The following is a 144,179-nucleotide window of genomic DNA, read 5'->3' on the forward strand; positions in this document are numbered from 1 at the left end:
CATATGTAGGTGAAATATTAATATCTAAATCTACTGTTTGTGCCTCACCTATCTCCCATGCTCAATTGCTTTAAGTGATTGGGAATATTCAGGAAATAAATGTTTCCTTTGCAAACTTCACACAAACTTCTAATCTCTCTTTACTAAAGAACTTCTTCACTGCAGATATTTATTCTAGCCTTCTGGGAGTCTATGGGCTCGGATTTTGTTCCTAATGTATTCCTTTCCGCACTAGTCTTAGAATGCTAGAATGCCTCTATATTTTATTAAGAATGTGGTCAATTTGTGGTAAATGTCACTACATCAAAATAACACGTCTGACTCACGTAATTTATCGAAGAGAGAGGAACTTTCAGTATTTCTAAATGTGAATTAAAAATGCCATCTCCATTGGCAGCAGGCATATAATACTATGAATCAAATCACACATCTGGTAGATATATTTGGAGTTGTTTGAAATTGCCAAATGGTTTCGACCGCAGATGTAACAGCAGTCTCCTGTGACAAGACTTTAGACAATCTAAGCTTGTATGTCTTGGCATTATCTCTTAGTACCTAACTCTTGAATTTGAGAAATGAAATGAAGGAAATTCTTCTAATGCACATTTCTAATGTGATAAGATGTACATTCTCTGACATACTCATCTCTTTATCCAAGCAGATTTCTCAGAAACGGTGACTAGGTTTAATCCATTAAACTACTTTTTTAATTATTTGATGATTAAAAACAAGTTTCCAGTTTGTTCTTGTCCTTTTTAACTTAACAATAAAAGTAGCTTTTTGTTTGTTTTTTTAAACTGTATTACATATGATTTTCAGAAAACCTTGTAGGTTTTCCTGAGATTTTGTCAATAAAAAAATTAAAATATTATCTTCTTCCTTCAAAGATTAAGGATAATGTCAGTATCAACATAGAATTCTATGTTCTATCAACATAGAATTACTTTGTATCTTAGAGTATGAATAGAAAAATTACCCATGAGAGTTTTTTTTCTTTTTTTCTTTAAAAGAAAGGGGAAAAATTATAATCCACTAAACCAGCCTATAGTATATTGATTGCAGTCAAAACTACCCTCTATCTTTGATAAGTAAATGACTGAGAAAAGAGCTGAGCTCGAAGGTCATAGGTGATTCCCTCCTGAGGGGAACAGACGGCCCAATATGCCAACCAGACCCAACCCACAGGGAAGTCTGCTGCCTCCCTGGGGCCCGGGTTAGAGAGGTCACCAGGAAACTCCCTGATCTGGTACGGCCCACTGATTACTATCCGCTGTTGGTTTTGCAGGTTGGCAACGACGAGGTTGCGCAAAGAAGCCTAAAAGCGATCAAGAGAGACTTCAGAGCGCTGGGGAGACTGGTTGAGGGATCGGGAGCACAGGTGGTGTTTTCCTCAATCCCTTCAGTAGCGGGGAGGAACACTGAAAGAAACAGGACAGTGAAAAAGGTAAATACATGGCTCAGAGATTGGTGTCGTCAGAGGAATTTTGGTTTTTTTGACCATGTCGGTCAACATTGCACCGGGCCTGCTGGCAGCAGATGGAGTTCAGCTATCCTCAAGGGGGAAAAGGATTCTCTCTTATGAGTTGGCGAGTCTCTTCGAGAGCGCTTTAAACTACATTCAAAGGAGGAAGGAGATGAAACCAGGCCCCCTAGAGATGAGCCTAGGGGTGGCATGAAGATGTTGGGGGTGAAATCAATAGCCCAGCTCAAGTGCGTCTACTCCAATGCACACAGCATGGGCAGCAAACAGGAGGAGCTGGAAGCCGTTGTGCAGCAGGACAGCTATGACTTAGTCGCCATCACAGAAACATGGTGGGACAACTCACATGACTGGAGTGCTGCAATGGAGGGCTATAAGCTCTTCAGGAGGGATAGGCAAGAAAGGAGAGGCGTTGGGTTGGCTCTGTATGTTAGGGAGTGCTTTGATTGTACAGAGCTCAACGATTGTGATGATAAAGTTGAATGCTTATGGGTAAGGAAGAGGGGGAAGGCTAACAAGGTGGATATCCTGCTGGGGGTCTATTATAGACCACCCAACCAGGACAAAGAAGCAGACGAAGCGTTCTACAAGCGACTGGCAGAAGTGTCACAGTCGCAAGCCCTTGTTCTTGTGGGGGACTTCAACTTACCGGATGTCTGCTGGAAATATAACACAGCAGAGAGGAAACAGTCCCAGAGGTTCCTTGAGTTTGTGGAAGGTAACTTCCTGATGCAGCTGGTAAGGGAACCTACCAGGGGAGGTACCCTGCTTGACCTGCTGTTTACAAACAGAGAAGGACTGGTGGGAGAAGTGGTGGTCGGAGGCCTGAAAGGGCGTTGCAGAGAGGTGGGTGTTGGCCTCTTCTCCCAAGTGACGAGTGATAGAACGAGAGGAAGTGGCCTCAAGTTGCACCAGGGGAGGTTTAAACTGGATATTAGGAAAAATTTCTTTACTGAGAGAGTGAAGCATTGGAATAGGCTGCCCAGGGAGGTAGTGGAGTCGCCTCACTGGAGGTGTTCAAGGAATGTGTGTATGTGGCATTATGGGACATGGTTTAATGGGCATAGTGGTGCTTGTTGATGGTTGGACTTGATGATCTTACAGGTGTTTTCCAACCTTAGTGATTCTGTGATTCTGTGATTCTGTGATTCTGTATGCACAGAACTAGTAAAATCAATAGAGAAATTAATCTGCTTGTACGTTAGATGTTTAGAAAGTACTTACCTGTGTTGCACATAGAGTAGGTGACTAACACAGGTCTACTGGCTTATGCGGTCTAAGATTAGATAATGTTTAACTATCTGAAGTTATTTGATATGGTCTCGTCTTACAGGTTTAAATGTACAGACAGCTAACTGTAGTTTGCTCATGAATTTAGTTATGAGGGAGGAAACAGAATGTCTGATATAACTAATGCCCTGATCTGTACAACACACAATTTTAAATCAAAAGCAACAACCTGAACAGCACTGAGGTGCCACGACTAAAGAAAGGAGACATTAGAGACAAAGCAGACACAAACAAGAATACTGCTTATAGGCTGTGGCCAGTGACATATTCTGCATATAATAAATTGCCCCTTTCCAGTTTTATTATTTACAAACTTCAGGGAATAAACCAGACAAGACAGAATAAAACTTAAGAATCCAAAATGGTAAAATTGGCTGGAACTCCTCTTTGAAAGATACACTACTGCCACCCTCCATCACTGAAATATATTCCTGTTTCTTATTCACTTCTCATGCCCTGAACAGTAGTCAGTGAAACTAAGTTGAAAAATTAATGACACTACAGCCATAGCTGTAGCAGTATCTCTGAGTGCTTCCACTAGATTTTGAACTACTCTTTAGACATAGTTTGACTGCAGGACTGGAAGAGAATAGAGTTTTATAAACAAATTCCATTAGTACTGCCAAAATTGAGCAAGTAGTCTAGTGTGTGGATGAAGCGTTTGGTCAGTCACCAGTCTTTTGACTGCATGTCAGGAACGGTAGTGCTTAGAACTCCCACATCAGAAAACCAGCACATCAGTATTATCATAAAATTCCAGAATGTTTATCTAAGTAGAACAATTACAAAACACAATAGTCACAGGAATTAGTTAAAAAATAGAAATATAATTAAAGCATGAATATTTATAATATCTAAAATTTGGTTTTATAAGATCTAAAATTTGTTTTAGAAATATTTTCCTGTAGTCTAACTTAAGTAGCTCTAATCTATTCAATCTCTCAGTGATGATTTTTTATGTAAAAATAAATATTTCTAAACTCTTTTTTTTTCCTGAATCCGTGACAGAACTGAGTTGGGGAAAAAAAAAAAGGAAATGAAAACAATGAGTGAATGAAATGAGGGTTTAGTGCCTCAAGTTTATACAAACATAGAACAACAAAAATTACATTAGCGGGATCTATAATTTGCCTACAGAATGAATTCCATATAAGCTTTAAGGTACACTTTTGACAAATTTGCAAAATAAATTAATTTCCAAGAGTTTAAGTATGCCTGTTGAAAGTCATTCTACTTCAATCTCTGTTATCTTTTTCTTACTGGGGAATTTTGAAAGAGTGGCAGAAGCTAGACAAGTGAAAATGACAGGCATATAACGTGATTTAATATTTACTGGATGATGCTCCTGCATTTGGAAATCTGAAATGAGATTGCATTTGGTAAGGTTTGTGGATGCAAGACAAGGCTATTAAAACTTTTTTTTTTTCCTGAAATGTAATTTTCAGATTATATCTATTTTTTCATTTTTCAAAAAGACTCATTTTTGTGCTTATGGCATGCTAACCTAGAAGTGAATTTATGAAAAATGTAAACATTGCAAATTTGGCAAACAAAAAAAGGACTCATCCTGGAAGGCCTCATCTTTAAATGTTACAGCCCCCTTGCTAATATATTCATATTGCTTATGTTATGTAAAACCAAATAAAAGAGTTGTGACTCCACTAAGTATGGCCAAGGAGGCTACTAAAAGCCTTTACACAAAAGAGTGTGTTTCAGAAGTCTGTATGGATGGCGCAAGTGCTTCCTCCTTCAGTCCCCTACTTCCTCCACTGAAATGATCTTGCAGGGAGAGTGAGAGACTTTGAGGATATTGCTCCACAGCTGTTTTGACCATGCAAAGAAAAACTTCCAAGAGAGGACAGTTCAGCGATAGAATACCTCTGGTTAGACTCATTGTGTTTAGTTGTTCTTCATGGAAATTTTTTCCAAACATCTCCAGCAAAGTATGACCTCTAGCAAAACTGCTACCATGGACTTCCGAAGGGCAGACTTTGGCCTGTTCAGGACACTGGTTGAGAGGGTCCCTTGGGAGACGGTCCTGAAGGGCAAAGGGGCCCAGGAAGGCTGGACCTTCTTCAAGAAGGAAATCTTGAAGGCGCAGGAGCAGGCAGTGCCCATGTGCCGTAAGAAGAGCCAGCGGGGAAGACGACCAGCCTGGCTGAACAAGGAGCTTATGCTGAGGCTCAGGGAAAAAAAGAGAACTTACCACCTCTGGAAGAAGGGGCAGGAAAGTGAAGAAGAATACAAGGACCTTGTTAGGTCATGCAGAGAGGGAATTAGGAAGGCAAAAGCCCAGCTAGAGCTCAATCTGGCCACGGTCATGAGGGACAACAAAAAAAGCTTCTGTAAATACATTAACAACAAAAAGAGAGCCAAGGAGGATCTCCATCCTCTACTAGATGCGGCGGGGAACATTGTCACGAAGGATAAGGAAAAGGCTGAGGTACTTAACGCCTTCTTTGCCTCAGTCTTTAACAGCCACACCAGGTATCCTCAGGGTATCCATCTCCCTGAGCTGGATGACAGGGATGGAGAGCAAAATAGGCTCCCCATGATCCAGGAGGAAGCAGTTAACAACCTGCTATGCCACCTGGACACTCATAAGTCTATGGGGCCTGATGGCATCCACCCAAGGGTGCTGAGGGAGCTCGCGGAGGAGCTTGCCAAGCCGCTCTCCATCATTTATCAACAGTCCTGGTCAACGGGGGAGGTCCAGGACGACTGGAGTCTTGCCAACGTGACACCCATCTACAAGAAGGGTCGTAAGGAGGATCCGGGGAACTACAGGACTGTCAGCCTGACCTCAGTGCTGGGGAAGGTTATGGAGAGGCTCATCTTGAGGGTGCTCACGGGACACGTGCAGGATACTCAAGGGATCAGGCCAAGCCAGCACGGGTTCATGAAAGGCAGGTCCTGCTTGACCAACCTGATCTCCTTCTATGACCAGGTGACCCGCCTAGTGGATGAGGGGAAGGCTGTTGATGTTGTCTACCTGGAATTCAGCAAAGCCTTTGACACTGTTCCCCACAGTATTCTCCTGGAGAAGCTGGCGGCCCGTGGTTTAGACAAGTACACTCTTCGCTGGGTAAAAAACTGGCTGGATGGCCGAGCCCAGAGAGTTGTGGTGAATGGGGTGAAATCCAGTTGGCGGCCGGTCACAAGCAGAGTCCCCCAGGGCTCAGTTTTGGGACCAGTCTTGTTTAATGTCTTGTTTAATGTTTAATGTATTGATGATCTGGATGAGGGGATAGAGTGCACCCTCAGCAAGTTTGCAGACGACACCAAGTTGGGAGGGAGTATTGATCTGCTCGAGGGTCAGAAGGCTCTGCAGAGGGATCTGGACAGGCTGGATCGATGGGCTGAGACCAACCAGATGAAGTTCAATAAGGCCAAGTGCCGGGTTCTACACTTTGGCCACAACAACCCCAGGCAACGCTACAGGCTTGGGGACGAGTGGCTGGAAAGCTCCCCTGCAGAAAAGGACCTGGGGCTGTTGATTGACAGCCAGCTGAATATGAGCCAGCAGTGTGCCCAGGTGGCCAAGAAGGCCAATGGCATCCTGGCTTGTATCAGAAATGGTGTGGCCAGAAGGAGTAGGGAGGTGATCATGCCCCTGTACTCGGCTCTGGTGAGGCCGCACCTCGAATACTGTGTTCAGTTTTGGGCCCCTCACTACAAGAAAGACATTGAGGTGCTGGAGCGTGTCCAGAGAAGGGCGACGAAGCTGGTGAGGGGTCTGGAACACAAGTCTTATGAGGAGCGGCTGAGGGAGCTGGGGTTGTTCAGCCTGGAGAAGAGGAGGCTGAGGGGAGACCTTATCGCGCTCTACAACTACCTGAAAGGAGGTTGCAGAGAGGTGGGTGTTGGTCTCTTCTCCCAAGTGACTAGTGACAGGACTAGAGGAAATGGCCTCAAGTTGCGCCAGGGGAGGTTCAGGCTAGATATTAGGAAAAAGTTCCTTATTGAGAGAGTAGTGAAACATTGCAATAGGCTGCCCAGGGAGGTGGTAGAGTCACCCTCCCTGGAGGTATTCAAGGAGCGTGTGGATGTGCCATTGTGGGATGTGCCTTGATGGGCATGGTGCCGTGTGGTGTTGGGTGGGTTGGTTTTTGGTGTGTTGTGGTTTGTTGGGTTTTTTTGGTTTTGGTTGTTTGTTTTTTTTTTTTTTTGTAATGGTTGGACTTGATGATCTTACAGGTCTTTTCCAACCTTAGTGATTCTGTGATTCTGTGATTCTGTGATTTCAGCAGGACTTCATTTCAGGAATGAAAAAATATGCTACAGGACTTTTTTTACACCACTCAGATATTTCTTAAAGTAATAGAGTGAGCTGCTGGATAAAAAAATGTGCACAATGAGGAGGATGTATTCCCTTCAGTTTATTTTACTATTCTGCTGATGTGCCCTTCAGCACAGATACTGGTTTCATAATTCATCTTTCACATCTGTTTCACGTACTTTTCACCTCAGCTTGGAGGATTTTCATTCAGGTGTTGACCTGACCTGACCCTTTTGAACTTGTATGATCTGACTATCACAATATACAACAAAACAGTTTTTGAAACTGTAATAAAGAATTCAGTTTCATTTATGCACTATAGATTTTTGTTCAGCTTCTGTTTCCTTTTCTCTTGCTTGTCTGAATGCCACATAATGATAAAAATGCAGTCATAAATCAAAAACAGACCATAAACTCCGAGAACATTAGAAGATTATGTATTATGAAAACTTTATGTTGTTTATTTCAGTAGAGAAAGACTAAAGGAAGCAGAACTGTAAAATAATTCATAAATATTGTATGTTCCATCTGTTAGTTATTTGGTATTGTTTAATTGATGAGTCTAAGGGGTTAACTCAAGCAGAAGCTGAATGCACATACAGAAGAAGGGAGACAATGAGTTGGTGGCAGCTGTTCCAGCAAATACCTGAGACAATGTAGAAAATTAAATGCTTTGAAGTCTATCCCTCCCCTCCTGCTGAGCTGTCGAAGTGGTTAGATCAAGCTCCAGTCACAGGTGCAAACAGAAAGATTTTCGTTAACTTATAAAGGGACACACTTCCTAAAGCTGGACTCAAAGCTTAGCTGAAATCAAACTTCCACACCTGAGATCTTCAGATAAGTTTTGTCCTGTGTAAGTGTTCAGGCAAGACAGATATCAAAGAAATCTTTTCTTGTAGTGGAACTTCTTTTTTAGTTGTTGTTCCCATTTTAAATTTAAACAATATTATATTTGGCAAAGGCTGTTTCAGATCACTGTATTAATCAATTCATTACAGCTCTGAGAAAGCTTGCAGGCCTTAAATCTATTTAGACCTATTCATTAATCACATAAAGTTTAATAAAAGGATTAAGTCAAAGTAATATGCAGTTCCTCTGCCCTGCAGGTCTTGACTCAGGTGGAAGTCAACTGTACAACTAGATCTGATATCATGACAAGGATGACCTACATGTGAATACATAATGAGACAGGGAATTAGGTCAGTAAATAGAAGAATATTGTTCTAGCTAGTGTGTAAAGTGAGAATAGACATACCTGCATATCAATTAGAGATTCAATGTAAGAAAATTTCAAGGACCAAGAGAGCCTTATTATTAAAACTTTACACCACATAAAAACATGGTTAGTATGTGATATGCAGCTTTATTCTATAAAACCGCATCCCATTTTTATTTATTTTAAAAATCTCTACTACTTAAGAGTTCTTAAAATATACATGTAGTTCTCAGATGGTTGCTTGCTTAGCAGTTTTTACTGTTTAGTAATGTAATATTGAGCTTGCAAACACATCATTTGATATGTTTTTCTTCCCTCATTCAGCTTTGAAAGAGCTACAAGGGCTGAATTTATTTGGTGACAGTGGGATTCATCTAATCAAAACCAGACATCTAAAGTAGAAATGTTTATGTCTGAAATAATCATTCCAGAATCGCTTCATAGGTAATAGAGGAAAAAAGCACTTGTAGGGTATGATTTATTTTATTCTAACGTAGTCATATAAAGTAGGACAGAACAATTGCACATTATTGCCCGAGATAGCTTCCAGTTACTGTGGAATTTAATGATGCTTAGAGAAATCAACATGTTGAAGTCAGGAAGGCTGCAGGGTGCTAAAACCTGTGTAAAAGCCTTTAAAAGTAGCTTAAGGTCCTGAGAGGCTCTGCCTGTGAAGGGAAGTTATAAAGCCACCACATATTAGCCTCGTGCACCCTGAGACCTAGGGTTTCTGTCCCAGGTCAATGGACATGGCTGCTGTTTTCCCATTTGAAGGTTTGCCCTTTAGGGAGGCTGAGAGCATATTGCAGAGACACACACACCACACACACACACAGAGCTGGCCACATCTAGTGCCACAGAGTGCTGCCTTTAACAACACCCACACAAACACTACAGAGACTCATTTAAAACTTAAGTATGGATGGCAAAGTCCTGATCCTCCTCTCTACCTGATCAGGATTGAGGTTTGCTAGGGAGAGCACACACCTGCACCATCTAGATTCACAAGCACACCCATGTTTGTGGATCCCTCAAATATCAGCACGAGCTTGCAGCCTGTCTGATAGCACTGCACAGATTCTGAGCCTTCATACCCAGTACACAGGTGTCCTCACTGGCTAGTCCAGCATGATGTTCACTGGTAAACACACTGTCACACTTGAGTCACAAACACCTGAATACTGCAGATCTCTCAAATTGAATACAGACGAAGCATTCTACAAGCGACTGGCAGAAGTCTCACAGTCACAAGCCCTTGTTCTTGCGGGGGACTTCAACTTAACCGACATCTGCTGGAAGTATAACACAGCTGAAGAGGAAATGGCCTCGGAGGTTCCTGGAGTGTGTGGAAGATAACTTTCGGACACAGCTGGGAAGTGAGCCTACTGAGGGGGTGCTCTACTGTTTACAAACAGAGAAGGACCGGTGGGAGAAGTGAAGGTCAGAGGCCGTCTTGGGCTTAGCAACCATGAAATGATAAAATTCTCAATTCTTGGCCAAGTAAGGAGGGGGGTCAGCAATAACGCTACGATGGACTTCTGGAGGGCAGACTTCAGCCTGTTCAGGACACTGGTTGAGAGGGTCCCTTGGGAGAACGTCCTGAAGGGCAAAGGGGCCCAGGAAGGCTGGGCCTTCTTCAAAAAGGAAATCTTAAAGGCACAGGAGCAGGCAGTCCCCATATGCAATAAGAAGAGCCGGTGGGGAAGACGACCATCCTGGCTGAAGGGGAAGCTTTTGCTGAGACTTAGGAAAAAAAGGAGAGTTTATCACCTTTGGAAGAAGGGGCAGGCAACTGAAGAAGAGTACAAGGATTTCATCAGGTCATTCGAAAGGCAAAAGCCCAGCTAGGGCTCAATCTGGCCATGGTCATAAGGGATAACAAAAAATGTTTTTACAAATACATTAACAACAAAAAGGGAGCCAAGGAGAATCTCCATCCTTTAGTGGATGCGGGGGGGGGAACATTGTCACAAAGGATGAGGAAAAGGCTGAGGTACTTAATGCTGCCTTTGCCTCAGTCTTTCACAGCCAAAACAGGTATCCTCAGAGTATTCAGCTCCCTGAACTGGAAGACAAGGATGGAGAGCAAAATAAACTCCCCATGATGCAGGAGGAAGCAGTTAATGATGTGCTATGCCACCTGGACACTCCCAAGTCTATGGGGCCTGATGGCATCCACCCAAGGGTGCTGAGGGAGCTGGCGGAGGAGCTTGCCAAGACGCTCTCCATCATTTATCAACAGTCCTGGTTAACAGGGGAGGTCCCAGATGACCGGAGTCTTGCCAATGAGATGCCCATCCACAAGAAGGGCCAGAAGAAGGATCAGGGAACTACAGGTCTGTCAGCCTGACCTCGGTACTGGGGAAGATTATGGAGAGGTTCATCTTGAGGGTGCTCACAGGGCACATGCAGGATAACCAAGGGATCAGGCCCAGCCAGCACGGGTTCATGAAAGGCAGGTCCTGCTTGACCAACCTGATCTCCTTCTATGACCAGGTGACCTGCCTACTGGATGAGGGAAAGGCTGTCGATGTTGTCTACCTGGACTTTAGTAAACCCTTTGGCACTGTCTCCCATAGTATTTTCTTGGAGAAGCTGGCAAATCATGGCTTAGACAGGTGCACTCCTCGCTCGGTAAAAAACTGGCTGGACGGCCGAGCCCAGAGAGTCGTGGTGAATGGAGCAAAATACAGTTGGCGACCGGTCACAAGCAGAGTCCCCCAGGGCTCAGTTTTGGGACCGGTCTTGTTTAATATCTTTATTGATGATCTGGATGAGGGGATTGAGTGGTCCCTCAGAAAGTTTGCAGATGATACCAAGTTGGGCGGGAGTGTTGATCTGCTCGAGGGTCAGACGGCTCTGCAGAGGGATCTGGACAGGCTGGATCGATGGGCCCAGGCCAATTGGATGAAGTTTAACAAGGCCAAGTGCCGGGTCCTGCACTTTGGCCACAACAACCCCATGCAATGCTACAGGATTGGGGACTAGTGGCTGGAAAGCTGACCTGTGGAAAAGGACCTGGGAGTACTGGTTGACAGCCGGCTGAAGATGAGCCAGCAGTGTGCCCAGGTGGCCAAGAAGGCCAACGGCATCCTGGCCTGTATCAGAAATAGTGTGGCCAGCAGGAGCAGGGGGGTGATCGTGCTCCTGTACTCGGCGCTGGTGAGGCCGCACCTTGAATCCTGTGTTCAGTTTTGGGCCCCTCACTACAAGAAGCACATTGAGGTGCTGGAGCGTGTCCAGAGAAGGGCGACGAAGCTGGTGAGGGGTCTGGAGCACAAGTCTTATGAGGAGCGGCTGAGGGAACTGGGGTTGTTCATTCTGGAGAAGAGGAGGCTGAGGGGAGACCTCATCGCTCTCTACAATTACCTGAAAGGGGGTTGCAGAGAGGAGGATGTTCATCTCTTCTCCAAGTGACTAGTGAGATGACTAGAGGAAATGGCCTCAAGTTGCGCCAGGGGAGAGTGAGACTGGTTATTAGGAAAAAATTATTTACAAACAGAGTGGTGAGACACTGGAATAAGCTGCCCAGGGAGGTAGTGGAGTGACCCTCACTGGAGGTGTTCAAGGAACATGTAGACATGGCACTTTGGGACATGATTTAGTGGGCATGGAGGTGTTGGGTTAATGGTTGGACTTGACGATCTTACAGGTCTTTTCCAACCTTAATGATTCTGTGGTTCTGTAATGAGGATTAAGTAACATACAAGGAGATTGGCATGCAAACAGATAAACTGAGATTGCTATATTAGCAGGATCATACTCTATATATTCATGAGACATTCCTTCATTATCCTTTTGTAAATCTAGGCAGAAGGTAGTCAGCCAAGAAAAGGTCTGAATTATAAAGGATGTTCGCTAATATTCAGAGTATTTTCTAATAAGCAAGAATAGCACCACTTAGCAAACCAGAAAGTTTTTTACTTTTGTTTCAAAAAGTTATATACTTAACACTAACAGTAAGAGTAAGACTTAGCACGCAATACCTAAGCTTTAAAACTACACTATATTAATGAAAATCTTAACAGCTAAATCTAAATGTACTCATTTTTACAGAAACAGCGTCTTTTAGTTTAGTCTCATTCACTCTAAAGTTTAAAATAAGTATTCAGAAAAATCTTCATTCTTCATATTTAAAAGGAATTGAATAAACAGTAATTTGGAAATAGACAAATTGTCCTGTACTGAACAAATATAGAAAGAAATTAAAGGAAGTGCTTGTTGGTGGGAGTCCTATAGATGTTAATTTGAATAAAGGTTCAATGATGTCTGTTAAAGCAGTTCCAACATGATTTCCATGGTTATGGAAATCTTTTCTAATGACAACATATTTTTTCTGGAGAATTTTCACTACAAAATCAAATATAATTCATAACATTTATAGTTCACATAATAAAATACAGTAAGTAACTCATTATGTAAGTAGAAATGTCTAATATATGGTCAGAAACTAATTAGGAATACAGTATTTCTTACAGTAGAAGCTCTCTTTTGTAGTGCTTCAGCTTCCTTTTTAATCAGTGTGCTAAATTAAGAAGCCTTTAAAATATTTCATACTGAGGTGCCACTCCATAGTTTATGTTAATGTAAAAATGAAAAATTATTTGCAAAGGAAAGGGTTTAAAAAGTTTAATAAACTATATTTAAAAGGATAGCCATTTTTATTACTTACATCAATTTCAGAGTTAAGGCACCTACTGCAAATATTTCTATGATGCATATCAGTGATACTTCAAATACTGCAATGCAGGTTTCTAAAATGTTAAAAGTACTTTTTAGTATATTTTAGTACTTGTCAGGAGTTTTATAATCTTAGTACTCTAAGCTAAAAGGACAAAAAAAATCTCCTGCTGATATTTCCTACAAATAGGAAATGACCATGTGGTGAATCATTTCCTTAGGAAGCTGTGCTGACCCAAAAAAAGCCTTAAGTGTTAAACTTTTTAACTGTTTTGATGCAAACGCTAACAATGTCTTAGCTATCTTTGAAAACTTTGAAAAAAGCTTAGGTAAAGATCCTTCTTCATATTATTTACATTAATGCATTGGTCCCTTTTTATTACCGAAATGACATTAAAAGCAAAGTGCTTCTTTTGCATTTTACCTTTGCTAAGTCCTCTAGGTCCAAAGTAAAAAAAAATAAAAATGATTGTCTATCATTATAACAAAACTTAATAAAGTCACAAAGAGGAAGATGGCCATTGTGGTTTGTAGTAATTGTCTAGGCTCTGAGGGCACCAACAGCCCTGCCCATCCCTGCCTAGCCTCCGTGGGGTTCCCCCTACCCTGCCCATGGCCCATGACCTCATTTCAGCTCCTTGAGGCCATCAGCCCCTGCCCCAGCAAAATGGCAGCATGGCTGGTCTCCAGCTCCCCACAGCTCTGCCCTACCAGGCCATGGGCCCCACCGCACTGGACCCACCCATGGGACCACATCCCAGCCCAGCCTCTGCCTGTCCCCATCCCCATGGACTTGCCCAATGCCTGAGGCTGGGGCTGCCCCTGGTGCCCTCCGGCTGCCCTACTCCTGTCTGGGGTGGTGGGATGGGCCCGGGCCACCAAGTCCTGCATTGACAGACCCCATGGGATTCCCTCTTGGGTCCCTGGCCCTCACTGTGCCCTTAGATAAATACAAGCCTTAGTATATTCAATAACACAAACACTAAGTCTAGGATTATGTCAAGGTAGCAGAAATAACCAGTCTATCATATGCTTATTTACATCTGTACATCTGTATTTTAGAAGTTCCTTCTGGAAGGACAGTTTTGAACTGTTCATGTTCTTTTTGACATCTAAGGATAGAGTAGGCATTTGGGTTAGGAAGTAGAACTGTACCTAGAACCCTTTTGGCACATCATATATGTTGTGAAAAATTGTCACAGAATTTTCAATCCAGTTATCAATCACGAAAGTACCTGCACGATTGCAGATCTATGTATATACTATATTCTTATGACTTCATGGAACTGCTCATGTTTACCTTGAAAGCTGTGAAGGTGCCTCCTCAGTTTACACTGAAGGTTTCTTCAGTGAACTGGCTGACTAGTTAAAATATTGCAGAAAAGCACTAAATGCTGATTTTGTTGTCTTCATCTCATATAGACTGCCTATGCTTCATTTTCTGACAATGTCTGCATCCATGTCCTTAAAACATTTTAGAAACGGAATGAATCATGCTTTTCCCTCTACCAAAAGGCATGCTGCGTTGCATAGTTACCTCATATGAGAAAATTTTCTAGACTTATAACTCCTGATTCGTGGTGAATGGAGCGAAATCCAGTGGGCAGCCAGTCACAGGCAGAGTCCCCCAGGGCTCAGTTTTGGGGCCGGTCTTGTTTAATACCTTTATTGATGATCTGGATGAGGGGATAGAGTGCTCCCTCAGCAAGTTTGCAGATGACACGAAGTTGGGTGGGAGTGTTGATCTGCTTGAGGATCGGAAGGCTCTGCAGAGGGATCTGGACAGGCTGGATCGATGGGCCCAGGCCAATTGAATGAGGTTTAACAAGGCCAAGTGCCGGGTCCTGTACTTTGGCCACAACAACCCCATGCAATGCTACAGGCTTGGGGACGAGCCGCTGGAAAGCTCCCCCGCAGAAAAGGACCTGGGGGTGTTGATTGACAGCCAGCCGAGTATGAGCCAGCAGTGTGCCCAGGTGGCCAAGAAGGCCAACGGCATCCTGGCCTGTATCAGAAATGGTGTGGCCAGCAGGAGCAGGGAGGTGATTGTGCCCCTGTACTCGGCTCTGGTGAGGCCGCACCTCAAATCCTGTGTTCAGTTTTGGGCCCCTCACTACAAGAGGGACATTGAGGTGCTGGAGCGTGTCCAGAGAAGGGCAGAGAAGTTGGTGAGGGGTCTGGAGCACAAGTCTTATGAGGAGCGGCTGAGGGAACTGGGGTTGTTCATTCTGGAGAAGAGGAGGCTGAGGGGAGACCTCATCGCTCTCTACAATTACCTGAAAGGAGGTTGCAGAGAGGTGGGTGTTGGCCTCTTCTCCCAAGAGACTAGCAACAGGACAAGAGGAAATGGCCTCAAGTTGCACCAGGGGATATTCAGGCTGGATATTAGGAAAAATTTCTTTACTGAGAGAGTGGTGAGGCACTGGAACAAGCTACCCAGGGAAGTGGTAGAGTCACCCTCACTGGAGGTGTTCAAGGAACATGTGGACGAGGCATTGTGGGACATGGTTTAGTGGGCATGGTGGTGTTAGCTGATGGTTGGACTTGACGACCTTACAGGTCTTTTCCAACTTTAATGATTCTGTGATTCTGCTATTGTGTGATTCTGTGATCAATCTTAGCATGCTGCCAAGTAAGTATTCAGTCATCATGCGTTAATTTCATCATAATCCCCAACTAAGCATCTGTAGTTCTTCAGTGTCTCTATTTAAATTTAACAACAGAAAGTAGGTACTAAGTTAAAGTGTATACAAAGGCCTCTGGCTCACTGTTTCTACCTTGTGGAATGGCTGTTTCTTGACTAATGGTATTCAGTATGATTTGAAAATCAAGTCTTCCCTTAGAAATATGCAAATTAATTTCTTCCCTAGCTCCCAGAAGTTTTCAAATGAAGTCCTTGCTTTCTGGTTAGAATTCTCACCAAAAAAATCCCAAAAAACCCAGCCACAAACAAAATGAAGGGAAACTGCAAAATATCTAGCCATTTGGGCCTTAGAGTACCTTTTTGGAAAGCAGAATAAGAGTTCAAAACCTCCTAAGAACAAGTTTGAATGTAGAGGCATACAATAGGCTATAATATTTTTAAAGTGTACGTGTTTCTTTTTGTAAATAAAAAAGGTGATTTCTTTGAATTTACTGGAAATAATAAAAATCGTATTCCTTGTGTCTTCTAGTTGTCTTGTCTTGGCATGTTCTTCTCTTAAAGGGTTTATAACTTTCAGAATGGCTTTCAAAGTAAATATATGATAGATATCTTTGTCAAAAAGCCGCTTGATTCCATGTTCCAGTTACTATAGGTCAGCATCTATGGTCCCTGGATGCCTGGGACCATAAGGGCTCTCTCAGCAGTCCCAGGGAACAGATTGGTTATATAAACAGCACCAAACCAGCACACGCAGAAAAAGAGAAACCCTGCTGCTTCATTATTTTTCCTGCAGCTGTATGGGCTGTCTCATGCCTCGCTTATAGTTTTACAGGGAGTAATCATATTGAGAACACCTGGGGTGACATGTAATTACAGCATGATTGTATGGAAAAATGTGGGTCTATTCAAATTTCTCAGGGGCTATAGACAGCTGGTTCCTTTTAATTCTTACAACAGCATGTGTTCTGTAACAGCTGGAGATGCGTTTTTCTATTCAGCCTCATTTGATGGATTGATCATGAGGCAGGTGATCAGCATTTTCTAAACTGTAATCCAAACTCTGCCACTAACTTGCTGTTTTGCTGTTAGCCTTGGGCAAACCACTTAGGGTCAGATCCAACTGAAGTATTTAAACACCTCAAGAATGACCTAGGTAGAATACAGATATTTGTGTCCAGAACTGCAGTTTTGGAATCTAGCTTAATACTGTCTAGCTTCAGAAACATCCCCATACAGAAACTATAGGGGATTGCTATTTTATTATAATTCTGTCTTAAAGTTCTAGAGATAATCATTCATAGTTTATCTGCAATCTTTGATTCTTTCCTCATATTTAAGGATGATCAACAGACAATAAAATTGCTGGACATGCTGAGATATCAATCCCATTGAACTCTTGAATTCTAACACTCCAGCAGGAAAAAAAAATTGCTTGAACAACGCAGTGATACTACTGGTTTCTTTTGAAATATGACTACAAAAGAAACCTATTTTAAACCATTTTTATCCATAATTGGTTGTCTTTTCTGCCTGGAGGAATGGAGTTGCATATTTTCCTTTCCTTTCACTTTCCTCCCTGCTCTGAAAAAGCAAAGGCATGACCTATCCATCAGATTATAGGCTTACTGAAAACTATTCAAGATTTTCCAATCCACGGAGCAATAAAAATTGAATATGAATAGAACCCAATAGTTTTTCTTTTTAATGAGAACCCCAGACTCTCTTCTTTGACACCAAAAATTGCATATTTATCTTATTCAATGACTACTTAATATCAAAAGCCTGAATATAGTCATCAAAACCTAATAACTCTTCTACCTGGTGCATGCTTGAATCATTTTAGCTACTAAATCACATTGTCTCAGGTCTGCTAAGTTTGATTTTTTTCTAATTTTTATACTGTAAACAGATTTTACAGAAAGGTAAAATATTGTCTTCCCGTTCTTCCTCCATCATGGGAAATGAGAGCTTGAACCTACATTGGATAGACAAGACAATGAACTGGATGTTTTTCACCACATAATGTAAAGGAAGTCTTGGAGCTGAGCAACACAGCATGTAGCTGCAGGTTTATAAGCCTAGCAGTACAATCCAGAGACTTGTTTCACAGGAATTAAGTTGTATGTTGCATTGTTTATCTTTTAGAAAGCAAAGTCATTTAGGGAGAGGTCCAAAAATCCCCCATAAGCATGCAAAGTGCCATTTAGTTTACATTTATGTTCACAGAGCAAACAAAATAGTTCACAAAACAGTTCACAAAACAAGGAAAAAATGGACAAAAGAAAACAATAAAACACCAAATAGCACCTGCCCCCAAAGGCCTAAATTCTTCGGGGTATGGAGTTGCTGTAACTTTTTTAAAATGCTATCCTAGAGATGTTGCCATTTCAGCAGGGCTGAACATGTTGATGCCTATTTCATCATTAAGTGGGTTCAGATTTAAAAAAATAGGTATCAGTATGTTCATATGTCATTGAGACCATAATCCAGTATATGTGTTCCCCCACAGAAACACATCAATTGTAAGGCATAGCAGCCAAAGATATTTTCTGCGTAAAATTCAGCGCAGAGGAGCAGGTGATACTGCTCACTAAAATGTACTATTTGCTTCAACAACTGTCCAGGAGACAGAGGACTTGGATTGAATATTTATTTCAATGGAAAGGATTTCAAACATAGCTGAGGGAAGTGGAGGTGGGAGTGAGAGCTGACTACTCCTTCTGTTGAAGCAGTTCAAGACCTCAAAAGCTTAAAGGCAGATGAATCTTCTGTAAAGACCAGGGAGACAAGTACTTGCTGTGGAAAAGGGAGGATTTTGTCCTTGCTTCTGCTCTGCCATTTTACATTCCAAGGGGACTTTCTATAACTGCTGAGTGGTATTTGCCACATTACCAACTTTATCTAGTTTTTATCCAGGCCTTTTTTTATCCGCCCCCCCCCAAAAAAAAAAAAAAAAAAAACATTTAAACATCTGGGCTAAACATGGTGAAGTCACAAGTAAATATTTTACCTTTTAGCCTGATAGTATCACTTTATTCCCAAAAGTATTCAGATTGTTCTCTTTCACCTAAGACAATGCTTGGTGCTGAACAAAATTTGTGGGGGTTTGTCTGTTGTTTGCTTTCTTGCACTTCCAGAAGGCAACATCCTTGCTAAGAATTTAAGTCTGTGTTAGAAACTAAGAATGGACACCTTTACCCACAAAGTCTGCATGCGAAAAGTTTTGAGACGTTCAACTCTAGATGTCTAATGTTACTCTAGTGTTGTGTTTTGTTGTTACCCTAAGCTAATCAGTGTATAAATCTAGGATTTTTGGTAAAATTATGTTGGCAATGATAGTTACTAGAGTAATATAATTAAAGTAAATATCTTCTTTGTTATTTTGCAATGCTACACAGTTTCTTTACATTAGTTTTTGGAGGGGTTTTTCTTTTTTGGTTTTCACAATCAATAAAAATGATACTTTTCATTTTAATGAGTGTCTTTTCAGGTCACCACAGAAATCATCAGTTATACCAGTATCGTTTGCTGCTGAAGTAGGGCAAACCTTTATGATTAACACATCAACTATCTTTGTTTGAAGGTGAATTGTAATGATCATGTTGCTTATGAAGTTGCATACAAACACACATGTCCTTGGATGTGATAAACATAGTTGCATTCTGGAAAGCAAACTAACTACTATCATCACACCATGGCCTCAGGTTGTTCCACAGAGTTGGCTTTTTGGTCTTTACACCTTTCATGTTCTTTGATGACTACAGAAAGTTCCTCTTCATACACATTCTTGAGCATCTAGGTTGATATGATTATGTGTGAACAGATAGTTCATGTTGATGAAAGCTCAGTAACAACTGTGATATTTTCTTAAAATGGTCCTCTAAAGGAAATGGTTTTGAAATGGTGCTCTAAAAGAAAAAAAAATAGAATGCAAAGAAACCCCACTATCACTTCTTCAAATGAAGTTATGCTTTGATTCAGCTTTGTGTTTCTAGTTAAAGTATACGTGCCTTCCAAATAACTTAGAGAAAATTATTCTTCCCTTAGATGTCCAGAATTCGTCCCCACACTATTTTCTGTTGGACATTTGAATGGCTAGCCAAAGTTCAGTCAATAGGATATTCCTTATCACCTTATCCATTTATCGCTTTAAATTGAAAATAAAGAAATCCAAAGCATCTTGTAGCATTAAACATGTGTATTAAGGTATTGTATTTAAATTAATATTAAAACAAAACTGAATATCTTAACAGAATTTGTTGGCCAAGTTTCAGAACGAAAAGACTTTTCTGATTAGGATGGTTCTATAATATTTAGCAAAATTAATGGTAACATTCACACAAACAGAAGAATTGTATTTTATTAGCAGTCTAATACCACCATTTGGAACATGGAATTAATTTTGCAAACACTTCTGCCAGTTACATCTTCAGTCCCTGTGAAACTTTTAAAATATTGTTTGTTAAGGAGAAATAAAAAAAAAAAACCTGTAAAAATTGTTTAAATATCATTTAACAAGAACAGTGTCCTTCAATTAGGAGTTAGGTGTAGACATGAAGAAGTTCACGTTAGTCGTCTCTTCAGAGAAAGTAATGATTCTTTCTAATATGGTATAAATGCTATTTCGAAGTTAAATGAAGTATTTCTTGTATTACCACTGTCCCAAAATCTTCCTGTAGATCACATTTTTTCTGCTTTTCAGATAGATAGATAGATATTGCTATTTTACTATATAAAAATCTACAGAAACATTTGGCAAAACTGACAGGTTGACTAAGCAGATTCAACAGTGAAACTTTCTACATAGAAAAAGCTATTGAATTTACAGAGCAAACTAAGTTAAAAAGTGGAGAGCAATTTTTTCCCCTGAATTTCTGAAGTGCTAGTAATTCTACCTTTTCTAGTTAACAACAAAATAGAAGTAGAAATAAAAACTCTTGATTTTTAAACTATTATATTTTAAAGTAGTGCATTCATACACTTTATAGCTTTCACTCAAAATCTGCTTGAACAATATTTCCATAATTTTGCTTTGATAGGTATTTATCCCATAGTTACTTCCAAATTGAAAAAACGTGATGTGGGTGTCACAGGCAAGACAGAGTAGTTGACCATCCATAGTAGATTTTGATAAAAGGGTGTATTTAAGAACCCCCATAGTAGATTTAGACAATAGGGTGTATTTAAGAACCAACAAGATTAGAGTTTTGACCCTCCTTATTTGCCTTGAACACTCACTTACTATTCCACAGCATTGTGTTTGCTAGGTCTCAGCTTCCCTTCCCTGCAGGAAGGTTACTGTTGTATAGGTATGTGCAGTGCTACCAGTCACACTGGCCAAGGTCCCTGAGTATCCCCTGGCTTTCATCTCCATGCAGCTCTGATTTCTGGGATATTTTCTCTGAGACTACTTCTTGGTTCTGGGAATTCTTCTTTTTTGTCCCAAACCCCAGGTTTTTCTAGTCTAAATAGTTAATGTACAGAAGCATAATGTATTGTCACCTTCCTAATTGGTGGTTCAGGACATACATTATTGTTTAATCCAAGTGGTATCAACATTTCAGCCAGCCTGTACCCATTTCAGCCAGCAAGTACGAGGTTTCTGCTTGAGATTTCATAAGTTCAATTTTGGACATTCACTTGCCCGCACATATACATAATTAACTGCCATCTGATAGCATTCACAATTTAAGATATTTCTTTGTCTACAGCAGAGGAGAAGGAGAACTTCTGTCATATTCTTTCAATATTGAATCAGAGCACTGAATGGAACACTCCTGAACCAAAGTTTTGGATCTTGTTCTTATATGACGTTTGAATTTTACTCTTATTAGTATTCCTTATAATACATACTGTTCATTTTTTGAGATAACTATACCAGTTAAAAACTTTTCATAATGAAGACCTCCATGCCACTTCTGAATGCAGAAACTGGGCCTCTGTACTTTTGTTTTGATCAAATTTAGTGGTTTGGGTTTTTTGTTTGTTTGGATTTTTTTCTTTTTACATTAAACAGAATATCTAATTCACACCCAACTCTACTGTCAAGTGTTGCCAAAGAAACAGTGGGGAGCCCTCTTACTGCCAAGGGAAAAAAGGGAAGATATTCAAAATTCTTAATAAATGTCTGATTTTTCAATGTTTATTCAAAGTAAATGGATTCACTGAACCTCTTCAGATTGCACATAGCTATAATTTTTTTTTTTGTGCGTGAATAACTCTGATACATTTCTTTAGTTACTGAAGAACAAATTACGTGGATTATTAGTTTACCTTATATACTATCATTTTGTAGTCCTGGACATAAATTAGGTCAGTTCTGTGGCTTGAAATCTTGTAATAGTATAATTTAAGTTTGGGAAGGATCTCAGGAGGTCTTTAGTGCAACCTTCTACTCAAAACAGGGTCAGTTATGAGATCATTGGGTTCATGAAAGGCAGGTCCTGCTTGACCAACCTGATCTCCTTCTATGACCAGGTGACCCGCCTAGTGGATGAGGGGAAGGCTGTTGATGTTGTCTACCTGGACTTCAGCAAAGCCTTTGACACTGTTCCCCACAGTATTCTCCTGGAGAAGCTGGCGACTTGTGGCTTAGACAGGTACACTCTTCGCTGGGTAAAAAACTGGCTGGATGGCCGAGCCCAGAGAGTTGTGGTGAATGGGGTGAAATCCAGCTGGCGGCCGGTCACAAGCGGCGTCCCCCAGGGCTCAGTTTTGGGACCGGTCTTGTTTAATGTCTTCATTGATGATCTGGATGAGGGGATAGAGTGCTCCCTCAGCAAGTTTGCAGACGACACCAAGTTGGGAGGGAGTGTTGATCTGCTTGAGGGTAGGAAGGCTCTGCAGAGGGATCTGGACAGGCTGGATCGATGGGCTGAGGCCAACCGGATGAAGTTCAATAAGGCCAAGTGCCGGGTTCTACACTTCGGCCACAACAACCCCAGGCAACGCTACAGGCTTGGGGACGAGTGGCTGGAAAGTTCCCCTGCAGAAAAGGACCTGGGGGTGTTGATCGACAGCCGGCTGAATATGAGCCAGCAGTGTGCCCAGGTGGCCAAGAAGGCCAACGGCATCCTGGCTTGTATCAGAAATGGTGTGGCCAGCAGGAGCAGGGAGGTGATCATGCCTCTGTACTTGGCTCTGGTGAGGCCGCACCTCGAATACTGTGTTCAGTTTTGGGCCCCTCACTACAAGAAGGACATTGAGGTGCTGGAGAGTGTCCAGAGAAGGGCGACGAAGCTGGTGAGGGGTCTGGAACACAAGTCTTATGAGGAGCGGCTGAGGGAGCTGGGGTTGTTTAGCCTGGAGAAGAGGAGGCTGAGGGGAGACCTTATCACTCTCTACAACTACCTGAAAGGGGGTTGCAGAGAGGTGGGTGTTGGTCTCTTCTCCCAAGTGACTAGTGACAGGACTAGAGGAAATGGCCTCAAGTTGCGACAGGGGAGGTTCAGGCTAGACATTAGGAAAAAGTTCTTCACTGAGAGAGTGGTGAAACACTGGAATAGGCTGCCCAGGGAGGTGGTAGAGTCACCCTCCCTGGAGGTATTCAAGGAGCGTGTGGATGTGGCATTGTGGGATGTAGCTTGATGGACATGGTGCTGTGTGGTGTTGGGTGGGTTGTGGCTTGTTATTGTTGTTGTGTGGCGTGGGTTTTGTGGGTTTTTTTTTTTTTTTTGGTGGGTTTTTTGGTGTGGTTTTTTTTTTTTGTTTTTTGTTTTTTTTCTTCAGGTTGGACTCGATGATCTTACAGGTCTTTTCCAACCGTACTGATTCTGTGATTCTGTGATTCTGTGATTCTGATTCTGTGATCAGACCAGGTTGCTCAGAGCTGTTGCCAGTCAGGTCTTGAAAACTTCCAAGAATGGATACTGCAGAATTTCTCTGGGCAACCTGTTTCACTGTTTCACTGTCCTCATAGATAAAAGTTTCATTTTATATTTAGCTCTCTTGTTTCAATTTATGTCTGTCATCAGTCATCCTCTTGCCAAGCACTGCTGTGAAGAACCTGATTCTTGTCTTCTTGAGAACATCCCTGTGAACAGTGGAGGCTGTTGAGAGGTCCCCTACAGGCATCTCTTCTGCAGGCTGGACCTGCCCCATACCCTCTGCCTTTCCTCACAGGGCAAGTGCTCCAGCTCTGACCATATTGGTGTCCTCTGCTGAACTCACTCCAGTTTCTAGATGTCCATCTTATACTGGGCAGCCCAAAACAGGATACAGCATCTAGAAGGGATCTGACGAGTGCTGAATAGAAAGGTGGATGATCATTTCCCTTGATCTACTGACCATGTTTCTGTTCATACAGCCTGGGAGGCTGTTGACCTTTCCTGCTGCCTGGGCGCACTGCTGGCTCACATTCAGCCACTGTCCCACAGGGCCTTTTCCACAGCGCTGCTCCCTAGCCAGGCAATCCCCTCCCTGCTTTGCTCCAAGGAGGTCTTCTTCCCTGGGGCAGGACTTCTCATTTGTCCCTATTGAAGTTTAAAAGGTTCCTGCCAGTCCAAATGAGATCTGATTTAAGGGTATCAGTGTCTAATTTTCCTTAAATCCACATATACATAGAGCTTCTTTCTTTTATCTATCTTGGATTAAGGAGTATGGAAATAATATGCTAAAACCTTTCTTACTCAGTAAATGATCTGACTGAATAAATGTGGACTACCTTGTAGTATAATCCCTCTTAATGTTTATGTAATTTCATTCAATGAATTTAAAGCTTTTGGAAATATCTGTATAATCTACTGATATATCATTTGTAACATTAGAAAGGCAAAAAGGTGTATTTCCTATCAGATATTATTTTTATGATCAAAGTTTCTGCCTTGGGCAGTATCATAATGTTTTCTCTTTCTGGAGGTGTTTGCTCATGTTTGGATATAGTCTAACATCCAATGAGCTACTTATTGGTTTTCATTATTTCCATAGAAAAGATGCTAAATTCATCAACAGGACAGAAGTAATTTTCATGGCCCTGAAGCTTTATATATAGTCACAAGAGCACACCCAGGTGATTTTGTGCTTCAAATTCACTGCAGGTTGTATTGCTATTATCTGCTATGTGATCTGAATTCAGTTTCAGATGTTCACAAAAGTTCAAGAAAATCTTTAAACAGTGTTCTTGAAAACATGCAAATGGAACATAATGTAACCATGCTTAAACTTAAATATGTACTTAAGTGAAATTTGAAGTAAAGGTAATTTTTGCGACCACCACTAATAATATCTATATTAGCATACAAATAGATTTACTTACTTTTATGAAATATGTCCTTTTGGGAACAATGAATTAAAATCGCTCTAAAAATAGGAAACTCCAACAAACTGATTAAAAGTATGTTGGTTAAAATCTTATAATTATAGATTTTTTAAAAAAATAGAACTTTTATCTTACCATAGTTTATATTAGAATATTCATATTAAAGTGATTTGTGGAAATATACTGATATCTAGCTCACTCCTTGCATTTCTTATTAGTGGTGGTATGCTTACCACTGAATCTGAAAAAAAAAGACTATTTAAACACATCTTTAGAATTTTCAACTTCTTCTGAATGCTTCAATGATTAAATTTTTAAAAAAATTAAAATATGTGAAAGATTTTCATAGTTTTGTACATGCTTATGATTTTAGCTTTTCTTATTAAAAGCACTTTTTTGTAATTTAAAATGCTGCAATTGAAGATCTCTGTATGAATTTTTTGGTGTTTTATAGATACTCATGTTTCAGTGTTCATGAATAAAAGGCCATAAAACAGAAACTGGAATGTTGAAGAATTGAAATTCAATTATAATATATTCAGATGAAAATGTTTATGAAGGTAAAACTGTAGAAGCATATTCTTTAAAAGGAAATTAAATAATAATACTGCTCTAGTATTGGATTGTTTATCAAATTATCAATTGTGTTGCAGCAACAGTTTAATTGCAGGTAAGATTGAGATGGATTTCTAGATTAAGATAAGAGTTAACATTTATTTTGGAACAAAAAAACATTTATATGGGGGTTTGTTTGTTTGTTTGTTTGTTTGTTTTTATTGTAGCAGAAAAATTTGAGGCTAAAAGTTGGTCTGGTTTAGTCTCTGTCCCATAAACTCCTAATCATGCATTTTTTTTAAATACCTTATGAGAAATATTGTTGATAGCTGATAGGGAAATTTGTGAACCTTCTGAAGGTGCATTTCTTTATTGAAAATGTTAATTCTACTGAGATAATTATTTCTCGGTTGCTTTGGGTCTTTAGTTTGAAACCAGAAAATCTGAGACTAGGTAACTGAGGATTCTCAGAAATAAACAGTACAAACCAATGAACATCACCTTTTCTCTTGCATCTATTAATGAAACTCTCACATTTTTTATTATCATAAGGCCAAAAGAAACCAAATGGTTACTGCCTTCAGACTGGATTGTTGTCAATCACTATTCATACATGTACTAAATGACTTTGTTTTGTACAGCAGTTATATTCCTACACAAGTTTTTGTTTTGTTGTTATTTCTGATCATTGACTTTGAATTTTAAAGTTAGCATTGGAACAGATTCATGGTCAAACAATATCAGTGACTGCATGATTAGAACATTTTCTTTCATCGATTTATCCAAGGGACATTAAAACAAATGCAGATGAAACCTAGTAAACTGTGGCTCAATTTTCCAGAGAAACACAAAGTAACAAATTAACATATAATTTTCAAGCACTCATTGAGACGACCCCAAATTTAGAAATCCTAAATGTAAAAGTACAAATATGAAACCTATTTCCTATCTGGCCCATTTGGTTTACATACAAAATGGGTATTTACTAATGTGGTTTAAGTGATATATACAAAAAATAAATCTATTTCAAAGATCAGTATTGTCACCAGTAGCCCCCTGCATATCCAACATATATCCACATAATGATATAATAATCATTAAGAAAATAATAGAAAAAAATTAACTAGAGTATAATCATTACTGGCTTGAAAGCTCCCCCGCAGAAAAGGACCCTGGGGTGTTGATTGACAGCCGGCTGAAGATGAGCCAGCAGTGTGCCCAGGTGGCCAAGAAGGCCAACGGCATCCTGGCCTGGATCAGAAATGGTGTGGCCAGCAGGAGTAGGCAGGTGATTGTGCCCCTGTACTCGGTGCTGGTAAGGCCGCACCTCAAATCCTGTGTTCAGTTTTGGGCCCCTCACTACAAGAAGGACATGGAGGTGCTGGAGCGTGTCCAGAGAAGGGCGACGAAGCTGGTGAGGGGTCTGGAGCACAAGTCTTATGAGGGGCGGCTGAGGGAGCTGGGGTTGTTCAGCCTGGAGAAGAGGAGGCTGAGGGGAGACCTCATCGCTCTCTACAACTACCTGAAAGGAGGTTGCAGAGAGGTGGGTGTTGGCCTCTTCTCCCAAGTGACTAGCAACAGGACAAAAGGAAATGGCCTCAAGTTGCACCAGGGGAGATTCAGACTGGATATTATGAAAAATTTCTTTACTGAGAGAGTGGTAACACAATGGAATAGACTGCCCAGAGAGGTGGTGGAGTCACCCTCCCTGGAGGTATTCAAGGAGCGTGTGGACGTGGCATTGTGGGATGTGGCTTGATGGCATGGTGTTGTGTGGTGTGGGTCGTTTTTTGTGTGGTGGGGTTTTTTGGGGTTTTTGTGTTTGGTTTTTTTTTTTTATAATGGTTGGACTTGATGATCTTACAGGTCTTTTCCAACCTTAGTGATTCTGTGATTCTGTGATCATCCTTAATATCTGACAGAAGACTATAAAAGCTAAAGCTGAATAAAGAATCTTAACATATCAGTTAAAATTGCCTGAGAAGTGGTTAGATAACTCAGGATTTATTTAGTAATTCAGTAATTTATGAAATTGGAGGTGTGGTAGGATTACATTAAAAATTGATTGAGTCAGTAACTCTGTCATCACGGAGATAAAAAGTTAAAGTGCATGGGTTACTCTTGCTTAGTAGGTAATTTAAACCTTTAAACCTTAAAAGGTACTGCTGTTTTCTTCAGAGAGAAAATTAATCACAGAAGTGCTTTGTTCAAAGTTGTAGAGGAATTTGACATGGTTTCACATCAAGGCAAAAGTCAAGCTGGAATGAAGAACAAATCTCATACAATATGAAATATTTACAGCCTCAGAGATCATTATTCTGATTTTAACCTCATTTTATCAGTAATGTTCTTCTAATCAGAAACAGGCACACATTTGTCACAGCGAGACTCATAATTATATCAGTTTGAAAGGTAGAAACCAAAATGAGAGAAGACAGAAAAGAAGTAGTGCCTGTACAAAGTGTTGGTAGGAATCTAACTTGGCAGTGTAACCTAGAATGGCCAGTATACTTCAGACTAATGTCCAGATGAACTTCATTCATCTTTGGAAAGCAGAGCATCACAAAAATACGATCTTCTGAACAGTAGTTTCAGTTAAACTAACAGTTTTTTAATTATTGTTTTGAAAAGTAAAGAAGCATCTCAATTTTCACTGATATTTAGCTTTGTAGCTTTCTATGCTATGAATGCACTTCTGATATTGAGGGATTTTTCACGTGTACTTATTTTTAGAGGAATGTTTCTACTGCTAAAGTGTGACTGGCAAAATTATTTCTTACTTTGCATAAAATGGGAGGTCAACAAGTAAAAAAAAAATCTGTCTTTTGTTTCATTGTAAGAAACAATACATTTATTCTGGAAATTTTACATGCAATCCCACTGTTTGTGATCGGAAGACAGGAAGACCATTGAGGAGTCAGTGGTTCACATAACAGTTGACCTGAGCAGGGCCAATTCTGTGCTGTGCCGGGCTACACATACGGCCTGGCCTTTGGGCCTGAGTTGTGTTGCAAAAATCCTTTGGCTACAGGATAAATTTAGCCAGTTGATAGTAAAAGAGGTACCTGCAGGCAGCTCCCACTTGGTAGCTGCCAGCTACTGACAATTACAGCATCTGCATGTTCTTGCCTTTATCTAAAAGATGTTCACATATGAACATCCTTTTTGTTTGACAGAAAAAATAATGAATAGAGCTGTTTTCTTTTAAGAAAATTTTATAATGACTCAAATGACCAAAATGGGCAAGCACTGCCATTGTCAGGATCTGCATGGCGTGCTGTGCCCTGATCGGAAGGCCATTTGATGCTGCACAGCTCAGGATTCCTAACATCTTAAGGGTTGTAAGATTATCTGTGCTATCTTCTCTTTCTTTATAGAGTGAGCTCTAATATATCGCATTTTAAATGGTACTTTACAGAGTTTGAGTGCTTTTCTTACTGGAATTATTGCAAACCAGCACCTCCTGGTACAGAATAGCAATACAGATCAATTCTTAATAAATCCTCATCAAAGCTAATGGACTGCCAATGGTTTCAGAGTGAGGCAGTTCATAGCTTAGGTAACCATCTATATTTCTATACCTACCACAAACAGATGCTTTGATCTTGATTTATATACCATAGTAAATATAACATAATGGAATTTCTTTATTTATTTCTGTTGTTGCCAAGTACCATTTTCTAGGTTTGCAATTATACATATAACTTTTAAATTATTATGAACTCAAACTTGAAGCTGTAAACTTTATAAACTTGCAAATGAAGCTCGTGGAAATAACATTTACACCTTCTTAATAATGTTGTAGATGTAGAAATTAGTAAACCAATGATCTCCAAAGTGGAACAATGAAAACATTCACTGAAAATGTCAAAGTTTACCTAACAATTATTTTAAACACTTTCCCAGTAACATTCAGAACAACTGCATTGTAGGACAGTCTCACTGTTAGGTCTCTGAGGCTGGTTAGCCAATGTCAGTTACACATGTACATGATATCCTCAGAGGATCTCTTTGAAAATTAGAGTTTTCTCCAGCTGAAACTCTTACTGTGAAACTGGATGGCAAGTACACATGGCTGGTTTCCAACGTCTTCATGCCTAGTGTCTCCCATTTGCAGCTATGACGTAGTCGCCATCACAGAAACATGGTGGGACAACTCGCATGATTGGAGTGCTGCAATAGAGGGCTATAAGCCCTTCAGGAGGGATAGGCAAGGAAGGAGAGGCGGTGGAGTGGCTCTGTACGTCAAGGAGTGCTTTGATTGTATAGAGCTCGATGATTGTGATGACAGGGTTGAATGCTTATGGGTAAGGATGAGGGGGAAGGCCAACAAGGCGGATATCCTGCTGGGGGTCTGTTATAGACCACTCAACCAGGGCGTAGAGGCCGATGAAGTGTTCTACAAGCGACTGGCAGAAGTCTCACAGTCGCAAGCCCTTGTTCTTGTGGGGGACTTCAATTTACCAGATGTCTGCTGGAAGTATAACACAGCCAAGAGGAAACAGTCCCGGAGGTTCCTTGAGTGTGTGGAAGATAACTTCCTGATGCAGCTGGTAAGGGAGCCTACCAGGGGAGGTGCCCTGCTTGACCTACTGTTGACGAACAGAGAGGGTCTGCTGGGAGAAGTGAAGGTCGGAGGCCGTCTTGGGCTTAGCGACCATGAAATGATAGAATTCTCAATTTTTAACCAAGTAAGGAGGGGGGTCAGCAAAACTGGTACCATGGACTTCCGGAGGGCAGACTTCAGCCTGTTCAGGACGCTGTTTGAGAGGGTCCCTTGGGAGATAGTCCTGAAGGGCAAAGTGGCCCAGGAAGGCTGGACCTTCTTCAAGAAGGAAATCTTGAGGGCGCAGGAGCAGGCAGTGCCCATATGCAATAAGAAGAGCTGGCGGGGAAGACGACTGGCCTGGCTGAACAAGGAGCTTTTGCTGAGACTCGGGGAAAAGAAGAGAATTTATCACCTTTGGAAGAAGGGGCAGGCAAGTGAAGAAGAATACAAGGACCTTGTTAGGTCATGCAGAGAAGGAATTAGAAAGGCAAAAGCCCAGCTAGAGCTCAACCTGGCCACAGTCGTGAGGGACAAAAAAAATGCTTCTATAAATATATTAACAACAAAAAGAGAGCCAAGGAGAATCTCCATCCTTTACTGGATACAGCGGGGAACATTGTCATGAAGGATGAGGAAAAGGCTGAGGTACTTAATGCCTTCTTTGCCTCAGACTTTAATAGCCAGACCAGGTATCCTCAGGGTATCCATCTCCCTGAGCTGGAAGACAGGGATGGAGAGCAAAATAGACTCCCCATGATCCAGGAGGAAGCAGTTAACGACCTGCTATGCCACCTGGACACTCACAAGTCTATGGGGCCTGATGGCATCCACCCAAGAATGCTGAGGGAGCTGGCGGAGGAGCTTGCCAAGCTACTCTCCATCATTTATCAACAGTCCTGGATAACGGGGGAGGTCCCAGACGACTGGAGGACGCCCATCTACAAGAAGGGCCGGAAGGAGGATCCGGGGAACTACAGGCCTGTCATCTTGACCTCTGTGCCCGGGAAGATCATGGAGAGGTTCATCTTGAGGGCACTCACGGGACACATGCAGGACAACCAAGGGATCAGGCCCAGCCAGCACGGGTTCATGAAAGGCAGGTCCTGCTTGACCAACCTGATCTCCTTCTATGACCAGGTGACACACCTGGCGGATGAGGGGAAGGCTGTTGGTTTTGTCTACCTGGACTTCAGCAAAGCCTTTGACACTGTTCCCCACAGTATTCTCCTGGAGAAGCTGGCGACTTGTGGCTTAGACAGGTACACTCTTCGCTGGGTAAAAAACTGGCTGGATGGCCGAGCCCAGAGAGTTGTGGTGAATGGAGCGAAATCCAGTTGGTGGCCGGTCACAAGCAGAGTCCCCCAGGGCTCAGTTTTGGGACCAGTCTTGTTTAATATCTTTATTGATGATCTGGGTGAGGGGATAGAGTGCACCCTCAGCAAGTTTGCAGACGACACCAACTTGGGTGGGTGTGTTGATCTGCTTGAGGTTAGGAAGGCTCTGCAGAGGGATCTGGACAGGCTGGATCGATGGGCTGAGGCCAACCGGATGAAGTTCAATAAGGCCAAGTGCCGGGTTCTACACTTTGGCCACAACAACCCCAGGCAACGCTACAGGCTTGGGGACGAGTGACTGGAAAGCTCCCCCACAGAAAAGGACCTGGGGCTGTTGATTGACAGCCGGCTGAATATGAGCCAGCAGTGTGCCCAGGTGGCCAAGAAGGCCAACGGCATCCTGGCCTGTATCAGAAATAGTGTGGCCAGCAGGAGCAAGGAGGTGATCGTGCCTCTGTACTCGGCTCTGGTGTGGCCGCACCTCAAATCCTGTGTTCAGTTTTGGGCCCCTCACTACAAGAGGGACATTGAGGTGCTGGAGTGCGTCAAGAGAAGGGCGACAAAGCTGGTGAGGCATCGGGAGGACAAGTCTTATGAGGAGCGGCTGAGGGAACTGGGGTTGTTCAGCCTGGAGAAGAGGAGGCTGAGGGGAGACTTCATCGCTCTCTACAGTTACCTGAAAGGAGGTTGCAGAGAGGTGGGTGTTGGTCTCTTCTCCCAAGTGACTAGTAACAGGACTAGAGGAAATGGCCTCAAGTTGTGCCAGGGGAGATTCAGACTGGATATTAGGAAAAATTTCTTTACTGAGAGAGTGGTAACACAGTGGAATAGACTGCCCAGAGAGGTGGTGGAGTCACCCTCCCTGGAGGTATTCAAGGAGCGTGTGGATGTGGCATTGTGGGACGTGGCTTAATGGGCATGGTGCTGTGTGGTGTGGGTGGGTTATGTGGTGTGTTGTGGTGTTTTGTTGGGTTGTTGTTGTTTTTTTTTTTTTTGTAATGGTTGGACTTGATGATCTTACAGGTCTTTTCCAACCTTAGTGATTCTGTGATTCTGTGATTCTGAGGCTACAAACCCACCTAATCTATGGGAATCTCTACCTAGGAGACCCTGCATGTAACATAACCTTTTTCCACTATGGGACAATGTGTCATGGATCAGATACAAGCGGTTTTTTGATGGTCAACATAATCTACACAGGAAGCAGATCATGAGTGGTTAAGAAACTCTTTTAATGTCTTAATGAATATCACAACAAGCCCTAGTAATGTAATTAAATGCATCTACAAAATTGAATGCAGACCTGAAATTAGACCTTCCAACACTAATGCTATTTTCAAATGATGTCAGCATTCTATGACAGGATACTTTCTTAGACTCAAAATCAGGGTATCCACATGCAAACAGCTTATTAACGCTGGTCCCTGGATGTAGCAAACTGTCAAGCCCTTCGTTCTGATCGTTTGAGACAACATTGATTAGCACAGATGAAATAGTTGAACAGCACAGAGGATCATGTTCCACTGCCCAGAAACTTTCTGTTTCTTGTTTTTTTCTTCCCAGCATAATTTTGATTATTTATTTATTGCATAAACATGACCTTATAGAGGCCTTCCTTCCCTTAATGTATTCCTGCAATATGTAAAAGATCTCTGGGATCTAGCTTTTATATCAATGACTTTCTGCTGCAAAAAGGTTAGACTTGTTTGCATTTCTTGCCACTGACGCATGACTTCTAGCATACTTTTCTCTGCATCACTGATTTTAAACTCAGCTTTCTTAACATGCTCTTACATTTTACCTAGTTTAGAATTAATTACTTTTTTTTTTTAGTTTACATCTTTAATATGTACTATTAATGAGTATTCTGACACTTTAATTTGTTTTGGTATATCCTGTATGCTTGAATCCATACCCATAACTTTACCCCTAGGAAGCTGGGAGCTAAGAGTGACATAGAGGAGCACATTCATTTATTCATGAACAATATTTCCTTCTCATTCTTCTCTTGAATGATTAAGTAAATATTCTTCTATCTTTTGCAGCGAAATTTACTAACGTGTTGTGCTCCAGCAGAGACAACAGGGAGAAGAAAAGCCACATATCACTGGGATATTAGTTATTATTTTTAACGGTATTGTTAATCAACATTTTTTTCTATTAACTTATGTACAAAAGCATTTTATTCTCTTAACAGTTTGAAAAAACAAGAGCAAAGCACACTACAAATGCAGACATCTGCTCCAATAGAATGAAACCAAGCTGTGGTTTCCAAATTATTTAGACATTCAGAGGATTCAGTCCCTTTGTAAAACACTTTCAAATCTGTATGTTTGATATTGCTGTAATTCTGTTCCTGTTGCTACCACTACTTCTGCATTGAATAGGGAAAGCTTTTATATCTTTTCTGATCTGTCTATACAACAGGGTATAAATGCAATAGACAAGATGCCTTGGTAATCAAAATTAACAGGAAAAACAACAAGCTGATTTTTTAAAATGTTGAGCAACTTCATAGCTTTTACTAACCTTAGTGGGAGCTGAACTTTTTGGAAACCAGAGCACATATTTAGGCACTTTATATTTAGGCCTTTCTTTTCTAACCCCTCAGGATAGTCTGTCTTTGCACTTGTATCTATAGTACTTACTCTTTTGCAATTCCCATCACTGTGACTTAGAGAAATGAAGCTGCCTTTTTTTTCCTTTCTTTTATTTTTTTTCTCACTTTCCCCCCTGCTTGTGATGTGTCTGATTGCATTGTAGGAGGTTTGGCTGCCTAAACTTATTTTTACCCTACAGGTGACCTTCTACAAGTATTTCAGCCACAACACAATTATTTCTTTTCAAATCTGTATTGCACTGACAGAAATGGAAATGTTTTCAACTCAATTCTGCTGTAGAATAAGAAGCCAAGATAGAAGAACTGTATTACTCAGCAAATCTCAGTTCCATGAAAAGGCTTATTGAACAGCTAGTGAAGCAAAGACTAGGTTGAATAACTCACTGTCAGGTACCAGCTGTCATAAAAGATTAGAGACAGTCATTGAGCACATAGAACTGTTAATTTGATTCAGTATTTGTATTCCTTTCTGGTATAAGATTCAAATATTTCCACTTCAGCTGGCACTGAACGGTCAGATTTCTCTTTATGGACTACTCTATAATCATTAGAAGGAACAGGGTAATATAGACTATTACCTTATACCATAGGAAAAAAAACAAAGCTCCAAACGGCTTCTTGCTGATTGAAGATATTAGTTATTTTGTTTGTTACGATAATATTTGCTACATTATTGTACAAAAGCCAGTTTCACATACAGGTAAGAATATGCCATAAACCTTCTATTACAAAGTCTCAGACTACACACAGAAAGAATTTTAGAGTAGGTGTTAATCGACCATAAGTCATAAGGTGATAACAAACTCATAAATCCTAAAATCAAACAGCTTTTATGCTAAGGAAATATTTTTGTTTGCATTTAAGCTTTCTTTTAAAATACGTATGTTAATAGTTGAAAGCACCTATTAAAATCAAATGAAAGAATGGGTCAAAATACTTTCTTGTGCATACTGTTATTTCAGACATTAGTGGGAATTCCTTGTCCTACATTCAGTGGAATTGCTTGATACGTTCAGTTATTTAACGACCATTGATTCACCAAGTCATAGATCCTATATGACAGCAGTAAATTTCAGGTATTTTCCACTCTGTGGGGTTATACTTATGAAAATGTAAGCAAGGTGTGTCTTTGGATCTTTCCTGTGCAATAAAGCATCTAACAGGGGATAGATGACATCCAGCATCTCTAGTCATGGTTGTATATATGGAATTTTTTGTTTATTTATTTATGTATTAGAAATAAGTATTAAAATAAATATTGATTTATTGCTTGTGAATTATTTCTCAAAAAGAGAACCAGTGAAACACCTTTGACCTGGTCCTTGTTATCTGACTAGGTGTCTAAACAGTAGTAAAGCTCCTAGTTCTCAGAACTTGTCAAACTTAGAAGCTTTACTACAGTTCTTAGAGAAGTTGAGAACTAAAAGTGCACTATTACTCCTTTACATTTGCAAGGTGAAAAACATTTTATTTTGCATAACTTGTCTGTCAGACTATTCCTTTCATAGGGTAATCATATTTCCTTCATGAAAACAAGGGAAGAGAAGTCAAGGCAAGAAAATTCCTATTTCAGCTTTAAAATGCTGTCAGTAAACTGTTTAGCAGAATTACAAGGACTTTGTCTAGTGCAGAAAACTTAAAGTACAATTAAAAATTGTATCAACCTGAGGAATTGAGATATAGTTTATTTGTCCAGTGAACAGGTATGTGATAAGTTTACTGACCTTTTCCTTAATTAGGCAAATTGATATGCTAATAAAAGATATCTCAGGCAAATGAAATGAGCATCAACATGTTTTTCTTCAACATGTTAGTTCAGTAATCCTATAACCTCAGTTGGAATTGACGCTGCTGCGTCAGAATGGGAATGAAAACATGAATAACCCTGCATGAACCTATCAGCCTAGCAAATGGAAGGCAGTAAAAGAAATACAAAGGAGGAAATAAAATTCAGTCAATGATACCCTAGAGGCATCAGTGAGTCACAATGTTGTCATATCAATAGGCATTCTTCAGTAATAGAGTTTCTATAGAGATTGTCAAAAAGATCATAGCTGATTACAAGCACTGCAGTATGAGTTGGAGCTTGTTTTCCTGTAGAGAGATCGGCTCAAAGTACTGAATATTTCACTGTTCAACAATTCTAAAAGTGTCAGTTTACATGCTTTCTCCAGTTCTTCTTTTGATTCGTCTCACCAGAAAACCAAATATTTTATCCATTAGTATGAGATGTTAAATAAAAATTATTTTCACATCCTTGCCAGATTAAAGAAAGGATATCTCCTCCATTCTTTGAAATTTAAAGCAATGAAATTAACAAAAATAATTCTTCATATTTAGTGTAACTGAAATCTACCTAAAGACTTCTGTTACTGCACAGGATAACTCAGGTACTGGCTACTCAAATGCCATCATGTGAGTATCTTGAAGCTATCTTATCTTTTTCCTACCAAAACTTCATAAACTTTTAGTTAGCTTTATGTAATTTAGTTCATTATTCATCTACATCTGACTCTCTTGACAACTCTTCTATTTCTTTCCCTTACATAATAAATAATGACATGAAGCTAATTTTGCTCGTGTATAAGGTGTGTTTATAGAATGTTTATTTTCTTTTACTTTTCCCAAGTCCATATTCTTTCAATAAACACTGGAAAAAGTCCTTTTCACAAATAGTTCTTGCTATTTTTTTCTCCTCTGTTTATTGTTTAAAGTGATGGACTGAGGAGGGGTAAATGTTAGATTAGTAACATCCCCTAACTATAACATAGTTCAAACATATCCCTTCCTAATTAAGCTAAATGGCTCAGAATTGAGGCAATGTTACATTCTTGAAGTATAAAAATTACAGTAGAAAAGGTTAGTGTATAAAAACAAAGCAAAACCTTTTACTGCTTTGAAATTGGAAGTTATATTTTTCTTTCAGAAGTGCCCCATATGGCTGAAATTGGAATCACCACTAAGGATTTAGTCATGTTATACAATTTTCACTGTCTGTTCTGACAAAAACGTTTCTTGATTGTTTTTGATAAAACAAACGAATGTATTGTCCTGGATTACATATGTAATATGACCTTTTTGAAGATTTGCAACTGAAACAAACAATTGTCAACAGTAATCTCCTTTTGTATTAATGTTCTTTCCTCCTCTGTGAAATAGAAGGTGAAATTTCTCTCCCTTATTTTTCGTTATATACATATAGAAACTTAACTTCTTTAGAGTCTTCAGTGAAGGAACGTTACATATCCTGTCATTGTCCTAGGTTTAACTTTTGATTTATTATCATGTTTATCTTTCCAGAAACCGTTTTCTGTGGGCATACAGAAAAATCCTTTTTAAAGTTCTACCACAGTAGTTTATTCCATCTGCAGAAACAGCAGAATAACTTGGTTTGTGAAAACCTTGATATTTGAAAATAAGTGATCAAATGGAGATTTTTTTTACTGCTACCAATACAATAACCTGCAAACATGTTAAAAATAAAATTCTAGAATTAATTTTGTATTTAACAATTACCTAACATAATGAAAAAATAAAATCTCCAAGTCACAAGAAGAGGATGAGTAAGTCAAACTACCTCTGAATAATTCTGCTAGGAAGAGTGTCCTTTACTTTATATTGTCTTTTATCTGAGTAATGTACCAGCCTTTCTAATTGTTATTGACAACCATGGATCAAATGTGACCATTACATTTCTAAGAAGATTAGGCACATTAGAAATATCACCAAATTCAGTAAGACAGTCAGTAAAACGCTCTTTATCAGGAATAAAGGGGCCAAAAAACCTTATTTTGGAGTATTCCTTTAGAAGAATTGGTGGCTGATACAGAAAGAAAGAGAGATACTAATTCAGAAAAAATAGTCCTGTATTCTTCAAGCTTTCAAACAATCTCAGACTGTGATTCCAGAATATTCTGTATTTATTTATACAGTCTAGAAATTCATAACATTAACTTTCCTAGCTCACAAGGAGGGTAAGAATAAAAGGACATACCAGGTGGCAGAACTGACCATTATATTAATCCATTCTCATGTTTCTCTTACAGATAATTTTTTTCATGAAGAATTCAGATTTCAGATATATGTAGCAATTACCAGTCTGACCCAGTAGACATTGAACTGAATGATAATCATTTAACTGACCTCACTGGATCCTGATTCAGGAATTTAAACTATTTTGGCTGTTTCTAATGGTATAATGGATGTTTCATCTGGGTAATATATCCAGAAATTACTTTTTTAGACCTTAGTTTCAATGTAACCTCAGCACAAGGTAACATCAGGTTCGACAGAACCTGAATCACCCAGAATGTACCAACTGAATGTCCAACCACTTCAGCCCATTTTATTACTTTAATTGTTATTTTAACCACCTAGCAATGGTTTCATGGATCAAGTCAGGAGCTCCAAAGTGAGGGTTGTCTCTGTCTCTCATCTCTGATTTCTCAGAACTGATTTCTCAGTTCTTCCTTCAAACAGAAAAACTAATAGAATTAGTAAGTGGAATATAGATGATTACATACTCCAATATGCATAAATTATACTTTTAATATGAGCACAGCATACACAACATCTGCTTATTAAATTATCCAAGCATATTACTGCAGTGTGAGGAAGGATTGCTTCATCATTTTTCATTACTCTGTTGCCTTAGAACTTGCTTTATTAGCTTAATTATGAAACACCTGTTAATAATACTTATGTAACTGGGAAAAAAAAAATGATATAGGAGTTATATTGTGCTGGAAAGCATGTGACAAATAAGCAAGTAATTCTTTTCAGAAACACATTTGGTGAACTGCTTTGGTGAATTAAGTGCTGTATTTTCCTTTGAGACTACATCTGATAATTGGTTATCTCTGTTTACTCTTTATAGTATTGTTTTAATTTATGGCAATCTCAATTAAATGACCCAAGATAAGATAAATGTTGGATTCCAAATGAATTTAGCCTATGCAAATCCCATTTGCAACATTTTAACTGAATTTCAGATGAATTGTTTTCATTCAAATATAATTACCGCCTTGCAGTATATTATTTCAGCCAGCACCACAATTTGGAAACTTTGCTTAAAACAATGTTTGAACAATGTCATTAATGGAGCAAAGTCAGGATTTGAGACAAAGATTTTCAGTGTTTATCTGTTAAATCTACAAGGGAGAATAATTAAAAGGAACAAATTCTCAAATGGGTCTATCTCATTCATTCAATGTAAAATTTACTATTAGTTACTTTGAAAAGAAAGAGTAAGAGCAATTGGACCTTCTTGTAACAGGAGAGATTATACATCTTGACATATATTTGTCATGCTAAACTCGTAGATGGGCAAGTAGGAGCAGTAAAAATAAAAGGAATACAAACCTTTATTGAATATCTGCACTAAACCAAAACATAACGAGCATTCTGTTTTAAAGAAGAACAAAAAGAAAAAAAAGAAAAAAAAGGTTGCATTTAATTCATAAAAGCCAAATTGTCTGGAAACACTAGATATATCATTAAGGCAATGTTGCCCTAAGTATAGAGCCAGTCTAATCTTTACAGATTGAAATTATCAATAGAATCAAGAAATCACCAAATATCACCAGAGTGTTTCTCCTTTCGCCTGACTTCTTCAGTTGTTGTTCTTTGTCTGTCCTTCCTTGACATTTTAAATTACCTTTATCTGTATATACAATAGTCACTATTTTTAAATGATGGAATTCACATGCTATATAAAAATACAGTTTGTTACCCTTCAATTTTCTTTTTCATAAGAAATAATTGCATATCCAATAACGTTTCTACAAAATTGTCTCGCCCTTTCACTTTCTTACTCACTTACTCACTTACATCTTACAACATAATGTTGGTACTCCCCTGACATGGGGTTAATGCATTAGCATTTTCACTTGATTTCATCAGGTACATTGCTACTTTAGAAAGTGTCTCTGTGAAAGGAAGAAAAGGGAAGAAATTCACTGGGAATACGTGTTTATTTTCTATTAAGGATTTTTATCCCATATTCTCCCATTTAAGTAATTTGGATATTCTTCTCAGCCCTACATACTCAGCCTGTGATTTGAGAATCAAGTTGGCTCCTTTCCATCTCATCTATTATCACCAATAATACAGGTTTTGCAGGCCAAATTAGTCCCTTGTTTGCACCTGTGCCCCCTAATGCCGTCACTGGGTTTGCACAGCTGTAATTACCTCGAATATAGTAAACAGCTCAGATGATGCACAAAGTGGCATTGGATCCACATGTGAATCTCTTTTAGCCGTGTTGACTATAAGGTCAACCAGAATAAAAAGCAGCAAAACTTACCCTTATGACTGGAGTTGGTAGATGTAATTTTTTCATGAACAGCTCTGTAGTCTGATTGCTTGGAGCAGAAATGCATTTTATTACACTGTTGGGATGGATAGAAAACAAAAGCAATATGATTTAGACTTTCTGCAGAAAACAGATTTTGAATTTATTATCTGAGTAGTGCTCTGTAGTTCAAATATAAAATCAGATACATATTCAGTTTCTACAGATGTGGGGAGTTCAGACATGTATTAAAGAGGTAGCTTTCTCTGACATACAGCAAGGAAGTTCCTAACTTAAATGGTTATAGAAAGGAATAAAGTTTTACTCTTTAATCAATGGGATTAAAAATAGTTTTAAACTCTTTAATCCACCAGATTTAACCTCTGTTATCCATAACTTACTTTTTCTTTTTATTAACCCAAGCAACAATCTTCGCACTAAATCTAGCAATAGAAGGCCTGGGTGAAATATTTTAAAATTTCTGACTGTTTATTAAGTGTAATCATGTCCGTGTATTCTCTGCAGCGATGATGGACACAGCATGCAGTACATAATATTCTTCCTTGCTGTATGTCAGAGAGTATAAACACAGAAGGCCAAAAGTCCTTAATCTCTCAGGCAAACCTGTCCGGGTTGCAGATAAGGGCTTCTCAAATAGTTCTGTGGTCCCAAAACACAATTCTTTCCAATCCAGCAAACTAATATCTAAATTGGGTTTTATAATTGCATCACCTGCTGCAACGGGAAAAGTAGAGCCTGATCCCAGCCTTCTATGTCAAATAGAAACGTTCTCATTCATTTTAGCAGAAATAGGTTCAGAAGCTTAGAGAACTGATGATATTTGAACACGAGCTACATAAAACTGTATTTGAATTGTCTAATGTTTCCATTCTCTCTGTGCATAAAGATTAAACTTTTTGTAACAGATTTTTATTCCTTTGAACATGTTTTCCCTTGATATCAGGTTGCAAAGTGCTATCCACCAAGGCATCTCTCAAATCGTTAAAGAGAGACCTTTTGTGATATTTTTAATTAGTTTTAACCTTCTTCACATCTTCAGGCATGGTTATGGACACTCATTGATTTTAATTACCATACTGATAGCCTACTGCTTTGCACTCCTTATTAAAATGACCCTCTAGCATTTCTTTTGAGAGACTCCTCCACATACGAGTTTTTACTTTTCAAACTTTGGTTTGAATTGGTTTAGATTTTCTGTGTTAAGAAGTTGAGCATTGTAAGAAAACTTTACATGTTTATCAATTTGCATAAACATGTGTTTTGAAGACAGACAAGAACTTTAAAAAATGTTTTATCCTGAGTACTTGAGTTTCTTTGGGAGGAGGAAAGTGTTTGCATGTTTGTCACATAAATGTGATGCTTGTGAATTCATTACATCCCTGAAAAGAAGCAGAAATCTGTTACCAACAGCAGTGTCCAATATTAATTCTCATTTGCTCAGGTTCTATCTAATCTCACTAGGATGTTTATCACCTAGAAACCAAATTTATATACAGTTACACCCCTTATAAAGCACTTCTCATTAAAGCTCTATGCACCTTCTGTTCTAAAGAGAAGGAATTTTCCAGTTGACTGCCAGAACTAAACCATATATTTTCCCAGTTTTTCAAAAACTCACATTTCAGTTCCGTAAACCCTAGGTCTCTGCTGTTAGTTTTCTACATAAAGATGTGCAGTACTTAGGCAGCATAACACATTTTAATACCAGTGTAGTATTCTTGCTTCTTCTCTTTCTCTCTTTATTGTCTATGTCATACAAACTCTGTAAATTCCCTACTTTATTATTGATAAAACATCTTGAAGCAAGGTCTTGCCCTGTCCTGCATGAGAGAAAAATTTGGAGACACACCATAGAAATATTTCCCTATTTGGGAATCAGATGCATCAAAATCTTTGCACTCCCCCAAGATTATTAAACAGTAGCAAAGTTAGAGGTGAAAGTCTTTCCAAAGGGAACAGAAACATTATAAGGTTTTAGTCCTGCTTTTTTGTTCATCAGTCAACAATTCTGAATCAGACATAGAGGAAATTTGACACTGTCTCTTTTCCTTCCCCTCTTCCCCCAAAGTAGCATCACATTGGTTCTCCCATCTGAAGTGTGCTCTGTATTTGTTAAGACACAATGCCTTCCTACTAAGATATCATTCTTTGTGTCCTCATAGTTCAAATACTGCTGTAGATTGGGGAGTACCTGGCTTCCAATTCAAAACCATGGGATATTTACATAATCTAACAAGCTTTGGTTGCTCTCTAGCTAATAAGTTACAGACATGCCTCTTTTACTTTACCTTTGAATTAGTGATTATTTAATTTATTTGGGAACCCTTTGGATTTTAGACCTAGGTCCCATTTTAGGGACCTATATTCTTATTTGGTTTTGATCTTTCTTCTTCACTGGTAAACAGCTACTTAACTTTTATTGCTGGTTTTATTTTTTCATTGATCCTTGTCTCATATCCCATTCAGAGGAATTTATTAAAGAACAAATACAAAATAAATACAGGTAGGTATTTGCAAAGCTGAAGCAAATCTGTCTAGAAACTAAAATTAAAGAGGGAATAACAGTTTCTAAGGAAAATAACTAATGAGGTAATAAACACAGTGGTATCCTCAAGTGTCAGAATGTGATAACTGTCTTTACTAAAACTATCTAGAGCTTCCGAGTTCTAGTGAAGAAAAGATTCTTGCCTTTTTACTTTCCATTAATAGGAGTAAATATTTTGGGGTTTGTTTTGAGGGTTTTTTTAGAACTACTGTTGGTAGTTGGTGTCATTGTGCACTGTAAAGAACACTCTTATTTCTGGCTTTGGTTAGTTTGCATAGAATCATTGCTGCAAGGTGGCTGTGAAGTAACTCTTAAGCCAGATTACCCTGACATACACTTTCCCTTGTTCAGTAAAAACTTTTCATAGGAATAATTTTGAAGACTTGGTAATGATAGAGGCATACTGGACTGTCAAACTGGTTCAATTTCCATAATCCCAGGTAAAGCAAGTTTTGGCCCTAGCTCAGGCCTGACTTGGGGTAGTATCAAGACAGATAAGAATTACCTGGGTTTCAATCTTTTTTCATTGTACCACATTTTCATCACCTAATACCACAGGTTTTGTTAATCTCCTATAAAAATATGACACACATACACAGACAAAATTTCCTCCTCTTGCAGCTTTTTATTTCCATGATCAGTTTATAATACAATATTCACCACTACCATTTGCTGTGACTCAGAATGATGAACTAAGGAAGATTGCATGATATTTGTGCCAAGTGAAAAAGTGGTTGCTAGAATGTCCTTAATTGCAATAAAATAAACAAAGCTCTTTGGAGTTTATACCAGAATTTGAACTAACATATAGAAGCAAATCTCTTTTATGCAAACACAACCTTCATTAAAAGACAAATCTCTGCATAAAGCGGAACTGCTGACGCTGCACTATTGGGCATTAAAAGAAAAAAAAAATAAAAAGGAAAAAAAGAAAAATAGAAAAAAGAAAAAAGGACAGGAATAATTGAACCCAGAGGTTATTATTATTGTAGAATGAAGCATATATGGTATGTATTCTAAACTACAGTGATGCAGATCATTCAACAGATGTCTGGACCTCAATCCACTAGGCATTTGAGCTACTTTTCTAAGCCATATCCCTTAGAGAAAAGTAGATTAAAGATTCTAAGTCCTCTCACAATGCCTCTACGCAGTGAAGTGATGACATCAAATATTTTTGTAGAGCTAATTTTCTAAGTGTTTATTTTCATTGTATCTGTATCTGTATCATGTGCTAATCTGTTTTTTTTTTTTTTTGTAAAATGTAAATGGGAATCCAAAGATTCAACATTTGGTAAAACCACAATGTTTTATGCTTTCTGATCTCCCCAGCTGATTCTGGAATTACCCATTCTTATGTGTGAATATGTCCAGATATATGCCAACTGCACCAGGCATAAATGAAGTGCAAATCATGTGCATATTAGATTAAAAGAACTCATAAATAAATCATCTGCACACTACGGTATCTCTGCACTTCCCTAGTAGAAGAACTCCAGGACACAGATATAACTGTTCATAGCCTTGTTTGATAACTTTCTAGCTTATTCTATTTGTCAGATTGTCCGATATTAGAGGATTCAAGGAGTTCAAGCCCAGAACAGACAAAAAAAGTGTTCAATTTTAGTTCATGTATATCTTGGTCAATTAGGTTTCATAAAAGAGACTTTTAGCTGGTCTAAAACATTTTGATAGCCAAGAGACTGTTCTCTGTGCCTCAGGTGAGAAGAGACCAGTATATCATGATGCCCAACAGTCCTGCAGTGGCAGAGAACTGATTAGGTGTGGTACACCAAAATGGTTGTAGGCAGCAAATGGCATCCCATGTAACAAAAAAACAGTATTTCTGCAGTCCCAGAACAGTCTCTCAGGGGAATTCCCTCCAGTGTAAACTTCAGTGGACACACAAAGCCTCAGTAAAGGATTACACTAATCCCATCTTCTCTAATTTAGAATCATCATGAAATACTTCTGCTTATAAATCAAACAGGTGAACAGACTGTTTAATGAGTAGGTTATGAACACCCTCTTAAGTGAACACAAATTAGAATTAACCCAACAATGGTAAGACCCAGTAAAAGGTTATTCAAGTGTCAAAAACTTGATGCAGACTAGGGGTGTTTGAAGCCTACAAAGGTTCAATGTAGATGTGCAAATAATACCAAGACTAGACCATTGCCATTTACTGCTCTATTTGCCTTCACCAATATTTCATTTTATTTCTGTGCCTGGGCTGTGGTAAACAGGTTCAGGAACATTTAAATTATCACAGAATCACAGAATCACTAAGGTTGGAAAAGACCAGTAAGATCATCAAGTCCAACCATCAACCCAACACCTTCATACCCACTAAACCGTGTCCCACAATGCCTCGTCCACACGTTCCTTGAACACCTCCAGTGAGGGTGACTCCACCACCTCCTACTGTCTACTAAAAGCTGTTCACCAAGGCCCAATTTTTATGAGTGTCTAATGTGATGTCAAGAATTTAGAAGTGGATGCAATAATATAGTTATTGTAAGTATATATTTGTATGTTATGTTACGATTTTATGAGTTGAAAATATACATTATTGATTTTTAACAGTTAAACAGAAAAATCCCAGACTAACTTCAGAATTTACTATAATAGTTCCTCTAGAGGTCATTCTGTATATTTTCTGTGGAACTCTCACACTTTCCTGAAGTGTAACATCATTCAGAACTGCATTGCTAACATTAAGTCATCTATGAATATTGATTTTTTGTACCCTGTATAATATAATAATGTAATAAAGACTATTTCTGAAATTCATCATGGAAAAAAATGTTACACAAAAGTTCATCTAATCAACTTAAAAAATCAAGATATGATAAAAAGTGGATGAATGACAGATAGGCATTCTGACAGACACACAGGTGTTACAGAATGACAGGTTTTACACAGTCAGTGTCTGAATTTGTATGAGAGAAGAAACTTGGCTGAGTTGTGACAAAAATAGTGAAATAGTGCTTAAAATATAAAAGGAATTAAAATTATGAAGGTTTTGGGGTTTTTTTCTTCCCACCCCAACACCTCAATTTAATTTAGAAGTTTCCTGGAGAATAGAAGATGTGAAAGCACTAAGATATTTGTGTCTTTAGTATAAACCGTTATCGTATCTTAAAAAATTGAATGCTAAATACAAAGTAGTAGTTGCATGGGTATTGACAGAACCCATGTTTCAAAGCTTTATTTTATTTCTAGTATGCATTTTAGTAACATTAAGTCCTTTTTTAAACGTATTTTCATCAAACTTACTCTCGGTATAAGACACTGTCAACTAGTGAGGGCTTGCATGTGTTACATTAAGACTAAAAATTGAAAAGCTGTTATTAAGGTGTCAAATTTAATTAATTTTGACTCATGGGTTGGAATTTTTATGTCCAGAAGAATTTGATAAAATGTATTTTGTATACTAGTGAAAACTCATTTAAGATGATAGAACTGTTTTAACTGGTATGATATGCTACATTGTACTAAGTACCAGTCTCTCAGACAAAGCATTTCAAACTGTTGAAATGAACAAAATTTCTTCATTTGCTTTAACGAATATTAAGAAAAGCAAAAGCAACTTACTGAAATACTCTGATATTTAATTTGTTTATGTTTGATTATTTAAGAAGTTGTTTGATCAATGCCCATATACAAAGACTCAGCTTTCTACCGAATGACATGATTATAGAATCACAGAATCATTTAGGTGGCCAAAGACCCTTAAGACTATTGAGTCCAACTGTAAACCTAACACTACCAAGTCCACCACTAAACCATGTCCCTAAGCATCACATCTACATGTCTTTTAAATACCTCCAAGGATGGTGACTCAACCACTTCTCTGGGCAGCCTCTTCCAATGCTTGACAACCCTTTTGGTGAAGAAATTTTTCCTAATATCCAATCTAAATCTCCCCTGGTGCAACTTGAAGCTGTTTCCTCTGGTCCTATCACTTCTTATTTGGGAAAAGAGATCAACATTCACCTCGCTACAACCTCCTTTCAGGTAGTTGTAGAGAGCGATAAGGTCTCTCCTCAGCCTCCTTTTCTCCAGACTAAACAACCCCAGTTCCCTAAGCCACTTCTCATAGGACTTGTTCTCTAGACCCTTCACCAGCTTTGTTGTTTGTCTTTGGATGCACTCCAGCACATATTTTAAAACAGTACTTAAAATGGAAAATGGATTTTTGATGACACAACCAATTGGTTTTAGACTTCTTGGCATTTCATGGCTACATCCACAGAAGTGTTGATACAGAGCACTGACTATGGCATTGGCACCTTTTCCCCATGGATCAAGTCCTAATTTGAAAAATCATTATTTCAAATTAAAAGTGATTGATAAGTTGTGAAGAACCCCCAAAAAAAAGGAAAAGAAAGAAGTAACAGAAGTGATTAGATACAGCTTTTTTCTTAGTCTTACATGTAGGGTTGTTCAGTCTGGAGAAGAGGAGGCTGAGGGGAGGCCTCATTGCTCTCTACAACTAACTGAAAGGAGGTTGCAGAGAGGTGTTGGCCTCTTCTTCCAAGTGATGAGTGACAGGACAAGAGGAAATGGCCTCAAGTTGCACCAGGGGAGGTTTAGACTGGATATTAGGAAAAATTTCTTTACGGAGAGAGTGGTGAGACACTGGAGTAAACTGCCCAAGGAAGTGGTGGAGTCACCATCCCTGGATGTGTTCAAGGAACGTGTGGACATGGCATTGTGGGACATGGTTTAATGGGCCTGGTGATGTTAGTTGATGGTTGGACTTGATGATCTTACAGGTCTTTTCCAACCTTAATGATTCTGTGATTCTGTGATAATAAGTGCCCTTGCAAACATTTGGAAATATTCTCTTTAAATGTCTGACCCCAGGGTACTGACAAGCGTGCTATTTGTCTTCAGAGGCTACTTATATAAAATTTACTCCCTATTGATTGGAATTTTATCATTATAATTAAGACGGAGAATACTTTTTTGTAGTACAATTTAGTTATGAATGAACAGCCTAGTTTACATCAAAATGTCCATTACAATCCCATTTTCACTCAGCTGTGCTTCCTTATCTCCTTATGCTGGAAAGAAAATAATCTGTTAGTCAAATGTGATTGCTTCCTTTTCCTTTATCCAGATAGTTGCTCAGATTTCTTTTTTAAAGAACATCTCTACCCTGTAGTAGTACGGAGAAATAGAGCTGTGCAGCAGAATACAGGGAAACCAATACAAGATTTTAAGAAGTTGGATTAGTTAATGGATATAGTCCAGCTAAGTGGCCTGGAGCTCTGGCTAGGGTAATTTATTTTATCAGGTATTTATCTTATTAAGAGCCACATGTGGGCTAATTTACCTTATGTGAAGCTCTGTGCTGCAGTAGACATAGTGATCTGGGTACCTAACACAGCCTGGACTACTTTATTCTGTTCTGCAGTGTGTGGTGCTGAAGAGACTGTATTAGTTCTTGGTAGAATGGAGCAAAGAGGGCAAGGGTGCAGATTAATGGGAATGTCTGGCAGGTCAAGAACTCCCCAAATTATTTTAGCTGTCAGTAAGAAGCGTGGGATTCAGAAGTGGGGAAAAGAGATAAGACCAAGTGCTAGATTTGCAGACATCTTTAAGCAACATTGTCATACCTTATTTTTCAGTACTTATCTGAATTCTCAGTATTAAATGGGGAAAATAACTTCTTCTTTTTCCCTCCACAAAAATCTTAGCCTTTTTGTGAATAAGAATGGCTACAGAAAGATGACTCAGACAAATGGGGGACTAAGAAACCTGAGTTTCTGTTGAGAATCTCTATTGATATTCTCTTCTAGTTTACCCTCTGATTCCAGTGCTTCAAATCTCACAGAATCACAGAATGATAGGGGTTGGAAGGGACCTCTGGAGATCATCTAGTCCAAACCCCCTGCCAGAGCAGGTTCACCTGGAGCAGATTGCACAGGAATGCATCCAGGTGAGTTTTGAATATCTCCAGAGAAGGAGACTCCACAGCCTCTCTGGGCAGCTTGTTCCAGTGCTCTGCCACCCTCAAAGTAAAGAAGTTCCTCCTCATGTTTAGATGGAACTTCCTATGATCATGTTTGTGCCTGTTACCTCTTGTCCTGTCACTGGGCTCCTTGAGTATCAGGATATTATTTATACTGTCTTTAGTTGTCTTCTTGTTTGTTTGTGGTGGGTTGACCTTGGACTGCAGCCAGAGGCCCACCCAGCCCCTCTCAATAGGATGCAAGAGAAAATAGGATAGGAAAGCTTGTGGGTCAAGATAAAGACTGTGAGATCATTTATCAATTACTGTCATGGACAAAACAGACTTGACTTGGGGAAATTAATTTAATTTATTGCCAATTAAGATTTATTTGGGTAGTGAGAAACAAAGAAAAAATCTAAAACACCTTCTCCCCCCACACACACACCTCTTCCCAGGTTTGACTTCACTCCTCTGTTCCCAGCTCCTCTACCTCCTTCCCCTTGCCCAGAATGGCAGAGGCGAAATAGGGGCAGAGCTCAGTCCATAACAGCTCCTCTCTGCTGCTCCTCCTCACATTTTTCCCCTGCTCCAGCATGGGTCCTTCCCACGGGCTGCAGTCCTTTAGGAATTGCTCCAGCATGGGTCCTCTCCAAAGGGCAACAGTTCCTGTCAGGGTAAGACTGCTCTGGGGTGGGGTCTCCACTGTCTGCAGTTTCCTCAGGGCATATTTATCTGCTCCAGCATGGGGTCCTCCATAGGCTGCTGTGTGGGTATCTGCTCCGCTGTGGTATACTTAGGAAGAAATTCAGTTATCTGAACACAGGTATCTAATGCCATTTTAGATGCTGTCGGCATACAGCTGCCAGCTGAGAAGGTGCAAATCTCTCATAGTTCTTGTGTTATGTCTGGCAACGTTATGGAGACAACTAAAAGGGCATTAAACCCCTGTGTTTAAGAAACTGAGTCACTTCTTTACTATTCTTTTAATAGACAACAACTCTTTTTCAGAGAAGATTGTGGTTTAAATGTATGTGTATAATTTTTTTCAAGTGTCTGACATAACTATTGTATCAATTTCATCAGTGTACTTGAAATGACTGAACTGGATTTGTTCTCCCATTCATTTTGATCACTGCCTGCTTGAACACAGAGACAGGTAGATTCAAACAGAATTAGGCTTCTGAAATCAAATGCTAAATCACAAATCTGTGGAGGGAGTGGACATTTAGGGTTAGCATTTGGTTGTTGGGTTTTGGTTGGTATTTTTAATTTTTAATTCTGTGAACAATGCTAGATGTACTTTAAAATATTGGGTGAAAAATATCTGTCAGGGTGTAAGGTTCTCCAGGAGCTTCTGATAGCTACACATAGACCTTTTTAAAAATAAATTTATTTCCTGCTAAAATTACAGAGGCAGTTGGATGAAGACAAAGATGGTTCTGAAAGACGATGCATGAGGCACTAGGCTGGTCTTGCCTGTGTGAGTTAGCTGTGTTAGAATGCATGAGGCACAAAGTCAGAAAGTTATCAAAGAAGGTCTTGCAGGACTCTGGAAGAAATCTAATTTCTTTGACAGAAAATTCCTGGCTCTAATCCCAAGCACTTAAATGCAGAAAGTAAGCTAGAATGGGATACATATACGACCCTAGATCAAAAAATCAAAGTATAAAGGTGTTTATTTTTATACATTCACTTTCCTTTCCTCAGTAGAAAATACACCTGAAAGGCAGCAACAAAGAAAACAAAGCAGTACAATTTAAATGCACATATTTTACCCTTCCTACTGGGACACAGGATCCACTACACAGAGCTTGTCTCTTGTGCAGCATGGTCTCAAGAACTTAAAGAACTCTTCTGTGTATCGTCCCTTCACATTACCTTCAACCATGATAGAGGTGTTCATGCAGGAGAAACAGCCTGCGATGACTCTCTCCACAACAGTGCCAGTACCCCTTTCTTTGCTTCTGCCCAGCAAAACCAGTCCTGCTCCCCAGATGTCCCCAGGCTCCTCAGACAACCAGTCCTCCAGTAGCCAGCCAGTGCAGTAGAAACTGAAGCAGCAAAAGCAAAAAGTATCATTAACATGAAAGATTCCTGCACTTGTAGTAGAATTGCTTGGCTCAGCAGATAACTCAGGCCTAAACCCACAATTTGGGGCATACAGGTTCAGAGCCTGTTCTTGTGGAGTGTGAATGAACTCCCACAATAAGCCGATCTCAAAGCAGTCTGTACACCAACATTGCTAGTGAATGTTCACCTCCAATTTTGACTGATCAAAACCAGGACTCTGGTTACAAGAGCAGCACGATACAGACAGCAACATTTACCTTCTAGAACAGCAGTCAGGGACCACTGTATGGAGACACACCTAGATGAGGCAATATCTGAATTAATCTTCTCTTCACTCTGGAAAGATCTGACACAGGCCAAAAATGGTTTCAGTTCTGTATAAGCCATGCCAACCCAATCCACACAGGTAGTTTAAGGTGCAAGAGGCCCTGCAGTGAAATCTTATTTCTCCTCTGCTCCCAGTATCACACCTCTCAGCGATGGAGTATCTGTATCAACCCTGTTAGCAACTCTGAGCAGACTGAGTCACTGTGAGGAACTCTCCAGTAGGACCACCATTCAGATCAGCAGTGCATTACCCACCCAGCAGAACAGCCTGTTCATCCTCTGGGCAAATGTCAACTTCAACTCTTCTGCACACAAGCGTGGAGAGTGAAGCAAACCTCTGTGATACCCATGAAAGTATTCTAATGTAATAACAAAATTAATTTTACGAATATTTTTGTAGTGTTCCCTTTGAATTTTAGCTGCCGTTACAGTTATGAAAATATGAAAATTATGAGTAAGCCTGAGTGATGTCATGCCCATTACAGATTACAGTACTACTTTGAACATTATTTCCAGACAAGATCCAAAAATACGTCTGTGTCATAGTCGTTTAAAAGGTATAAAGGCACTCGATGTCAGCTGCTTAGCAAATATCAGAAGAATATGAAGAAAATTCCATGCTTATAGAAGTTAGGAATAGTATTAATTTTAATTACTATTTTTAATATTTTAAATTATGTTACTTTGGTAGCCACAGCATTATGCAAGGCAGATGAGTCCGCTACAATATCTGCTATCAAAAATACATAAGTGTCAAAAATTATCAAAAACTTATAAAAAATAGACGAGTTCAGTTATTTGGGTAAATGTACCCTGCAGCTCAAGTATATATTGATGTCCCACAGAAAACATTGCCTGCACAGGAGTCTTTTCTCCTGTAGCTGCATTGTGTAGCAATTGGTTTTCCTCTTTCTGATTAATTTTGAAGCTGAGAAGAGTAAAAGCAGTTGTAAAAGGAGTCTTACACAAGCAAAATTTAGAATCACTCCCAAAGATGTCTATGTTATTTGGGGCTGGCTGCTCAAGTTCAAGTCAGGTAATCTCCCTTCCTGTGTTTTGGCATGACTCTGACATGATGTTTAGAATCCAAATAAGGATTTCTATGGATGATATTAAACAATGATTATTTAAACAATAACTTGTTATAGTAACAATTATTTTCTACTAAAGTTAGAGATTCCAGCTGGCACCTGAACTGCAACTGCACAAGAAATATCTGTAAATACAAGTATTTAATGGCAGTCATTGCTCTCTAAAAAACATTTTCAATTGCTACCATGCATTGTAGTACTGTTTCATGTGCATATATAGATACAGATAGGAAATCAGTGAGAGAAAATCAGGTATGTTTAAAATTAAAATAAATTAACATCTAAATACACAAGGTATTCCTGATTTCATGCTGGGGAGCTGAACAAGCAAGAAGTATTTTTCATAGAAAATATCATTCACACCTGGTAAATACAATCAGATCCCTAAAAAGGATTTCTTTGTAGCGAACTCTAAACACAGCAAAGAAATAACCACACCAAATAGATCTAATGCTGTTAAAATTCACAGCAGTATACTTACATATAACTCATCATAAAAGCAGTAACCTTGAAAGCTAGTTAAACATAGCAGACTTCACAAATCCAGAAAAACATATAAAGAACCATGCCTCTATTTATTTTCCTCACGCTTCCAGCATTCATTTTGGCTGGGCACACAGAGAGCACAAGACTACTGTTGATGTGATTTGATTGCTACCATGTATAACTAACGTGGCTAGATGTCATCTATTATTAAACAAGAACCCAGAAATGGTTTTGTTCAAGGGTTGTTGTTTGTTTTGAAGACATTTCCTTTTTGGGTTCTTCTTCTTGCTTTACTACACATGGAATTTTCTAAAATGTGTATACTTTGTATGGAATTAGACATTGCTTAATGTATAGATTTATGTTTATTTCTTCAAAAGCTATGGTTAGGAAAAATGCATGAAGAGTTATGAAATTTGGTATGAAAATATTTAACATAGATCATGTAAATAAGAGCTGGATTATTTCATCCATTTCCATACATGAAAACTAGTTATAATATCATGAACTGGAATATTTTAAGTAACGAGGAATGAAAAAGTTAATGTTTACTATCATCTTCACCCCCTTTTTCATTAATTTCAAATTATGCCTTTAAGTTGAAGAAAATGTAGGTACCCAGATCTGCAAAGGAAGGCAGCAACCAAATGCCAATGTTAAGGTCTTCTCATGATAGCTTTCCTCATATTGTACTCAAATGTGAAGCTGCATGAAGTTCTTTACAGCAGGCTCTAAATGTTTGCAGTTTAGGAGATATAGAACAGCCTACATTCTGATAATGCCATGAGCTAAGTTGATTAATTCAGAGTTAAATCCTAGCAGGATTTACCATCTGAGCATTTCTAGTCCCAGCTGCCAAGAGAAAGCACCAAATACCCGCAAACATATTCTGAGATAATGATAATGCTTCCGTCAAGCTCTTTTTTCATTACCTTCCCCTACATTTATCCAACAAACTAATATTTGGAGAACTTGCCTTGGGTAAAGATTTTTTTTTTTGTAGAAATTCTCTATCTGTCTTTCTTCTAAGCTGTTTGTCTTTTCATACAATATTTATTAAGCCAGAGAGACAGAAGGTGAAAACGATTCCTCAAGTTAGTGATCAGGGCATTTATTAGAACGAATGTACATAATGATTCACATTCCTATCCCAATGAATGTATGTTGAAACCCTACAGATCCTGCACATCTATCTGCATGGCCAAAATGTGACTTTAACTTCCTTTCTGTGGTATGCAGGGATGTACTCCAGTCTTAATTGCAATAAACCATTGGAAGTATTCAGAACCACACACTACTGAAGTAGTTTAGCTTGTACCTTCCCCGTGCAAGAACACGTAAACAGCATGTCATACCATATTACCTCATGGTGGTCTCCTTTTACCCCAAACAGAGTGATATCACTATATAATGCAAATTTATTGAAGTGTTTTGCAGAGACCACACTTTGAGAAACTTTGATTAGAAGTTCAACCCAACTTTGTATACAGCAAATAGTAAATGGCAACTAGGTGTTCATTTGGCTCCTAGATCTTACCCTGAAGAAGGCAACAGATATTTTCCATTTGCCCCGTAATACGGCATTACCTCTTTAATGAGCTGATGAGATTACTGAAATACCAGGATTCATTCTGTATGGAAACCCAGAAAACTATAGATATAACTGGGACTGGGTTGAAAATTAAGAACTGGGATGGGAAAAAAGTGAAATAATGAACAACGTTTTGTTACAAATCCTTTTAAGAACATCCCTTTCTTTTCTCAAATTGTCCTGATCATAAATGTCTTAACAGTCAATGGAGCCAAAATGGACATCAGACAGGTTAAGAAAAAACACTTTAGTAACAAGTTATCCCTGAAGCCTTATTTGGTCTTCCAGTATTTTCCTTTCTTGCTGCTTTCGTATCTAAACTAGGCAAACACTGTTCTCCCACAAACCCAATGAAAGTTCATTTTCCTACTTTTCATTTAAAGAAAAAATTATTTTTTTATTAAAAAAAAAAGGTAAAAAAAGAAAGGTATCCTAATTCATCTTTTCTTTAAATACTTCAGGATAACTTCTGTTTTTTAAGTGGTTTTATCAAGCATGTATTTTGACTTACTTCATAAGAGTTTCTGTCAAGTGATAAAAGTTTAAAGTTAATATGTCAGTAAAATATAGAATTAGTTTCCAAATGTGTAATTTGAATTTTAAATTCTTTGAAACAGTTCCTCACTTGAAGTAAATCAGCATAGTTCCTTGTATGAGTTCTTTGCAAATCAGCCTTCTCAAAAAAACCCCAAACTAAAACCCCTTTGATAGTCATAGAAAAAGCAGTACGTAAAAACTTAAGAAGATTGGTTTCTTTTTGGGATGGCTGAATGTTTCTGTATCAATGTGAATATCAAGCTTATAGGCATTAAGTGACATGTTTATAGACATGAAAAAGGTTACTCAATAATGTTTTTTACTAAGCTGACAGATTTTAACACTTAAATTACTTTCAGCCAGAGACGCAAATTATCAGCATTTGATAATATTTGTCAAATTACATCTTTAATTAATGACTGAAATTAGAAGGATTGGCAGATATTTGCCTTAATATTCAGCAAAGTAGTATTAATGGTATTTACTATGGACTTTTTCAGTCTTTTACATTTATCTTTAGGGAAAAACAATGAGGCATCTAAGTACTGTTAATTTAATCCATGTACGAACATCATATTTATTATGAATCCTATGTCTACCCAAGTTACCAGACAATAATAAAGATAAATAAACATCTGACAGAGCTCTGCAGATATTATTCTAAATGACTGAGCCGTACTGAAACTTGTCATATTGTCTAATGTTTAACAATGAAAGTAATTCAAGGACAGTTAAATTCTGCACAGGTTCTTCATCATTTCCATAGCTTAAAGCAACAAGGATAGTTTTTAATTGTTTATGTGATATATCATTTAATTGTCTCCTTCACTCTGTATCAAAAAAGAACACAGTAAATTAATAATAAGCTCAGGCACAGCTGCAAAGTAACTGCTACAGGATAAGATTGATTTATATCTAAGGTGATGACGCCTAGACTCCAGATAACTAAACAGGGAATATAAATTGCCTGCAATATCTCAGATCACGATCACAAGTTTGGTATTCCAAATTTCTGTTGATACAACAGACTTTGATATATGGCCCTATGGTATACACTTGTGTGAATTAACTTTGAAAATATGAGAGTAGATAGGAGTTGAATGACTTTCCAGGGTATATTCTTTAGCTCTGTCACACATTTATATGGAGCAGCAGGTACTGAGTTTCTACACGAAAGTAATAATGAGAAGTAATGCAGACAGAAATAGCTTGCCTCTAGCAAGACTAATGGCAAGGTCAGATTGCATCAATTAAATAAGAAAGTCTCCAAGATAAAGTTCATTCCACACATTATGAGCTTTCCCTCCTTCCAAACAAGTGCCTTGTTTTACAAATATAAAGGTGCTTAACTGTAAATTCATAGATTTACAACAAGAAGCGACTGTGAAAAAACGCTCCTAAAATAGTAATCAAGAATATTAGACAATGTAAATTTAAAAAAAAAAATCCTGCAACTGATAAAATACAGAAAGTATCTTCTTTTAAATATTCAGAAATACAGCACAACTGCTGTCAATATGCTCTTAATTGCTAAACACTTTCAAAATTTCAGCATTATCGTTCCTTTTACATTTTGTTAAAGATTCTGTATAATGTTTAGAAACAATGTTTAATAACTAAAAATACATAAAACCAGCAAGCAGATTGGCATTTTCTCTTTTGAAGTGTGATTACTTTGCAGTCGCCTGTGAGAAAACTCTCTTGCTAAATTTTGGTCCTCAAAGTTGATTATAGATATCTTAACATTACACATCTCTCCCAGGCAAGAACCTTGCATTTGAAGTCTCTGCTTGTTCAATTTATGTTCTATTCTTAGTTTCAGCCCTTCTTAGGTCTAAAATTAGAGGTAAATGAACTGCTGTCTCACTAAACTCTAATATGCAATTTGAACAAAAGCCAGTTTCAACTGATCATGCAAGCAGCGTCCTAAGAAGTGTGGTGCAAGGTAAACTTTCACCATTAGTTTTTCTCCCTTTAAGCCACTGCTTTATGGCTGATGTTTGACTATGCGTGAAAACGCAGGAAGGCAGCAGAGCCCTCAAAATTTTGCAGAGCTAGATAAGACCACAATCACAGAAATTGCAATTTGCAGAGACCTCTGTGTGATACCATGGCCCATCACTTGGAATAAATGCTGTTTTGTGGTACTCTTAGGAGAGTTAACAATGCACATGGATGAAAATATAAGGCAGTTTGAGGTTAGTCAAAACAGAAAAAGAAAAACCTAAAATCATTAAAATTTCTTTTATTCAAAATGTCTTGGTTAAATGTTTACTTCATGGGTTTTTTTATTTATGATCTCAAAATGGAAATAAGAAATAATTTAATAAATGAAATAATAATAATTAAAGAAATGGGGTGAAGAGTGCCAACACTCTTCCAGAATAGTGGATCTTAAGAAAATATTGACACTATTTTGAGATGGAATTTCAAAGTCTCAGAAGGAATAAGAGAATTTATATTGAAGCTTAATGATAACCACGACATTAGATGCCAGCCAAAATATAAAATCTTCACAAAAAAGTGCCCACAACCGTCCAAAAGAATAAAAATTCTCACCCAACTTTTTTCCCTGTGAAAAGAGTAGAATGCAATGGTGAAAAACACAGAGAGAATTTAAATATATCAAAAGTTGATCAATAGTTACACAGAAAATAAAATGTAGATGAAACAATTTATTCTGACATGATGAAAGGGAGGGTTGGTGCAGAACTACACATGAGATTTATTTATAGTATTAATGGAAAGAAAAATACAAAGAAAATGCTGGATAGGTTTCTCTCCAGATACCTTGTCTCCAATGATGCATTTATGTATTAAACAACACAATGTGTACAGAAGTTAAGATGTTCTTATTCTACTGCATTTGATAAGACACAAACAATTCATGAAGTTCAGTTTTATTTTTTTACTTACTTCAATTGGGACAAAATTTCCACCAAAGTATCTTGAATAAATCTCTGTTCTAATTAGATGACTCTCAGCATAAGAGAAGTCTGATTTTCAAAATTGTTAAGAAACAGAAGTTTTAAATTTAGATGATTAAATGGTATCACCTCATTACAGAGAAACAAATTCAGATTCATTACAAAAATCAAATTCATCATTTATATGCTATGTCTAAATGGGGAACTTCAGAAAGTGTATTCCCTTCCTCGTAATATGGTTCATGAGAATGGTGGTGAGACTCAGTTCAGCTTACTTAATGCGTGACAAATTCTGTGCAGACAAATGGTAACTCTCAGATCTGGATTAGAAAAGTCACTGTACAAAAATAATTTTGGTTGGTTTTATGATTTGTATTTTTTCACTTCACAGTTTAATCATTTTGTTTGTTGATTAGTTTGTTGCCTACGGACATAACAATGTGTATCAGAAATGAGGTATATGTATTTGCAGCCTGAATGAGGATAAATACACACACATACACAGGTACCAGTAATATAAGACAGAAGATATCCTTATTTTTGCCTAAGAATCCATACAAGTTACGTATCATTTTTAACATCAAATAATACCATAAACTGGTAAAGTACTAAATTGTATGTGGGCCTGGTTAGGGATTTCTGGCAACTTCTCATTGGAAAAAGCCTGAGCTGTAAACCTAGACAGAAGCGTAGACAGAACCTAGAGAAGCCTGATCCCCTTATGTGCATGCCGTGTTGTTAGACTCCTACTTTTCATTGTATTTCTTCTAATTTTACTTTTTCAGCAACAAAATTGTATGTAAATTATGTGATAGCATAGTTGAGCAGTAAAGAGGAAGACACAAATTTAGCTCCCCTTTCTGCAAGGTTTGGAGTAAGGAATTGAATGCAGGTTTTCTGGTGCTGAGGAAGAATATATACATATATATATCTCTTACATGTATACATATGTGTGTGTGTAGTATAGATATGTACGCAATCCTGGTAAGTGGATTGTGGAGCCAGTATGTCTTGAACCCATGAACGCCCATTATAGTTTGAAGAGGAGAAGCTGAATGAAAACTGTGAAAACAGGTAATAAGTAGTCATATTTATTAGCTGTGATCAGATTCAAATCAATTAGGTCAAAACTGATTTGAATTTAGACTTTTCACCTTCCTTGAGAATAGGAAATAGGTTATTTCAAGAATCGCCCTCTCTCCCTCCTCTCACACTTTTTTTTTTTTCCTTTGTTTAAAGCCTTGAATGAAGAAATAATTGAATAATTGACCTGCATAATTAAAATCTCAAAAAGGTTTGTGGGACAGTAAAATAATGTCCCGTGCAGTTCTACTTTTTCCCTGTGATAAAAATAAGTGGAACTGAATGACTTGTCTGCTTTTCAAAATAGAATGTAAATGATATTAATACCTTTTCATCCAAACAGCTAAGCTTTTCAAACACAATGGGAATTCTGTCTGTGTAAAAAAAGCCATCATTATTCCACCACTTAATCATAAATATTTAATTCTTTGTTTTATCTAAAGAAGGTTTAGAGAGAAAAAAGAATTCCCTCATGTATGCAATATGATTAGACTCCAAGTCAAATTATAAAAGAAAATAAAAATCTTTGTACTAGTCAATTTAAATGTTGTTTTGTCACATAATTGTGAAGATACGTTTATAATTAAAAAAAAAAAAAACAACCTAGAAGTCTGACAGGCAAAAGGATATTTAGGGTACCTTGAATGTTCAGAACAGAAGAGATAAGAGTGATGAATTACCTGTGATAACAAGTAAAGACTATCAAGGTACAATTTTCTTCAAACTCTCATTATTTTTATTGTATACATTGTACTATTGAGTCTTCTGTAACATGTTGACTATATTCATTCTCTTTAGGAAATATTCAATGAATTCAGAACAGAATAAATTCTAGGCCTTCAATCAATTTCTTTATTGTCCTTGATGCACAGCAGTCAGGCATTAATTCCATAATAGCCAGTGCATAACTCAGAAAGGAATCTGAACTGGAGTATCTAGTTTAAACAGAAATTAGAGTTCTTTTAAAGGGAGTCAGAAAACACAGAATTCATTGGAAAAAAAACAAAACAAAACAAAACAAAACACCATAAAGCAAAATCCTCAGAAGTGCTTTTGAATTACTGATCAAGTTGCTGCAGAATCATTCTTAAAACTAAGTGAAATTATAGATGCCTATTTGTATTGCTGGGATGAAGTGTTCAGTTTCTTCTTATTTTCTTAAGTCATACTTTCTAGGGAGGATATTTTGATGTGAATGCGTATAATATTTGTAGATGTATTTGTTAGGATCCATTACATATAAGAATTAAATGTAAGGTTCCAAAGTATTTGTAAGGATTTTTCTTCATCATCTCTCATTGGGGAAATTCAGAATGAATATGTATCTCTTGTCTTAAACATAGACAAACTTATCTTTTTGGATAAATCTTCACTCTGTGAATTACTCCACTGAAATACTGGGACAATCAATGGAATAAGAGACACATACATTTGAATTATAGAGATAAAAACTGGCCCGTGGTACATGAGAAAAGGGTATATGTGTGTGTATATATATATATGCTTAATTTTTAATAACCTTCTCAAGAACAAATGGTAAACCCCTTTCTTTAAAATACATTGCCATCTTTGACATCTCTGAAATGTTTATTGCTTTTGCCAAGTCATATGAGTGTAATAGGGATCAGAACTGAAAAGACCATCTTGCATGGCCTGTAATGACCAGCTTAGGACTGGAATGGACCACCTTGTATTTTACTCCAGGTTCTTTCTGTTTGTATGTGGTTTGCATGGCAAGGTTTTGGTAGCAGGAAGGATGCAGGTGCGGCTTCTGTGAGAAGACACAAGAAGGTACCCCCATGTTGGACAGAGACAATTCCAGCTGGCTCTACGATGGACCTGGTACTGGCCAAGGCTGAGCCAATCAGCCATGCTGGGGGCGCCTCTGTGATAACATAGGAAAGAAAGGGTAAAAAACAATGTGCAACAGCAGCTGGGAGAGAGGAGTGAGAATATGTGAGAAAAACTATGGTCAGTGAAGAAGGAGAGGAAGGAGGTGCTCCAGGCACTGGAGCAGAGACTCCCCTGCAGCCATTGGAGAAGACTGTGCTGGAGCTGGTTGTCCCCCCTGCATCCCATGGAGGTCCATGGTGGAGAAGATATCTACCCTGCAGCCCATGGAGGACCCCACACTGGAACAGATGGATGTGTCCTGAAGGAAGCTGCAGCCCATGGAGAGCCCATGCTGGAGGAGGCTCCTGGCAGGAGCTGTGGCCTATGGAAAGAGAAGCCCACCCTGTAGCATGTTTTCTGGCAGAACCTGTGACTCCATGGGGGACACACGCTGGAGAAGTCCGTTTCTGAAGGGCTGCGCCCTGTGGAAAGGACCTGTGCTGGAGCCATTCTTGAAGAACTGCAGTCCATGGGAAGGACCCGCGTTGAAGAAGTTCATGAAGGACTGTGTCCCATGGGAGGGACTCCATGCTGGAGCAGGAGTAGAGCATGATCAAGAAGAAGCAGCAGTCACAAAGCATTATGAACTGACCACAGTCCCCATTCCCCCTCCTCCTGCAGGGTGGAGGAGGTAGAAGAGTCGGGCGTGAAGTTGAGCCTAGGAAGAAGGCAGGGATTGGGGAGTTGGTTTTGTTTCTCACTACCTTGCTCTATTTTTAATTCACAGTAAATTAAATTAATCTTTCCCACGTCGAGTCTGTTTTGCCTCTGGCAGTAGCTGGTAAAGAGATCTCCCTGTCTTTATCTCAATGCAAGAGCTTCTTCATTGTATTTTCTCCCCCTGGCTTGCTGAGGAGGGAGAGTGAGAGAGCGACTTGGTGGGCACCTGGCAGCCAGCCAAGGTTAACCCACCACACCATGTTACAGTGGAAAGCAGAAAATACTAATAGTTCTCTCTAGCCTTCTACAAAAGTCCTCCCAGATCTCATATCTAGAAGTTTACTAATATTCTGAAGAATGAACACTGAAAACTTTGTATCTGTGTACAGTTTCTATTATTCTCACTTGATTCCGAAATAGTTTTAATTGTTTACAAAAACATATGACTTTTAATTCAAACATCTCTCTATTACACATTCAACACCAGCCTTATCTCACTCAAGTGTTTGGGATTTAAGTCACAACTTAATGACTTTTCCAAGAATATTGTTTTCCATTCTGAAGTTTTTCCTCAGACTTATTTTGCACTGTTGAATACATCCTACCTAGCCTCAGTGATTTATTGGCTTTGAATTGCCCCAGCAAACTTATCACTTGTGCCTTGCTGACCCTGAAGTAATCCAAGATAGCTAGTACATGGCCAATAATAGATGCCATTGTTTAATGTCTTTTGTGTTGTGCACTAAGCATTCTCCTTATACTTCAGTCTTTTGAATGGATCCCTCAACATTTTAATTAAGCTTAAAATTTTCTCTTATTGGTCTCCAAACTTCTGTGTTTCATTTATTAAATTCCACATGTATTTAATATATTGTTTGCTATTGCCTCTGTTCATCTACTGACAATATATAGAATGTTTTAACACGGTATGAAGATTTTATTGACATGTGATTACAGCTACAATACTGACAAGTGGTGAAACTATAATTGAATTTTCTAATGTTAGCAAAAAAGTTGTCAAAAAAACTTGTATCAATTCTTGATATTATTTTCTCTTACTTACTACATAACTTATAAGGGGACAACAGCAACACCCTCTTTAAAAAATCACCAACCTAAAAGCCAAATTCAATGTTTTAGAGAACTTTGTAAAAAAATATTACATTTTTATGCATCTTTATAACACCTTAATGCATGACTATTATAGTCTTAATGTGACCTGAAATAGGTTTTCCATACTAAAAATATCATAATTGTAAACTGCTCTCTGACGTTACTGGGACCTCGACAGGCTGGAGAAATGGGCTGACAGGAACCTCATGTAGTTCAGTAAAAGGAAATGCAAAGTACTGCCTCCCACATATGAGCTGGGACTGTTTAGCCTGGAGAAGAGAAGGCTCAGGGGGATCTCATCAATACCTGAAAGGAGAGTGTAAAGAAGATGGAGCCAGACTCTTTTCAGTGGTGCCCAGTGACAGGAGCTGGGAGGAAGGAGTGGCAGAGATGAACTGACCACAACCCACATTCCCTGTCCCCATTGTGCTGCTCAAGGGGAGGAGGTAGAGAAAATCATGAGTGAAGTTGAGCCTGGGAAGAAGGAAGGGGTGGGGGGAAGGTGTTATAAGATTTGGTTTTATTTCTCATTATCCCACTCTGATTTTGATTGGTAATAAACTAATTTCCCAAGGTTGAGTCTGTTTTGCCTGTGATGGTAATTGGTGAGTGATCTCTCCCTGTCCTTTTCTCGACCCATGAGCCTTTCGTCATATTTTCTCTCCCCTGTCCAGCTGAGGAGGGGGACTGATATAGCAGCTTTGGTGGGCACCTGACATCCAGCCAGGGTCAACCCACTTGCACTACAGCCATTTCAAGTTGCAGAAGTTCCCACCTGGGCTTCAGTTCCCACCACAAAAAAAGTGGTTCTCTAATAGATTCAGTGTCACATCTGAACCTCTGATGTGTCAGATGATATTATGCAGCCGTGTAGAGAGATTTGCATGCTATCCCAGATAAATTTCTGTTGGTTTGGTCAGTATTACTTCTACTTATTGAACATATGTCTAAACAGTGCATATACCTATGTATAAGGTATTGTGATTTTGTAGTTTATGAAGTATTACATTTGTCCCGTTGCCAATTTCATAGGACAAAATGAACTCTGCAACGTATGTTTGAAAACCTTACTGCATTACCGTAATAAAAGATAGCTGGATGGACTTTTTTGCTTGTGGGAACTCTAATTAAAATGAATGAAAGCAGACATTTGCAATTACCATTGCAGAATAAGGGGATCAGTTTCAGATCTAACAACTTGGTGCTTACTTTTCCCCAGCTGAGTCTTCCTATTGATAATAATTGGATGCTGGTTCCTTGAAGAGCAAAGGTATAAATTACCAAATGTGTTGCTAGCTGACAGAACAGAAGGCATCATTTTAATGTGAATGGAAACTAAGAGATTCTCTTCATATAACCTGAAAAAAAAAAGGACCACAAGGAAAGTCTGAACTTGTTAATATCCAGAAAAAATACGTACATGAAATACAATAATTCTATTTATAAAGTTAATTTATTCAATGCATAAATTAGTGATTTTCCTCCCAAGAAATTTCAAAACTACTATTTTAAATAAACTGAGATTCCTAGAATTCTCAACAGTTATCACGTAGATTGTTCTTATAACAACTCTCAAGAACTATTCCCTCTCAGCTGAGATTTTGCTCTTTTGAACTGACCAGATGTCATTCATCAAGAAAAATATTCTCTCAGAGGCACAACAGTGCCTGAGACTGCCAACATAAATTGAATGAGAAGGCTGAAATTCAAAGAAGGGGTCTTATGTGTTAAAAAATTATGGAAAATCTTTACCAGCTGTCATAGACGGATCCCTTTTTCTTTCAAGGCTCTCATTGACAGAAAAGGAGTGTGTAGATAAACACAAGAGTATTCTTCAAGCATCATTTAGTTGGCAGTTCATTTTCCCCACATTCTATAATATAAAAAAACTCCATATTGATTTAAGCTCCACTGCTTCAATTGCTGAGAACAGTTAGATTCAAAGATGCATCAGACTTGAAGATAGAAAGCCTTTATCTTACAATCAGAGGAGCCCTTCCTACACCAGTTTGAGACACAAAGTATCTACAATAGTTCCAGTGATAAAATTGGTTGATCTATTGGATTGACAAGAAACTTTTTCTTCATTAAGTTTGCTCCATTTTTCTGAACACTTCCGCAAACTTATCTGTTAGTTAAAATTATTCGGTGATCTTTTAATTTATTTTTCTTTCATAAACATACTGGACTCCCTGTGTTTAAATGCCTTTGAGACCTGTTCGGTGTATTTACAAAATTGGTCTGGAAAAATGCATGACATAATTTCTGTTAGATGTTATGAAACCTAAACAATAAATCTCTAGGCAATAGAAAAGACTTAAGACAGTGAGAAGTACTTATGAGAAGACTTAATAGGAGAGAAGCATTCCTAAAAATTTTATGCATTCATCTAGATATTTTTATTTTCCATTTCATCATACTACCTAAACAACTTTTCAGACATCAGTATGATTCATTTTTCTTCATGATATTTTAAGAAAATAAGGGAATGCTGTTTTCTGCATTTTGCAAATAGAGAATTCATGTACAAAGTCAGCAAATCTTAGCGCCAAGAAGAGGCTTGGACACTAAACTAGGTATTGAGTGTGTAAATTTTACCTAGACCACAATTACAAACCTGAAATCAAATGCTTAGTTGTTACTGAATCTTGGAAACATGAAAAATATGTAGGTTAGAATAGAATAGAATAGAATAGAATAGAATAGAATAGAATACAATACAATACAATACAATACAATACAATACAATAGTATATAATATTTCAGTTGGAATGGGCCTACAACAATCATCTAGTCCAACTGCCTGACCAATTCAGGGCTGACCAAAAGTCAAAGCATGTTGTTAAGGGCATTGTCCAAATGCCTCTTAAACACTGACAGGCTTGGGGCATCGACCACCTCTCTAGGAAGCTTGTTCCAGTGTTTGACCACCCTCTCAGTAAAGAAATGCTTCCTAATGTCCAGTGTAAACCTCCCCTCATGCAGCTTTGAATCATTCCCATGCATCCTATCACTGGATACCAAGGGGAAGAGATCAGCATGTCCCTCTACACTTCCTCTCCTCAGGAAGCTGTAGAGTGCAATAAGGTTGTGCCTCAGCCTCCTTTTCTCCAAACTAGACAAACCCAAAGTCCTTAGCCGCTCCTCATAGGACACGCCTTCCAGAAGGTGGATCACCTTTATGAAATAAAGTTTTATAATCTTTTATTTTGTGCAGCTACACCATGTCTAAAGCTGCTAAGCTGCTGGGTGTCAAACTCAAGTAGACTTGTAAGAGTTCACAAGATATGCTTTCCTTTAGTTGTCTTAGATAAGAGGACTGATTTTTTTTACATATTTCTGGCCATGTTGCCATGTTGCCCTGTAATACAGTATTGACATTGCTAGTAGCAGGCCATGGGTTTTGTACTGTGTTTGCAAGTCATGAGGACTAGGGCTTGTCAGGCCTGCTCTGTTTGAGCGGTGTTCCATCCCTCTGATCATTTTTGTGACCCTGTGGACCTGCTCTAAGAGGTCTATATCTTTCTCATACTAGAGACCCCAGAGCTGAACGCAGTACTCCAGATGGGGTCTCATGAGAGCGGAGTAGAGAGGGAGAATCACCTCCCTCGACCTGCTGGCCATGCTTTTTTTTATGCAGCCCAGGCTATGATGGGCTTTCTGGGCTGCAAGGGCACATTGCTGAATTGTAACCAATTTTTCATCCACTGGTATTCCCAAGTCCTTCGCTGCAGGACTACTCTCTATCCATTCATCCCCCAGTCATGGAATCACAGAATCATTAAGGTTGGAAAAGACCTGTAAGATCATCAAGTCCAACCATCAACCCAGCACCACCACGCCCACTAAACCATGTCCCACAATGCCACGTCCACATGTTCTTTGAACACCTCCAGTGAGGGTGACTCCACCACCTCCCTGGGCAGCCTGTTTCACCACTCTCTCCATAAAAAAATTTTTCCTAATATCCAGTCTAAACCTCCCCTGGTGCAACTTGAGGCCATTTCCTCTTGTCCTGTCACTCTTCATTTGGGAGAAGAGGCCAACATCCCCCTCTCTGCAACCTCCTTTCAGGTAATTGTAGAGAGTGATAAGGTCTCCCCTCAGCCTCCTCTTCTCCAGACTGAACAAGTCTGACTTTCCCAGACTGTACTGATACTGGGAATTGCCCCAACCCAGGTGTAGGACCTTGCACTTGGCCTTGTTGAACTTCATGAGGTTCAATTGAGCCCACTCCTGAAGCCTGTGAAGGTCCCTCTGGATGGCATCCCTTCCCTGTAGTCTATCAACTGCACCACTCAGCTTGGTCTCATCCCCAAAATTACTGAAAGTGCACTCAATCCCACCTTCTATATCATTAATTAAGATATTAAACAGTATTGGTCCCTGCACGGACCCTTGAAGGACACCACTCGTTTCCACTTGGACATTGAGCCATTGACTGCAACTCTTTGGACATGATCATCCAGCCAGTTCCTTAACCATCTAACAGTTCATTTATCAAACTCAAATATCTCTAATTTAGTGACAAGAATGTTGTGTGGGACCATGTCAAAGGCCTTATAGAATTCCAGCTAGATGACATCTGTAGCTCTTCCCTTGCCCACTGATGCAGTCACTCCATCATAGAAGGTCACAAGATTCCTCAAGCACAATTTGCCCTTGGTGAAGCCAGCTGCTATGGTTCCAAATATTGTAACATTATATTCTTAGCTTTATATATAAGGTGTGTTTTCCCTCTGTCCACAAACAAGATTTTGAGTGAAACAAACGTGAAGGACATACTAAGGCTGCTGCCTTAATTTGGTGACATATTATAAATGAAGTTGTGTAAACATAAGATCAAATGAATGTGTTAAAGCAAGATATGGGAATATAATTTTTCATAAAGAGACCAGTCAGAGGGGCTACTGATTGATAGTAATGCTAGAGAAGAATCTCTTAGTATAGGACATTGTCAGTGGGACATCAGTGCAGTGCAAACATAATGTCTAGGCACAGCAGGAATAATCTGTACAGGAAAGAGCAGAGCTAAGTAGTACAGGGAGTCAGAATAGTAACTTAAGAAGAAAAGCAAGTAGTATGAGGTTGGAAGATAGAAATCTACCTCTTGGTAAGGGAGAGAAAGAGAGAAGCTGAAGAAGAAGACACTCACTGTGTATGTGTTCAGTAATGGCATTTTCATGCAGCTGTACTCTCAGCAATGGATGAATTAGACTACAGAAAAACAATATCCATTTGTCCTCAGCAGTTATGTGTCTTTCACCTGCTGAATTTAAGATGAATCTCTGCTAATTCTGACTTTAGATAAAAAAAAACTTTTTGGTGTAACTTAGAAACTACTTATTTTTTCTGTGCTGACCAGTGTCGATGTGGCCCTATACAAATTCTTTCAAAGATCCATAAGGCAATGACAGCCTGCAGAAACTACACATAAGGTCACCTGACTGGACGATGCAAAGAAGAAACACATGGGTTTATTTCATAAGTACCAAATGTCCGAATCAATGTCTGACATGTGTAATGATCAGAAAGCCAAAGCATAAGACACAGTGGATTGGAAGCATGTGCTTCTGCCAAGTAAAAGGTGACTTTTTTTTCTTTTTTAAAATGGAAGGATATAAAGAAAAATGAAAGAAAACAGGTGAAATAACAGAAAACGTGCTTCATCTAAAAGGCAGTATAACAGGAAAGCAAACTTCTATTTTGAATAAAATGAATGCCATTTTCTGCTGCATTTTTATCATGGTCCCAACCTGTGACCAACCATTAATAAAATTACACAGGTGAAGGCATGCATTTTTCTGCATTCCCAAATACATACACATGTGGTAGCCGTATGTAGAGGGATGAAACCAAACCAAAACAAACCCCCCCCCAAAACCTACCACCTTTTTCTGGAGGCAAAATTGTTGCATGAATTTCCATGGTAAAATGAGGGAAACTATATGTTAATGATTGATTTGAAGTATGAATGAACTATCAAAAATATTTGCAAATATGTTTTCCTTTTTTTAGCTATGCTATTGTATTTCTCTCTTTTCAAGAGGTCAGATGCTTCAGGAGTACCTATCTTCATAAGGATACAGACTATGACTACATTCATAAAATAAGTTTATTTTTTAAATTATTCTCATTTTAAAGGTACTTAACTTTTCTGTAGTCAAGGAAAAAGAAAGCTCAACAAATATATCTCTAAGGAAATTGCAAAAGTTTATGAGAAAATTAATTTCTTAGAACTTAATCCAGTTATTCAAAATGTCACTGTGTCAATCCAGTAATAACTAAATGTGAATTAATTGATTTTAAATAAGTTTATTACATATTATTAGATTTTATCATAATTAAATAACATTTTTTAGATTCTTGTCAACTTAGCACTGTGTTTATTATAAATACACTGAACTAATTTCCTGACCCACATGAAGTTGTTTGGCAACCTTAAAAATGCTCACAAAGGTCTTCACATGTAAATGTTTACTATACAAACTGGTTAACAAAAGTGAGATGAATTTTACTTTAAACACAGCAGTGATTAATTAATTTTGATGTTTATAATTTTTGTGCTTGTTTCTTAACTGTGCTTCAGTAGAACAATGCAAAGCTATCGGCATTAAAAGACTGAATAGTGAAAACTCCCCATCTATTTTGTCTTAATTTGACTATTTTGTCCTTTTTTGTTTAAAGGCAAGGTAAATATACAAATTTTGGATGTTAGACCTTTAAAACCTCTTTTTTATAAACTCCTGTTTCCCATAAGCTATTGCTATATGCTGTATACTGCTATCCACTCTTGCATATTCATGAAGCCAATCAAAATTCTGGAATTGCAACTATACATTTGAGTTAAATATTTACAGTTCACATTTAAGGCTTTGTCAATTAAATCATGCAGGCAACCAACTAAATAGAAAGGTTAAATTATGCAAAATGTGTATTTGCTATTTACTATACTATAATTGTCATGAAGTACAGTCTCAAGTACAAAACCATTGACTGACTTGGGTGTCAGGTAAGCATAATTAGAGAGAAGAGTTACTTAACAGCCAAGAACCTAGCTAGATTGACAGGATAACTCCATAAAGACCTTCTGAAACATGTTTATTTTCCTTGCTTATATAGAGAATCATAGAATCATAGAATCATTTAGGTTGGAAAAGACCTTTAAGATCATCACATCCAACCAGTGCCTCACCAGTGTAGATGCACTTTAGTTGGGCTATTGATCCCACCACCTTTTTTGGAGGAGAAGCCCTAAGTCTAATGTGGCTGATCTCAGGTGCTTCCCTGGTTTCTAGCACATCAACAACCCCTACGTCTTTGCTGCCGTGTGGGGCTCCATCCCCTACCTCCGCTGAGACGGCAGTCCAAAGATCCTTTCCGGCACACCTCCCCTTAAACACTGGCGTGCCACCCCCAGGCTTATCATCAGCAAGCCTGATTTTATCCCTTTCCCCCTTCAGATCTAGTTTAAAGCTTTTTCAATGAGCCCTTGAACTTGAAGTGCTTATTAGTCCCATGTGGTTGTCCTCACTGCCATACACAAAGTCTCTGATTTGCACCCTTTAGTATGGTACAGCCAACTCCATGAAATGCTGTAGCCCATGTTAGAAACGCTGTAACATCCATGGGTCAGAGAAGCTGTACTGCATGTTTTACAACTTGGGATCTGCTTCAGAGTAGTCTTTGCTCACACTCTTTCTTAGCTATAATTAATGACTACAGACTACAGATGTTTATCTTAATGCCTAGATGATTCAGATTTGTGTCTGGTTTAGACATCTTATATAGTCACACTGAGCAAAGGTGTCATATAAGTCATGAGTTAAACCAGGTCATCCAAGAGTTTCCACCTAGTTCTAGCAATTAATAGTCATCCACCTTTGCAGTGTAGGAACTGATAAATATAGCATGAGTCTATACTAGTATTTTGGTTTGGCTCAGGACTGCACTTCTGAGGCAAACCTTGCAGTCATTCCCATGAACCATGCTTTTGTACATCTTGTGGGCTAGCCTTCAGCATTTCAACTAGATTTCTTCCTAAAGTAAAAAGTAGTGCTAGGTACTGATGAGTGCTCAGCTCAGGAAACCATTCTGGAGCCAGTTAGAATTAACTCCCTTGAAATACATACACTGTGCATGTCAGGTCCTCAGCACTAGCTGTTTCACCTTAACAATCTTAATTTGGCTGAATTATTTGCTGATATAAACATAACCACACTAGTGCAGTTTGTAATTGTTCCAAGGTTAGATAAATTATGCCTATGTAAGTTACTATGTTTCTGATACTAATGTAGTTGCTTAAAAATTTAAAGACAAATGAAATTTCCATTCTCTGTGATTCGCATTATGGCTCTCCAGATAATGGGTTTAAGCAATGTGTGAGTACAGAATGACAGTGTCGGAGTTTGTGCCATTGTAAATTTTCATGACTACCTCACACAAGTTGAAGGGGATATAGAGGATACTTTTAATTGTGCTAGAGAAAGGAGCTGAGGCTTAGTGGTGTGGAGATGGAAATACTCCAGGCAAGCAAAGGCCTGAAATAACAGGAAATAAGGGATTAAACTCTGACTGACGCAGTCCATCTACAGTTGGAATCATATCTGGATGTCAGACAATCTCTCCATCTTTCCTAAATTAGGTCTGGCAATAGGGTATTTTCCACCAACTGTTGCAACCACTTTACAGAAAAAAATTAAGTAAATTGAGTACAAAACAAAACAAATGCATGCCTAAAATAGGATTACATGCTGGTAGTCCCACTCCTTAGCTGTCTTATCTAACTCCTGGAAAAGAGTTCTTCCCCAGTTTTCATACAATTTAATGGAACTGTATGGATCCAAGTTTCTTCCATATTGATTGACCTGGCAGTAATGCATGAATTGTGTTTTCATGTACTTTCAGCTTTGTTTCAACTAAACTTTTTTTCCTCTTCCTCAACTATTCTTCTCAGTAGGAATTTTGTACATAATGTGCTAGTACTAAGCAAAGCATCATAATAGGCTAATAACATTATTAAACTTGAAGCCAATTAAAATATTTAAAATGTTATTATTGGACCACCTAACTGGAACTTGAGAATAGACAAATTAAGATCTGAAAAAGGAACTGAACTTTTTACACAGCAGCCATCTAGTCAGTACCAGCTGTGTGGCTGCACGTCTGAGGTAGCTTGTATGCAACGTCAATAAAATCTCAAAATCCTTTCTGTGTTTATCCTATCACAAGGTGAATGTGAAAACTGTTGTGCTTAATTCTTGCTGACAAATACTTTCACATGTATTGGCAAACAGTCAGCTACAGTTGAATAGAACAAAGCAGCTGCTTGCAAAGCTCAGCCAAGAGCCAATAACTGTTAGTATTCTTTCTCCTCTGCAGCTCACTAAGGGATTGTGTCAAAAAGTCAGACACGTATTTCGGATGCCCAAAAGAGACATTCTTGCATTACCATTCTTTTGTCTGTACATGCTCATGGAAGAACATCAGTTATTCCCCAGGCACAGACTGATTACGTGATCCGTTCACTGAACAGTCTGGGAAGTCCTGGTGGGATCCTGCTCTGAAACTGTTATACTCTGCATGATGATAATAAACTTGTCTTGGGGCCATTGACTTTGTTCCTGCCAGTCAAAGATTGTCCTTCCTTCACCCTGAATGTCTTTCATGCCAAAAAAACTCCCAGCAGAGCTGTAATACACCAAATACAATAAAAATACATCCCTTGCATAGGCTTCCTATCACTTCTCTGATCAAAATCCAACCACAGGTACTCTTCTTAAGAACAAATTTTATAATTGGCCCTTAATGATTTTATGAAAGATGGCGAGATAGCAGAGACCATGCTTGAACCTTCACAAAACTATGAGAAACAAAGTCTTCCTGAAATCGTAGGTCAAGTACGATGCACTGCTTAAGCTGTGAGCCTACATATGGTATGTTTATTGCTTTCTAGACACAGAACTCTAGGAGAATTCTCTGCTGTAAGGAATTAAAAATAAATCATAGAAAACGTAGCTTAATGTTTGAAAATTACACTGATTAATAAGGATTCTCTAAAGAGACTAGGAATTGACTTTGTATTCTTTCTTCAAAAGGAAAAGGAAACTATTCAATGGCTTAGATCCTTGACTATTAAAGAAATAGGATTGATTTTTTGAAAAGTATCATGAAACTGCTTGTGGTATAAGCCCTGTCTCATTAACTAATGGCTCTTGATTATATTATTTAGGATGTATCTTCTTGTAACTTTGGTGGAAAGCATAGCTAGTGGATTATAACCAAGAAATCCTAGTTAGGTTTTTCATCCAGGAAATGTTAGCTATTCAGGTGGCAGTCAGATTGGGACTGAAGCTGCCTCATCTGTACATCTGGGCTTACTGCCTTCATAGAAATCCTTAAAGGACACAATTTATAATTGCTACATGAAAACACAGGGCCTGAATCTCAAACATGAACCATGCAAGTGCTACTAAACCTCTTTTTCATGTAGAGAAGTAAAGAGATCAAATTCTGTAAGACTATTTTTGGCTTGTTTTCTGCTGTTAAGAAGTAAAATAAAAGAAATAATTAAAATACCTGGAGGTTCTAGTAACAGGTCAACAAAATCATGACCTCAAACTACATAACTCAGAAGAGGTCTTTCCAAATGTTCTTAGTTTTGAAATTATTGTCATTTGTATTAAAACAAATAAAACATTTGATAATTAACCTCAATGTTTTTTGAAAAGCAAGTATCAAAAGGAAGGACCAAAATCTTGAGTCTCAGCTTTCTTGCAAACTACTCATCAACCTTTTCCTGCTTTCAGAAATTCATCCTGACATATTGTTCCCTATCTGTTTTCAAAAGGCTTCAAGTTGCATTTAGTTGATATTTCTGAATTACAGTAATGTATCTTCATTCAGGTGCTATCTTATCTCTCCATAGTCAGCTGTGTTCTGTTTACCAAGTGATAACCATTGTACTGGCAAATAAGTTCAAGCTATTCTGTAGATATAAGGGCAATAGCAAGCTATTCATGCAGGACTTGATTTCACTTAAACACAAATACACACAGAGTTTATTTCATGACTTGAACTAGAGGAAAAGTGAATCAATATGCACTTCCATTTGGCCTTCTTTTTTAAGTTTGATGGTTAATAGCTTTAGATTTCAGCACTTTAAAAAGTCCATGAAGATTAAAAAATGAAGGGGAGGGGAGGGGAGGGGAGGGGAGGGGAGGGGAAAGACAAGTGATGCAAATGAAAACAATTGCTCACCACCCTCCGACCAATACCTAGCCTGTCCCCAAGCAGCGGTCTTTCGGCCAGCTTTCCCCCTAGTTTATATACTGAGCATGACATCATATGGTATGGGATATCCCTTTGGTCAGCTGGGGTCAGCTGTCCCGGCTGTGTCCCCTCCCAACTTCTTGTGCACCCCCAGCCTACTCACTGGTGGGGTGGTGTGAGAAGCAGAAAAGGCCTTGCCTCTGTGTAAGCACCACTTAGCAATAATGAAAACATCCCTGTATTATCAAAACTGTTTCCAGCACAAATCCGAAACATAGACCCATACTAGCTACTATGAAGAAAATTAACTCTACCCCAGTCAAAACCAGCACAGATCCAGTGATCCATTTCAACCTTTTGTCTTCCATAGAGCATCTATTCATGAAAGGTATGTAACCCTTCAAATGGGGTGTATTTTTAAATTTTCTGGAAAGTTAGCAAAAGCTAGTGGGGTGCCATTTTCTCCTTCATTTCTTTTTTCAGGGTCAGTAGTGGGCTTTGCTCAGATTTTCCTCTAACTGAAGAAAGTGACTTGAGATTCCTCATAGCCTTAAATGAGGTCTGCAGGATCAGTTAACTAACACCCCCCCATCTCCTTCTGTAGTTTCGCTGAGCATTAAAGATAGAGTAGGAGGCAGAAACATATTCAGGGCAATGTTCACAGCTTTTGATGAATAAGGAAAAGATTGTAATTTTTTGAGTTATAGTATTTGTGTTAGAATTGAAGTAATAAGTGTTGTTAACAGATTTGATGGGCTGGAAAGCAGGAATAAGGGGGATGGCGTAAGAAGAATACAATTTCTCTGCTTCTGTATTTAGGTGGTGGGTATAATTATATATAATCATGCACCACTCAGTTTAGAACATTGTAAATTGCTGTCCCAAAGCATTTTGGATAGTCATTGTCCAAAGTCATAGACTATTTTATAAGTTTTGTTGAAGGGAGTCTCATGTTTTGCCTTTGTGATCAACCCACTTTGTCACATTGGTTTATTTCACCTATTTGTTACCAAATACAACAATATGGGATCTAATATCTATCCTTTCTTTCTATTTAAAGTCAAAAAACAAATACCGAACATTGCCCAAATTCTGTGTCATTCAGATGTATGTATGCATTGCACGAAGGGTGCAAAGAGTTCGCAGCGCTGGAGCGTGTGTTTGCCGGCCACTTGTGGAGGGAGCACCGGTGCAGCCGGCAGGGGTCATTGTGAGACCGCGCTGGCTGATCAGGCGTCCCGGTGAAACGTGCCTCGATTTCAAACGGCCTTGTTCTCCTGCACAAAACGCACAGAACTCACCCTGTTGTAAAGCCCTGGAAGCGACTTTCCATTTCTGTCCAGCTTTTTTGTTTTGTTTTTGTTTCTATACTAAAGCACAAAAATGCATCGCCTAAAATGAATAATAAAATTTCACTCAAAAAAACCCCCTGCAGTGAAGTCTTCCTAATTCAGAACAGTAAGTCCATCAAAGTTGCTAAGCTTATTTCCAGTTGCCAAGTAAGTTTACCTTTCTTCACAAGCCTTAAAGGAACTCATGAATCATAGCAGTAGCCTAAAACACTTTATATAAACTCTCACAACTAAGCCAGTGGATTATTAAAACACAATAAGCAATGGAATCAGCAAATAAATCAAACACTCAAGTTAGAGAGAAAAGAAAACTATTAGCCCAAACTCCTTTTCATTATATTAAAAACAAAGGAAAAAAAAGGGCTTTTTACTACATTTTACAAAGTAGTTCTAAAAAGAACACTGTAAAGTGCCTAATCAAGACAAGGCTGTAATCAGACTAGTAACTTCTTCAAAGAGACGCTGAGGTAGGAAATGTAATGATAAAGTCCAAATCGAATGCTTCAAAGGTACTTGCTCTCTCCTCACACATACATAGAAAGGTCAAGTGTAACTGGACTCTCAGAGGAGATTTGATTTCATATATCCTATATTATCTAAATAAGCAGGTCTGACGATGACACTAAGGAAAGGGCTCTGAATCTCAGTACTAAGACCTACCAGGCAGATTTGAAAGCCGAATGCTTTTCTCTGGAAGAAATGAATCAAAGACAGAATTAAGTTCACCCCCCATTTGAAATGTGCTGCTGTGTTTCTCCTCTGTTCTGAAACTTACTTGAAGAAAAAAGGCAAATCACCTTTAAAAAGGAAAGCAAATGAACATTCTTTTCTTTGCAAACAACATAAACAAAACCAAAGCTTACCTATGAGCAGAAAAAAAAGAGGAAAAAGGAAGATCAGTTTGATCAAAAGACTATCACTGATGACAAAACCAAATATTTAATATTGGTGATCTGATTCATTAAGCTTTCTGAGCCTTGTAACTTGTATGCATTCCTGGACTTAAATCCTGGAGGTACAGAATGACATCCTTGAAGCACCTACTAACCCACAACTTTTTTGTATATCAAGTCTTATGATTCACTGATTACTTTTCCATGGATTTTTCTAAACAAATCTCCATGCCCTGTTCTTTAAAATTATTCAGTGATTTTTCTTTGTTTAGACCTTTCAGGATTTATTTAGATTCTTGAAAGAAGAGGAGCGAATAGGAGGGAGTAAGAGGAGAAGGTAAACATTTTTTTAAAGTAATATTTTATTCAAGAAATTTATACAGCCTAAGACCATAAAGGAATACTTTTTAATTAAAAGAACCATCTTTCCCCTTTGAAATGCTACAGATTTATGGGATCACAATCTCTGAAGTGTTTTTTTGAGAGTTTTCTGCTTCTGTTTGTGTTTTCAACACTATAAAATGTAATAAATAATTCCACCTACATTCTATGACTGCATAGCGTAAGAAAATGAACTGTAGAAAAACTATTCTCCTTCTATTACTGAGTATAATTTAATTGAAGTTGTTACAGAAAATTATTTAATTTCCAGGAGGTTGTAACTGTTTCAGGATCACTTATTGGGTATAAATAAATAAATAAATAAATAAATGTAAAAGTCTTTTGAAGTCTTTCAGTAAAAGGCAATTACAGCTAAAGTTTACCAGCTTCCTTTTGATAGAATCCCTAAAGAAGCTTATAAAGTTTGTGTGCATGGCAACATTATTTTTTTCGTAGTGATGATAAAGAATGACAGAAGTACTTTATAACAGACCAAAGTGTGTTAATACGTATGAATATATACATATATCTCAAGAGAGATATATTTATAATGCTACTTAATTATTTTAATTTCGACAGAGTTTCAAAATACTGCCAGACCAGATGTGAGAGGGAATTTAGATGGTTGCAGGTTGCTTCTGTTGTTGTTTCTATTTCTCCTTCTTATGGGCTGATGCCAACATGGAAGCTCTAAATTAGGAAGCTGTAATAGGAATGTATATGACACTACTTTGGTTAGCCAATCATACCAGGAAGTATGATAAGTAGGAGAGAGTAGGATTTTGTCACAGCTGGAGATATAATTACTGTATAAATTAGTCTTTAATAGCATCTGTGCTATGTATTATGGAATGTGTCTTTCAGTTTTACCAATTAACCTACTGAAAAACCCTCCTAGTAAATTCAGCTATGTAACTGAAGAGACAAAGTATTGCTCCTGTTATTTTTACATTGTTGCACCTGAACACATATTTTTAATTAATTAAGTTTTATACATTTCCATTGGAATAAAAAAAAGTAATTTCTCATTACTTCAAAATTTTCTGACACAAAAAATGAGAACATATTGCATTCCCTTGACCTTCTACCTTTCAAAAATTCTCAGCATGAAAAGAAACGTGTTTCTACCCTAAAATGACATTCTTCTGGCTAACAACTGTAAAGTCACCTTACTCAATGTTTAGATCAGATTCTGTAATCATTTGTATCTCAAAAGGGTTGGCCTGAATTTCAAGTCAGATGAAACCAAACGTCAATGCTAGCAAAGCAATAAATGGATCACTTCTTTTTTTGGATTTGACAAAGAAACTAAACACTGCTCTTTTGTCCTTTCCTGTTGTGTTTTTTTTTTTTCCCCTGTCTTTGGTGAAATCCTGGTTTTAGTTTCTGTTGAAGGCTTAATCCTGTAAGCCATTCAGTCTATTCATGATCCAGTAAATGTCCTCAAGCAATTGTTTAACTTAATTTAAATCATTACGAACTTAAAAACTAAATACTTGTCTACGTGTTTTCCTGGTTTAATGCTTAGCATTTCAGAGTATCAACAAGATTTTGATGCCACTAAGCAGCTCTTAGTCAGGGGAGGGACTTATCTTACTTTAAAGAAGACATCTAAAACAGATCATGTGAATTTTGCTGAGAAGCTGGGTATTTCCTGCACTGACTATAAAGCTGGCCTGAGGTGACTAGCTTGCACAATTCAAGCTTCAGTTCAGATGCACACATACAGAAGTCTAATGCAATTTGGGATGCCGTAAGGTGCTCTAGCTGGCCTCCAACTGCTACTCCAGAACCACACGGATCTTCCATAGATCCTCAGTTATATATGTCACCTCTGAGGTATTCTTGGTCTTTTCTAAAGACCTGTTTGTGGACAGCTGAACTGGGCTCCAGCTTCTTGTACAATGAAAGTTGTCTCCCTGTGTTGCACAGAAGACTTTTAGGTTAAGGAGGAAGCCAACTAGCAAGATGCCTTAAAAAATGAGCAACCCTTGACTACAGCTTTTTGGATTACATTTTGAATTAGGTTTAGATATCTGAGGTGGGAACATCCTGATGTAAAAGTACCATTTTTCCCCATTGTTTGCAAAAGAAGAATGAATGGCTTCTGATGTAAACAACTACGTTGTAGGCATCTATTTTGGTATTCAGATGCTTACACATGGATATCTAGTGTTATCTCAGATGGTCTAGAGTAGTCCAGCTGGCCTCTACCTGCCTCTCCAGAGACATAGGTCATACATGCTAGTCCCTCACAGACATCTCAGATTCCGCCCCCCCAGGGAATCTCAAATGACAATGAGCACCTGTATTTCAGTAACTGCATCCCACTCCAAAAGCTAGGTGAGCAGGAGCCTACCACAGTGCCAAAAATAAAGAATGACAGCAGTCATGTTTTTTTTTAATGTGTTTTGTTTGTTTTTTTGTTTGTTTGTTTTTCCCCCCAGAGTAATTTGGAGTAAATTCTGGTATATGTGGAATCAAAAGTATACAGGAAATATAAATATGTATTTCACTTAAAAACAAAAATAATAAAGAAACAAAAATGCCAAAGCATTACAGAACATCACAGATCACTACAAGAAAATCTCTGCAGTAAAGTGGGAAAAACGAAAGAGCATCAACCTACCAATTTGTCTCACTTTCTGTACACATGATGGTTTCTTGAATCAGTATCAGATTAGATTCTCAGAAAAGGTATGTTGGGGTTTTTAAAAATATAATTATGGAAGCAAATAGATCTTGTTATTTCCAGGAACCAATGGGTGGATGGCTTCTCTGAAGTAGAAGGAATTGCAAGCTAGGAGCCAGATCACTGAAGAAATAACTATGGAAAAACACCAAAGGCTGAGGAGAAAGCTCAAGTTTAAGTTATGCTTTATTGCTGTTGTTAGAGAACATATTGAAGTCCCAGGGAGGGTAAGTTTTAAGAATCGTGTGCAGATTCGAATCAGACTGTATAAAATTTTCAGCTAGTTACTGTCTACTAGAATAAGAATAATGAAAAGAAACCATTAGGAGTTTAACATTTGCAGCCTTCAACTGAAGTTTATCCAGCTCTCACCTGTAATGTCAATAATCCTGGTTAATGACCATAGTGCATGAATCGTTAAAATCCTTGTCTTTGCCAATAAAAAGTTGTTCAAAGAGTTCTAGAATTGGTTTTAGATTTCCACAGCTTTCTTGAAATAGGTAGAATTTGAATAAACATAATCCAGTTTGTTAAATCATGTAACAAGTATCAAAATTAAATTGTCAGCATATCCACCTCTGCATCAACTCAAAATCAATGAACTGAAACAAATCAAATATTAAATACCTTTATTTTTATTGGGAAAATGAACAAACCTTTTTCTCTTCTTCTAAACCCAGTGTTTTGTTTAGAGAGTGGATGTATGGAATAGTAATTATCACTATTGTTATTCATAGGTTTTTTAGGAAACACAGATCGCATTTAAAGCATACCTGGGATGGATGGTATGCTGTAACTTTTTTATCACATATTTGAAGCTGTTGTCTGAAATGATAAAATCCAGTCATAGACTGACACCAAAAGTAGACTGTAACTTTAGTAGTCAATGATAAAATCTGATCGTTGTAATATAGAGTTCTACTCATACATACAGGTAAGGGTGTTATGCTTTCTTCTTTCCTTTCCATTTTTTCAGTAGCATATTGAATGTCCTGTCAAAAAAGACATGTCTTTACTGATAAAATGTCAAGATTTCTATATTTTTTCTGAAAACATTAGATTCATTACAGGGATGTGCAGTGCTATATCAGACCAAGTAATGCTTTCTAAACTCTGTTAATACTTTTTTATATCTTGAATTTGTCCAGGAAGCAGTATCTTGAAGAGCTGAAAGACTCATGAGATTAGATACAATTATAATATTGTCACTGCTATTAGTATTGGTCTTATGCTTTAAGACTTCTACTTAGAAATACTTAATACTTTCAAAACCATAGTGTCTTATTTCCAAATCTGGGTGTGAGGTTGTTTTGTTTTTGTTTTTGTTTTTACTTTTGTTGTTTTCCCAATGCTTGAAATTGAAGGGAGAAAAATTGCTGATTTGTGGGGAAAAATCAACCGACCTGGCTTTGGGAAAGGTCATTTACAACACAGTTTCAAATTTTCTGAAAGGTTTTATTTATTCCTTGAAGAAATTATCCCTTTGTTAAAGGTTTACATTACAGAAGGAAATTCATTGGTGTAATTACTGTGCAATAATTCCACAATAGATAGATAGATAGATGGATAAAAAGGCAGATATAGGTAAAATATGTAGATATATATTCACAGACACATGTATGCATAATACATTTATATGTTTATCTATTCAGATAGATGATGTCCACATATAACGATATTTATACAAAAACACACAACATCTGTTATGCTAGTTAATGTCATTTGTGGACTTCAAAGATGTAAACAAGACAACAAAAAAACTTTTAGTGTAATTAACGAGATTAGTGAAATGAACTTTATTACTTAAGAAATGTCACGAAGAATCAGACTTTAAATAAAATAGCTCCACTGTTTATGTAGGACCTGTGAAGATCAGTTTGGCTCAAAACCAGGCCATCTTATTTCTATACACTGATCCGGGTCTTTTCTGCTCTCAGAGAATTCTTTCTTACAGAACAGATTAACATTTTCTTTATGATCAGCTTAGGTTTGTAGGATGATCTTTCTCCCTCCATCCCCTTGTACTAATTCAACATCAAGCATCAAGCAGAAGCAACAAAGTCAGTTTGATGAACTGTTAAAATATTTTGTGGCTACGTCTTTTGCCGTCATTCTTTCTCATTATGAATATTTTTACTCACAATCACAGTTAACACAAGTGTATTGTATAGTCACTTGATTCTTGCCTGTGACGAGAGTAGAAGTGTGAGAAAGAATTACAAATGTTCCTGAAACAGCTACTTGTTATTAATGTAACAGTTTAAGCCTAAAGAATTGACAAAACTGTCATTTATAACTACATTTGAACACTGTGAATATGTGTGAGGACTCAAATGCCACTGAAACAAGACAAATACTGATTCTATTGATTAAGTCAAAGTAATGGACAAGATTATACTAGCATATTTTAATCTGCATCCATTTGCTCTCCAAAATAAACATAAAATACTATATAATAACAACTTTTTTCTTATAAAAGAAAACTTTTCAACTACAATTACATTTTTCAACCTTTTTCATCCTTTCATGATGGTTATCATATGTTTATAAGGGTATTTCATTCTTTGCATGAAAAGCAGTAATATGGTAATGTACTTGTCCTTGCTTAGAAAAAATATGGGGTTTTTTATATAATAATTAGATTTCACATAATTGGAAATGGAACAGTACAAGAGTCAGCAAATTTTGGCCTAGCTTTCTGCATGTCTAACTTCTTTATATTGACTTGAGCAAGCTTTGAGTCAGTGTCCTGAAACTTTATTACAGGATTTTGCTTTATTCAGTAACTCATGTATTCAGTTTTTTTAAATCAGCATTTCTTAGCTCCTTGGCATATTCATGCTATTTCCTAGGTGACTAGGAGGTTCTCATAACTTTAAAAGGTTTTCAGAAATGTTCAGAATCTTACGTTTAGATCACGGAAATAGGCAAGTTAAAAACAAGTGGGTGACTAAGGTAGAGGGAAGATTTCATTACAAACCTTTTAGAATATTTTCAATTGCTGTTTTTTGTTCTTTTTTCTCATAGAAAAGTGGTCAAAATGTTGATCTTTTGGTTCAAATGTAACCAATCATAGACATAGGTCACTTTATAGTAGAGTGGGCAAACTTTAATAATCATAAATCAACTTCAGAAGATAACTATATGCCGTTTCCTTCCAAATAACACAGGCAGAATTTGTCCAGTTCACAAAAGGGAAGGTCAGATCAGAAGTTTTCAGTCTTGTCTATGCAGAAGCTTAAATCACTTGGCTTGCTTTTGTCTTATAGGAAGGACAGAAAAATACAATAATATTTCCAGAATCACATAAATTTTTTTAATTACTAAATTCCTACATCATATAGGTGATTTTGAGTTGTTTTTCCTTGAAGTGACTGTTACCAGCTTCAGAGTCATTTATATCTATTTGAATGTCATTAATGTTTATAGAGCTTTTACTGTTCACTACCAGCCAGGAAACGTGAGGTCTAGAATTTCAGTACACTGAGATAATTGTATCCCATTCTTGCCCAGCCTGGCAGTAAAAATGGCTTTAGGTAGTAAATTATGTATTTGTATTTTGTAAGATAACAGGTGGTCCTAATGTGAATGAGAAACAGGATCTTGGTTACTTTGTTTTTTGTTACATTGCAGAACACTTAAATGATTACATCAGATTTGTTGTTTTTGTTTTCCCCAAAGGGTTTCCTGAGACACAACTGTAACTTTGTCCTTGCCAAGAAAAGTCACATGGCATATTAAAAAGGTAGCAGAGCATATACCTGAACAACTGCAAAAAAGAGAGACAAAATGAAAGCTCACCTTGCAAGTGATAAAGATTTAACAGCCTTCCCAGGGTTAAAGAAGGCTATGAGGTAAGTAAAAGTCAACACATAGTCCCCCTTCCCGCCTCCCAAAGGAAAGAAATCAGCCCCAACAACCCAGCATGTTTAGTGCACTTGGAGATAAGTAACTATTGGAAAGTTAATAATCTTTTTCAACATTCATCTGCAAAGTCTTTTGAAGTAAAGATATTTTTCAGGTCTTTATGTATCCCTCTGCTAAAGCTTACAGAGGATGAGTTCCGTTCCAGCATAAAAGGTATTTCCATACATAGATAAACAGAGATATAATTAAAGAAATTCAACATGTTTAATTTTTTGCCTAAAGTAGATTTCCAAAACTAATCCATGTTTCTACCACTTTCTTCTGAAAGTATGGAAGGGTTTGAGGACAATAGTGAGATCAGTTTGAACTGTGCTCCTGCATACTTTAAATCCTGGTCCCACATGCAATAATTAGACAGCTTGCAAATAACTTTCCATTGGTATGTGAAACGAGATGTTGTTGAAGTCAGATAATTTTCTTTAACTTTCTGCAAATTGATTGTATGCAACATTTTCCTGAGATTTTCTCTTTCCAGACTGTTGTGCTGTAATCCAAAAAAGGTTTTTCTTCCCAAAAGATATAACTATCACCTTCCACATGCTTGATCCAGCACTAACCCTGTTCATTCATCTGCTTTGTTCACTTGCTGTTAATCTCTGATTTTTTTTATTTCCAAGGATAATAAACATGAGTAGAAACAGAAGTCTAGATCTACAAAATTATTTGAGTACTTAGTGGAAGCTAACTGCCAAAACAGAAGCTAGTGTCAGTGCTGCAAGCATAATATTTTAAGGATATCAGTGACAACTTTACAGATATGTAATTAGTTTCATAAAATCTTGGGCACACAGTTTGTAGGAAGTCTTTGCATTTGAATACATTTCTCCAGGAGTTAAAAATTATACACACAATTATAAAATCCACTCAGGACAGGAAAAAATACTGGATTTTATGTTAGACTGAAGTATTTCAAACACATTCAATTGTCTCAGGAGAGCTCAGCTGTTGTAAAGATCGAAAAGGTAATGGAGTTAGTTCCAGCTGTTAGTGGCATGTGGGTTGCAAACATGGTATCTATAGTGATACACCACCTACAGTCTAAGGTATATCAATAGAAAAATAAGGCTGTGAGATGGGCAAAGATAATACCACTTCCAAACACAACAGCTTTGCCCAAAGTCACTTCATATTTTATAAATTGTGTTATAAACTCAAGAATGCTCCATTCCACCAATGCACAATTCAATAACAGCTTGGAATTGGAAACTGGAAATTACAACTGGCACAGAAGCCAAGCATCATTCCATCACGTATTTAAAATAAATGTGTATTATATTGCATATAAATGCAAAGGTGAATGTGATTAAATACGTAGACTATGTACATCATTCAAATATACACAATAAATTTAATTTATGCATATATATAGAAGAGTTCATCTATCATCAATATATATGCAGATTTAAAAAGTGACAAATAATTTTGAACTCACTACAATTTTCTGTTCAAGTGAGTGCATGCAAACACAGTTTCATAATTAATTTTTCTCCTTGGGAATTTTATAAATGCCTTTAAAAACTCTTTAAAAACAATATATTACCCTTGGGAAATGTTTAAGGCGTAATAACACAGTATTCAACAAAATGAATGTTGTTATTTTAGGTCTCCTAATCCCCAACTTGTTGTTATAGTCTCACATTTCTTTGCATAGCATGTGTGCTTTAGCCATTAAAACAGATGAATATTGAAAAGATCAGTTTAGCCTAGCACATTATTGACTTTACTCTTGTAAATTGAACATGATATTGTTCTGTAAGAGTAGAAATTTTGTCCAGTAATAGAAACAGAAAATACCAGAACACAGGATTAATTTTTAAATCCGAGGAGAATTCTGACTGAGTTGCTCAGATTCCACTTGTGTAAACAGATACAGTCCCACTCATTGATAGTAATGATAATATATGAATGTGATACTGAACAGATCTTAACCTTGAAAGAATCTCCTTCTTGGACACAATCAGAAGAAATCAATTCGATCATCTTAGTCTGAGTCTTACTCCATCTAATAATAATTTCTATTCAAACTGTTGTTCTGATTTAAATTATTTGGTTTTAACTTTCAAATAACAGGCTGATCTTGAACCTTCAGAGACCTTCTGTGGGCAGTTGTCTTGAGCTGAAAAGCCACACACATTTTAACAGAAACTATGCAGTTTTCAGTGCATGATTAGGCTTTTAAATCCCAATGTAATTCTGGCAATGAGCCCTTCTTGGAACAGACTCCCCTGTTATACAAATATTATTTAACTTTGTGGAAGTGTAAAACTAATTTATACAATTATTATGGTAATTTATTAATATAACCATCATGTGACATATGGCAGAATGTTAGAATATTGGGTGATTACGGACATAATGTTTTCCACAGAAAATTAAATCTGATTAACTGCACCATCTAACAGTAAAAACAAAAAGCAAACAAACAAACCCTCTTACCTAATTTCATTGTTATTTTCAAATCCAGTCTTGCAACACTGTACATGGTAATACTTGCACTCATGTTATTCACGCTGGCAGACAAAGACTGTGAATAAGAGCATTAAAACCACAAATAAGTCTGAAAAACTTACGGTGTGTATATCATATATCCACTGGCCAAATAAATATATGCATTGTTTCAGTAACAATGATGTGAGCTTGTCTGTTTAGTATAATAAAATTAAAAAGACTCAATCCTATTGAAATAATATGGCATTTCTGTGACATTCAAATGCAGCAAATTCATAAATGCAAGATGTGTGGTGGACCAGTCTGCCTTGTGGAAAGGTCAGCCTAATACAAAAAAAGAACAAAGCAAAATCTGCAAGCTATGAACCAGGAAGCTGCTGAACTCATAGGCAGTATCTGACAAAATCTACCAAGTTATTTAAGGCTAGGAATAACTGTCCACTGAAGTGATGTTAACTTAAGCTGAACATTTATTAAACAATATAGAAACATGTATATTTTATATACAGCAATATCTTCATTTAGACTTGCTCTTTTGCATAAATACCCTGGAATGTATTCACTCAGTCTGGAAAATTTACCAAACCACAACTGACAATAATGTTTAACAATAGAGAGAAAAGCATTATTATCTTTGGATGAGCTATTGGTGAAGATCTGAACAATATCCTACACCTTTCTATGTTTAGGCTTGGCTGCTTTTGCTATGTGAGCATATCTTAGCAACTGTTTATACTCAGCAGAATTTATAATTACTAAAAACTGAGGAAGGCAATGAAGCATGCATTTTAATTGTGGAGAAATGTAACCCTTGAGGAAAATCATACATGAGAAAACGTAAGACTAATAGATTCATTTTAAAATGTGTATTTGCATGTTTTGGTCACACCCAGGAGACACTGAACTTGCAAAACAGAGAAATGAACAAGGGCAAATGCAAGATGATTGGAGAATAGTAATTATCAGTAAATATGTCTGAAAATACAGGATAAGGAAGTTTGAAAGTGAAATACACCTTATATAAATTACAGACTGTGAAGGAGGCAGGCTACAGAAATTAGTTCTAATTCTGCGTGTCTGACATTAATTTTTTTCTTAATTAACACATTCATTCATTCATCTGCCTTTCATCTAATTTTCAATATTTAAAAGTGAAGTCTAATAGTTTATTTCTTTATTTCACAGAGTGCTGAGATGATGAATAAGTTATCACCTTTAGAGCTCTATGGCATTTACAGCTTAGAAATATTGCGCATTATGCTGACTGCTGGTTGTGGCATTTACAGAGATATCATAAGAGATTTTTGGAACTTCTGCTTAATATTTATATTGTGCATATACTTAGAACAGAAATAAGCTGTGCAAGAAACCTAACCATAATGACTGCTTAGCTTTGCAGATCAAAGACAAGAAGTAGACTAGAGTGAAAAAGTAAACAACTAATCTAATCCACGTCTTTCTGCAATGGGAAATTCAAGTAAAATTTGGATTCTTGGGTTCATGTAGAGAAGATCATGGACGTAATGTTGCTCACAACGCATAGCTGCCTCTGAGAAGAGGGCATCTGCTTTAAGGATATCTGCTTTTAATGTAGAGTGCAGAATTTGATTTACAGGGGACTTAATTTGAGCAAACGCCCATCCAGATGAACACACCATCCAATCTAATTTTGAAAATTGAAATCATTGCATGTTTACTCAGCCTGTTAGGCATGATAATGTGACTTAAATATTGAAGAAAATTAAAAGTTCAGTTGCAGACAGCAGGAGAAATAGAAACCCTGATGATGGTGACTAGTCAGAGGGAAACACTACTTTTACTTTTCCCACTGTACTATATCTAAAAAAAATTAGGAAAAAAATTATAAGACAATTCTAAAGATAGAAGTAGACTCCTTCCACTGAAATCAAGCAGTTAAGGTAAAAAAACCACATAACATACAATACTTTATTTCTGAAGAATAACTATAAATATTCAGTGTCCTCTCCTTTGCTAATGTAATTACCAGGTCAGCAGATTGTTTTCCTCCTCATACCGTAGCATCTAGCTGATAGTCTAGGAATATCAAACCTTTCTGGGTAACCAGGCCTAACTCGGAATACAGCTAATCTTGTGGCATGTGACCCAGGTAGCCACTGCTCTCCTTCATCCCGCAATCCATGCTTCATACTGCTCAGTGAGCCTGCTTGCTGTGCCCGCAGACCATTCCTCATTTTGCTAGCTACTCTTACCAAAACACTGCTGCTTAGCTGAAAGTTTCTACTGACCTAGGTCTTCACCAATGTGTTAGCACCAGCACACATCCAGTACAGAGGAGACCTGGAGCAGTCTCTCAGCTCAAATCAAACTTCCAAACGTGTTCTTTCATCTCACAGCTTATGAGCAACACAGTCTTTGTCTTCCTCCTCATCCTTCCTCTTTCTGTTAAATAGTAACTTTTGCCTTGTCTAGGACTGGAACCTGCTACCTTAAATAAGGTTAATCGCACACTCATGTTTAGGTACTGTTTATTAGTTCAGAGTTTTATACTTCATCGCAGATAGGACTTTTTTTTCCATTTCACATTTGGCACCTTTTTCAAACACACAAAACAAAAACACATAAAATAAATGTGCTTACTGGTCCATTTAATGCAACTACCCTCTCTCCACCAGATGCTTGCAGAAGGCTCCTTCTCTGAGTTCCTCTGGAATCGTCTCTGCATTTTTGTAGTGCAAGAGAATGGGTAGAGTTGTAAAGAGGTGCTGATTTTTCTTAATGCAAATCTCACAACAGAAAGAAAATAGCAATAGATATGGGCCTAATCCAGCCACTTTCATGAAAAACTTGAGAGGAAGAATATAGTTGTACTTTTGCCTTATGACAGGAGCTTTCATTGTCTCTAGAACAGCTAAGAGGAGGTTAAGCTATAGTGTGTTCTATCTGCATTACGTTAACCTCTCTGTTGTAAAAGCAGAGCTTTGAAAGGCTGTTCTGATCCCTCTGCCAAAAAAATCTGTAAAATTGGTAAGTAAGGTTACAACCAGAGCTATGTTATTGGCATAATTTTGTTATTATAAAAATCTAGAATAAAACAATCTAAGAAAAAAGAAATAATGATGTCCATTCCTTCAGTATCATAATTCAGTCAGAGAAGGAACAGAAAGGTTGGTAGATTCTAACCTCTGACTCTTCCAGTCAAAAAAAGGAATATTCTGAGCAGGTTAATAAGCAGCCTTTTTGGTGCTCTTTGCAGCTAAATGTAGATTTATCTCCTAGTTTGCTGAATGCAATGTAACAGTGTTCTATTTGCACTTCAGGAGTAACGCCAGAAGCCCCAGAGGAAAAAGACAAAGTTTTCTAGCAGTTTTCAAAAGCAACAGCAAGAATTGAGCTATATGTGAGGCTTGGGATATTGTTAAAAGGGGTGAAAAGGGAAAATGGGTAAGAGGTCAGTAATTGGAGAGCAGAAGGTTAGAGGCTGCCTGCTCATTTGGGGGATTTGTACTGAGAAAGAGACCAGGCTTGTTTAGCTGGTTGACTGATTTCATCTGGGAGATGTGATTTTCTGCGTGTACTGGGTAGAAGGAAAGGGAAAATCAGAAATAATTATTTTTGGCAGAGTTAGGTAATTCCCAGTCCCAGCCATCTTCATTTGGTCACCAGCTGTTACTGCTGAAAAGTATTTTGTGTTACACAGTATTAATTCTCCATTTGTGTTCCTCTTACTGATTACTATTGCTTTCTCTGTTGCTTTTATGCTAAATTTCCTGTCTTTTTGCAAACTACTGCTGCAGTTCTAGAATATTTACAACCCTTAATTCATTGATATTTTTACTCACAGCTATAACTCCTTCTGAATGTATTTTTGGTCTGTAAATGCATTGGTCTTTTTCAGTTCATATAATTAATGTGCTGCATGCTGCATATTGGGCGTATTGCCTGAAGTTCACCCTGCTGCTGAAAGCTAGTCTAAGAGACCTATATAGGGAAAATCAGCAATGAACATAGGCTGAAAAGTTTATGGTGTCCTTAATAATGTGGTCACACATTATCTAGAATACTTGCAAGCAAACAGAACCATAAAATATTCCAAATCTCCATCAAAACAGATTCACACCCTACAAACCTTTTATGTCCCAACAGATCTGATAGCTTAAGCACATATTCAAGTTTGGCCCTCAGTTATCTATATTGCCCATGTATTTGTTTGCTCTCTGACTGATCTTGGCACACATGGACTGTTTCTCCAGCTGGGAAAATTGGTTTGGAGGTGAGCAGTACAGAGCAACTGAGTCAGGCTTGGCAAAAGTTCGCTCAGCTATGTTTCTCCAAGGATTTCTCAGTGAAAGTCTCCCCATGTACTCAAATTCAGTATTCTAGCAAGTTTATTAATGGAAGGATGCTTTGCATCTCTGTATCACAATGCCTGACACCAGACTGATACCTAATAGCCAGAAGGGGACTCCGGTGTCAGAAAAGCACATAGCTTAGTCCTGAGGAGGAAAAAAACAAACACACAGCAATGCAGAGCATCTTCTGGAACACCTTTCAGACTATTACAGAACAGTTAACTGACTCAAGTTTAAAATAAAGGTATAGCCAAGTGTATCTGATTTTTGACATTGCTATTAAACGATTCCAGTCTTGACCTGTTAGGGCAGAGTCTCTGGCACTTGTCTGTTCTTGCTTTGGCCTGAACTGCTTTCAGCTTGTAACAGTCCCCTAGAGATCAAGTGGCTAATGCCAATCTGTTGTAGCTGAAGCCCTGAGAATATCATACAGAGTAAAGGTTTGACACACTTTGGCTGCCCTCAAACAATGCCCTTAGCAAGCAATAGCCCTTTTTTTCAAACCGGCTGGCAAATTGTGCAATTTTCAAACTTTAACTGGGAGCCAACAAGAAGGAAACAGTCTGACATAAAACATACCAAAAGACCCTAGGTGGATTTAAGACTGAGGACGAAAAAATCCTACCATGAAAATTGTATCAGTCAGTGAGGACCTTGGGATATAGCCAGTTCATCATAATCCTTCATTCCCTCCCCTGGTTCTTCCTGAGAAAACTCTCAACTCCAAGGCAAAGCAAGGCAAGGAAAGGATTATTTTCCAAAAGATGGTCAGTAATATACTTTTGCAGCTGTTGGTGTTTAAAGTGAGTGAGTGAATTATCAGGTACTGCTTCTTTAATTCTAGCTTTTTATTGTTCCTTAGCTCTGAACTGGCAGAGCACATCAGAGATCTACTTTCCATTTTTTGTGAAGGATGCCTAAGGCAGATCTTCCTGTTATCCAAGAATGTAAGCTACAGAAGAATCCAACAGCGGTACACCATCTTCATTCAGTTCCGCCTTAAGGAGGAGGTGTAATATTCTCCACTAATATTGCCTCCTGTTCCATTAATTCCTTCATGAGGAAAATGGAAGAACATAAGGAATCAGAGAGAAAGGTTTGGCTATGAGCATCTGAGGGAGAAGAGTCCTTGGAAAATAGACTGTTTCACAATGGGATGGGCAAGTAAGACTTAGCCACTCTAAAACATTATTCTATGGATGGAGTGAAACAAAAAGATCCCTGTGTAGGGTTTCATGTAAATACCTTTAGTTGTGGGTTTCATGTTAATACCTTTAGTAGGTGGGATCTGCCTCCCTCCACCCCTTTTCAAAAACACACTTAGCTATTTCTGTTGTCCACACAGAGTATTCTGTCACTTGTGTTGGGAGGCCTGTCTCTCTCTATATCTGCTATTTAGTGCATGCTAGGTCCTTATGATGTCATTCTAAATTACCTCTTTGTGTTCCTCCAGATCCTGGACAAATTATCTGACCTTTATACTTTAAATACTGCATAGTAAAAGACATACCCTAAAATTTAAAAGGCAGTTAATTACAACATACTTGGGGATCTCTGAGATATAAATATAGGTAGAAATTTTAAAAAAATTGTATACTAGTGATTTTTTGAAACATAGTGCCTTATAAACCAAAGCCAACAGGAATAGTCAGTCAAATTACATATTGCTAACAGGTGTCTGACATCTAGCTTTCTGGTTATTCACAAGATGTTTATAAAAGAACTTGTATTCCACATACCCTTTTATTATGTTAACTTTACACTCAGTTTGGGTGAGCAGCTTTTGTTGCAAATAAATATGTTAGGTTATGTGATGAAAGCTTGTCTGCACAACCACAAAGGAGTACAGAGAAGCAACAGCAGGAGGCGGAGGCCAAATAATACTCTGTTGGGCTACTTCCAGTCCCATCAAAGGCACCATCAGCCTATCAAAGGCCCATCTACACAAGCCCAGAGAAGCACAGGGGCACAAAGGCAGGTGAGAACAAAAATTAAGGACTCAGAGGAAGGGACGCCCAGTCCAGGCCCCTCTCAGGGCTGTCCCCGGAGATCCTCAGATACATCATGGTCTAGGCGTGACCCCCATTAAAATAAGTAAACACTAGAGCACCTTTTGGGCTGCGGGGGCGTTGCTACCTGGGGGTATGGGACACATTGTGGGATTGCACAAGGCTTATTTTGGGATGTGTAGGGGAGGAATCAAAGGAAGGGAAGGGGACATATCTATATGATTTGGGGAGGAACAAGCATGGGGAAATGGAGGGATAGGGTATAAAAAGGGCCAGTTGCCTATAAACAGTTGGTTGGTGGGTACACTTGTCTGGATATGCCCTGCACCTGATCAGTACAGGCCATCCTATCTTCATATTAAACTCCATTCTTAATTATTTTCCTGCGTGAGGGACTCTCTGTTTGGTGTGCATGTGTGTGTATGGGGGTTTAAACGCCAGCAACTGGAGTCAGACCAGAGGTTGGAGCCGTGTGTCAGTGGTATCAGCAACTGGAGCAAGAGCTCCAGTCTGGTGCAAGTGAGGGTGTAAGTGCTAGTGAAGGGCAAGCCAGACTAGCCGGCAAGTAGGTAAAGTGACCTGGTAGCTGGGGTGGGGGGGTGGGGGGGGTGGGTCTCTGAGGGTGAGGACGTGGGAGGACCTGGTTATCAGGGGGACCAGGGAGTCCTGGCCGGCTGCTGGAGAGATTATGGGGTCTGGGAGTCTCAAGGGACAAGACCTGCTGCTGTGTGCATGTGACTCAAAGCAACCAGCCGGTGTGATGTGAACAACAAGGCCATTGCTGGCTTAGGGAAACACCTAAATTAAAAAACAATAAATAGTGAAAACAGCAACCCCTTTGAGAAGAATAGCTGTACACAGAGGCCTGACACTGTGGAGAAGTCAAGCCTGCAGTGGAACCATTTCCTGTGGGTCCAGGGCGTCAGTCAGGACCCAAGCACACCGGAGGTCAGAAGTGGTATCCTGTCTGTGGTTGGGGAACCAGCCAGACAGGACCTTAGCAGAGACCTCCATTGGTGTGAGAGTATCGTGTACAGAACATGCAAGTATGCCCTAAAATAGAAGCTTAAGAATAGAAATTGCTTACCCCTTCTTACACCCATCATGATTGAGAGATACATTTTAAATGTTATGTCATGGGTTCTGTCCTTGTGGCTACCTCACCCTAAATTCCTCTGTGACACAGAGGAAACTAGATCAGCATATGAACAAAGGTTGTTAGTAAGGCTGGCTATGCTGCTAAAAAATATTTTTAAGTAACTTCTGTCAACAAATTCCCAACCTCTGGATGTGTTGTACAAATCAATTCCTAATGTACAATGTACAGCCGTAGCTTTGAATATGACACCAGGAAAAAAAAATAAAAAAGAAAAAAAAGTTTAAGTTACAGCTTCATTGCAGTAGTAAAGTGAAACCACATTATAAACTTTTCAAGAGTGATACGAAAAACAGGTTATGATTTTGAAACCTGTCCCTGTCCCACATGGTTGGCAGACAAGCAAAAATGTTCCTCTGTGTGGAACATCTGTGACTGGCCTTCTATTTGCTTTGATTTTTTAAGAGCATTACAAAGCCTATTAGCATTTGTTTATATGTTTTATATCAAAAAAGGACAGATCCTTTGATATTCCCTTTCAAACACTGTATTATCAGTAAGCTCTTACCATAAATTTGTCACCCAAATGCTTTCAAGAAACAGTGAGTGGGGACAGACCTGAGACAAGTTGTATTTATCAGCTGAGACAAATAATTTCTTAGCAGTTATACATAATACCAGTTGTACTTGCCAGTTTCCAGTATGGATATGATTGTTCAATGCAAGTAGCATGGAAGTCTATGTCCCTGAAGTGGAATTGGAAGCTGGATACCACTGTGCTTATTGGGGCATGTGCCCATCATGGACAAGATTTCAAAGTGTGTTGACATACAAATGAGCTTGTTCAACATAGTGTATTGGTCTAGCATGAAGAACAATCATCTAATCAGAGCATGTACCTATCAGTTTGGGTACAAGACAAATTATTCAAACATTCCTGTTAATTGACAGACAGTTTAATAATTTTAATTTGAAGTGTCCCTTGGTGGTGGATGAAATTAAGGATGAAATTAAAAAGTTATATTGAGTTGAATGATAAACCAGACTTCACCATCCATGAGCATCCACAATGGGAATTTTCTAAAGGGATTATTAGGGGAAGGTTAATTAGCATTTCGTCTGGGAAGTGGTAACAGATGAGCTAAGGCAAACCTACATAAAATATTGAAACAATTAGAGAAAATGCTCAAACAAAAAAAAAACCAACCACGAAACGATGGTTTTATTAAGTAGATAACATGGATAAAAAGTAATTTATATTACTGTCCTATTAACTGAAAAAGAGGCATTTTTAACATACTCTAAGCAAGCACAATTTTTAGTTTGGGAGTTCATAGAAAAAGCTGTTGATGTGTATATTTCCAAAAGGAAACGATGGAATTAAGCGATTGCAAAGAATCCAAAAGGGAGGCCCCACAACCAATCCGCAGAGTTATAATTAAAAACAATGAGCTTCATTTTTCAGTAAGTCTTAATACGTAATCATCAGATGTTCATAAAACTAGATGCATTAGTCATCTGTTTAAAATTGAAATTATCAGCACAAACATTAAAATTTAAGTGTTGAAACTGTGAATTTAAAGCATCTATCATGACATAAGAAAACATGTAATGATTTTCTTACCATTTGATAAATAAAAATGTACTTTTAGACTCAAAATCTCATCCACTGAATAGGACCCAATCTACTTATAGCAAATGACTAAGATTACTACTCAAAACCAGTACCACACAAGTGTCTTAATAAGATTACTCAAAAGCATATCACAGATAGGAGCATGGCAGATCACCTAATGAGTAACCAAGCCAGCTGAACTGTTACCCAATTCATGAAAGATGAAACATCCTTATTAAATATTTAGTAATGGGTTATCACAGCTGGTTTTTGTTCCCTTTTCAGATCAAGTTATGGCATTCAGGCTCCAAACATCTTTTGCAAAGATGTTCAAGGACCAGATGAAGATGCCTCATCCTGAACACAAGTAATAGTACCTATTCACCACTGCAGACTCTTCTGAACCTTCTCTATAGGCTCAGGAGCAGTAAATAGCCTCCAGTCTTACAGCACAGACACCAATCGACTGAAGTCACAAACTCCCCTGAATAAATACATATAGCAAGGTCTTCAAACAGGAACATCTGTTCCAAGTACTTTGGGAAAACAGCCAAGAGGCAAAGACATATCTAGGAGAATAAGTGCTGAAAATAGTTTGTCAATGTGAATTCTTTAAGAAGCAGAGGTGCCCTTTTCTTGCTAGTCTCTTTCTGAAGAAAAGAATAAACATTATGAGTTATATTTATTCCAAAATAAACTTAATGAAAAAAAAAAAAAAAAGGACTGTGCTGGATTTGGCTGGGGTAGAGTTAATTTTCTTCATAGCAGCTAGTATGGGGCTGTGTTTTGGATTTGTGCTGGAAACAGTGTTAATAACGCAGGGATGTTTTAGTTACTGCTGAGCAGGGCTTACACAGAGTCAAGGCCTTTTCTGCTTCTCACACCACCCCACCAGTGAGTAGGCTGGGGGTGCACAAGAAGTTGGAAGGGCATACAGCCGGGACAGCTGACCCCAACTGACCAAAGGGATATCCCATACCATATTATGTCATGCTCAGCATATAAAGCTGGGGGAAGAAGAAGGAAGGGGGGGACATTCAGAGTAATGGCGTTTGTCTTCCCACGTAACCGTTATGTGTGATGGAGCCCTGCTTTCCTGGAGATGGCTGAACACCTGCCTGCCGATGGGAAGTAGCGAATGAATTCCTTGCTTTGCTTTGCTTGCCTGCGCGGTTTTTGCTTCACCTATTAAACTGTCTTTATCTCAACCCAGGAGTTTTCTCACTTTTACTCTTCTGATTCTCTCCCCCATCCCACCTGGGGGGAGTGAGTGAGCGGCTGTGTGGTGCTTAGTTGCCAACTGGGGTTAAACCACGACAAGGACAAAAAAAGAGACTACAAAAAGAACAAGGGCCTTCTAGGCTGTAAACCAGATCTTATGTTTTACAGAACTTTGGTAAATAAAATATTTTGTAGGTTTCTAAAAATAATTTAAAATTCCATGGTACTATTTCCCCTTTTTTTTAAAAATACTATTTCCAAGTAGGGCTGAATGAATATTTCATATTTGAACCAGTCTGCCCCAAACTCAGAAGAAACAATTAACTTACACAATTCATTACTACCCTGGCTGTTGCTGATTTAGAATTTTTTTTTCTTTCTGTTTATATCCTCTTTCTTATTAGGTATTTAGAAAACTAAAGTAGCAACAGACCTTGTTGTGGCCTCCAAGTGATATTAAAAGTCAGCTAACTAAGAAGAAGGAAGGCTTATCAACACAAAATCCAGTCTGGATTACTTTAGGGTCTAGTTGGAACACAACAAAATATAGGTCTTTCAGGAACTTACATTTATATCTCTTTATATAATTGGTGCTGTTCTCCATGTATGTACATGGACATATATCAGAAACAATTTGTGTGAAAACCACTAAACTATTTCCAACCACCAGCAGCGTGGATTGTGAGTAAGAGAAAGAACACTAATGGGATGAGAAACAGTAAATTTTTTTCTCTCATTTCCTGTACATATAAAGAGATATTTTTACATTTGGAGAGCTCAGACGTTCTACTCTCAGGAGATGGGGAGAAGCCAATTGCTCATCCCTGAATCATCCTCTCCATTGCCAGTAAATTGAGATTACATTAAGAGAGAATATCCACATGTGTGTTTCCCCTGTGTTTATGAATCTATCACCATCAGAGAGTCAGTGGGAATGTGTATAGCTCTTTTTGTGTTATTAGAATGGATAGTAAATCTTTTTCTGCAGGTGATGTTTGGAATCAATTCTGATTTGTTTCTAGAGGAGAGTTAATAGAGCATTTAGCTTAGAAAATATTATTTTATGTATCAGAATTCTGATTGTGTTGCACAGAAAACAAAGGAAAAAAAACAGAAGAAAAACTCCTCTGTAAGAAATGTACAAAACAAAGTTAGAATATTTGAAATATAGCAATTTTTATATTTGCAAGGCTTTTGAGGCTTCACCCTACCATACATGTTTGTACATGTATTCTCATTTTAAATGAACACTTTGGTGTGGATACAGCTTCAAGAAACAGAGTTTATAAGTTCCAGTCTAGTTTCTAATTTGTGAGGTGAGGTAACTGTCCTAAGAAGTCTAACTCAGCAGGTCCATGAGGATAAAAAGGATAGAATTTCTCAGCTGCCTAAGACGTCCAAAAACTTGACCTGCCACAGTTTAGCTTCCTCCTTAGTGCTATCAGAAACACTCAGGTGAGCTCGAATAGTGATATGATCCAAGTGACAACTTATGATTTGACCTACTCCTCCAGAAATAAGACTAGGACATCTTCCTTTTCTCTGTGGGTGGGGAGTTTTAACATCTACCAGTCTTGGGCTTCCGTGTAGCTGCACGGCTCATCATGTTCATGCAAGAGGGATGTTACAGGGGTGCTAATGGCTAACCAGGGATGGGTCTGCTCCTTGTGACCACATTCTCAGCCTACATGTCTGTAGAACGTGCAGTTTAAGTTAACAGAAGACATTGTCTTGGGATTTATGCAAGCTCCCCAGTATCTTCTATATGTCAAACAGCCTTCCTCGTTAGCAATGTTCACTAGGAGATCCTCTCTCCTGATGTCCGTAATGTACAGACCACCTCTTCATCAGGTTCACAGAGCTTTATATGTGATTTCCATGTTTACCCCATCAAAAGTCTGTAGAACACGATGGCAGCTGAGGCAGGTTTTTCAGGCCTGTGGTTTATAGTCATATATGCCTGGGCAAATACTGCCCAATTTATAGTTATCTTTAAAGCCATCTGATCTCCAGCCATGTCAAGAGAAAACACAAATAAAAGCAGATTATTCACATCACCTGAAGTAGACAACACCACTGCACATATTTATAAAAGAAATAGCTGAAGGAAGGAGACAAAAAAATATCCGTAACTTTCCTATGCTAAGATTAAACAAAAATGCTTTCTTTTAATCTGTTTCCAATTCATCTGATTTGCTGTATTTCCCTGGCAAGTCACTGTCCTGGTCTCAGATGGGATAAAGTTAATTTTATTCCTAGTAGCTGGTATAGTACTATGTTTTGGATTTAGGATGAGAATCATGTTGATAACACACTAATGTTTTAGTTGTTACTGAGTGGTGCTTACACTAAGCCAAGGACTTTTCAGCTTCTCACACTGCCCTAGCAGGTGCACAAGAAGCTGGGAGGGGACACAGCCAGGACAGCTGACCCAAACTGGCCAAGGGGATATTCTATATGATATGACGTCATGCTGAACAAAAATGGGGGGCATGGCTGCTGCTCGGGAACAGGCTGGGCATCAGTCAGCAGGTGGTGAGCAATTGCATTGTGCATCACTTGTTCTGTGTATTCTTTTATCATTATTATTATTATTATTATTATTATTTTCTTTTTTTTTTCTGTCCTATTAACCGGTTTTTATCTCAACCCACGAGTTTTACTTTTTCTCCGATTCTCTCCCCCATACCACTGCGGGGGAGTGAGTGAGTGGCTGTGTGGCGCTTAATTTCTGCATGGGGATAAACCACAACAGTCCTTTTTGGCACCCGACGTGGGCAATGCTTCAGTCTGCTGGGACCTTCTGGAGAAGGGAAAACTGGTTCCTTTTGCAAACACAGCTGAACATGGCCATCTGGGAAAAAAGTGTGGAGTAACAACTGGGGGCAGAAAGGAAATGAGAACAACACCAAGTATAGAGCTAGCAATAGAAATGAACAATGGAAGGCTCCTGAAAGGAAAAGAGCATTCGCCTGGAACAGAGACCTGACTCAAAGCTGAGCTGCTGAAATGCCAGCAAAGGGATCCACGGAGAGTTTGGTTTGGCCCAGGAAGGCATTTAAATCTCCTAGACTGTAAAGCAACACTGAGTTAATGTTTCTACCGCTGATACAGTGGAAGCTGTTGCTAAGTGTTCTGTGATGATGACTTTGTGGCATTTTCAATGTCTTTTTCTAATGTTTATGGTAAAGATCTGCTCTTTCTTCCCCATCAGAATCCATGTTTACCTAAGTTCTTAAACTTGCATCTGATGATTTACCACAGCTATACATTTTTTAAAAGTTTTGCCAAGAAACACATTAATCTCAAACAACAGCTATTCTACAGCTATTTAGAGATGGTGTGACTCTATTTGATCACTGAATTTGTGGTGCTAGATATATTAGCCCTAATGCTCTCTAAAGAGGTTTATGTTCTGAATCTAACTCTAAGAGTTAGAGAATTCTAAGAGAATTGTGCCCCATTTTGTTTTCCAGAAATAAGGTGGGTTTCTTTGTTTGTTTGCTTTTTTGAAAGAAATTTCAGTTTCATAAGACTCTTTAAGCTCTTAAAAAAAGTATTTGTATAAGCATCTAGATCTTAATAAAAAAGTCCCTTTTTTAACTTTGACAATGTAGATAAACAATTTGCTCTGTAAAGAGGTCTGACTCAGATATGAAAAAAAATAACTTCTTTTTTCTATTCACGTATCCTGGTTTTACATTACTTTTTAAGATCAAATAACGTCTTGAGGAATCGCTCTATAGCATATACTGACACTTAGTTTTGACCTAGCACACAACAGTTCAAACTTAATTAATTTTTTTTCTTAATTTCTTTTTGCAAATGCTTAAGCCTTATTTATAAACATTGTTTTCTGTGTCAGCCTTTATAGCAATATAGAGAAAGCAGTGGAAAAAACTGTACCTTATTTTACTTACTTTGTAAAAGTATTAGGCTTGCCTTAAGGTTGGAAAGCAACCATTACTGACATTTGGTTTTTATTTCATTTTTCTCTTCAGGTCTTCCCTTGTCTTTTTTAATTCCGAAAGAAAAAATCAGTCACTGGGGAACAAATGATCTTTTCTTTTTTTTTTTTCACTCCTGAATAGTCCACACCAAAATGACTTCTGGAATCCTACCATCCACCTATAGTTATTTGCTATTTTCATCCCATCTATTCTATTCATCCATCTATTTACCATGGTGCTGTAGATAAGGGGAAGACAGTGAATGTTGTGTGCCTAGGCTTTAGCATGGTCTTTGACACACTCTCCCATAGTCTTCTTTTCATCAAATTGATGAGATATGGGATAGATATGTGGGTGATAAAGTGCATGGATAATTGATTGGACTGCCTGACTCAGAGAGTTGCAAACTTCGGGGTAAAGTCCAGCTGGTAGCCAGTAAGAAGTGACATTCATCAGGGATCAATGCTAGGACCAATATTCTGTAGTGTCTTTAATGACCATGATGATGGGAGGGAATGCCCTTTCAGCAAATTTACAGATGACACCACTTTTGAAGGAACAGTGAATATGATGAAAAGCAGGGCTGCTCTTCAGGACAACCTCAGCAGCCCAGAGAAATGGGCTAACAGTACCTCCATGAAGATCAACAGAAGCAAATGAAAAGTCCTGCACCACGGGAGGGATAAACCCAAGCACCAGTACAGGCTGGGGGCTGATTGTCTAGGAAGCAGCTTTGCATAAACAGACCTGGTGGTCCCATTGGACAGCAGTTTAGAAGGTCAGCAGTGTGCTCTGGCATTGAAGAAGGCCAACTGCATCCTGAGTTGTATTAGGATGAATGTAGCCAGCAGGTAATGAACCTTCCCCTTTATTTAGCAGTGGTGAGACCACATCTGGAGTACTGTTTCTACTTCTGGGCTCCCCCGCATAAGAAGGATATTGAAACACAGTAGTCCAGCACAGGCCACTGAGCTGGGCTGGAGATGGTGACTGGAGCACATGGCATATGAGGAAGGATAAAAGGTCTGGGTTTGTTCAGCCTGGAGAATAGAAGCTCAGGGGAGACCTTATTGCTGTCAACAGTTACCTGATAAAGGATACAGAGAAAATGGACCCAACCTCTTCTAGGAGGCATGCCATGATAGGACCAAGTTGGAACATGGGAAATTCTGTTTAGGTACAAGGAAACATTTCTTTACAGTGAGGGTGATCAAAGGCTGGAAGAGGTTGCCCGGGGATGTTGTAGGCTCTTCAGCCATCATGGGTCTGAGCAACCTCACTCAACTAGCTCTTCTTTCAACAGGGAGTTGGAGCAGATGGCCTCCAGAAGTCCCTTCCATTCAGAATTATACTGTGAATCTATGAGCCCTCTTGCCTCTTGCTGTTGCTGAATTTGTTAAAATTGTTCAGATCTTTCTTGATCTTGGAGAAGACTGTTCAAATTTACTGTTGTCCACTGTTGTTCACAGTCTTAGATCTCTATTACACTTATCAGAGTATCATAAAAACTTTATTTTATTATCCAACAGCTTTTGTACTCTTTCCTGCAATTTACTGAAATTGCAATGCAGAATGTACTACATAAATAATGAAAGTTAAGCGAGTTTCTTCCTCTGTTGCAATTTTAATTAGACCTAATCAAAACAAGTAATTTTGCATGATAAACGGAACAAATGATGGGCAAACAAATTACAGTGATTACTGATAAAATACCTTCATTATTATCAACTACTTCACTTTGATAGTATACCCATGAATATGTAATTGACTCTTCTAAATTGTTTTAGAGTGTTTATTATTATTTTGTCTAGTGGACATTATTTTGTGCTAGTACTTTGAGTATGGCTCTATTTTCTACACGCAAAGAAATAAATTATATTTGTCATTTATATTAATTCATCTATAAAATGCAAGCAGCTTACTAAGTTTTAATTGTGCACTTCAGTATTCTAAAATGGCTGTGATTTTATGTGTTCTTTTATTTTAATTAACTAGATTCAGTAGTTACAAGTTCAAATTGTCCTGTTTTCAGACTTTAATTAGGTTTAGAATCTGATTCCCAAAAGTTTTCCATTTGTCGACATAACAATTTTCACTCGTAGATATTATCCCTAGGTATGTAGGTAACCATAATGAAATACATTGTCAAATTAGTTCAGAAGTGTGTCTTATCTTTCTCTTATTAAAAGGTTATAATTTGTGATAAATCACAGTCATTTCATCTCCAAAACGAGAAGACTTTTGAATCAGCAAAACAGATTAAAACAGAAAGATACTTTTTCCTGGAATCCGCTAAGTGCAGCTATATTGCAGGTGTATTCATCTCAAAGAACATAATAGAATCCTGTGAGCTGAATTCAGAACAGTTCAGAGATATTAACAAATCTCTTTGAAATTAGCTTTGAGAGATGTAAAAGAAGAGGGAAAAAAAAATCCAACAAAACTATCAACATCTCAGAATTAGGACTTCTAAAGTCCTAACCTTATGTCTATTTCTATCAAAGCTAGGTGGTATAAGAAGTTGGAACTTGTAGATCTGAGAACACATACCTTTCTGAATTTTGCCTTACTGTATCTTGTGTGATTGAACGGGGACAAGGGGACTAAAAAAACAATAGCAATGCTTAAAAAAAAAAATCCTTGATTTTAACAAAATTTAGGTCTGGATTGATAGCCATTCTTAAAATAGTTATTTTAATGCAGAAAGCATTAAGTGACAGTAGTGGGTTTGTATTCAGACCTTTTTATTGAATCTCTCTTGCCCACCAGATCTGAGTTTTCTTGGTTTAACTTGTAGTTTATATTGTCAAAGAAAATCCAACTGTAAGGATCAGAGGTATTTAGAAAATTTTTGATGTGCTTATAGAAGAAGTCAGTCCATCAAAGAGGGTTGTGCTGGTATATGTCTGAATGATCTGTAAAATCTATACAATATCTGTCTCTTCTGTAAAGTCCAATTCCTATTCTTTGTGTAGGAAAAAAAAAAAAATCTGTTTCCAGTGCAGTAAAAGACCTTTGTATTTTGAGCAGCTTTAATGGGTCACTTATGAAAATTAAAAACTTAATTTTTTTTATAAGGTCTTCATTTTAAAAGTGAAAGTTTATAATATTGCTTAAAGTTCAAGAACAGTAGGACTCTAAAGACAATTCTTATGTATCCAGTATCACGTCATGAGTACTAGAAGTCTTAGAAAAGATTGTTGTTGTTTAATTAAATCTACAGGTCTACTCAGTCTTCTTCATTCTATTACTACAACAAATAAGTCAGAAAGTTTGACTCTCGTTTAGAGTCAAAGATTATTTTTTAACGCTCCCTGCATAACTCTAAAGTAAAAATGTGATAGATAGCAGATTTCTGTTAATAGTCTGCAGTTGACTAGATACTAATGAGCATGGAATCGTTTCTACGTTGTGGCTGAAATGAGATATTGTTTTATTAGAAGATATAACAAAACACATATTTTGTACTGTTTCTATTTGTTAAATCACACTACTGTAGAAAATAATTTGCAATAGTATTTCTTAAGTGTACACTTTCCTTGTGTTTTTCCATATTTCTTGTGTGTTGAATAGAGTTGTAATTACTGTATTTTTTCTCTACCAACAGTGGAGAGTGAGGCATCTCTAGACAGTTATTCAGTTGATCTGAGTTCACAAGATGGGAAGAGGATCCTTTTGACGCCAGGTTGCAGGTGAATCAGCTTAAAGTATTTATCAAACCTGCAGTCAAAATTAAGTGTTGCAGAGCTGGAATGAATCTGAGTATTGAGTCAGGAAGTACTGTAGAATTCAATGCCAAGTGAATGATCCTTATGGCTTTAGCTGATGGAAGATCCTTGTTTGCTGTAGGATATTGTATGCATACATTTTGTGTGTTGCAGGTAACTGCTAGTTGATCAATACATATAATATTCGAAGGAGATTTAAAAGTGATCTGTTGCTTAGTTCATAGGTTTACAGACAGATGGGACTGTTAGAATCTGCTATTCTCATTCTTTTTATAACACAGGCAAACCAGTAAATATAACATCTGAAATAAATAATAATATCTACTTTATCTAGAACATTTTCATAAATATGCAGCCTTGATTCTAAATGAATAGCTACCATATTGCCATCTAAGTTTTGATAATTAATGTCAATTTTCAGACTTCATAAGAGTCTTGTAACTATTTTATGAATAATTTCCAGTTTTTAAACACTTTTTCTGGTGTAACCATCAGATCTGGATACAATATTTTATGAATGTCCTGTTAATTTTATAAATTAAATAAAAAACGCTTAAGGAGAATGATGGCACCATTTTCCTGCTCCTAATTGATATGCCTTTTCATCTGAGAGTATTATATTTACAGAAGTTCTTTCTGTCACTAAAAAATGCCACATTCCAAGTCTGCCTATTGTAATACATCATAGGAAAACAATAAATTTTTTTGTGCCTAGAAATTGTATAATCTAAACTTAAAACAGATTAAAAAACAAAGAATAAGTTCAGAGATGCAAACAGATAGGAGAATTCAAGGAACCACTGAAATACCATTCATTGATAGAGAAGATAAGTAGTGATTTGTTTCCTGAGGTGCTGTTTTCCAAAGAGTATTTTCAGCTATCAGCCAAGTGTGACTATATCAATATTTATTCATAATTCCTCTTTGGATTTTCAGAGAATATTTTTATTGCTGTGTTGAAAAATATTTGTCAATATGTAAGAGCTAAAGCGTATAACACAGAGTCAGCTGAAATATTTTATGACATAAACATTCAAGACATTAGGTCTGGAAAAAATTATTTAATAAATACTCAAATTGAAAAAGAAGAAATACAGGTTTTATTAATTTTAGTGAAATTAATTATCTAATTCCAGTAAATATTTGCAAGTATTTTTGGTCACATTTTGATGCTGCGGGTTTATTAGGGAAAGAGGAGAAGGGAGGGAAATGATGGAGACACAAAGCAGGGAAGAGAAAAATGTGTAGGCTGAGGTAACGTTATTAGATTTTTTTAACTACCTTTGGAAAAGAAACGCACACTCACCAGGAGATGAAATTCCTGGAGTCAGCTTCTTTCATTATTGGAAGATATTTGTAACCATACCTTTCATTTCATGGGGATTTGCTAGCAGGAGAAATTTCCCAGCTCTTTGTTTTTGATGAAGATCCAGTCTGCTTGAACAGATATTCACTGAAGCAAAGACTGAGCTCAGCTCTTCCAGCTGCTGAATAGACTGCAGTGTTCCATGTTTCATTACCAGGAATGTATTTTATATCAACAGAAAATGTCCTAAGAAAAAATAAGAAAGGCCCTTCTTACAGCACTACTTCCTCTGATGGTTTGACATTTACTCTTCTACAGCAGCTGTAGAACAGCTCTCAGTTATGGAAGGAAATGGACAAATGTAAATTTCTAGTCTGAAATATCTGAGTTCCTGTTAGTATTTAAGTAAGTGGGATGCCCAAACAAAAGTATAAAATGCCATAGTCTATGAAGATTATCTATATTGACTATATTAGCTCAGTTGTCTGTAAGATGAGAAATGAGACTAGGAATAGGTTGAGGAGAGATATTAGTGTGTGTATCTTTTTAAAAAAGTGAATAGTACTGATTGATCAGTTTTATTAATTTAGCTTTGTTGTCCTTTTTCTTATAGTCATCCTTTGGTTGGTTAAAATGGAATGACTTTTGGTGAGATTACACTCTAGATGCAGATATTTAGATGTAGGGGTCTAAAAAAAATGCATCTAAATGGAGAGCAGGTAATTAAGCTGCTGTTGTCCATGCAGCTTTTTAGCTGATGGAATGTAGACATCTGTTGTTAGATAAGATCAGCAGCCTCCCAGACCTCCCTGGCAGGCTCAACTCAGGTACCAAACATGGGTGGTTGGTGCCACCTGAGATGCCTTAGGATATCAAACCTGGCTTCCAATTGTTCCTCCAGGAACATGCAGATTTTCTGTAGATCTGGTGTCTTGTTTGTAAGCCCTGTGAAGATAACCTAAGCCACCTTAGCTACCATTATATGCCTCTGTTTAAACAACCAAATCCTGTCCAAAGTTTTTTATGAAATTGTTTTAGCAAGAACTGATATTCAGTTGCAGTATTTTATTCCCCATTTGATTAATTTCAATCCAAAAAAATCACTGACAGTAGAAATGAAGCAGTGTCACTATTTTTATGTGAAGTGAAAAAATGCAAATTTTGTATGAAGGCAATCATCACTTACATCAAGTAATGTTGGCACACAGGAAATTATTGAATAAATCCCATTTGTGAAAATACAGCATGAACGTATCCCCTGCCTATATGAGAGAGCATTTTCTGATCTTAAAAGCTGCAATGAATTCAGTATAATTTTGAATTAAATGTTGATTATCTACAGCCTGGATTATGTTTAAATACCTTTATTATTAATAATCACATTTGTCAAATATTTCTTTTTTTTAAATCTTGCATTGTACTGATGAACTTATACTTTCTGTAAGACCTATGCCAATCCCATTGTGACCATATACACAAAAAAGGTCACACCAAGAAAACCTTAAGCTGCAAAGATCTGTCTTTAGCTGATGAATTAAAAGTTCGATTCTGCTTCCTATGAAACTATTTATTTAGGTTCATTTATTTAACATATTTCTCACTTTAGAAATGCGCATATTACTGTTTTAGAGAGCAGACTTCCTCTTGAACTCTAAACTTTTCTCTTAGGTCAAAGAATGTTAGAAGACAGGATAAATAACATCTTTATGATAATTAGGCCAGTTGTACAACATATGTACATGAAACATGAAAAATTACAGCAGTCACAGTGGAGAGCTACTAATAAATACAGGCTTTAATATTATGTGACAGGTTTTTTAGAGATAGCTGCTAAATAAAAAGTATTTATAAAAGTAAAGTAGAACTGTTTAGGCTTACAAAATAGGGCCAAATAGCTTCTAAATATTTCATGTGTCTGCAAATTTGCTTTTGATATAGCATAAGAGATTAGATTCCCACTCAGGTAAACTAAGCTGAGTCACTGGAAGATATGCATGTTCTACAAAAAGAAAAGGTTCCAGGAAATTAATTCAAGCACTTTTGTGTTGAGCATCCTCACTGCTTAGATGTTACCTTACTCCATAGCTCTGGTCTGGATTGCTTCCGACAGCTTTCTCTAAAACAAATCTGCCTTGTATAACATTCCTGAGGTACAACTAATCTCTAGGTGAGGTGGGGCAAGGCAGAACCTTGACTCTGTTGTAAGCAGTGTAGACAGAAGTCAATTTACACACCTTGGTCTCAGAGACAAGGACTAGTGTCTGACTTTCTTTTATGTAGCAACCGTCTTAACTTCCCTTATCTGTGATAAGCATACAGAGCATACCTGACATAGGAGATCAGGATGAAGTAATTCAGAAAGTGAAAAGTTTCTCATCTATTTTCTAATGTTCAGTATAGGTAAAGCCTTAATCTTTTATACAGCAGGGGCTGCATTCTGGACTATTTCTGCATTTTCCATTAAATAATCAGTGGATGAATAAAAAAATGGAATGCTGATACTGAAGGACAGAAGCCAGAACTCCCCACTCCTACCTGAGTTCAGTAAATTCTAAGAAGCTTGGTCTTCCTTTGTTTTTCCTTTTTTTCAGGGAAAGGCCCCATCAATCTTGCATACTTTTCTGTCCACTATACCAGAACAGATTTAACATGAGGGATGAAGGCACCTCAGATGTACACTTTTTAATCAGAGAAGCCTGATGATGACCCTTGAAAATTATTTTCCTTCACTGTTCAAAATGTCATTGGTTTCTCAGTTCTCTATCAAAAAGGATTACCTCAGTCATTGTTAATACTGAATCTTAACATAATAGTAGCTGAGACTTCAATGTGAGTCTGAAATGGCATATAAAGGCACTGCAAGTACAATACCCCAGACGTTTTACTGACTTGACAGTGCTGGGTCTCACTTTACATTTTCTGGTCTTTCCTTGGACAGAGCTGGTTTATGCTTGTAAAAAGTCCTTAGTGACCAACTGTCTATTGTTTGACTGTTGTAAATGAAGCCCTGAGAAAACTAAGTATGGCAAACATCTGACGCCCCTAGGCAGTCACTTCATAGCAATCAGTAACCCTTTCTGTCAGCTAAGACTGGGGAGGCTGTTGTGCAGCTTCCAGACTTCTAGACAGCAGGGAACCAAAAAGAAGGAAGCAGATTGGTAAAAAAACCCAAAGATGTGTGTTTGAAAATTTAGCAGTGTGTGATAAAAACTGCCATAACCAGAAGAAGCCTCCACCATGAGCATAATACTCCTAGCAAAAAACACAGGATGCTGCTGACTTGTTGCAACTTTGCACTCCCAATCATGCTGAAGGAAAAACAGGTGTGTTAACTTTGGATTCAGAGGAATGGTAGCTGGGTGAGCATAACACCATGGCAAAGGAGGAGATACTAGAATGTTTTACATAGCAACTGTAACCATATTATTAGTGATTAGATATTAATTAGATAATTAGATAATATTGACTATTACACTGTTAAAATATTAATTGGATGAACAAGGAGTTTTTGTTTCCATATGTCTGATAGGTTCCCTTTTGCCCATAACAAGACTTGGAGTGCAACTTCAGAACATATCTATACTATCTCTGTTGTCCCAAAACTTGGGTTCGTTTACCCTGTGTGCAAGATGCCAATTATCACAGAATCACAGAATCACTAAGGTTGGAAAAGACCTGTAAGATCATCAAGTCCAACCATCAACTAACACCACCATGCCCACTAAACCATGTCCCACAATGCCTCGTCCACACGTTCCTTGAACACCTCCAGTGAGGGTGACTCCACCACTTTCCTGGGCAGCTTATTCCAGTGTTTCACCACTCTCTCAGTAAAGAAATTTTTCCTAATATCCAGCCTAAACCTCCCCTGGCGTAACTTGAGGCCAATTCACACACAGATCAGAGGTATTTTATTTCATGTTTGCACAAAGGTGGGTGCTAGGTGTTAACTCCACGAAGATTTCCGGTTGAAATTATGACAAGTATTTAAAACAGTTAATGAAGTTAGTTACACCTACTGGTCCCACCCCTTAACTAACTATTGGTTAGTACCTTTCTTACTTCATCTTAAAGATACAGTTCTCTTTTAATTCACTACCCATGCCCAGAGAGTAGGGGGCTCATTTGGGTTGGGGGCTTTTTCTAGCTAGGAGGTGTGGTTTTCACATTATAATGAGGCAGGTCAGCCTTAGGATACTATTTTGGCACTATTCTATTTTCCTAGAATTCGTCCTTGTGATAATCCTTATTGTTAGCTAGCAGAGACAGGTTTTATCTTTAATATGTCTAAATACCAGGTGCATTCATTACAAAATATCTTCTTTACATTCTTTACATTCTTTTCACTTATTTTTTGACCTTGTTTTTCAAGATGTTCTATAAAATCTCCTTTGTGGACACAGGCACATTTTTTTTCAGTTTCTAGATCCCGTTGTAGTTTAAATAGGACTTGGGCACCCCACTGTTTACATAGGTTAGTTTTAGCAAAAGCAAAGCATAAACATAGATACCAAAGAACTTTGTATTTTAATAATGGAGGAATCTTCTATCATTAGGCACCTCTGAAGGTAATACTCACTGTGTGAGCTTTTTCGTGCTGCAATTTCTGTCCAAGTCCTACTTTTGGACTAAGCTTTCATTTAATTTTAAAATTGACCCTGTATAATTGATGGAGGAAACCAGAAATTTCAGTGCTGAAACAGTGGATGTATGATTGGATCTTACAGACTGAATAATATTCAAATTCTGTTTTGGGACTGGTCCCAAACTACAACCTTACTCAGGAGTTATTTGGGGGAGGGCTATCTTGCTCATCCAGATACTGCCCTAGGGCCACCCTAAACAAGTTGACTGCATAGGCAAGCAGATACTTGGAATGCTCCTTCACACCCTCTAATTCACTATTGTAGATGTAACCTCCATGTATTTGCATTTGGCAGTCACCAGGGAACAAGGGAGGGGACTCAGAAAGACATCAGGGAGCACAGCTTCAGTATTTTTCTCTCCCAGCTGAATGCCATAGTCATTAGATGAAATAAATGCTTTCATGTCTATTCTCCTTCTGGTCAAATGAATATAAATGTTTGATTATAAGATACCTAGATACCTAAGCTTCAGCAAAAGACATGTGATGTACACTTGTATAGACTTAGAACCTGTGCCCCATCAATTTTATTTAATTAGCATTCTTAGTCTATGATTATGCAAAAAGTTCCTTCTACATTGCTGTTTTTAACTGGACTCAGTACAATCCAAGTGTGTTAGGACAGTGTGAGCAGACATCTGGAAATTTAATTACAGAATGAGGAGGCTATAAGGGATCTCAACAGGTCACCTAGTCCATCCCTCTGCCCTAAGGCTGGATTATTTATGTTTATGTCATGCCTGACAGATATGTGTCAAACTGATTCTTGAGGACTTTGAGTGACAGAAACTCCACAGGTTCTCCAGGCAATCTATTCCAGCTTTCCAATACTCTTTATTACTAAAAGGTGTGGGATTTCTGTGTGGTTTTACTGTTGTTTTTCTAATACCCTACATAATTATTTTTAACTGTAATTTAAACCATTATTTCCTGGTTTATTTACCATTAATATGGCATACAAAAATACTGGGAGGTTTCCCTTCTAGAAATTATGTAATCTCAGGTGCCTCGGTACTTCATACAGCAAATACTACCTTGTGTCTTTTGGTCCCAGAAGAATATTTACTAAAAACTTAAGCAAGGATTAATATGGTCTGTTGCAGAACTGCTTGCAGCCAAAGTACCTAAGGGCTTTTTTACAGACTGGAAGACAGAAAACAGTTGTACCAAGTGCAGATGCCCAAGTGCTGTGCTGGCAGCGGGGGCTGCAGGGGCGGCCTCTGTGAGGAGAGGCCGGAGCTGCTCGTGCTGGACACAGCTGGTTCCAGCCGGCTCCAACGGACCCACCTCAGGGCACGGCTGAGCCCCTCAGCCAAGATGGTGGTGCCTTGGGGAAAGCAAGTTTAAGAAAGGGGGGAGTGAGGAAAAAAGAATTTTCATCTAGCTAATTTAGACAGTTTGCACCAGGTTAGTAGGAATAAATGCAGTGAGTGTCTATGGGTAGATGACATGAAGTTCTTCATCCTCTGCTTGGGCCTCTGTTGTTGAACTCCAGGAATTTTCTGAAAGCTGAGATCCAGAACTAGGGAAGTATTAAAGTCTGCATAATTATACAGTAACAAAACATTTCAGCATTGGGGAGGATAATTCTTCTTAATAAAGAAAAGAATTATTACAGCTCCTCTGATGAAAAATAAGGCCAACAAATAATTTCAGTTGTTACTGGTTTACTTTTATATGAAATATCAGCTAGACTTCCTGTAGAAAATGTTAGGCATGTGGTATTTAATTTTCAGAATTATGCAATTTAAACTGGCTGCAAAAGATGTGTGTGTAGTAAAAGGAGAAATAATGACGATGCATAAAGTGCAGCTTTCAACACTTATTAGGCACTTGCATGCACAGACGGGTGATTATTTTACTTAAAATTATCTACCTATGCATTAGCCTTTTATTTTATGTGCACAGTTATCTGTATTCATTTGCATCCCTTTCCAGGCCTATTTTGCAGTCTGATTATGAAAACTCTGTCAGAAAAGATCAGTAAGAAAAGTCTATGAAGGTAGCAGAAAATATTTTGGAGAAAAAAGAAGCAGAGAACAGTATTGATTGAAATTGAACAGAATTAAAGAAAGAACAGAGAGAGAGAGGACACAGGGGAAATGTAAAATGTCCAAAAGAAAATTACTATTATGCTGAGGGTTCTATGTGTCCTCTTTCTAGAAATATATTGTGAGCAAGAAATAAATGAGCAAACTAACAAACAGCATACTGTGTGAATATGGAAGGAAATGCCAGAAATAATAAAGAGAAAGAAAGAGCCAGTTGCAATGCATCAAATGTCAAGAAAAAGGGAGAGTTAGAATGACTGTAGAGCAAAGTGCAAAAAAGAATAGAATAGAATCATAAAATAAAATAGAATAGCATAAAAAATAAGATATGATAAAACAAAAAATAAAGAATATGTGAAAAAAGATAGGAACTTTCACAGAAGCTGAGAAAAAATAAAAATGTTTCAAGTTCAGGAAGAAAAGAGGTCACTGAGACTGCAGAGCATGTAAGAAGTAACCAATTCATTTGCCTTGTATAACATCTTGAGGAACAACTAATCTGCAGGTCAGCTAGGGCAAGACTATCATTTTCAGGCAAAATTTCCAAACAGTTAAAGGTATTGGCTCTCAAAGTATAATGCTGTTTTTCACACATCCTTCCACCCAAGATTCAGTACAGTAAATAACTCTCTTGAACAGTGTTTGCTTATCTATTTTTTTAAACATGAAATAACTGGAAGATAGAAGGATTTGTTTCCTCTGATGTTCGTTTTGGTATGTTCAGATTTTTTTTTTTTTCTCCTCTGATGTTCTCTGCTAGTGCTTAACATTAAGCATGGACCCAACTCCCAATATTTCCTTTTTGAATTTTGTAGGAAAGATGCATGAAAAATAAACTAAGCTTTGGTAGAATGTTTATACCCAGGTAGCACTTCTGGATGAAATGGAATAATTGTCTCTGTTATATTTATGATGCTATTATTTTAATATGAATTCGTCAGTGCTGGAATTCATTGTTACATTTGGAAGATGTAGATATAGAGTGATCACTGAACAGGCTTTGCAGCAATTCTACATATTGCTAGGTAGTAGTTTGCTACTCTATTAGTATATGTAGTTAAGTCATTTTAATCAGATCATCCTAAAATAGCCATATATTTATGAAAGCTACCAGAGAAATACTCACTTATCCTACTTTAATATTTGCCCCTTGATTGCTCAATAATGGAAAATTCTAATTCTTATCTCTATCATTCACAAATATCCAAATTCATTTAAATCTTGTCTGTAGCTTTTGCAAACCCTTGAGAAGTAGCTGCACTATATTATTTAAGCCATAAACTGCACAAGATCAGAAAGAGAGCCTCTATTGGAAGTATTGCAATGGCTAAGATGGCAGCCCAAGACCTACAGAGAAAAATAAACTGCCTTATTTAATTCTAAATTTGTTTTAATCCCAAGGTTTGCCTAAATTATGTGCTAGCACAATCAAATGGCTGAGAACTAACAAGAGGTTCAGAATTTCTAAATTTGATAGATTGGCTCAGAAAGAAGAACTAGATGTTTTAAATCTGTTAAAAAACCCAACCAAACAAAGTCTTCCTTCCATAGGTGATTCATTTTCACAGATAGAACAGTTAGATTTGGTTTACTATAATACAGTGCTTTCTCTATTGATAATCCCAGACATCACACATTTCAGTTTTCTAAATGTTCTTTGCTACAGAACATTTATTACCTCAGAATGTTTTTGCACCACTTTAAAAGTGGGCCATTGGCTATTTTTTAAATAGGGAAGATCACGTTCCTGATCAGGTTACGTTTATTGACTTCACACCTGTATTTCCATGCATAGTATAATACCTTAGATCCATAAAAATTAATGGCAAAAATTATCTTGTTTGCTTGGACTGGGATTTTTTAAACATGCCTATTATATTAGCTTTGGAAGCAAAAATCCTGGTGTGGAAAATTAGTTCATGGAGTAATCTGAATTAGTTTACCACCAAGCTCATGCACAAGAAAATCACCTGCACAGACATCTGCTCAATTTTGACTCCTTGAGTTTGTAATCCTAACAATGTTTTGGGGTTTGTTTGTGATTTTTTTAGGTACAGAATGTTTACACATACACATGTACTTTTATATATTTATCAAGCCAGTATTATACTTCCTTTACTCATGACACTAAGAAATATTTGATTTCTAATTTTGAACTTCGTTGGTGGTTTTTATAGTAATTCTCTCACCTCTATACACCTGAATTTCCATTAATTCAAGTGACTTTCAAATCCTGGAATATTTTGCGGTCCTTACATAGTAAAGATAAAATAGTACAGAAGCACTTATATTTGACAAAAATAAGGTAAGCATAATTTCTAATGTAAATAATTTATTGAAATTGATTTTTTTAAGAGTTCTTCAAAGCTCAATTAACTAACTAGATACAATAGAATTATTACTCTCCAGCAAAGAAAGCACAGAAATATTTACCTTCAAAAAATTATTGGAAAAAATGAAGGTTATTCTATATCTGGAGTTGAAGAATTAACAAATTTCATTAGAATCAGATTTGACAGAGTCTGTTTATGGTTTATTCCACTACCAGAGATGTCTATTGTGGTATCTGGATTGCACATAGACCTTGTTAAGCAGATTTTTAATGCCATTTTAATCTAAGAGGGAAAAAAGTTGGAAAATAACTGTTTAAAAAGTTCAGCATTGACGGGGCATTATTCAGCCATATGTAATTTTGTATAACTATATGAATAAAATTTTTAATATATATTTATAATTAAGTCAATCATTTCTTGTTCAGATAATTTATAAAACACAATCTTCAAGTTCACCCTTTCTTTGTAAAGCAGATGTTCAAATAAAGGCAATTCAATTATAATTATTACATTCCTGCAGTTGCAGTCTCTCTCTCAGTCTGCATGGTATTGTACCATAGCGGTGTCTTGATGCTATTGATCAAGTGACAAATTAAGATAGATTGTGCTGGGCAGACAGGGTGATTTTTAAGATGCTAAACCAGATTGTAGAGATTAAGTAAACTGTAAAGACAAACTTTCTTTGAGAACTCTTTCCTACCTTTATTCTTATAGTCAATTTTGTCCCAGCTGTTGAAAGATATTTATGATAACACTGAATATAGAATCATCTGATGTTAAAGCCTATAAGTTACCATGACTGGTATTTTTCACACTAGTAAAATACTCCTTTTGTAAGTCTGAAGAATTACACTAGCTAGATGCACTAGCAACAGCAAGAAAAGTAACAAGACAAGGAAAAACCAACAACCCATGAAAAACAGCTAACCTCCTTTCGTATTGACGTGAGACAGACAGTGTGATTTCTTATACCAATACTGAAGTGAAAAAAAAATCAAGAATATTCTTGTTGTCTTTATCTCATGCAAGATTCTTTTATATCTAGTTTTACATCATTGAATTTTTAAGTGCTTGTGTAGCAACATCTGCACCACATTTTCACTGTGAGCTATAGCCTACAGTTTTGTTGTTCATATTCAAAATCATTGTGACTGCATGAGACCAGCAGTGAAAATGAAAAAATTACAGCTCATGTCATACGACACTGAAAGAACACAGATACAGACTTATTGCCTAACATCACTCTCCTGTCACAGCTATTTTGCACTGAGATAAAGGTAAACACAGAGAAGCCAAAAGAAATCCTGTCAACAGACAAACTCTCAATAATTGGTTCTTGATTACCTGAAAATCAGAATGTAGTGTTTGATAAATGTGTGAAATGTATGAAACATAATGAAGTGTCATAGCAGCAATAATAATAATTAAAGTATGATGAAGTTTACACACTGACCCACTGCATTACAAAACCAAGAGATTTTGTTCAACAGTAGCCATTCTTCTTACTAAAAAAAAATAGAAATCTATCTTAACTTACAGATGAGGAGAGCCAGTAATTATATACAGTTAAGGACAGTTAAATAGACAAACATTTAGCAATAAAATATTTAGAAAAGCCTGCCTTTTGCAAAACTTTAACTATAACTAAATTAAATAATACAGTTCATACAAGTGTGATGAAACATAGTTATTTTTATATACTGATATATTTATAATCAATAATGTCTTCTTACTGATATCTTCTGTATGCAATTTATATTTCAGTTATCAGTGATTGTAAGAGAATACATTTTCAAAAAAATGAAATAATACATTTTTTCTCATTCCTTGCCTGTGAAAACCCATTTTAATTTTGAATTATGGACTCCATGTTCTTTTTCAGCTATAACTAAATTATACAAAAATTTTTATTAAATTGTGTAAAAATTTTAGAATAATTAATCAGAAAGACCTTATTATTCACAGTATTACAGCATTTAATAATAATGGTCCTTGCAGTTCTGAAATTTTTGAATGTCTAATAAATATTTGTATATACACATTTATCGCTTTCTTTGTATTTTCCTTCTGATATAGTAATTCCTGAAAAAAGTGAAGTTCTGGTATGAGATGCCTGAAGTAATACTCTGAAGTTTACTTTTCCAGTTTAAACAATTTACCTCAATTTCATCTGATAATCTTTCTTTATTTCTGGCAAACTGTGTGGTTTGTCTTTAGTTAAAGTCCGGTATTTACTGTGAGTCAAAATGAAACCACCAAATTCATTATCTGTGTGACCTGAAGCTATATTTGAATGTGGATCTCCAGAGGGCACAACTCACTGATACAAAATCAATGTTATCATCTCACTTGTGTACCTCTGTCATCATGCTGAAGGACTTTCGTATGAAAAAGATTTCTTTCCCTCAGAACACATCTACTTAGTATTTTTTAATGCATAATATGAATAATGGTATTGGAAAAGGACAGTATTTTTTTCCTTCTGTTTTTCATATGGGTGTTTTTCAGTCAACTGAATTTAAAGGCATTATATTCATTGTATGTAATTATTAGAATTTTTATCCTTAATAGTCCTCACATAAGCAAAACAAGAGATAATATACTGAGCATAATTTTTTTTTATTTCTGTCAAGGTTGATGAAATAATGAAAGCTGAGAAAGAGAGTATTTCTTGATTCTGTCATCACTTCAAGGTTTTAACTCCATCACTTTCTAAAATGTGTCCAGTGCTACAAGGGAAAGAAGGAGAAAAAAAAACAATAAAAAATGGAGAAGTACCATTATTACAATAACATGTTGTCATGCATCTATTAATAAATATGATATAAAATTCTTTATGTTATTCAGAAATATTTTACAGATATTCTACATTGAAGTTTGTGGTAAACATGTTCTTAAATTAATTCCCTTTAAGTTTCTCTTGTGATACAATTATTTATTGTCATTATGTTTTTCATGAAGATTGAATATGTTGTTCAAGTTTAACAGCTACTTCAAGAAGGTCCACTTCCTCTCCCCCCACCCTGTCCCATTTTCCTCTCCCTTCTCTTCTCTTTGCTACGCTTCCTTTCCCTGCCCTTCCCTGCCCTGCCCTTCCCATTGTTCTTACTGTGAACTGTAGGTGAATATATGTACCTGTACCCATGCAATTCAGAATAGTCAAATCTGTGTATATATCAGGTGAGTCCAGAGAACAGAAGAGCTTTTGTTTTAAGTCTAAGTTTTAGAACAGTGAGAATTAGCTGATTCTCTCTATTGTATAGACTTCCTTAGAATAAGAACAACAAAAAAAGGAGATAATAAATTTTTATTAAAACTTATGGCAGGAAGAGTTTTAAAATTCTGTAGAAAACATTGTCTGCCTTGCAGTGAAGGCAAATAGATAAACAGAACTTACAATATGTTTTTTATTATAATGCCATAAATCTTATAGTTTTGAAAACAATTGTAAAACTCAGATTTAATTTTTATTTTGCAACTGCTTAAAACTCCACTGGTCACTATTCTGCCTAGGAAAATAAAAAAAGGCAGTTTAAGGTTATTGGGAAAGATAGCTCACTGAAGTTTGAAATGGCTTGAAAAACTCTGCTAGACTTCCAGATTCTCTTTCGACTACTTGCAAAGCTTCATAAACTTTAAATTTAATGAATGGTAGGCCATCTGTCAGTTGTAAAAGTTTTGTGCACTAATACCTTGTTGAAACACACTAGTTCAGCTGTAATGAGAGAGAGAGAGAAATTAATTTGTTGAACCTGACTAATCTTTTATGTAGCATGAATATGTTCGAATTGTTTCACTTTCACTTTGTTGGGCAGGTCACTGATGGTCAGAAAATGACATCTGGATTAATACTGTCAACAGTCCCATACTTTCAGTCTTCTACATATTCAACAGAGAAATAATATGCAAAAGACAAGATTTGGCAAAACTTGGATGCCAAAAATAAGCAGTCTGAAGTATACATGGGGGGAGTGGTGCAGCTAATAGGTTTTCTTTCAAGGATTTATGTTTGTTTGTATTGTTTTCTTTAAGTTAATTTGTCATGTCATTTCAAAATCTCCTATTCCAGTGAAAGTGGAAGTGAAACTTTCAGTCCACTTATCTGGACTACCTTCTCAGCTCTACTTTCTCACCTTCTGCTGAAAATCTGCTGAGGATTCTTCAGTACTACTCCTTATACAATGGTAAAATATAAACACATAATTACATCTATCATGAGCTATGAAGTTGTTTTGCAGTAAAGGACCCATAAGTATGCTTCTATGCTCTTAATGTTCAATGTTGTCTTACTTTTGTAGAATGATGACTAACACTGAACTAGCTCACACAGGCTTCTTTTCATATCTCTTCAGCTCAAAAGTCAGGGCCCAAACATGTTGTCCTTAACTCCTCATCCTAGTAGAGTAAAAGGGAGGGGGAAAAAATCGGTATCATTAGAAGAGGGGGATGCCCTCTACCAACTCATAGGGGGACCCTATGAGAGAAGGGAGTTACTTCATAGAGGTTTTGAATTGAGCCAGTATAATAAGGCAAATACTACAGAATTATTTTACTATAGGAATTAGAATTTGCCTGTGTACACTAATCTTGTTTTCATCAAAATGCCTATACTAGAATAACAGTATTTTCCAGCAATTCCTTAGAGAACCTGGAAAGAAATGCATGTCGCACATTTTTCAGAACACTTGCTTTTCAAATAGTTACCACTACATATGTGCACATCAGAAATGTAAGTTAAAAAAGCAGATTTACGTCACATTTCTTGTGGTAGTGGATTTATACATGAGCCCTTGAAATCAGTGATAACCAGATGGATTCTATTCTGCTCTTTTATGAAAAGGGAGAAGAAAATTCTCAAGAGATTACACTTCTGTTAGCAGGTTTAAGAAAACAGGTTTTGTTGGAATAAAGGATATGAACACATTAACTACAGATTTAAATTGAACATGAATTGTTTGTGCATGAAAAAGATGAAAGCAACAGCAATAATGCCTCAGTGGAAATAAACAGAAAAGGATAGCCTGAATCTTTGTGGTACTTACGGGTTACTAGAAAGAAATTACAGTATAAATGCTTTGATTCTTTCGGTTATTTGCCATCTTGCATATAATACATGTTCTTGCCACTCAGGATTTAAATATGCTTGCTGAAAAACTATCCTCTACTTGAAAACATAGGAAGAGTAACAGTGGTTGAGATCAGATTTCCTCCTAACTTTTTTTCTTATCTCTGAGAGTGACCATTAGCATTCACTTAGGGAAAGAGCATAGGGAAAATGGAAAGAATTAAATGCTCCTTTCCTTGTTACACTTTCCTGGTTTCTAGCAATTAACTAGTATGCATTTTTTTGTGAGGGTTAGAAGCAGCTTAAGCCCTTGGAATGTATATGTACCTGAATCAAAAGAGTTACTGGACTGAGCATGTAATGGACTGAGGAAATGAGGGGAAACATTAGGTGTAATAAATTGGGACACAAAGTGCAGAAATTTATACTTAATTAAGTCAGTTTAATATACCATTATGTTCTCATGACCTGGACAGCAACTCATGGCATTACATATTAAACAATCTAATCCCAAAAAGGAACCTAAAACCAGGAGTCATTTTCTCGGGGTGTGGGAACTCTGCTCTGTCTCACTCCTATGCTGAAAAAGGCCTAAGATCTACATCTCCCACTTTCTCTGCAAGTCCTCTGATCAGTAAGCCATTCGATAAAATGCATGCACTGTTCGCAACACAAGTGACTTGCTTTAGATGGAAATGTCATATTTTGGTACCCTGCATTGATGGAAGTACTTACTGAAATTCCTGTTCAGACAGGAACCTGTGCCTAGGTTTTTTATTAGGTGTCTCAGGTAAAGTGCTTATTCATTATATGGTCAGTGGACATCAGTAAGTGATTCTGAAGTCTCTCAGAGAGTCTCACTCAATTAAGCAGATAGGATCTCCCCTTGAAAACCTCAAGGCTCTTAGCTGTCTTCCGTGGCTATATAAGGAACATAAGCACTTAAACACCCATTGTGTTTTTTGGATCTGAATGCAAAAAATAGTGAAGCCATCAATGAGTTTATGTAACTTCCCGATTTTTAACAACATGAAAACAACATCCAAACCAGGATTAACCATCTCCCTCACTGCTTCTACATGAGTGAAGCAAGAATAATATCATGTTGCCAAAGCTCTTCCTCAATCAGCAAAGAAAAATATTTACCTGTATAGCTGTGTACACCACACAATATACTAAGTGAGCATTTATAACACACCGAGTTTTGGTTCCCCACCTCGTACATATACAGCAGCACATCATTTTTACATGTAAGTACTTGAAATACCTAGGACCAGGTAACCCCATGCATAACTCAAATAATGAAGAGATGTTTAACTGGATTTGATCAGTGGACTCAAATGGTTGAATACACGTAGAATTAATATAGATACTATTTTGCTTAATGCTTACATTTAAAATCTCTTGACAGCTGCAGTGCTGTGTTCTCAGCACTCATAGGTCTATTGATATATTAATCAAAGGAATTTGTGTTTAAAGATTTCTGAGTGGGAGACAAGGGCTTTCATTTTGATGATATTGAAGTCCAAAGCTAAAAGTTGAATTTATGTCTCCAATCAATGAATAACATCATGTACAGTATAATATAACCAGAACTTTTTTTATTTGGTATATACTGTTGTTTTGATACTTGGCCTGTTGAATTCATAAATGCAATAGCATTTCCTAGAGCTGTTTTTTTGTATCTAACTCTAAATGTTTCACTTTTTCAACTATTTATGAAACCTTAGAGATACTTACAATGATTCCACGCAGTGGATTCTTTATCAACCTTTTGTATTTTTAATGATGCCACTTCAGGGTGAACAGGCACTTTGCCTCCTCAAGGTGCTACAGCTCTTCTCCGCACTCGGGTTTTTTTATTTTATTTTATTTTATTTTATTTTATTTTATTTTATTTTATTTTATTTTATTTTATTTTATTTTATTTTATTTTTGGTGAAAGGCTTCTCTTTTTACATTCTGATGCATAGTGAATGTTGTTATTAGAGAATAAACATCTGGATTCCTCCTGTGGGATTTATATCTGACTCAAATAATTGTTAGTTTTCCTTTTTGCATGAACCAAAAATAACAGGAACAACAGGAATAAACAGGAAAAATACATGCATAATTGCAACATGTTAAACTGCAGTTCAAAAACCATCTCTAATATGACTTTGTACTTCAGCCCTAAAGTTCCTTCAGCTGTGCCATACAAGCCTGGATATCCTCCAAACAAATAACTGCATCATACTGCACCACAATTTGAAATACCTTCAAGTTTGTTGAGGTGTACTTAATTTAAAAAAAAAGGCAGCACTTCCTACCTATACATTTATATCGACTCCTGGGACTTAAGTTTCATCACTTTTCCAGATATCTTCTGTTGCATCATCGATGTCGGTACTTTTAGCAGTATTTAGAAAATACTGTTGTCCCTCAGAGCACATCTGAGGAAAGAAACTGCCTTTTAGAGTTTGGATGATCTACTGTTGTTTTGAAATATTGTTCATTAAGTATCCCTGTAATACATAAATTTTAATTCTTTAAACTTGTTGACTTTAAAAAATAATACTGTTTGAAACTCTAAGACTTCGAAGTCTCTCAGTCTGAATTATGATTAGATGTTGTAGATATAATCAAAGCTTCCATAAACGTAACTACTATCAATCCAGTATTTTTTAAGAATTGTGTATTTTTCTGTGTATCCACATCATGTGAGTTTTCATGCTGAAATCTGCATCTATTGTGAATAGAATAATATGAGTGTGCCAGTACAGGGATAGGAAAACTGAAATCTAAAAATAAAATGAATAAGCAGAAAAACAGTATGAGTTTGAGCAATCTCTGAAATACTTCTGCTATCTATAAGTTTTCAGAAATGGACTTCAGAGTATCAAAGTACTCAGATACGAGGATGAATATTTAGGAATCTTACCCATATATTTCTCTTAATAAATCTCTAGCCAAAGCCTATGTTCAGCTTATATGAATTGCCTTTCATAATGGGAATACTGCTTATGCAGGCAGGTGTCACATGTGCAAAACCTTCAGTACATTTATTTAGCCACAATAATGAGAAATATTCTATGTTGGACTCAATGAAAACTGTAGTGGAGGTGTCTGTATTGCCTAGAGGCACCCCTCAGTGATGTATATATGCAGTCTACATACGGCCAAAGTGTGAGAGATTAATATTACCCTAAATGAATAGTGTATCCAAGGTCTCAATTCATTGTATACACACTGAAGCTGAGTGGCATTAGACATTTCTTAAGGAAAATCTATTTGGCCTCACCTCCCTTTACAGATAGGCACAGGTTGCTCATAGGCGACACATATGTATCTATCTATATATGTGTGTGTGTATATGTGTGTATATGTATGTCTACTTATGTGGATCTTCCAGAACCTTCACAAATGGCATTAGGCATTTTTCTGTATATAACTGAAATAAGTACATTAATCTCTGACACAAGAACAAAAACTTGACAAAAAAGGGCAACTGTTTTATTAAAATAAACTTTGTTCCTCTCTTTCAAAAAAAAAAAAAAAAAAATACACCCGCAGTTCAGTCAGAGGTATATGTGGAAGATGAAAATCACAATGCTGATTTGGTGCTATCATAGTACCAAATATGTAGAAGCAGGAGTTTTATGACATTATCAAAAAGTTACAAATAACCTTCCAAAAGCCATCAGAGGCTTAATTCTAAATTATCTCTTCAACTGGTTTTGTGGGCAAAAGGCTACAGTCAAAACCAACAGCATTCAGAACAGCAGGAGGACAAAAAACCTTCATAAAACATCTGTTCTGAGAAGTTTTGTTTGGAAAGATTAGAACTACCTAAACTAAGAAAATCACATCAGTATATTTTACTTCCTTATTTTAAAGATTTAAAAAAGCCTGGTTGTGTTTTGTCTGGTTCTGGAGATGAAAAACAAACAAACATTAGCTTGTTTATTTAATTTTAGGGAGACAAATGAAAATCATACCAAAGAGACAGAAAATTAGAGAGCACAGGGAAGGAACAGAGAAAATTGATTACCAGAAAGTGACCAAGGAGGCTATGAACTTATGCTATAACAGTAACACAAATATATAGGACTGATTCAACCAAAATCTTCTTCCCAATGACCGTTGTGCAATTGCCTTAAGAAGAACAGTAATTGCCTCTCATAAGACATTTGTGGAGGATGATAAGGTAAATACCCATAGCCATGTTCAATAATGTGAAACAGTACATCAGCACTAGAACAAATATGAGAACTTCTATTTTTATACAGCTTCATTTTAAACTAAATGACTGGAGGATTGCCAATGTGATGCCCATCTACAAGAAGGGCCGGAAGGAGGACCTGGGGAACTACAGGCCTGTCAGCCTGACCTCGGTGCTGGGGAAGATCATGGAGAGGTTCATCTTGAGGGCGCTCACGGGACACGTGCAGGATAACCAAGGGATCAGGCCCAGCCAGCACGGGTTCATGAAAGGCAGGTCCTGCTTGACCAACCTGACCTCCTTCTATGACCAGGTGACCCACCTAGTGGATGAGGGGAAGGCTGTTGATGTTGTCTACCTGGACTTCAGCAAAGCCTTTGACACTGTCCCCCACAGTATTCTCCTGGAGAAGCTGGCAAATCGTGGCTTAGACAGGTACACTCTTCGCTGGGTTAAAAACTGGCTGGATGGCCGAGCCCAGAGAGTTGTGGTGAATGGGGTGAAATCCAGTTGGCGGCCAGTCACAAGCAGAGTCCCCCAGGGCTCAGTTTTGGGGCCGGTCTTGTTTAATGTCTTTATTGATGATCTGGATGAGGGGATAGAGTGCTCCCTCAGCAAGTTTGCAGATGACACCAAGTTGGGCGGGAGTGTTGATCTGCTTGAGGGTAGGAAGGCTCTGCAGAGGGATCTGGACAGGCTGGATCGATGGGCTGAGGCCAATTGGATAAAGTTCAATAAGGCCAAGTGCCAGGTTCTACACTTTGGCCACAACAACCCCATGCAACGCTACAGGCTTGGGGAAGAATGGCTGGAAAGCTGCCCTGCAGAAAAGGACCTGGGGGTGTTGATTGACAGCCGGCTGAAGATGAGCCAGCAGTGTGCCCAGGTGGCCAAGAAGGCCAACGGCATCCTGGCCTGTATCAGAAACAGTGTGGCCAGCAGGAGTAGGGAGGTGATCATGCCCCTGTACTCAGCTCTGGTGAGGCTGCACCACGAATACTGTGTTCAGTTTTAGGCCCCTCACTACAAGAAGGACATTGAGGTGCTGGAGCATGTCCAGAGAAGGGCGACGAAGCTGGTGAGGGGTCTGGAACACAAGTCTTATGAGGAGCGGCTGAGGGAGCTGGGGTTGTTCAGTCTGGAGAAGAGGAGGCTGAGGGGAGACCTTATCGCTCTCTACAACTACCTGAAAGGAGGTTGCAGAGAGGTGGGTGCTGGTCTCTTCTCCCAAGTGACTAGCAACAGGACAAGAGGAAATGGCCTCAAGTTGCACCAGGGGAGATTCAGACTGGATATTAGGAAAAAGTTCTTTACTGAGAGAGTGGTGAAACACTGGAACAGGCTGCCCAGGGAGGTAGTGGAGTCACCCTCCCTGGAGGTATTCAAGGAGCGTGTGGATATGGCATTGTGGGATGTGGCTTGATGGGCATGGTGCTGTGTGGTGTGGGTGGGTTGTTTTGGTGTGGGTTGTGGTGTGTTTTGTGGTTTGTGGGTGGATTTTTTTTTGTTTGGTGTTTGGTTTTTTGGTGGTTTTTTTGTTTTGTTTTGTTTTTTTATGGTTGGACTTGATGATCTTACAGGTCTTTTCCAACCTTAGTGATTCTGTGATTCTGTAAACCAAGTCATATACTTATTGAACAAATTGGATAAATGCTGTCCTTCTTAAACTGTGGGGCCCAGAACTGCACACAGTACTTAAGGTAAGGCCTCACCAACACTAAAAAGAGTGGGATAATAACCTCTTTTGACCAGCTGGTTATACTGTGTTTGATGCACCCCAGGATGTGTTATGCCTTCTTGGCTGCCAGGGCACACTGCTGACTCATATTGATCCTGCTGTCGGTCTGTTAAATTGTTTGATATTTCTCTTTCTCAGATTAAACAATCTATAGTTTCAACACTGCAAAATATAATCCCCAGAACAGATAAACTAAGCATGTTCAACTGTGCCTCTTACTAGTGCACTTCAGGCAGAATACTTGTTCTCAAAAACTGTGCTGCTAATCTCTTTCATTTAATGGGTAGGCTGCAAAGTGGGGTACACAGCCCTAATGATCCCATGAAGATCCTTCCCCAGTTCCTCACAGTGCATATGGCTTTTCTCCCACACTGATTAGTGGAGGTACATGGTGGACCTGCATAGTAATGATGCTTATATCAATCCTTAAATTCATGACTTTCGTGACTTGCTATTGTTAAGGCAATTCTATTGCCTATTAAATCTTGTCTGTTGCTGATACTGCTTAACAACTTCCGATGATCGGATAAGCGTAATAGCCCATTCAAACCCAAGATGATACTCACTAAACATAGCATGCCTCATCAGCCAGTGCTACATATGTGGCACTGCCATTCAATTTTCCACACTCCCAGCTCTGCTAAAAGTTTTTCCACCTTCCTTTTTCTGACCATTTAGCAGAAACTCATCATTTTTTCAGTGTTTGGAGTTAGTCTTGGCTAACAGCCAAACACCCACCCACGTGCTCACTCCTCAGCAGGACAAGGGGAGAAAATATGATTAGAAAGCTTATGGGTCAGGATAAAGACAGAAAAATCACTTACCAATCACTGTTGTGAGTAGAACAGACTTGACTTTGGGGAAAATTGATTGAATTTACTGGCAATTGAATAAACTTGGATAGCAAGAATTGAAAAGACAAGTATTAAAACAATGCCTTTCCTGCCCCCTTTCCCAGGTTCAACCTCACTTCTTAATTCCCGACTCTTCTACACACCCCTAGTCCTCCCCAAGTGGCACAGGAGGGATGGAGTTGGGGAGTTATAGTTGGTACATGGCAGTTTCTTTCTCTGCCAATGCTTCATTTTCATGCTTTTCCTTGGCTCTGAAGTGGGGTCTCTGTGGGCTGCAGTTCCTTCAGAAAATATCCATCTGCTGTGGCAGGCAGCAATGAGTAGCTGCTCTGCCACAGAGCATCTCCTTCTCTTCCTCCTTCTTCTCTGACCTGGTGTTTGCACTTCTGCTTCTCAGTCTTTTTGTTTCTCCTTCTCTGCTGTGCGATGTTTTGTCCTTTCTTGTTTACTTTTTCCCAGATGCTCTACCAGCTTGGCTGCTGGACTCAGGTCTGTGCTGTGGTGGGTCTGCTGGAGCTGGCTGGAACTGTCTGGCATGTGACAGCCCCAGCCTCTCCTCACAGAGGCCACCCCCACTGCCTTCTACTGCCAACACCTGGACCCAGTACACACAAGCATTACCTTCAAATTCACAGTGACATGGATGAAGAGGAACTGGATATCACTGGTGCACCTCCAGATCTAAATCACTCCCCAGCTGTTCCAACCTGACTGTTTCTCTCACAGCCCACTCCTTCTCCCTCATTTCTGTGTTACCAACCTCAGTTGTGACACTGAAAGAGAAAGTTAGGCCCTATTCAACCAACTCAGTAAGATTCAGAGTCTTACTGGTTTGGGGGCAGATACTTAGTCTTAGGGAAGGCTGTGAGAGCCTATTCTTTGTCCATGATATGTATGAATTAAGTGGTATGATCTGATTAAGTGAGTGGTGGCTCTGGACACCGAAATTTATATTGGTCCAAAAGAAACTGCAGAAAGTCTATAATCTAAATAAAATATCATACTTGCCTACTGCATTTTTATTGTGAGAATTAGTGGCCAAAAAAAAATAATCCAAACCAAATTTAAGTTTAGGTCTATTTTATATTCTTTTGCATATACTGCCAATCCATTTTTTATTACCGTGCATGTTCACAGCTTTTGGATATATTCTACATGCATATATCTTTGTGCGTGTTTCTATGCATATACAAAGTATTGCATCAAAAAAATCAGAACTTAACCTAAAAATAGTTGAATTATCTTCATAGTTTAAAATATTCTTACAAGATAAATTTAAAGCATTTAACATTTAATCCTTAACATTAAAGAGATTTTTTTTTTGTACTTTCACTACTGTGGAAGAGGACATTTTTCACTTTGTCTGGAATCACATTATCAGATTGACAACACGAACTTTAGCTCAGAGATTGGAAAAACTTACAGTTTTTTATTACATATACTTTTAAACTATTTTCAATATTCACAACTATTTACAGTATGGTAAGAACTCTAGTTCATTCTTCTAATGACCAATAGCTAAAATACTTCAAGCTAGCATTACTCAGAAGAGCCTCATGCATCTAATTGCCAGAGCACTATAATGTACTCACCTTGGGATTATTCCAGGGTGAACATCAAAGCTCTTTCTGGACTCAGATAAGTTTGCATCCTTAACTGATGATTACCCAAAGCTCTTGAACATGGAAACAGTGCTAAAATTCCAAGGCAACAGACTTGCTAAAAAAGACATTTGTTTCTTAACTCTGGCCAGGTTGGAAATTAAACCCTTCTACTACCCCACTGTCCTAGCATTTCTTTTATCTATCTCTAACAAAGACATACATGAAACTGGGAAAAAATTATAATAGTACGGCAGAAGTATTTTGGTCCTGGAAACAGGCACCAGAGTTGCACCAGAGGGGGTGAGCAACTGGTAGGAGCTAGTGATTGCTGTTCTTCTAACACATAAAATGTATGCAGCAGATTCAGAATAATGGCACTCCCCTCTCAGATTCACCCAAAGGTAATACCAGAAGGTCTTCTTGCATGGCTTAGCCATGAGTATTTGCATAGCCATGCAAGTATAAAATTCATGAAGACTTCCCCTAAACCTGAGCTGGGCTAGTGGGAATTTTCAAGACCGATTTGTGTTATCGTAGTAACCTTATCAATATACCACTGCAATTTAGAGCAAACTAAGTCACAGTTTTAGTCTATCAGCTTCAGAACTACCCATTTAAAGCATTGCCAGGTTGAAAAACACTGTAGTTACTTTGAGATGCAAAGTATTTTGTCCAGAGAATTAGCCTTCTTGACTTGGAATCCTTGCATTTTGAGACCTCTAAATTTAAGGTTAGTCCAAGAAAGACCTGTCTCTTTAAAAGTGTAAAACAAACTATGTTTTATCTAAGGAAAAGTGACAGTGATGAAACTCAAAGTAATTGTCTGTGTTATCAAGCTGTCTTTTAGAATTATGCCATTCCTTACTTACTGCTTAGTCTTGTTTTCTTCCTTATTATGTTTTTGAAACAATTTCGAAACACTCTTAAAAGTCTGCTCTAGAATATTTTCACTCTTAAAAGCAGGTCAACATGCAGGAAATATTCACCACCCTAGGTACCATACAACAGATGAAATAGGTCTCCTAACAAATTTGTGGTCAGCTAGTCAGGCCACTCAGCTGGAGCACAGGATAGGCATCAGGATATGCTCACTGTCCCACTCTTCTCCTATGGTGAGCAGAGAGACAGAAGCTTCCTGACAGTGATTGAATTATGTAAATGTGCGTGTGAAGAAGTCTAAGGTTAGGCACCTACAAATACATTCTAGGGCTATATTTATGTTGTGGTCAGAAGAGCAGGGGTTGCTTGCATTTTTCAACAAACACACAGTTTAGGTCCTGAAAAGTCTTTCGTAGATCTCATATCTCATTTTAATTCTTGTAACACAGACCTCAGTGTTTTATCTTGGCAATTAATTACAAAGACTACGCATATGTTTCAGATTTTTTTTTTCCAAATGAAAGGAAAATTGAAAGAGTCTTTTAAGAGTTAATAGTTTTAAACAAATAAAAAATCAAGAATTAGAGAAACCATCCATACAACTGTATTTTAAAGTAAAAGGTGTTAATGTTAAGGCCTGTGCCCAATTTGTAATACCGAGTTTTATCTAAAGACCATTTTCTTAATTTTGAGTCAAAGAACTTCTGAATAATTATATTTGTTTATGTTTTCTTTCCCAAAGTATTGTGGATTATATTTATAGCAACATCATGTGTGTAGAAATTTTTTTTCATTCTTTGTTTGACCTCCTTTAGCTATGGCATTTCCTGATTTCAGTGTCACAAAAGAATTCCCTTTTAATAATTGTAAGAAAGTCTGCATCTCCAACAAGCTTCATCATCATTATGTTTTATTTTGTGTCTCCTCTACTAAAGTACTTTTATTTTATCCAAATTAAATTAAAACAACAACTTATTTTTGATGGTCTCTTAGCAATGAACCAGATAATAATACCTGGGAATATTATAAGCCTCTAAAAGAAGACACCCTACTGCTATTGAACATCAGTGAAGATGTGAGACCCTAATACTTTTAGGTGCTTCAAAAATAATTTAATTTTAAATTGTTTTATAGTAATTAAGTTGTATTCTTCTAGATGTATGATTTACTTTGCCAAGATACATATATAATTTTTATAACTGTGGAAACGTACAGAACTGAATTACAAGTAAGATGTATACCACTCCTAAGATCCCTAATATGTAAAATTTAATGCTTGTTAAATACCTCAAAATGTGAAAGGTTTTTAAACTTTTAGAATTAAGACTTTCATGTATTTTAATATTTTATCTTCTATGCCCTAGAACTTTTTCTACCAACCAGCCTACAGTCGTGATGCTTAAGTGCTGTTCTATACTTTGGCATTTTCCAGGCAGCATGACTCCTGTGGGATTCATCAGGGAAAGCCATTAGTGCACTCACTGGCGTAAAACTTGGATGATGCCATAAATCTTTTAGCAAAAGGATTTGGAAGATGTTTTTGTGAAGGTTATGCGTGTAAGGTAAGCTACATTACATGAGCCTTCAATGTACCCCTTCAACATGACACTTTCTGACATTTAATAAAATAGTGATTGCAAAGAGCTGCATCCTCAGAGGCCTTGTTATGCCAGTACCAGCATGAAGGGAGTATCCTCAGACTGTCTTCTATGTTTTAGTTACAAAAGAATCTGTTTTATTTTTCTGAGCTATGTAGTTAAACCTGATTCTTTAGAAGATTTTCTTTTTATCCTTACAGGTTTTAATAAAGTAGCATTTTACTGCATTGAATACAAACAAGTATTTAACTTAGAGAAGACTGTATATAAATGCACAGACATTTCAAAACAAAATAAATAGCTTGTAGCTAATTTATACTATAATGTCTTTATTGTTCTGCTCTTGTCAGTCTATAGAATTTTCATACATCAGTTATGAAATTCAGATCTCCTTGATTTCATGTGCCAAAATTGTCATCTTTGAAGAATAAAAGAGTGTGTTCTTATATCTACTGAACTCTTGCTCATTTTGTAACTAAAACAAATGGTGGCAGGGTAAAGTGAAATGATCTCAGTTCTTCTTTTTAATTAACACCTATGATTCATAAATCTAGAGATAAAACTGAAAGATGAAAACTTTTTACTATTGCTTGCTAGGGGAAATTGAACTGCAGTTTTAATCTAATGTCTATACTGGAAGTTACTGGATATTGGTAGTACTCCACAGTTTTCAGGGCTTCCCCCTCACATGCGATAATTTTTAAGCTTTGCCTTCATTTCTCTCTTTCCACCTCTGCAAAGCAAAACTAGAAAAGCAAGATGATTTGCTGCTGAATTTATTAGGTACTTGTTGACATTTCAAGGAGCCTAATAACATATTAGTGTTCTAGTTTGGATCAGGATGCACTTCTGAAGCAAGACTCCCAATGACCTCCCTCTACTGAGCTCTGACTGACTTCAGTGAGTGGTTTTAGAGCAGCTGAAATTCCTGCTGTCTAGAACTAAAGGGAAAGCTGCACTCTCAAGACACAGCTATGGTGCTCCATCTGCTGATGAGCATTCAGTCCACTGGCACCAACTCAGGCTGTTCACTGGTGAGATACCTGAAACACATGTCCTGTGGGCATCTGATACTCAGAGTCAACTGTTTTACTCAGCAGATCCATTGCTACTATGCTACCCTACTTGCTAATGTTGCCCTGATCTTCTAGGACCAGAGGACATCACTCATTTCAGGCTGCACTTGCACTGAAGGGGACAGAACACATCCCATAGCCCCACCACTCCTAATTTTACTGGCTATATAAGGAGGTGGCTAGTTGGCTTAGACTATGCAGCTACTGCTGCCTAGAGCTAGGTGAGATAAATCCAGACCAGAATATTAAACTTATTTTAACTTAATTACTACTTTATGCCTAAGCCATGTTCTGAACTGGTGCTCTCCTTGAATCAAGTCTCAAACATATCCAAAATAACATCTTAACTGCAATCAGAGTCATGTGGGAAGATGCCTGTGCATTGTTGTAACAAGGATTGAAATTAATGGAGAAGGATGTTTCTTGTAAAATGTTAATTAAGCTTTGGATCAGCAACTTGAACAGTTTGACATCACCACCTATAAAGTTTGATTATATAAATATTTCTTAGTCTTTCTTCACAAACTCACTTCTTAGAGGGCACCGATCTGTTTACACACCAAGAAACTGTGACAGATACTACATAGATATAATTATGTATATAAAGGTTGTTAGGTTTGTGGGTCATTGTGAATATTTAGCTTCAAGCATGCTTGCTAGTTGCAGGCTGTAATGAGACACAGCAGGATGAAAAAGAAATTAAAAGGACACCTTTGGGCAATTTCAAGATTTTAAATGAAGAAAATATTCAGTAACATTTCCAAGGGCCAAGAAATTATTTTTATCAGGATTGGCACTGTCAGCATATGCAAACCAGCACTTTAAAGTTAAACTTTTGAAAGCTTTAACTTCAGAGTTCAAAAAAACAAACAAACAAACAAAACCAAATAAAAAATATAGAGTAATTTAGAGAAATATTAGCATGATCAGTCTAAAGATCTGATCTTTATCATTATTACCATCATTAATTAATGGGTTAATAGCAAAGGTCTTCCTATCTTAAAAAATCCTGTGGTATCATGGTATCAGTAGAAGTCATCCTGGAAGGATATATTGGAATGTATTACTTTAAATTGCTCTCAAGTGTATTGCCAGCTTTCATTTCTAAAAATACATTATGAATAATAATTAAAAGAATAAGCACTGTTGATTGGTCAGAAGAGAATGATTTTCTGTCTTGACCAAACAAATAGGCTATTCGATTTTAATATCTACCAATGGTCAAACTGACTACAGTTAAATGTTGTATCATACCTTTAGAAATTCATAAACTTTTCATAATTTTAGGGATGCTGTGATCAAGATACAGGAGGAGAAATGAGGCAGTTCATTTAGAAGAATCGTCTGGCTCCTGAATGACTGTTGCTGGGGAATATTCCAAATCAAAAGATATAAAACACAGACTGTTGAGCTGCAGCTCTCAGTTAAAAAAAAAATGTAGCTGTGTTAAACACAATTGATAGTAGTAAAAGAAATGCTGGTATGTTAACATTTCTTTTTTAGGAATGAAGGCACTGTTCCCTGATTTCTTGACCTGCTTTGATATTTACTTTGAGATTCTGACTGAAAATGGCTAAATATTATACTGGCAGGTATAGTTTCATTTTAATCGCATTCATTTCACTGACTTATCAAGACTATAATTAAAAATCTTTCCAGATTTGCTTTGTATAGGCACAGGACAATGATGACATTTTCTAATTGTTTCTTTTATGCTTGTTTTAGATGGGAAATGTGTTTTCCCTGTCTTCTCTGTTCAGACTGACATTTTATCTACTAACTAAATATTTGCTTTTAATACATGCAAGATCACTTCTGCTCAAAAAGAACTTTCCTTCGCTCTCCCTTATATAACAATATTATCCGAGAGCCTTTTGCTGACTTTTTCTACACCTTAAAAGAAAAAAAAATTATGATTTTCACTGCCAGTACTGTGCTTGTGGTAACTGCATTATGAAAATTCTTGACCTGACTATAGTTGCTTAAAAATAATGTTCTGTTTTTGAACATATTTTGGAAGCTATTTTGTCATACTTGCTAAATATATTAACCAGCAGAGAGTCAATGCTGCTACAGTTCTTCTTATTAATTCAGAATGGATCTGCCGAACCAGCTAATGGTACAGAAATACAAATTACTTGTTCAGATTTCTCAATTTTATTTCAGTACAGATTATGCATTTACAAACAAAAAATAATATACAGAAAAAATTACTATCCTTAGATAGATTGACTCAATACAAAAATATCAAGGATGCTGCTCTTAGTCATAGGATTTAGTTTTAGTTAATCCTGTGAGGACCAGGGAGTTGAACTCAATGATCCTTATGGGTCCCTTCCAACTTGAGATCTTCTATGATTCTATGAATCTGTGATTCTATAGTAATAAAAAGACAATGGTTACTATCTTTGACTTAGTAGAAGATTTGCAAGAAAAGCACATTTCATGTAATACCTTTAGGAATCGAAAGAAGTCATTTGCTGCACAGGAACAGCAGATTACTCCACATGTAGGGCATTATATATGCTGGTTTACTGCTTACATGCAAAAATACATTTTCCTTTTTTTTTTGGAGACTATATGAACATTACTAATTAAATCCCCAGACATGACTACAACTTTAGAAAGAAAGAAAGAAAGAAAGAAAGAAAGAAAGAAAGAAAGAAAGAAAGAAAGAAAGATAATATATTCTTTAGCCTGCTTTTGTGGGAATGATGTTTTTAATTCACCAGCTCAAGCAGCTGAAGCTTGTAAACAGGCACTGAAGAAAAAAAATGAGACTCTAGCTTTACTTCTCTTTTTTCCTCTTTCTCTATCCTGTTTACTTCTAAGTGATTTCTTGGGATTCTTCTCATGCTGTAGACTTACAGAGCATGAATGCAAATGTAGTTGTATAAAGATATTAATACACATGATTGGTACAAAATGAGAACTGAACTGAAAACTAAACTGGCAAAATGTGAATATTTCGAAGTAAAGCAATGACAAGCTAATAAGTATCAGTATTACAATTTCCTTCTCGATTTTAATCTCGGGGCACTACACTTCAGTCTTTATTTCTATAGTGTCCAAATACATCACAAATATTCATGAAATTATTTTCATGAGGTGAAGGGCTTTTGTTAAGCAGAGTTCCCGGTAGGAAATTAATATATTTATATATTCATGTGAAAAAAATGCACAAGGGTGGGAAAAAATCTTGTCTCACCTCTCTCACTCTCTCATCCCTCATCTTTAGAAGGGCAAAGTTTAGTTTTGTTCATATCACAGACGAACAACAACTAGACTCTGGATTACGTGTTCCAAGTATGTTCATTTCATTACACGGTTCTTTTTTCTTTTTTTCCCCTCTGTTTAGCTGTAGTAAGTAAAAGGGATTTCACTAAAGTGTGTCACAGAACAGCAAGAGTGAAAAGCTCCATAAGGGAGGGTCAGAGTCAGGGTTTGAATCACTGAAGTGCCTGGTCAGGAATGCACAGTCACGCAGGCAGAAACCAAGGGTCAGGGCTGGAGCTTAAATACAGCTTCCAAGTTAAGGTGAGGTGGAGGACCCCACTTCTCAGAGCTCTTTCTTACAGCAGTCTGATCCAGACTGCCCTTCAGCACAGGCAGCCAAAACTGCTGGAAGGGACAAGATTGCAATGAGGACCCTGACAAAGTATGTTTTAAACAACAAATGTGAAAACTTTTTTTTTTCCCAGATGGGCATAATTTATTATCACATAATCTGAATGTTAATAAACCTAATATGTATTACTAACAATGTATTTTTTATCTTAACTCCTGTAAAAAGGAGTAGGTGAGATAATCTGATTCTATTTAGTGGTGGAAAATCAATGTCATGAAACATATTTATATTCCTTTCTAAAATTAAAAGCAAACTGTTTAATTGCTAACATGCTACTGAATAAATAAACATCCACAATTGATTTTGTTGATTCAGCTTCCTAAACTTGATATTTTTCCTTGTATGATAGAAATGCCTAATAAAATCTGAGAAATAATTTGTATTATGCAACAACTTATCTCTTATTTTGGCCACTATTGGATAACTCACAGGAAGTAAAAAGAAGACAAAACAAAAAGTGACCAAATCATTGGACATGCAGTCCTATCAATTTGCTTGCCAATGCAAGAAGCAAAAAATGCAGAACATTTGTATAAAATTCATCAGTTACTGCATAGATTTATATTAAAAATAATTTGTGCTTATTAGTATTAAATATTTTTACTTTCATCCTTACTGAAACCAGCCCTTATAAGTGCATTATTGGAGGATGTAAATACGAGTTTCCAATATGCTGACTTTATTTTATTTTTAATATGTATCTACCAATGGACAAACCGAAACTGCCTAGGTTATTATGTTATGGTGCAACATAGTATGGCAGCCTCCTGTTACCATATTGATCATTACTTCTTTTCCCTATAAAACATCTAGGAAGCAGACCTTTTTTTTAAAGGGACTTAATCTTCCCCCATATGATCCAGTGTCCCCCTGCTTATAATTTCTCCTTGGGATGTGATGACTTGGTTCAAAATCCTCATCTAAACCAGGTCAAACTGAGGTTCTGAACACAGGACTCCTTTTTACCCAGATGACTGGCATAGATTTCTATATTTAGGTGGGATTCTGTATATTTCTGTATATGCATATGTGTGACGTAACAGCTGATAAGCATGTATGTGGAGGGGGAGAGGGAGACAGAGGAATGAAAAGATCTAACTGGCATTAATTGCTCCAAGACAGTTCAACTTTGAAAACCTTAGCACAGATGTAGATTAAATGCATAAACACCTTTTACTGTGCTGTTCTTTATGCTAAACCATCTTTTAAATATGTCTTTGCTGGTTGTTTTAGGTTGCTTCACACTGGATACTTTAAACCCCATTCTGAGATACATACCTCTCCCCTTGTCCTGTTATGTGGGCCTGAGGTATTGATTCCTTTAGCACTTCTGTAAAGCTGAAGTCAATTTGTAGGGTACACTTTAGCAGAGGGGGCAATTATTTGGGACAAAGAAACACTTTCAGAGTACAGGTTTTTTTATTTGACTTGGTAACTTTCCTCTATCATTCTGTATACTGCTTTGTAATTGTTTAAGATGCTAAGCATAGACTTGTTATAGATTTACATTATATAAGCTCATTTTTCTTCTTTCCTGACCTTCTTTGAAAAGTTATCCCTTGCAGTATATTTGTCAGTGTCTTCTCTGACTTGTCTGGCAATCTGTCCGTTGGCATCCTCATAACATCTGTCATGAATGTCTATCTGCACCATTCTCCAAGTCCTTCATTTGTTGCCTTGTCTGTTTGCAGTAATTGCCACATTCATCATAGGTACTTCTTTTCAAGTAGAAACAATTTCATTCTCTGATGTTGCATTTAATGTCTTCTTTGTAGTTCTTTGTATTTTATTTCTTTTTGTATCTGCACTCAGCAAACAAGTACACAAGTAGTGCCAAAAAAATATTCTATCACTTCCTTCACATGCTGAGATTCTCATCTTATCATTACATAAGAAAAGAGCTCACATCTCTATCACAATTTGCAGATCTACAAGAGGTGCTGCCTTGAACCTGCTTCAAAATAATGTGAACTGGAAATTGAAGCTGCAATTAGCTGCAGTGATGCAGCGAAAAGTAGAGCCTGTGCAGAAGCATAATAGAAAGAGCAAAAGGTGCATTCACTCTACAGTATAAATCATGATATTTCAGTCCTTTTCTCATCCAGAGCCTTATGGATGCCAGTGTTCTGGTCTGTAAGAGAACAATGGGGAATCTGAGAGAACATACTGGAATACTACAATTTTTACAGAACATGTACAAAATATTCAGCAACAAAACCAACCTATGCTAATATTTCTTACATGAGAAAAGATATGTTTCTTAAATATGTGACCTTTGTTTACAACACCCTCTTGGGCACACTTATCTGCCAAGCAGATAAGCCTGTCACACTGTTCTTCCTAGAGATATCTTATTTTCTGTTTTAGTAACAGAATTAAGAATCAGACAATAAATAAATAAATAAAAGAATGAGCTTACTGCTGTCTGATTCCTTCACAGCTTTCCTGGTACATCTGACATTGTGAATTGTACAGGTAGATTAAATTTGTAGGCACAGAAGGGGACTGGGAATATATTACTTTTTGAAAGCTGTCTAATTCTTTACTGTTAACATCATGTCATATTAGACTATGATTATGTGCTGACGTGATATCAATATATAATGTTATAGCATGATCTCTGATGATACTGTCACATGAATGACCACATAACACTTAAGTAACATCATAATTTATTAAATACCAATTGTTCTTGGGAATTTTGACCCTACTTTTGAATAATTTTTGTGTATTCTTATATGAATTTTCTTTTTTTTCTCTTTCATGTTGAATTTCTATGGATTGCAAAAATAAGCATAAAATATAAAGACCGATTTATAGGGTTTTATTTTAATTTTTTTCTTAAATATATGACTTAAGGGTTTTATTTTTTACCCAGATTTTAATAAGTAATGGTATTTTCAATGTGAATAATCCTACTGATACTCAAAATACTAGTCTGAATTAGAGTTCACCAACGTGTGCAAAGGCTTCCCAGTCTAACTCAAATTTAACACTGAGAGTTTTCCTTCATGGAAATAAACACTTCAAGTGTACTTCATAATTCTTACCCTTAAGATCATAGTCTATATTTTTTGTAGGAACAAAATATTTTCTTTCTATCCCAGATAACAAATTGTGTAGCTCTTTAGCAAATATATATGTATTTACTTTCTTTATAGAAATTTGAACTAGGACCATGGAAAATGGATCTGTGAGTGAATTATTCAAGCAGTAACTCATTCAACTATTGCACCTAAGAAGCTGGAGATAGAAGGATGTTCACTGCAGACCAGATTAAGTTTTCTGTTTTCTTCTCTGTTTTTATTATTGCTTACCTGTCCCCAAAGTGCTGTAGCATTCCACTAATAATGTTCCAGGACTTGTTTTGAGTTTTGGCATTTTTCACGCTTAGACCTCTTAGAATAAAACATATACATTTTACCTATGTCTTCACCTAATTTAATTCTTCTTGAACATACATGTGTCTATAGCCTATGGAAACTGATTAGTAGTTATGGGCACAGAAAATCCCAGTTTTTAAACACAGATTGCTGTTAACAAACCATATTGCCTCATTTGGCCTTATAAAGTTTTCATGTGGGTTTATACAGTTTAGCTGCAGAGACCACCTTTACAAGTCAGAGGATAATTCAGTGGGTGATGTAGCACTCTATGTACTATTTACTTACTCTTTCAATAATGGAGTAAAGTAATACCAACTGCAGCACTAACTCTTTGAGTTGTGAACGTTTGCCTGAGACCACCAATTCATTTCACAAACCCTGTTGAACAGCAATAAGAAAATAATGACTTTTGGTATGTAGTTAATGATGCAGGGGTTTAGAGGACCCATACCTGATTAAGTGTGCAGGGTGGATGGTGTGCAGTTAATGTAATGTAAAGTAATGATAGAGCAAGTAGAATAAAAATAAATAGCTTAGTTGCCACATTCTCTGCATGTTGAATGTGAAATGCTACTGGTATGTAGAGGCCTTCTTTATAACAATTATCAGTTAAACCCTCATAATATGGCTTATGTAGGATAAACTAGACCTTTTATTAGCTTTCTGTACTGGGGTAAGATTCAGCTAGGAAACTGAGTTGCTCAGATGAATCGTGCTACGTGTTTACATACATGAAATCAGCTATTAGCATTTATATGTAACACTAGGGTTGGGGTTGTACATGGACATGTGGGTAATAACACCTCGGTGATATATTTTTCAATCTAAGAATTTTTAAATCTGTTTTTGTGAGCATTTAAGCTTGATTTATACTACGCTTTGAAACTATTATCATATTAGACTGCATGGAGCATGGGAAAGTTGACTACATGGCAGTGTTGATCAAAAGTCTTCCTTTTGAAATCAGAATCCTTACATTTAATTCACGAGGATCAATTGACAGAAAGTTATTTTCTATGACTAGTTCATCATAAGGTCTTCATTGCTTATCAATGCCAAGTATAATGCAGCTTTTTTTCATTGGCTGTTTTACCATCAGGTAGGTAAATCTGTCAGCTGTTATGTCCAGAGATACCTCATCTAAAGTGTTACTAACCATATCTTTCTTCTGCTAAAGACTCCCAGAATTATGAGTCATTGTATATTTATTGGTCTCGGAAGAGATCAGCAACTATATATAAATATAATCCTAAGAGTCTGTAGCAGACTGCCTACAGTGTAAACCTCTGAGGATTTCTTTTACTATACTATTCCAAGTTATGCTTCCACATTGATGTTATTTTTTTCTTTTTAAAAGGGGATACCTGTTCTCCAGTCCAGCCTCCAAAGATATTACCTCATTCTTAAAATCTGTACATCAATAGTCCATGGGGTTTTTTTCCATGCCGTTGTCCAGGTTTCTGGGATTAGGTTAAACATGGCCATTATTTCTACTCAACCAACTTATGCACAAATAGGTCAAACAGTCTTGCTGGGGAAATGGTTCTCCTTTGTTTTAAGGGTAATCAGTCTAGCTTCTAACTGACTGTCTTAAAATATAATGTAAGAAGAAAAGTACAGAACAATGTATTCTAAACTGATTTTGAAAGGACACATACTTTTTACTAAAAGGAAAAAAAACATAAATAAATAGTAATAAAGAGTAAATAAACACAAAAGAAGCTCCTTTATTAAACAAAATGAAACAAAGTATTTCATTTCAGTAACTGAGAAAATAATGAGAAGAAAACACTAACTCTATTCTCTGAGGAGTTCAAACACTTAACATAAATTAAACCTACCTAACTCTTAAAGGAATTACTGAGCTCTACTAAGATGTGTTGTTTTAACCTTTCTCTTTCTGATTGCTCTGCTCTTGTGTGTAGTTAAACAATATTTGCTTTGAAGAAGCTGGTCTGAGTCACTGCATCTTTCTAGTGATCACAGACTCCAAAGGGAAGAAGCTCCTTAAGAGTAGAATCCTGTGGCTCTGGTGTGGAGTGAGGTAAGGAGCAAGAGATGCTGCAATCCCAATAAAAAAGGGAAGAGATTTCAGTCTGAGAAAAATAGAAACACGTGGCATTTGAAAGAAGTAGCCAAAAGAAGTCAGGATCCATCTCATTTTTTGATTGAAAAACAATCTTTAATATTACTTCATATGCAACAACATATATTAACTTGGCCATGCACTTCAAGCCTGTAAAAACCTCACACATATCCTAAGTCTTTTGATAGTCACAGGAAAAGATCACATGCTATTAATCACAGCTAGGTTTAGCAGCAGAATACTTGAAATTGTTGAATGTATCGTAACATCTTTCTCCTACCCCAGGTCTTTTTTCCTCTTTTCTTAACTGTTAAAACTATTCAACTGTTAAAATATGTGAGCAAATACTACAGCGTAAAGTATAATTTAATTTTGTTTATAGACAAATTATTTGAATAATGAACTGGTGACCACAGGAGGTTCTGTTTTAAAGGGATGGATTTTATAGATGCAGCCTAAGTAGTGAGTGATTTTCTTTAAAGCAGATGTGGTATGGTTACTCATTATTTAAAAAAAAAAAAAAAAAAGAAAAAAAAGAAAAAAGCATATAAATTATGTAAGAAAATATAAATGCATAAACTAGTTTCTACAGTTTCACAGTGAACAAATATGGATATGGGGACCAAATTCTTTCCCTCCGTATATGTGGGCCTCGTGTCTTGATATGGATCATTTAGCAAATCCATACTTTGCCCTATTAACTAGCACAATGGAATAAAATTTAAATTATACATCCTCCTGAGAGTATCAAAGCAATCTGACATCCAGAAAGATAAAGCAGCACAGCAGCATTTTACCAAGCCTGCAGACAGCTGAACAGATGTCGCAGCAGCCAGCAGCAGAACCAATCAAGGAGTCAGAGAGGGGAATGTGCCAAGGGAGCAGACCTAGGCCCAGATGCCAACACTAGAAGAATTCATCTCTTAACATCTGGTTGTACCAAGCATTCCCCATATGTGGGTGTATGTATTGGATTTGGGCCTAGTACACACAGAAAAAAAATATGAACTGGAATACATTCAGCACTGCCAGGAATAAACAGAAAATCTGCCAAGTTTGTGCTGAAATTCTGTGAATCTGACAATTGCTTTTATATATGTAAATGCACAATGTGTCCCTGTAGTAGCTTTGCATGTGTATATGTTTTAGACTGTGAAATAGGTTCCAACCTGTTTAAATAAAATCTTACCTAAAACAGCTTGCTGGAATTAACCCAGTCTGTCAGTAAACCCTAAAAAAAGCCCAAACAAACCAAAAAACATACAAAAAGAACCCCCAAAACCCCCATGAACAAAGTTAACCTTAGTTAAATAGGGGCTTACTGGATGTGTCACTGTGCTGGTTTTGGCTGGGATGGGGTTAACTTTCTTCATAGCAGCTAGTATGGGGCTGTGTTTTGGATTGTATGGGGCTGTGTTTGGGATTTGGGCTGGAAACAATGTTGATAAAGCAGGAATGTTTTAGTTACTGCTGAGCAGGGCTCACACAGCACCAAGGCCTTTTCTGCTCCTCACCCCACCCCACCAGCGAGTGGGCTGGGGGTGCACGGGAAGTTGGGAGGGGACACAGCCGGGACAGCTGACCCCAACTGACCAAAGGGATATTCCATACCGTATGATGTCATGCTCAGTATATAAAGCTGGGGGAGGAAGAAGGAAGGTGGGGACATTCAGAGTAACGGCGTTTGTCTTCCCAAGCAACTGCTATGCGTGATAGAGCCCTGCTTCCCTGCAGATAGCTGAACACCTGCCTGCCGACGGGAAGTGGTGAATGAATTCCTTCTTTCGCTTTGCTTCTCCACGCGGTGTTTTTTGCTCTACCTATTAAACTGTCTTTATCTCAGCCCACGAGTTTTCTCACTTTTACTCTTCTGGTTCTCTCCCCCACCCCACCTGGGGGGAGTGAGTGAGCGGCTGTGTGGTGCTTAGTTGCCAGCTGGGCTTAAACCACGACAGTCACTCATTGCAATTGTGATTGACATTCCAATAAACTTGCACCTCCTCTTGCCATCCGCTACAGGCAACATGAATTAATAACCCTTAAAGAAATTTGAGACAAATTAGACTACACAAACAAGGACAAGGACCTAGATGTCGTGAAATATGACACTTCTAATTACTTCTTTACTTTCTAAACTTTTCTCTAAATATTTTCTTGCATAAGGGTCTAAACCAAAAAAAATCCCCCAGAAAACCAAAAGCCATACATTTCTAACTGCAGCTTAAGCAAACTTATGCTTGGTTACTGGCAAATCTGCTGAACACCTAAAATCACAGCATTTGGGACATGAGAACTTCTGCCAATACGTAGATGAAAAATGATCCAAGTCTTGAAAAACTGTCAGCTTAGAGCATTCACTCAGACCTGGTTATCATGGCAGGGTTTTAAAAACAATGCATACTGACCTTTCGTCCTAAATTACAGGTAGTCAGTGTTGGCATGCAGTCTGAGAACAGGCCAGTGGAATGGCTTGCAGAAAAGACTGTGGGGAAAGTTTAAAGGACAGGTATTCTGGACAGACTAGAACACTAAACTAAAACACGACCTCTTGTGTAATAGATGATTTGAAGAACTTTGCTAGACAATGGTTAACCAAGGAGCCTATTTTAATAGGAAGCTTCCCTTTCAGAAAAATCCCCTTTGAGAAGTACAGAATGAGCTTGGTGCTGCGCAACCTCACAACTGTTGATTGGAGATATTTTGGATATCACTTTTGTATAAAGAGAGATTAAGCTGTCTTTGGTCTTATTCTGGTGCCAAAGACATATCAAGGATCAGATTCTAATGGTAAGTCTACAATAACAAGGAACAAGGGGTTTAGGGGCAAAACAGTTAGTGTTGAGGCCCTGAAATCTGTTTCTCCACAGGCATTGTTTCACTCAAAATCTTGCTATGGTCAAAAGTGACCATACTCTGTATATGACAATAGAAATTTATTGCTTGTCTAGTTAATGCTTTAACCATCTAATAGTCTATCTATTTATCTAATTAATAAAATTGTCTAATTATATGTTTTTATAAAATTATTATAAAATAAAATTAAAACATTATTATTTTAATAAAAGTATCTATTATTATAATTAGAATTATTTAATTAATAAAAAATATCAATAATAGTAATACAGTCCAAATTGTTATGCATAAACACCCTTCCTGTTATCTGCCTCTTTTCTATGGTGCAATGCTCACTCTTTTTCCCCTGGGTCCTAATCTTGATGCATGCAGCTTTCTTCAAGAATGGGAGGGAAGGTTTATGGTGAATGAGTCGCATCATGACATCATGGCTAGGAGTGGAGTTCCTTACTTCACAGACCTGGGGGCCACTTGGGGCTATTTTTATATGTTTTTTTTATCACTGTCTGCTTTCTTCTCACTGTGTCCCAGCTTAAGCTGGATAATTGCACAGAGCCTAATGCAAAGGGTGATTGTCTGTTACTCTGTGACAGCTGAAGAGTGCAAGAGCTTCACCATATACGGTGTTCCCAGGGCTTCAGCTACAGCAGGGCAGGCATCAGTCACTTGAGCTGTAGGACTGTTGCAACAAGTTACAGCCAAGGCAAGCCAGGGTAGGTCCTTAGAGTCCTGAGTGGACGAGTTTGTGCTTTGCAAATTGAAGGATAGTAAGGGGCAGGGAGGAGTAGGAGGGTGTTGGCAACTGGGAGATTTACTTCAAAGTGCACTCCTGATTTGAACTAAAATGCTGATGCAGAGGCATTCTAAGTGGGTTAGGCATTTGTGTGCTTTGAAAAGTGGTTTTGTTACTTAGAGTTCAGGCATCTAAATGCTTAGGTCACTTCTGAAAAATACTAAAATGTACCTTAGAATTCCTATCATAAGCCTTTATTTCCTCACCTGTGTGTCAGGGTACAGCCTCTGTACAATTTTTAGAATGTCTTCCCAAAGGCACTACTTCTCACCAGCAGACCTGAGATATTTGCAATTCTCAAGCTGCAAACCCTGGCTGAACTGCAAAATGCTATTGCTGATCTGAGCTTTTGTAATTTTTTAATAGCTTTTATGGCTGTAGGCAGATATCTGCTCTCAAGTGTTTCTGAGGCAGAGAAAGCGAGTCCAAAGGCCAGAAACACACACGTCACCTCTTCCCCTTCTCATAATGAGATGGGAAAGAGAAGATTGAATCTTCAGTTATCTCTTGCATGTGTAGCACAAAAAAGCTATATGCCTGCTACAATCACCAGTTCACCCATCCCTGCAGGCACTTTTTGCAACACTGTTCTAGCAGTCAACATGAAGTTATGTGGTTGACTTTGGAGAATGGAATAGTATACAGAGCTCAGATTAATATTGCAT

Source organism: Gavia stellata, chromosome 1 (assembly GCF_030936135.1).
Source record: "Gavia stellata isolate bGavSte3 chromosome 1, bGavSte3.hap2, whole genome shotgun sequence".
NCBI classification, from domain to species: Eukaryota; Metazoa; Chordata; class Aves; order Gaviiformes; family Gaviidae; genus Gavia; species Gavia stellata.